Source organism: Ctenopharyngodon idella, chromosome 24 (genome assembly GCF_019924925.1).
Source record: "Ctenopharyngodon idella isolate HZGC_01 chromosome 24, HZGC01, whole genome shotgun sequence".
Lineage (NCBI taxonomy): Eukaryota > Metazoa > Chordata > Actinopteri > Cypriniformes > Xenocyprididae > Ctenopharyngodon > Ctenopharyngodon idella.
This window is the reverse complement of record NC_067243.1, coordinates 7,004,745-7,148,923: the sequence shown is the minus strand read 5'-3', so window position 1 is coordinate 7,148,923 and position 144,179 is coordinate 7,004,745. Positions and strand designations below refer to the sequence as shown.

Sequence of the window (144,179 nt, the reverse complement as noted above, 5' to 3'; positions counted from 1 at the left end):
TCACTTTTTTTGCTAAACATCAACAACAACCTTCTTGAATTGTTTGACACTGCTGTACATAGGCAAAGATTTATGTCACACTTTTAAAACATGATTAAAAACTTAGTTGTTTGTCTTAAATGTGGTAGACATGGCAAAAGACAATATGAGTTGCCTACAACTCGATTTCATGAGAAAATATAACCATTTGGGTTGTTAGATCGTACAAAAACTAACAAATGGGATCGTAAAAATTCATACCAATTCTCCAAAATGTAAAATAGTAATGAATTGCAGTGAAAGTGTTGTGTAAGATGAACATCAACAGACTGTGACTGAATATTTTCTGGAAATCCCTTTTAAAAGGTCAACCACTTCTCCCTTTATTTATGATGTAAATAATCCTGTTTAAATTCACTGAAGTTGAAAATCAGTATTATTTTGAATCATTTCCACGTGGGTAGATGAGTAAGCTGCTGTTTGTGTGTGTGAACCTGTAATCAAAATCTACACCATGACACAGAGGTAAACAAACACCCTCACTGTGAAAGATGTTCATGTAACAGATCACACCACATGACCATTTACCCATAATGCCCTCCTGCTGTCGTATAACTGCCCCGGGTGAGCCAAAACCAATCTCCGTAAGAGTATGGCAGGCGTGTGCAACAGCTGCACCGGTTCCGTCAGCCATCTGTGATCAAACACACTCAAAAACACACTACAGAATGTATTGGTTAGTTACAGCTGGAGGGTTTTATGTCATTTTTAGAGTGTTTTCATACATGGCATAACACTAACCTCAACAACATGCAAAATTGTCAGATATATCACAAATGTTATTGTGATCATTTTTTAAATGCATAAACGACAGCAGAAGTTACCAGCCTAAAACAAAAGCAGCAAAAATATGCCTTTGAAATTGCAATAAAATGATATGGGAAAATTGTTTGCTTTGATGATATGGTTAGTTGTATTTTATTATTAGCATTTAGCATTGTTTTTACTCTGCTTTTTTCGACCCACCGCTGATTTAGGTAACCGTGTCTGTTGCTTTGCATGTTGATGAAACTTTGTTTTATATTCAGTTTTCAGTTTTCCTCTGACGTCTAGATTTAATGTTACTGTCCCTTCACTTTAACCAAAGCTTACACATTAGAGTAAATTACTGTCTAACACTTCAATACATATAAGATTTAATAACGTCTAATGGTGACAGTAAGTGTTTTATTAGAATACTATTTAAGGTTTAATCTGACATTAATGAGAAGGGAATAGGATTGCGTAGATGAGACATGCACAAGTGATAAAAATGGTTTTATATGTGGCTTAATAAAAACACAGCAATTTATGCTGCAGTTTCTTAAACTAAAAGCACGAAAACGTCAAATTTGAGGTGTTTACTTTTACTCTTCAGTCTAAAGCCAAAGAAAGATAACTGAAAATATCAAAGGATTTATGTGCAACAGCAATTGAACTTTCTCAGATAAGGATACTTCCCTTTTTCCTCAAAAACTCACTAGATCGATACTTTAATCAGGACACAAACACACAGAACTGTTTTACTTCCATAAACTGCAAATTATAGATCTCTACTGCAGCTTAAATGTGTGCAAAATTATTTTCACTTGAGAAAAACTTAAACTTTGTAGTGCACTTACAATGGTAGTCTGTAATTGTGTCCCAAATGATGCACTATACACTATGGCTGCGTCCGAAATCGCATACTCTGTCGAGTAGGAACTTATTTTGAACTTATTAATTACTTCACAAAGCTAAAAAAAAAAAAGTGTAATCAATACATACTACATTTGCCATGATGTCAGTTGTGTCACTTCACTGCCATTCACAAAACCTCTCCCATGGCCTCATGGGATGGTAAAGTGTCCTTCACATGCACACTTCAGAATCTCGCCAGAAGTAGTAGGTCATCCGGGTACTTTTTACCTACTCTTTTATGAGTATTGTAATTTCTGACATACTTCTTTAGTCACATACTGTTTTTCACCTGCTATATAGGGAAGTATGCGATATTACTAGCCCTACAACTAAGGCTAAATTTTATTTTAGACAATTTTGCAGCTCAAGTAATGGTTTTTACACTGAAACTATACCAAAATACAAATACAAGTTGCATTTCTGAGCTTCTAAATTTAAACCTTCCAGACAGACATCCATTGTGAGCGCAATAAAATGAACAAAACAAAAAGGTTTTGTTTGTTTGTTTAAACAAACTGGGTAGTGAGATAACATAATTTTCTGTGGTAATAATCAACCATGTCACAGATGCTGTCCATAGAAACTACTTGTTTTTAACTCGGGACATTTGATTTACCAGTTTGATGTAGCCCCGCCCCTTTTCAGCGCTGCGCTCGTTGTGTTCTGTCTTCCGGCATGTATTTCCACAGATTTATGAATGAACCGCTTGTTTTAAAATTTTCCCGCTCTACTTATATTTGTTATGACATCCGCCTCAATCATTACAATGCTCATGATAACTTTCGTTAACTCTACAATAAGTAAATCCACTTCACCAGCTAACTACTCTTCGACAGCGATGCAAGGAGTATACAGAGCAACCGCAAAAACTAAGCAAAATCCCTTTAAGACAAGTCATTTAAACAACAACAACAACAAAAAAGTCATTTCACTCGGCGGCCATCTTTGAAATACCTCTCGGGCATCCAAGTGCAGCTCCTATCTCTTTGAATGGGGAAACATCAAATTCTCCAGAACTGTTCACTAACGATTACATTTCATATTTGAAAACACTGAAATCTGACGACAACAACAGTCTCATAAAGCTTGTTTCTTATGTTCAAATAGCATTAAAAAAGCTTGTTTTAAATGCTAGACCAACCAATCTGCATGCGCAGTTATGAACGCGAGTCTGAGAACGCTGCCTGTTTCTATAGCAACTGGACGGCTCTTTCACTTAGAAGGCGGGGCTTATTCGCCATATTGGGTGTTGCACTTTCTCCCATTCACAAGTAATAGGAGTGCACCGTCTTCCTATATATAAAGTCTTTGAACTAAGTTCAAATACAAAATTCTAAAGATGGCTGCGCACTTGTTTCTCTGGCGCATAAATACCTCAAAAATGAATAATAACAATAAATCATTCAGAAAAGGTCACAGGTGTAGATAATGCTCTTTAAAAAGTAACTGACGGTTAGCTACAAAATAAAATTGAAACAAAACCTATAAAAAGAGAAATTAATTCATCTTCAATATTTTAATCAATATATATAAATATACATATGTCGTATTATTACTAAATTTACTGAATTAATGAGTTTTACTCACAATTTGGCTGAACGAAACAGCAGGCCTTTTATAGCTACCTAAAAGGTCAACATTCCTGCATTTGTCTTTACAACCTGGAAAGGTCAAATCATTACTTATCATAATGCAGATGAAACCTACACAGATAATCCATAGCAAAACAGATTATGGCACACAGGCTGGTCACTCTCACTGGCTGCGTACTGGACGACTGACCATATGTGCTACAAAAATGTTTTTTGACATTTTTTTGAAAACAGCAAACTTGAATCAGAAAGCCAGATGACAACAAATTAACATCATTTAGTAGTTGTTTGAAGGTCAGATTTGAAAGGTTAGACAAGCGACTTTCCCCAGTCCAACAACCCACGTCTGCAGATCAAAGCAGCTTAGACCCAATCAAACATTTCTGCCCGCCACGGTGGAGTAAACACTAATCGTGATGACAATGTTGATGATGATTATGATAATGATGTCATCAGTGACTGCTAAGCTTCCTCAGTGGAATGGATTATAGAGGCATGCCAATCATAATAAAGATGACTAGAAAATTATTAATATTATTTTATTTCATTGGCATGTATTATTATTACAAACTATTATTTTTATTGTCTGTATATTTGCACTGGCCATTGTAAACAAAACACTGTTTATTTATTGTACCATGAGCCACTGTGTCTAATGAATGACACAGATGAATCTCAGACACAAAGAGACACCTGCGTGAACTTCTACACACAACAGCCCAAATGAAAGCAGCACTAATTTGTTTTGACAAAGGTTAAACTGGCCATTTTACAAACCACAAACACACAATCCATTGTTTAAGCCCTGTCCTGCTGGCATAACATATGTATCCTTTAGTGCGACACTAAAATTATTTTAAACATATTTCTGAATATTTTATTATTATTATTAGGCAATTATTATTATTTACACACGCTACAACTCGTATTAACTTTTCCTCATATACACTCTAAAAAATAACGTTACCGTACATTAACTTCTCGAAAACGACAAATATTACCCAGAATGCATTGTTTTTAGAGTATATTACTGTTTCAATGGAAAAGGGCAGAGCCGTTAAATATTTCAACGGCTCTGGAAAAGGGTATTTTACGGTGTAAATTTGTTTCGTTTTTTACAGCTATTTTTTAGAGTGTAGACTACAATTATATACACTTTAATTTAAAATCTTGATGGAAACTAAAATCTTGATAACCACAAAAGTTACTTTTCCACAGATTAGGCGTTAAATATCGCTCGCGAACGGAAAAGCGTTACTGAGGTAGTAACCATAGCAACAGTAGACTTCTAGCGCTTCAGGATCGTAACGGACGATAAACCAAAACAAACAAGCTGAAGCTGTCGTTATAACACAAAACTTGAAACAAAAAACTTAAAGTAGCGTTGACAGTTGGAGTTCGATTAACTGTGCTAAGGGAGGCAACGACAACTTAATTTACGCTCGACGAAAACGCCACAGAATGCTTCCCGAAAATGTCATATAGCCTAGCCTACTTTGTATTTATCCTATAGTGAATACAGACAGTCCCTGAAAATCATTATATTATGCGCACATTGGACTAAACTTAATATCAGCGATTAGCTTGTTCACAGAAAAACTAGCTATTTAATGTTCAAAGAACGCAAGATTTAGCCTAAACCGCCGTCTTTAAGCCACTCGCGGAAAATGTCACACCCACCGTCACGCAGGACGAGATTATCACTCCCGTGTATCGTTACGGTGAATCTAAAGAGGAGAGACACGGGACGGTCAACCTGTGAAACGCTGACAAGTCACTGGCTTTATTTACAGCCCTATTCACTAACTTTAATAAGTGATGTTATTATAAAGATAAGCGTTTTCAATAACCTCAGGCAATATGAAACGCCCCAGTAACGCGCGCTAAGCCGCTTTAAGACTCTCGCGCAGGTGGATGGATGGAAATAGAAGCGCTCGGGCTCCGAGCTGAAGATCCGCGATGTAAACCTGACAGAAAACTTTTGCCTCAAACAACGAAGAATGAACTTAGTGCTTAGTGGGACTGTCAAAGTCTTTCTTCCTTTAAAGACCGAGAATAACGGGACGCAAAGCGCAGAGTTAGCGGAACGTTCGGAGTTTTCAGAAAGGCTCAAATAATGGCTAAGAAGAAACGTGTTTTATCGGTGAGTTTTATCAAAGGATTCCCAGATGACAGGTTATTATAGAGGCAGACATGCCAGCCAATCTCACCATCTCCAGCCACACCACGAACTACAACTTCCCAGCGCTCATATTCGGGATATTATTGATCATTATCATCATATGTGGGAACGTGCTGGTGTGTCTGAGTGTTTACAAGGAGAAAGCGCTGAAAACCACAACTAACTATTTCATAGTCAGTTTGGCTGTTGCTGATTTGCTGCTGGCTGTTCTGGTCTTACCGCTCTTCGTCTATACAGAGGTGAGTTAAGAAACCTTATTACCTAGATACTGTAAACATAATATTGTGTATTTACAAGGTGACCAGAAAACAAACAGGTTTGTACCTACTTTAAAACCCTGCTAAGCTGGTTTACCTAGTGATCATCTTAAATGACCAGGTAAAACCCTCCTATGGGTCCACTGTAAGTTTTGGCCACTTTCATGCTGGTTTTATCATGTTTGTACTTGTAAACCAAATTTGTTTTAAGTCAATTTATATAAATAAAATGTATAATTGCTGAATTGAAATAAGGTGATTTCATGCTATATTTATCTAATTTTCTGTAATAATATTGAGTGTGTGTGTGTGTGTGTGTGTGTGTATATATATATATATATGAAATGCTGGGTTGGGTTAAAAATGGACAAACCCAGCGACTGGGTTAAAAGTTTGCCCAGCGTGCTGGGTAGTTTTACGTAACTCAAATATTGTTTAAAAATTACTGTATTGCTTGCTTAAAATGAACCCAAAGTATGTTGGAAATGAACATTTATTAATATATTTAATGAATAATAATTATAAATAAACATTTATTAAATTGCTTATTAATAAATGTTCGCCTTTTGATTATTATTGTTGCCTCTAGTAATTATGTGTCTGATTTTTAATTTCCAACCTATTTTGGGTTCATTTTAAGCCAGCCATATAGTCATTTTTAAACAATAGTTGAGTTCAATAAAACTGCCCAGCATGTTGGGCAAACATTTAACCCAACCGCTGGGTTAAAACAACCCAATCGCTGGGTTTGTCCATTTTCAACCCAACTTGGGTTGTTTTTAACCCATATATATATATAGGCCCTATATCAACGTAAAACTTAGTAGTTAAAACCGTATCTAAATATCTAAAAATTCTTAAATCAAGAAGCATTTTCTAGACAAGTAAAAATTGTCGTTTTCAGAAAAAAAAAATGTCAAAATTAAGTGAGTTTTTGCTTAAAACAAGCAAATAATCTGCCAATGGGGTAGGCAAAACAATCTTATTTCAAACCGAAAACAAGATTATTTTGCTTGTTTTAAGCAAAAACTCACTTAATTTTGACTTCTTTTTTTTTTTTTTTTTTTCTAAAAACAAGACAATAATTTTTACTTGTCTAGAAAATGCTTCTGGATTTAAGAATTTTTAGATATTTGGACTGGAAAAAGACAAACTAAGAAAAGCATTTATTGCAGTGAACAAGAACTGTAGTAGCTTGCCATTAACTATGGTTAACAATGGTAACAGTAACCTATAATCTTTCGTCTATTGACTTGACAGCTTAATCAATCTGATCACCTGACACTGTTTCATAAAAACGCAAGATGAACTTAGCATCAATGCTCAATTGTTGCCCTTGCGTGAAAAACTTTGCAGACACGCATTCATCCGGCCTGCAACGGCCCCCTCCTGCTGAGACTGTCTGTCTCTGCCAGAGCGGACATCATGAACACACATCACACAATACACATTGTCTGTCACCCCAGGATGCGGGCACGAGGTCCGAGACGTTTCCACTAAAGAGGCCTCCAAAATAATCAATGATCGTACATTCCATTCGGGGACTTGCTAGTTACCGTGTCCCCTAGACTGGATTCTGAGGGCCCCAGACAAGTGGGGACAAGGTCACCGGGAGCGAAGCAAAGGACTCTGTTTGGCAGACTCTCTTCTGTACGAGGACATGAAGAAATTAAGCTCCAGTGAGTCAGCCGTGGCTTAATTACAATTTTACATGAGTCCCCTCACCACGATCTCATGGCTTCCACTTGTAGGGTGAATGTTGCTCGTTGGCATGGGAGAGAGGCCATTACCAAAAAGCAATTAAGAGTCTGTCCTCATCTCCAGGCCAATAATTAAAATGCCATTAAATCCTCCCCTCTGCTGTTTTATCTCTTTTTTTAGAACGTGTGATGCGTATCAGGTACTAAATTACCATCAGCCCGAGAGCATGTGGTGTGTGTGTGTGTGTTTGGATTGGTTCTTGTGACAACGCCAAGCGGATAATAGGGAAATTAAGGTTTCACACAGTCGCTCTGCTGTGAACAGGAGGTTAGGGAAAGGTGAAAGAGGTCACGGAGGCATGGGAACGGACTGATTGTAAAACATGGTAAGGATAGACAGAGGCATGCATGACAGAAGCGACAAATGGGTGAAGAGTAAAAGACGGTGATGATTTTTTCTCCCTCTCAGTTCCAGGATGGCGTTTGGTCCCTTAATATGACTGTATGTGATGGACTGATGACCATGGACGTGATGCTTTGCACCGCCTCCATATTTAACCTCTGCGCCATCAGCATAGACAGGTGGGTCTGACACCGAGCTGTTGTTATTATCGTCAACTAAAACTAAAGGAGACGATGGAAAAACATACGGAGAGCATCAGCTTTCATTTCTGGTCTGACAGCTGCAAGACCGGCTGAACGCTGTCAGTGTGTGTTAGAAATCAGGAAGGGTGAGAGAACATTGTGCTTGGTACATTTTTCGTCTTTAAATCAAACTTGGGTCTTCAGCCAACAAAGTTTAAATCCCGTCTGGCTAGCGCGCTTCCCATAATGTTTACGTGTTAGGTCAGTAGGTGGAGAGTAGACAGTGTTTAGTTTATACCTGTATTTAGAGTCGTCCACTTGTGATTCGATCGACCAACAGTGTGCCAATATTGCGCTGACATCTTGAGTCTCGAGTCTGCGCACAGTGAACATAAACCCCACCCTCTCCATGTAATGTAATGGGACATGAGACAAACTAAACAATCAAATTACACATCAAATATTCATTTTTACAATACAGACTTTTTTCTGGATCTTCGGGAGGAGATTGGAGCTTTAACTTTAATTTCTACATTGTTTCACACCAACATAATGAGTTGTTCTGCAGTATTAACCGATTTTGTGTGAGTGTGGGCGGGACCTTGATATTGTGGCTCCACTTTGTGCTTACTACTGCGCAGACTCGGGCTTTAAGTTCACTGTGCGCAGACTCGAGACTCAAGATGTCAGCGCAATATTGGCACACTGTTGGCTTCACTTACTACAATGGAAGAGAGTGAAGGTGGTCGTCCATCTTTTTTTTACAGTCTATGGTAAACGCTCATGTGGTCAAATGCATCCGAACAGCCACAAAAGACCACCTACTAACCTAACGCGTAAACATTATGGGAAGTGCGCTAACCAAACGGGATTAAACTTTGTTGGCTAAAGTTTGGTTTTAAGATGAAAAACGTACCAAGCACAATGTTCTTTCACCATTCTTGATTTCTAACACACAGCGTTCAGGCGTGTTCTTGTTTTTCTGTCGTCTCTGGTTGCGTTCATATATAAATTGCGCAAATTTATTTTGTCTATTAGATCGAAAGATCTGAAAAAGCCCTTACATTTACCCACCCAAAGACCCTCACCTCGAAGAAATCAGGACAGAAGTGGTCGAAAGTGGACAAAAGAGACAGATTAAAACACTTTGGGCCATTTATAAAGCGTGCGTACACACAGATTTGATCTTAGAGTGTGCGTATGCTTAAATCCACGCCAACGCTCATATTTATAAAAACGGTCTTTGACGTGGAAATGTGCCAAAACGCATCTTAATACCAGGTAGAAACGGCCTTAGAGAATATTATTTACCATTTCTATGTAAGCATGTTTCCCATCCTTATGCAAATTAGATTTCATGCCGATATAGTTTGCACCCACTTCCAATTAACATTTTATTTATTTATAGTCACCATCAAAGGAAAAACTCATTGTGGTAACCCAGAAATCACTTTATTTGGGGATTAGAGTTGTAGAAATCCAGTGTGAAAGCTTAAAGTATGTCTGCGGCTCCAGTTACTGTACGTGCAGCAGGCACAAAATGTGTAAAACATGCCTTTAAAGTCTGATGCTTGAACTGGGGTGAGGATCGATGAATCAAAATCATGCATTACACTGACATTTCACAGCTAGTTTTATATTTTGGAAGCGGTAAGGGTCACAGCAGGTTACCTTCCTAATTGTGGGTCTGTTTGAAGACACGATGAAATAGCATTTATAATAAAAGTGGCTTCCTGCTATGATTAAAAGAAGAGAGACTGGTAGAAAAAAATGTGTTCAGAATAACTAAATGGCATTAAGTTGCAGACATTACCTCGGAATTACACCCGATTCATCATTTAGACCCTCCTTCGCTGTCCTGCCGTCGCTGGCCTGGCGATTCGAGTGAACCACAGGGTCATCATCGTCCCTCCTGCCATTCCGTGTGGCTCAGCAGAAGGTGTTTTGAGAGATTAATGAGATATATGCTCAGGGCGGCACTCTTTGGAGATACAACAGCATGAAACTTGTTATGCAAGGAAAGGCTGCAAACGCGCCACTTGGCAGAACTCGCCACTGAATCAGCATGAAAAAGCAATGTGTTGAGAACAGATACACGGACACCGCTGCGTTTGATTTGTGTGTAACGGCCACATGCGTCCAGAGTTGTGAGATGCTGGGATGCCTCAGGGTTCACACTCCTGTTTAGAAACATACCCGGTCAATAATAAAGGCTCATGGCTTCTTCTTTCACTGATATGGAGATGATATGCAGCCTTGAGAACAAATTCATAGAGAACAGTTATTAAATAAAACTATAAAATTATATGCATGAGTCTCACATATATAGGCGTATCTCACAAATCATAACACTTCACCCCCCAAGATAAAAAATGTTTATTTTGCATATGCATATATATACATATTATATTTATTTATTTATTTATTTTTAAATAATAGATTTTTTTTTCTGATATATATTATCTGATTATATATTATATATTCTTGTACTTTTTTAAGTAGTAGTTTTTTTTACAGATTTTTTTTATAATAGGCATAAAGTGATAATAATGAAAATATTTGCATAAAGGACTATATATATATATATATACAAAGGACTTACTATATATATATAAAACATTTAAGCACTTTATAATCATATTTTTTAAGTATATATATTATCTGATTATATATTATATATTCTTGTACTTTTTTAAGTTGTAGTTTTCAGATTTTTTTTATAATAGGCATAAAGTGATAATAATGAAAATATTTGCATGACAAATATTAGTGACATTTATTTTTATGACATTTAAGGACTTTTTGCCCTAAATTGTCGTATTTTTCAAGCAGTAGTTTTCTTTTTAACAATAGGCATATATATACATATATTTATATATATATATATATATATAGAGAGAGAGACATTTATTTGTATGACATTTAAGGACTTTTTGCCCTATATTGTTGTATGTATTATAAAATACACACGTGTTGGATATGACTGATATTATTTGATTAGCAGATGAGGGTTCAGAGAAATAACCCACAATTGGGTCAACTCAGTTGGCCAATAAGAGATTCGACCAGTGGCTTAGCTAGCATTTAATGATGAAAGGAAGGTGTTGAGTAAGTTTTTAAATGTGTTTTAATAGTTTTGCATGGACTGTCTTGTAATACCTCATATGGTTTACAACAGGTTTATCGCAGTCTCTGTCCCTCTTGCTTACAACCGCAAACATGTGGACCAGCGACAGATTGTCCTGCTTTCTGCCACATGGATCCTGGCCTTAGCCGTGGCCTCCCCCGTGATGTTCGGAATCAACAACGTCCCCAACCGGGACCACGGCGAATGCAAGCTGGAGGACAACAATTACGTGGTCTATTCCTCCGTCTGTTCGTTTTTTGTGCCGTGCCCCATCATGCTGTTGCTGTACTGCGGAATGTTCCGGGGCCTGAGGAACTGGGAGGAGGCGAGGAAGGCCAAGCTGAGGAGCAGCATGCAGGCCTGCAGAAAGCTTCAGGAGGCCGCCGCGTCGCTGCAGCCCCTGTCTGGCTTGCCGCCTCCTCTGCCGCCTGTGATCGATAAAGACCTCACGGACCTTACCTTAGAGGAGCTGGACCAGGATAACTACCCCGATCCTGACAGCCCAAAACCTGTGTCCATGCTCGCCTACCCTGTTGCGAGCTACAAACAAGATCAAAACCAGAACCGGCAAAGGAAGAGGACGAAAAATAAACAGGAGGGAGAGGAAAGCAATGAGGGTGCTTCCTGTTGTAGTAGGTAAGTTAGTTGAAGTGAAATACGAAAGTTGACATGTCTAGCTATACTCTACATTCTAAAAAATGATGGGTTAAAAACAACCCAATTCGGGTTGAAAATGGACAAACCCAGCGATTGGGATGTTTAAAAATGACTGTATTGCTTGCTTAAAATGAACCCAAAATATGTTGGAAATTAACATTTATTAATATGTTTAATGAATGAATATTTATTAATAAGTTTAATGAATAATAATTAAACAATAAACATTCATTCAATTGCTTATTAATAAATGTTCACCTGATTTGATTATTACTGTTGCCTCTAGTAATAATGTGTCTGATTTTTAATTTCCAACCTATTTTGGGTTCATTTTAAGCCAGCCATATAGTAATCTTTAAACAATAGTTGGGTTAAATGAAACTGCCCAACATTTAAACCAACCGCTGGGTTAAAACAACCCAATCGCTGAGTTTGTCCATTTTCAACCCAAATTGGGGTGTTTTTAACCCAGTATTTTTTAGAGTGTAGTTTTTATGACCCTCAGAGACTACATGAAGTAATTTATTAACCCTTAAACGCATACCTCGGGTCTTTATTGGGCCCTCCCCCTCATTCATTTTTTAAAGTTTCCTTCTTAGTATTCCTCAATCTATTCATTATAAACATTCTATTCTAGAAAAATTGTAAAAGAATGCCTGTTTTCTAATTATTTTTTTGTAAAGAGTGTATAGGGTCGTTAGCGACCCGAGGTATGTAATAGTGCAAAGATATTTTTTCTGCGCAACAATAATTGAATCTCTGATGACTCAACTGCAATTCGCCTTTATTCCTCAAGGTGGCAGTGTCTGATGCACAATGATGACGTGATGTTTTAATCCTAATGCACACAGGCAAAAAAAAAACCAAAAAGAAACCATCCTCAGCAAAACTTGAATTGGCTCAGCGATTTACTGCAGAGCAAGTATTGTACGCACTCAAATGTTAAGCCCTGTTTTTTACACGTACGCTAGCACACAGCGTACGCGCAGTTGAATGCACAGTCTTCCAAAGTATACTTCACTTGACGCGTAGGCGTACACAGGCGTTCAACACATGCGCAGTTTTGAGCAATCTCTCGTCACGAGTTACAACCCATGAAAACATCTTTGTATACTTTCATGTTAGAGTTATACAAATGAGGGTACTTTCTAACCTCTTCGCACAATCTCTCATCTATGTAGGCCCAATGTTGTCGTTGTAGCTTGCATGCGTTCCGGTCTGTTCTGTTTATGCAGGTTTTCTTCGACTACCTTGTGAATCGACGCCCCCAGGGCACAGCTGCCACCTTGTGGATACACTAATTACTGCAAAAAAAATTAAATGCGCATATGCAACCTGTGCGGTTACAAAAATCCGGCAGTGCGAGTACTCTTCTGATGACAACATTTCAGAAGTGTTTTATACGATTACGTCAGTTAGAGAGGCATTCGTGTTAGATGTAGACCCGAAAGACCCGCTAAAGACCTGAATATGTAATAATGATTGGCAAAACATTCATGCATTTAAGAGTTAAAGTACAAATATTCTGTCACATCGCAGGGCCATTTAAAATGAGCTACTGAAGGCAAAAGGTGTTGAACTGAACTAAATTGAGCTGCTTTACAGCTGAATTTGTTTCTCAACTGATGAATTTTAACACTGTTATGTTCCTGTTTATTACTGTGAAGCTGCTTTGAAACAATCTGAATTCAAAAAAGGCTGATGTCTCTAACCAACCTGCAGTGGAAAAAATATACAACATTTACATCCTTAGACTTTACATTTAAGTTAAGTCTAAAGATTTAAGTTTTATTTTCAAAAATGAAAATAATGTCATTTATTACTTACCCTTGTGTCGTTCTACACCCGTAAGACCTTCGTTCATCTTCTGAACACAAATTAAGATATTGTTGATGAAATCCGATGGCTCAGTGAGGCCTCCATTGAGAGCAAAGCCATTCAAACTCTCAAGATCCATAAAGGTACTAAAAACATATTTAAAACAGTTCATGTGAGTTCAGTGGTTCAATATTAATATTATAAAGCGACAAGAATACTTTTTGTGCGGCAAAAAAACAAAATAACGACTTTTCAACAAAATCTACATGAGCCGATTTCAAAACACTGCTTCGGAGCTTTACGAATCGAATCAGTGAATCGGAGTCACGTGATTTAAGCAGTTTAGCCGTTTGATAGGAGATCCGAATCACTAATTCGAAACAAAAGATTCGATATGGAGTCGATATTAAACTACAAATATCGCATGGAACGAGCGTATGCATGTCAACTAAACAGCACAACAAACACTCTACTCCTATGAAGACATTTTATTTTAAAAATGTGAAAAGCTCTTTGAATTTATTTTTACAGTTTGCTTTTATAGCCTGCCATTTGCAGATTGTTGGAAGGAGAAATCAACAGTAAATTGTTTTTATTTATTTAAAAAAAAAATCAAATTATTCAAAAAATGAATTGACGGATCATTTATTATTAATGTAGCCACTTGACAGGGTATTGTGAGTTGAAATGAAGAGGGAAAAAAATAGTGTCTCGCTTCTAAAATGGCCTTAGAGGAGTGATTACAAACACTGTCCACATTTGCTGAAATGAGGAACTCCTTTGGCCCTCATTGGCTAATCATTCCTCACCAATCCTCCAATCCGATTATGATGTAAGCCTCACTTTAGTCACAGCAGACGGAGTGGGGGCAGCCGTCATGTTAAGACATGCACTTATCCTCTTCACGGGTTCCTGGGACGTGTCACTGATGTACCTGTGCTGTGATCTGTACAGTACTGACAGTACCTGGCAAACCCTTTCGCTCCTTGTCACCCTGAGTACAGACAAGAAAGAGGGACAGTTTAAGGTCGGGGTAGGGCCACACCGGCTGTTCAGAAGTACACACTAGAGGCTTAGTAACTTCTAGCTAGTTTGCAACTAACTCTGTCCTTTATTTGGTTGCATCATTTGTTCTTAAAGGGTTAGTTCACCCAAAAATGAAAATTATCCATGATTTACTCACCCTCAAGCCATCCTAGGTGTATATGACTATCTTCTTTCAGACGAACACAATCGGAGATATATTTAAAAATATCCTTAGTCCTCCAAGGTTTATAATGTCATTTTTAAATGACATTTATTTATTATGATTGATTTTATTTGATATGTATAACACGGGCCGATGCACACAGTGACACACTGTTCAGGTCAGATTTGAAGAGGTGTGTTGATGTGGCACTAACAAAGTAATTTATTCACATATAAAGGAGTGTAAATGTCAACATTATCATATACTGTATTGCAATTTTATTCTGTTACTCTTGGTCAGAGGCTTCCGTAAATATTTCGATTATATGTAGAATTATGTTTAATGGTGCAACACAAAAATATGTTGTAGTGTACTTAGTGCCCCTTTATTTTAAACCTAGACTTACACACAGCTGATGCAAATGGACACACGATTCCCACAATACACATGGCCAGTTACGTTCAAAAGCTCAAAATTTGTAGTTTTTTTATAAAACATACAATTGTTTATAAAATAAAGCATAAAAGCCAAGGTATTTCAGGGATAAATGTGGCGTCCTTTGACTTTCAGCCATCCTACCTGATCTCTCTTTCCTCTCACTTCTGATGGATGATGGATCTGTGGACCCTAGACAGATAGATTGGCAGATCATTTTTTATATCCCTCTGACGCAAGCGACCCTGCGTTTCTGTCTGGAACCTCTCAGAGTAGAAGTGAATAAAATAACTTATATCTTTGATCTGAGATGATGCTTGCTCATTTGAGAAGTTTATTTTAGTTAAGTCTCCAAAGAGCGATTTAAAAGCTTGGAAAATAAAGAGGACTGGGTTAGATGTTCAGTGTGCTGTATCATAAATGTGATCCTGTGGATTTCTTTGGCTTTTAATATTTTTTTTTATCCAGTTTATGAATATTACAGACTTTTTTGTTTACGGTGTGCTGTTTGATTTTTATTTTCAAGCCTAATAAACGAATAAATCTTAGGGCGGCCTGTTCACACCAATGGATGATATTGTTCTGTTTATTATAAACTGTAATTTTGTCGTCTGGCACCTTTAAATGCTCGAGGTCCTGTTTTTATTGTACATCAGTTGGGAAAAATTGTTCTGAAGCGATTCCAATGATATCGTTCCTCTGTGTCGTTAATGTAATAGTTGTGGTGTACTTTCCTATTCTTGTAGAATTAGAACAATTATTAAAGTTATAGTTATCATTATAGTTATTGTCCTTGGTGTGAACGGGCCTTAACGCACTTAATCAGCAGCATTTCGAACACTGTCAACCTTAACGCTCAAAATAATTAATTGGTTTGAGTAGAGCAAACTTAAATTAAACAAATTAGTTAAATCAAATTAACTTTTATGAGTATTTAGAACTTTCTTTTTCTTTTGAGTTCACGAAACTTACACATTTTAAGTAATCTGAATTGTTTCATTGTTTTGAGTTTTATTAACTTGTTTCTTTTAATTTAGACAAACTTAAATTTAACTGAAATTGGGCTGGGATTTCTATTTCCCAGCATGCTTTACCATGGCACACAAAAATTGGAGAGTAAATGCTAAAATTAAGTGTTATATGTTTTAGTGCAAGATTAATGTTAGGTGGGAGATTTAGTAATGTTTAATGTTTTGCTATGCTAATTTTGAAGAGTTTCTGTTATGTTGGTTTTTTGGTGGGTTACTATCATTGTGACGAGTGGAGCATGAGCTTAGTTTGAGAACAGGTTTGTTAAATGTTTTATATTGTCATACTCATTCAGAAATTGCTATGATATGATGATGCTATCAAACTATTGTGTTACCAATTAGCGAGTTAGCATTTATTGAATTAACTACTTAAAGCTAGCCAAGTTTCCACTATTAAAAATATTTAAGTTGAGATTACATGATAATTTTAAGTTAAATGTACGAATTAGCTTACTAAAATATTTCAAGTTAGGAGCAATTCAAATGTGTGAGTACAAAATAAAAATCTGCAAGTTTTACGTACTTAAACTTTAAATGTTGATATAACTGATTACCTCAATTTTTTTGAGTTTTGCCAACTTGTTCAGGTTTATGGTGAACAATATGAGGAGAACTTGAGAATAAGTTTGCTAGAGTTGAAATAATATCGTTTCTCTGTGTCATTATCGTTATAGTTGTGGTGAGGACTAACTTTAACTATATATATATATATAACTATATATCTAGGTGTGCTGCAGTTTTGTCATCTGTCACTTTAAATGCTCGAGCTCTTAAAAGCAGGATGGATTCTGATTGGCTGTCAATTTTTTTTATTGTTCATCAGCTGGGAAAAAATAAACGCTCTGAAAGTAATTTAGTATTTTAGAACTATATCTTTATTGTTATTATAGTTATCATCCTTGGTATGAACAAAACGATTATTAAAACTTTATAGTTATATTTATCGTCCTTGGTGTGAGCGGCCCTTTAAAGATGATGGTTTCCTTCCAGAGTTGATTTTCCGACTAAAACAGGAAGTTGGGGTGGGACGCATTTTTTAAAAAGCCTTTTTATAGTTTATATCACAATACTGAAAAACATCACTTTGCTAAATGTAATGAGGACAGTTCCCTTGCAACCAATTTCTTTGTGAATTGATTGACTGCAAACGAATTAGTGATGAAAGGAAATAAATTACAAGCATTTTATTGGACAACAATAGATGTTTTTTTCACCTGACACTCTTCGATCTCCAGGTGCCTTCCTGTTCTGCTGGACGCCATTCTTCGTAGTGCACACGATGAGGGCTCTCTGCGAGGAGTGCGAAATCCCTGGGAGTGTCGCTAGTATCGTGACCTGGCTGGGCTACGTCAACAGCGCTCTCAACCCCGTCATCTACACCGTCTTCAACACAGAGTTCAGGAAGTTCTTCCGGAAGTTCCTGCCGACTCTACCCAACTGCTGCTAGCATGAACATGCTCTCTGCTAACGGTTTACGAACAAAACATACCCAAAAGTATAAATAAACCAGACAAATGATGCTTACATGTAAATACAGCATATTGTATGACACAAATATGAAAGTATGGTTATAATGCACTAAACTGTTTGCTGCCATTACATTTTTACTTTACTTTTTAATTTTGTATGTTTACATTTTGAAAGCTGACATCAATAGGCCTCTTGATGAAATGCAAGAAGAACGAATTTGTGTAAATAGTGCATAAAACTTGAGTTACATAAATTGTTGCAATCACAAAATACATGCATGAAATTAAAATCGAATAATGAAAAAACAGAGCCGGACAAATCAGGAAGAACTTGTTTCTGGGATGTTGTTATTGAAGCGAATACGACAAATTACGCAAAAATGGCTTTACGAACAAATTAAACATTTCGTTCTGCTTGTTTTTCATGGACGAGGCCCAGTTTATGCTTTGAAGCTTCTATGACAGGAATGTCTGTGAACGTCTGCCATCTACGATGATCTCTATTTGCCATTCTCATGTGATATGCGAAGGAGCTCATCCAGCCCACGAGTCAAAGTTAGGGCGCTCATTTTGTATCTGATTGCACTGACTTTCATCTGAGAAATAAATGTTTTTCACAGTCAAGAACTACTTTGTGCTGATGTCCAGAAGACATTGAGGTTGTACGATCGATGCCTTTTTTTTTTTTATCCAAATATGTGTTCATTTTACGTATTCAAAAACTTTTATAGGACAAAATGCTCTGAACTAAGAAGATTGTGGTTGAGAGTTTTACTAAGGCAATATTGATGTGATGTTATAAACATAACAGTTAACATCGCAAAGGTTATTTATGCTGTAGTTGACAGTTTTAGGAGCAATAAATGAATAATCCAATGTCAGGCATTAGTGGAGCGTATCAATTAATCTCCAGTGTGGAGATCAAAACCGAAGTGGTGAATCTACGAACAACCTATACTGAGGAAATTTTTTTGTACGTTTCTGAACAAAATTCACTGTCAACCTGTGTAAGTTAGATGTTCATGTTGTGTTTGTTTTCATGCCTTTCACGTTATTTGTACTCTACAGGTCACGCAGTGTTCATTAAAGCTGAGTGAACGCGGTTACACCGTGTTTATACACTGGAAAAGAGCGGTTTGATTCCAGTGCATACAGTGCTAGAATGGTGCTTTTTTTCTGTTCTTGTTATGGATTTGAGTTATCAGTGTCACTGCCGAGCCTACGTTATATGGTACGCTTGCTGCTTTTGATAAGTTAAAACATCTATTTTGAATTGCAATTGAGAGTTAATCATAGAATAATAATCAAAGGGCTTAAATTCTGTCATTAATTACTCACCCTCATGTCGTTCCAAACCCGTAAGACTTTCGTTCATCTTCAGAACACAAATGAAGATCTTTTTGATGAAATCTGAGAGCTTTCTGTCCCTCCATAGACAGCTACACAACTGAAACGTTGACGCTTCAAAAAGTTCATAAAGAGATCGTAAAACTAATCCATATGAATTGAGCAGTTTAGTCCAAATTATCTGAAGAGAGTCGATCGTTTTATATGATGAACAGATTTAATTTAGGCTTTTATTCACATATAACCATTCATCAACTCACATGAATGGTTATATGTGGTAGACAGAAGCTCAAGCATGTTTGCTTGTTGCACGAGAACCAATGAGGTTCATTCTTGCATGTTACGCTTCCGCAAGAACCAATGAGGTTCATTCTCGCACAACGCTTCCGCAAGAACCAATGAGGTTCATTATCGCGTGTTACGCTTCCGCAAGAACCAATGAGGTTCATTCTCGCGTGTTACGCTTCTGCAATAACCAGTGAGGTTCATTCTGACGTGTTATGCTTCCGCAATAACCAGTGAGGTTCATTCTTGCGTTATGCTTCCGCAAGAACCACTGAGGTTCATTCTCGTGTGTTACGCTTCCGCAAGAACCAATGAGGTTCATTCTGACGTGTTACGCTTCTGCAAGAACCACTGAGGTTCATTCTCACGTGTTACGCTTCCGCAAGAACCAATGAGGTTCATTCTCGTGTGTTACGATTCCACAATAACCAATGAGGTTCATTCTGACGTGTTACGCTTCCGCAAGAACCAATGAGGTTCATTCTGACGTGTTACGCTTCCGCAAGAACCAATGAGGTTCATTCTCGCGTGTTACGCTTCCGCAATAACCAATGAGGTTCATTCTCACGTGTTACGCTTCCACAAGAACCAATGAGGTTCATTCTCACGTGTTACGCTTCCACAAGAACTAATGAGGTTCATTCTCGCGTGTTACGCTTCCACAATAACCAATGAGGTTCATTCTGACGTGTTACGCTTCCACAAGAACCAATGAGGTTCATTCTCGCGTGTTACGCTTCCACAATAACCAATGAGGTTCATTCTGACGTGTTACGCTTCCACAAGAACCAATGAGGTTCATTCTCGCGTGTTACGCTTCCACAATAACCAATGAGGTTCATTCTGACGTGTTACGCTTCCACAAGAACCAATGAGGTTCATTCTCGCGTGTTACGCTTCTGCAAGAACCAATGAGGTTCATTCTTGGAATGACATGAGGGTGAGTAATTAATTACAGAATTTTCATTTTTGGGTAAACTAACCCTTTATGGAGCCATCAATATTTTCCCGGATATACTAGGGGAATGTAGGATTTTTAAGTTTCAGAACCCCTGACCTAGGGAGAAAAAACAAGACAGCAAGCAGAGATTAGCTGGATGTGTATTATTAAAGCAAAATATTCCATCACTATTAATTATTTACAGTCTGTCAGATTCACATAACAAGGGTTTTTCCCACATGCTGATGACTAAGTAGGTACTCGTTTCGATAAAATGTCAACAACCTCTTCTGTCATCCGTTTGTTTCCTCCTCCATTCTTTATGCGAGGAAGTTTTTTAATTCTAAAAACATTAAAATGTAATTTCCTTAAAAGTAAAGCCAAGAGTGATATCAAGGTCAAACAGAGATGGTGACGCATGTCCTTCTGTGGCGCAAAGGGGGGTGAATGTATTTCCTGATGCTTTTAAAATGAGACACGTCGAAACTTATTATGCTCAGAAAACTACAGCGGCAGCCTGTCCAGGTTCATTCCACCCACTCTCTCCTCATGCAAAAAGACTGAGACCTGTCAAACAACACCTGAGACAGCTGAAAGACATCAAGCAGTCTAAGAATGACCAAAACATAGGCTCAAATGGATGCTCTACGCCATATGGAGCCGTAGAGAGCCTCTTGATACCCTTTCAAAGTTCATGAGGTCTCAATTGAATATTTACTTTGTCTCAGTTGTTTCTCTGAAATAAAAATAATCACAAATGAGTAAATAGTTGACCTACAGTACAAAGTATAGAGCTATAATATAAAGCTCAGATGATTTGATGGGAATATTTGAGTTCATATTGACATCACTGCATCTGCGATTTTGGTAAAACGGAGCACATTTTGACAATAAGATTTTACTTAATCTCTGAGGAGAAATACTGTATCTGAGAAGCAGGAGACTTCAGGCTTCAATTTTACCTCATTTCATTGCTGTCTTAGAGACACAATTAATGAGATCAATCTATTTTTATTTCCTGTAAGTTGGACTGAATCTAAAAATCAATACCAGATTATCAGAAGCAATGGTAAAGCTTATCTAGATTTGGTTATAAGTTAAGACACAATATAAAGTAAACTTTTTACATGTTTTGAGGAAACTGTGAACGTTTTTTTTTCCCTTTGCAAAACTCTGCCGCCATGCCAGGGCGTTTGCTATGCAGTTACTGAGGTGTTCGTTTATGTTGCTATGCAGTTACTAGGGTGTTCTGAGTGGTTCCCAGGGCGTTGCTATGTGGTTACTGAGGTGCTCTGATTGGTTGTTTACGTTGCTATGCAGTTTCTGGGCGGTTGTTTCCATCGTTACGTAGGCGATTGCTTCCTGGCTCAGGTCAAAAGAGCCCCACCCCAAGCCTGAGCGCTTTCAAATTACTTTTATTCTATGAAAAGTTTTAAAAATATTACCTGTTTCAGTGAAGAAACTTCCTCATATTAAGTTAAGTTTCATTTAGGATCACCACAGCTTTCCACAAATAAACTCTACACACTGAAATCTCTTATCGAAAAAAACAATTCAGCAGGATCTTTTCTGCAAAACCCGTAATACAACCCGCTTCATTATTAACATACGTGAATAGGCTTTTATATAAAATGCCAGCAAATAAGAAAAGCTTTTAGTGTAAATGTCACATCTCAACAGGTTCCGGGCGGGAACCACTTTGACGGCGTACATCTTTCGAGAACAACCTCCGGTTGTCCGTGTTCTCCCGCTGGGGTGTATGAAAAGAAAATAGATAAGGTGGAAAATAAAGGTAACTACACAGGAGGGGACGTATATTAGTGTGGGTGTTTACTACTTTACTAACAAGGAATAAAATATAAAAGAGAATGAGTAATATATTTTACACAAAAATCACGAGATTAATCTTATTTATACACAACAAACGTAATATTTAAACTTGACGTGAATAAGTTAACTTGAACTAAGCTACGTGCTAAACCAATTGTGTTTTATTCAGAGTGAACTTGACTAAAATAAACGAACGAGACATGACGAAGTAAATATAAAAATTAACATGAGGGTGAGTAAATGTAAATGAGGACATATTTTCGCTTCTTGTCCGGAAAACGTGACTTGAAAGACCTCCAAAGATTAAGTAACTTCTGCAAGGTTCTTATTGTTCAGTTTGTCCTAGACAGTCATAAATTCTCACGAGGATATTTTTGCATACCAGGTTTTTAAGAGAGCAATCTGACCTTGATATGAGAACACATATAAAGAGATGATGAGAAATAGATGGGAAAAAAAAAAAAAAAGACTGACAGAGAGTGAGTGAAAGGAGGAAGATTCGACAAGACAACCCTGGAGAATCTCCCTTCATCCAAGACTTCTGCTGAAGACAGCTGTTCCGGCTTTAATACAGGTTAAGCTCTACTGACAGCATTTATCCATTACCACAGAAGCTGAATTATTATGATTACTGTGATTATATGGTTCTATTACAATAGTAAACATTTAAGCCAGAATGGCTTTTAAGCTTAGATTGCCATTTTTGTTTTTTCAAACAGGGCTTGAACTCACAGAAAATTGAGGTCAGCAAGTTAGAAGGCCAGAGACATATACACCCTATTCGGACATTTCCCTGAGGATGTTAGGTAAAAAGTCATCTAAATGTCCAAAAACCTGTTTTTCCTTTCAACCTTACAAAATAATGGAGCAAATTACCCGCTGACAGATAAAATTACCACCCAAATAGGAATGTTTATGATTACAAAGCTTTGTTGAAACTATAATGAACTTTCTCAATTTAAGCAATAAGGTACAAGAGGCCTTCAACCATGACTATAACCACAGTTTTTAATCATATATATATGTTTAGAAAATTGTAAACATTTTAAAAGAAAAATATTAAGCAAAGCATCTATTATGTATCTTATGCTAGTTCTTCTGCTAAAACACAACCTTTTTACCAACTTTCTAGGTCAAATTTCTCCAAGAAGTCCTTAGACAGTTTCAGCTTTAAAACAACAGTATAAACAATCCTGCATGTGTCATAAAACCCACTGATATATTTGTTCTGTGTAGCATCCATTGCTTCACTGACCTGCGTAATAGAAAACTACTGCCGTTCGGTTTGGATGTGGCTCTTTAGATGATTCTGGCATCCCTGACTGGCAATACTTTGGCTGAAACCGTTGAGCGCCCTTCCCATAATTCCCCCAACAATTTTCTATCCTTGTGTATCGATTCGCATTTGGACACTGAGGTACAAATGGGAGGTAATAAAAACACAGTCCTGCTGCAAACTATCAGCCAAGGTTGCTCATGGGAAATCTGAAGTGAAGGCTGTGTAGTGTATTCAGATGATCTCCAAAATTGAGCTAGAAACCACTAAAGAAACTCACTCAATACATTTGGCACAAGCAATAGAGTGTCTGAACACTTTCAGTGCCACAGACTGGAATCAGACACTTTAAACGGGTCATTATAAGATGCCATTTGAAGGAGGTAAAAGTTCACTGTAGTAGGAAAAAAGTACTTTAACTTTCAGAACTTAAAATATCACTTAAAACACAACCCCCTTTTTAGAAACTTTATTTTTAAAACGTGCTGTATGTATTTTTTTTTTGACTGTATAAAGCACAAAAATACAATAATATGTTTGCAGATATATAGGAAACATTCTTAGTTCATGCCAGTTATTCTACTTTGAAATATGCGTTCCGTGTGGGAATGTCTGTTTTTGTTTTGGTCTGTGTGATCCCGCCCACTGCCAATTTACCCAATAGTATTTCGACATCCTGGGTTGCCAGTTGGAGGAAAACACAGCGTATTGCAGCCATGGAAGCCAGCAAACGAACTGGGTCAGAGATTGCAGATTCTACCCGACTTAAAAAGCCCCGGCATCCATTTAAAAAGGTCTATGTCCAGAGGCATATTAAATGTGGATAAATCAACTCATCAACTTACAGAATAAGGCTCGTCGCCTTCCATTGTCAATTGCGCTCATTCCTGTTGCATGTTCTCAAACTGGCAACCAGGGTTGCCATGTCTGTGCAGCAAAAGTAGCCTGATGTGATTTGCTCCATTGGGCGGCTGAATTCTCCACTGAATTTGTACAAACCCGATTCCAAAAAAGTTGGGACACTGTACAAATTGTGAATAAAAAAAGGAATGCAATGATGTGGAAGTTTCAAATTTCAATATTTTATTCAGAATACAACATAGATGACATATCAAATGTTTAAACTGAGAAAATGTATCATTTTAAGGGAAAAATAAGTTGATTTTAAATTTCATGGCATCAACACATCTCAAAAAAGTTGGGACAAGGCCATGTTTACCACTGTTTGGCATCCCCCTCTTCTTTTTATAACAGTCTGCAAACGTCTGGGGACTGAGGAGACAAGTTGCTCAAGTTTAGGAATAGGAATGTTGTCCCATTCTTGTCTAATACAGGCTTCTAGTTGCTCAACTGTCTTAGGTCTTCTTTGTCGCATCTTCCTCTTTATGATGCGCCAAATGTTTTCTATGGGTGAAAGATCTGGACTGCAGGCTGGCCATTTCAGTACCCGGATCCTTCTTCTACACAGCCATGATGTTGTAATTGATGCAGTATGTGGTTTGGCATTGTCATGTTGGAAAATGCAAGGTCTTCCCTGAAAGAGACGACGTCTGGATGGGAGCATATGTTGTTCTAGAACTTGGATATACCTTTCAGCATTGATGGTGCCTTTCCAGATGTGTAAGCTGCCCATGCCACACGCACTCATGCAACTCCATACCATCAGAGATGCAGGCTTCTGAACTGAGCGCTGATAACAACTTGGGTTGTCCTTGTCCTCTTTAGTCCGGATGACATGGCGTCCCAGTTTTCCAAAAAGAACTTCAAATTTTGATTCGTCTGACCACAGAACAGTTTTCCACTTTGCCACAGTCCATTTTAAATGAGCCTTGGCCCAGAGAAAACACCTGCGCTTCTGGATCATGTTTAGATATGGCTTCTTTTTTGACCTATAGAGTTTTAGCCGGCAACGGCGAATGGCACGGTGGATTGTGTTCACCGACAATGTTTTCTGGAAGTATTCCTGAGAATTCCCATGTTGTGATTTCCATTACAGTAGCATTCCTGTATGTGATGCAGTGCCGTCTAAGGGCCCGAAGATCACGGGCATCCAGTATGGTTTTCCGGCCTTAACCCTTACGTACAGAGATTGTTCCAGATTCTCTGAATCTTTGGATGATATTATGCACTGTAGATGATGATAACTTCAAAACTCTTTGCAATTTTTCTCTGAGAAACTCCTTTCTGATATTGCTCCACTATTTTTCGCCGCAGCATTGGGGGAATTGGTGATCCTCTGCCCATCCTGACTTCTGAGAGACACTGCCAATTGACCTAATAAGTTGCAAATTGGTCCTCCAGCTGTTCCTTATATGTACATTTAACTTTTCTGGCCTCTTATTGCTACCTGTCCTAACTTTTTTGGAATGTGTAGCTCTCATGAAATCCAAAATGAGCCAATATTTGTCATGACATTTCAAAATGTCTCACTTTCAACATTTGATATGTTATCTATATTCTATTGTGAATAAAATATAAGTCTATGAGATTTGTAAATTATTGCATTCCTTTTTTATTCACAATTTGTACAGTGTCCCAACTTTTTTGGAATCTGGTTTGTACATCTGGGAGGTGTTTTGGAGTTGTTGGAGTGCTGAAATCATATGTACGGGGGTGGAAAATTGACCCGCGGCAACAACTTAAAATAGCCCAATTCCACAGGAAAACCATGGACTTGGCAACACTGCTGGCAACCAGCGTGGTGTGTCTGAGGAGGAGGGGCATGAGAAACAACTCTCTCCAATATTTTGACTGCAGTACCCATTTCAACCACTAGCTGTTAATATTACATACTGCACCTTTAAGAGTGTAGTAAAAAATTGCATTTATTGAAACTGAACTACAAAAATAGTTTCTTTCACTTTCTGGCATCGGCTAGATGACAATATTAACACATGACCATCTACATTTACATATCAACAATCTAATCACGGTTAGGTAGTAAAAAGGACATATATATATATACTGTATACTGCCACTGAATAGAGTGGCTGAAGTTTATTTTTACCAAGTTGTCTGATCATTTCATTCTGATTTTAACAGTTTGTCTACCAAATGTTTTATGAATCTGTCACAATGTGAAGCAGCTTTGCTTTAGAGTCTGTTGTTGGCCTATAAATATTTTTACAGGCGAAGAGTCTAGCCAATCACAACAAAGATCATTCAGAGGTTGTACAACTACATTGGCAGAACAGCCAGAAATAAGGTGGAAAATGGTCATGAAAAGCTAAATTATGATGATTTTGGGTGCAAAAAAAAAAACTCAACTAACCAGTTGACCTCAAAGAAAAAGATGCTATGAACTATGCGGCAAGTGTATGGTATGGCTTCTTTAGGTGAACAAATTCGAGAAAATGATGTGAAGGCTGGTGAGGTTGCTTTCCTTTCACTAATGTGTGTCCAGGTTAGCTTTGCGTAGCTTTAGGTCTGGATTATTTCAGACGGGTCAGTTGTGTGGCAGTTCACAGCAGGAGAAAAGCTCAGCTAATCTCTGCAATGTGCCATATCCATTAAAAAAGGTTATCATGGTAATGCACTTTACATGTGTGTACCCTCAAATCCAAAATCCAGTGAATAAAGAGGCACAAAAAAACTCAGATTTTCCCATTTATTTCTGTTTTGTGTTGAAAACACTGTAAAAATGTAATCCTTCATTATAATTAGATTCTGAAATTATATTATTATCTTAATTAAAGTAGTAGTTCACCTAAAATAACAGTTCTGTCATCATTTACTCACCCTCAGGTTGTTCCAAACCCATTTGACTGACTGTCTTCTGTAAGACACAAAATAATACGTTTTGAAGAATGTCCGAGCTGCTCCAATTTCATTGTATGAGGACAAGGGCTGTCTACCTAAAACAGCACAATAAAAATATCATAAAAGTTTTCCATATGACTCGTTCTGCTCTCCATATACAACATGAGTACTCAAATGAGATTTAATAGAACAGAGTTGAGCATTGAAAGCCTCTGGTCATTTTATGTCTTCATTGTATGAAAATAATTTTGTGTTCAAAGTCATGCAGGTTTGGAACGACATGAGGGTGAGTAAATCATGTTTGGTGAACTATCCCATTAAGGATTATTTTCACATACAAAATCCATAGTAAGAGGGTGAAACCATTCACATGGTACAGAAAGTAGCGACGCCATCTGCGTATGCTTAATATTTCACAGTGTGTAAGGAAGCTGCTACTACATGGCTTTTTAGCTAAACTAAAACACGAACGGAAGCGATCACCCATCTGAACGTCATACGGTGCACGTCGAGGTCCTGCGGTGTGGAGCGCTAGACCTTCCCTTTCTCCACCTCCATCTGAGCCTCTTCTTGAAGGCTGACGGCTGTGCTCGGCTGACAGCAGCTCAGCTGATGTTCTTTCCAGTCCTGCAGAAAGACGGATCCAAAAATAAAGTGGCTCTAGCTGGTGTGATACGAAAGTGAACGCTCGGGTTGGTCTTACCTTCCGCTGACAGAAGCCAGAGCAGTAATGAACTTTATGGCAGCCCGTACACTCGCTGGACGCTTCTCGACCGCAGTTCACACACGTGTGCTGAAACACACAAGAAAACATAATATTAGTAGAATTGTTTACCTGTCTGTCTATCTATCTGTGTTGCCAAAAGTACTGACTTCGATACCAAGTGCATACTGAAATTTTAAAGATGTGACGCTTTGAGCGCTGTTGAGTGGATTCGTAAACACCTCTGGCCATTGCGTTCACGTGCTCAACATATGTCTGTGATTGGCCATTGTGTTCACATGCTCAACATATATGTCTGTTATTGGCCATTGTGTCACATGCTCAACATATATGTCTCTGATTGGCCATTGTGTTCACACGCTCAACATATATGTCTCTGATTGGCCATTGCGTTCACGCGCTCAACATATTTGTCTCTGATTGGCCATTGTGTTCATGCGCTCAACATATATGTCTGTTATCGGCCATTGTGTTCACGCGCTCAACATATATGTCTGTTATTGGCCACTGTGTCACGCGCTCAACATATATGTCTCTGATTGGCCATTGTGTTCACGCACTCAACATATATGTCTGTTTATGTCATGTTTTTGAAGCACTGATCATTGTAGCAAATCACAGACATATATGTTGAGCGCGTGAACACAATGGCCAATCAGAGGTGTTTAAGAATCCGCTCAACAGCGTTCTATCTATCAATCCATTCATCTATCTATTCATCCATCCATCCACCCACCCATCCAAAAATAGTCCGAATTCACAGTACTCATAAAAAACTGTGCAAAAGTACCTGGATGACCTACTACTTCCGGTGAGATTCTGAATAGTGCATACAATGGACACTTTACCCATGACGCCACGGGAGAGGATTTGTGAATGGCAGTGAAGCGACATAACCGATGCTGGTAGGTCACATGATAAGGGCAACGTGGCAAATGTAGTACATCGGGATTACATTCATACTACACACACTGATACTATATAGAACATACTTTTTTAGCGGCCGTGAAACAATTACTTATTCAAAATAAGTACCTACTCAAGAGAGTATGTGATTTTGGATGCAGCCTATCTAACTGTCTCTCCATCCTATGGACTTTCAAAGTTTGTCAAGTCAACATTCAAAGTTTGCTTTTCTAGTTAAAAAACATGAATTTCAGTCAGTCAAAACACTATAAATATTAAAGCACATATCTCCATCCAAGCGAATGAAGAACAGCCAGGACATTCTTTTGTTTTCCATGAAGAAACTTGAACAAAATGAGGTTTGGAGCAATACAAGGACGAGTAAATAATGCCAGGATGTTAATTTTTGCCTCAACACAGACTGTCATTTTAAACAAGGAAAGACAGGTTTTCATTCTCTGAATGGGATCTGTTGGCATTTTCCAGCAGAGCATCTGTATGTTTACAGCCCTCCTGCTTTTCAGCTGCAGATTCTGATAGTCCTGCTTCACTCTCTCTCGATCACATCTGAACCAAACCACCTGCCAAACACAGCAGGTGATGGTGTGTGACAGTCATGAGTGTTTCTACACCACCGGCGTCCGGCTCATCGATGTACGCATATGAGAACTTCAACTACATCAGCAGAGCATGACATGAGCCACATTATAAAACTCAAAGCTTTGATCTGTCAAATCTGATGAGCCACCGTGGCAAATTATCTAATACTTGTGACTGCATATCTGTTGCCCTAACCCTACTGGCTGAATGAAAACAAACCTGGACCAGTATTTGGTGGCACGGTGAATACGGCCATGACTGCCAAACCGTAAACGCTTGTTTTGATGGAATGATTGGTCTGTCAGCATGTATTTGCACGCTCACAAACAAAAGGCAGACAGAAATTGAACTACAGGAGAAAACGCAAAAAAAAAAAAAAATCTCCAGCTCTTCAGCCACTATTGTTTTAGCCAGGGTTATTTTTGACTAGTTTAAGTTCTAAAATAAGTACTAAAACAACAAAATGAACTAAAACTTAATAAAAACTATATAGATATATTTTTAAAAAACGAATCAAAACATTTTACTAAAATTAAAACAAAAGAAAATATAAAAATAAAATCTAATTAAAAATGTTATTATGAACTATAATAGTATACCAATGATACTAAAATAACACTGGTTTTGAAACTTAATATGATAACAGAGAGAGAGAGAGAGAGAGAGAGAGACTTACCTTAATGATAATTTCAGTGATTTTCCCCTCAGGTTCTTCACTGAGTGACAACTGACTCTGAAAGGACTGAGAGAGAAGAACATGATATATGATACTTCTTCAGAGGGTTAATAAGATAAACATTTCCCCTCAGATCCACGTATAATGTCTGTAAAGGTTTCTTAGACCCAAAACAGCCATAATTTGGTTTTTCATGATCATTTTTCACACTTTTGTGGCCATTTTGCTACTGCACATGTATATACCCAGCTAACGGAATGTTATCAAAATGTTCTAGCAACGTTCTCTCAAAGTTATAAACAAACATTCTTCCAGTAACAGTAATAGAACGTTCATTCAGTGTCATCTGGTCATTAACAATGTTCTTTAAAACATAATTTATACATTGTTCACGGAATGTTTTTTTCTGAAACATTTTAGATGTTAAATGTTACTACTTGTAACTGTCTGAATACTTGATTCTGATTGGCTGGAAGGCCTTCCCGCTGAGCACACACAGAAACATTCAGGAGCAGCTTTGCTACTGAATCGCTACACTATATTTCTCAGCAATGAGGGGGAACATTGCTGTTTTTAAAGTAATTCACATAAAATTTACATAAACCCTGCCCCCAGGAACACGCTACAAAGGGGGTGTGGCCATGTTGGGCTGCTTTAGAGAAGAGGAAGAGTTGTTGTAGTAGAGTGTTGTTACCATGTCGTCATTTTACGCCGGACTGCTTCACAAATGAGGGTCATTTCAACGCTGGATTTGCACAAAAGATTACCATGACGGCACATGCTAGTAGATGAGTTGAATCAACTCCACAGCAACTACATAAATTTATCCACTAACCATTCAGAAACGTCCAGTTTCATTCTAAAAGTTGTAACTTCTTCCTGAGTCTCTCCATCAGTGTCGACTCCGGTTTGAACAATGTAAGGCTGAACACCGTTACTGACAATCCTCATTTTGGCTGCGTGAGATTCTCCAGCTTTGTTGTTGTTGAGCAACCGAAACGCGAGCTGTTAAAGCTCCGCCCTCTTCTGGAAAGGGGGCCGGGAGCAGCAGCTCATTTGCATTTAAAGGGACACACACAAAAACAGCTTATTTTTGCTCACACCCAAATAGGGGCAAATTTGACAAGCTATAATAAATGATCTGTGGGGTATTTTGAGCTGAAACTTCACAGACACATTCACATTCAAAATCGTTTAATGCACAGCTAACATGGAGGCAAAGAACCACATGATGCGAAGCATTATTCCTTACTTAGCTGGGTATAAACACCCTCTGTTATCTAATTTCTATGTGTATTCGTGGTAATGCCATCACAACCATCAATGGGTGATTTTTGCAGGTTAGTTTCAATAAATGCTCTTTTTAGTCTAGGGAGAATGTTTTAAGTTTGTTAAACTATTATTTCATGATATGACCTCATGAACACTGATCTGAGAGCAGTTTTGTGGTTCTAACCTCTTTTCTGATGCCGACATGCGCTCCGCTCTGACTGGCTTGTTTGGCTTGTGCAATGAGGACTTTGAGTTGCTGGACGTTGCTGAGCAGTGTGTTGGCCATCTCTTCCAGGTGAAGCCACGTGCGCTGCTCACCCGTCTCCAACCCGTTCATTAGCGTCCCGGTCGGAGGGGGTTTAGACTGCACCACGGCCTGCTGAGGGACCACCGCTAGCGCAGGAAGAGTGGTCAACACTGAGGAGAAACACACATTTGAGATGAAGTTGATGCTAGAAGCCTAACCCACGTCTCCTGAGTGATGAGTGATTAAAACGTTCCTTTGGGACGGCTGGTTTTGTAGCGTTCTGACAGGTACGACCTTGACGAATACATTTACAGTCCGTCCTCATCTGATCTCCCTTTAACCCTGACCCACATTTCATTTTATAAGCTTGTTGTTCTAAAAAAAAAAAAGGCAAAATGGGTTTGGAAATGTGGGCCGGACAGACAGAAGAGGACATGCTCGTTGTGTTTCTGCAACGTCCCGGACTCGACCCAGACAAACACGTCTCATGTTGACTACACTTGCTCTCCATTGAATCTCAATGCTGTCTAAGAGGAGCAATTGAGACAAAGAGAACTCATTTTTGACTTTTATGAAACATACTCAATTTTTAGCCACAATCAAACATCAGTCTGTGTGTTTTATCTCAAAATTGTCCCATAATTCAACAGATCTGACATCCTGCTGTTCACTTTATCACCTGTTCCTGAGGTAAAACACATCTGCTTACTTAAACATGGCTTATATCTGAGAAACACTCCGAGAGAGTCCGCACACTCTACCAAAGAAGTCGTCATCAAATGCAAGATAAAAACAAAACTTTACTGAAAAAAAGAGCAAACGTTTTGGTCACGTGACAAAGTCACAAAGTGTAAGTTTGGCATTGACAAAGGTCACATGTCACCGAAACCTGTTTAAAGTTTTGTTTTTATCTAGCATTTGATGACTTTTTCTTTGGTAGAGTGTCGGACTCTCTTTAAGTGTTGGATTTTTTTTGTCTACGCACCTCATTTGGACTTGTTTGAAGGCCCGGTGAGTTCCCGACTACCCTTCAATTACATCTGAGAAAAAAGTACTTTACTTATTCATACTCGAGGACTCAAACAGTGTGAAGAGGTTATGAGAGAGAATATGAATTATGCTTTTTATTTTTGGCCTTTCTGTCACTTTTATTAATAGGGACAGTGAGATAATGAGTGGAAGAGGGTGAAACTGAATCGTGAAATGCCACAAAGCCTGAAGTTTCCCACATTTTATCAATACATTTCCATGATTTTACCAGTCATTTGTGACAAGGATTATGGTTTTAAAAATCACTTTATAGAGTCTGCTTATCAAACTAAACCCATAAAAAAGTGTTACCTGAAATAATATAAATAACATAAACATAAATTAACTGAAATAAAATGTAATATATATATAAAATGTACAAAATATTATCAATGTGTCTGAGGTAGTTCACTAACCACTAGGCCACTGCCTCTACATCAATACTTTGTAGATGTGGGAATACACCATTTTCCTGTGGCAGAAATGAATTTTTTCTGTAATATTACGGTCCAGGGCTGTGGTCACACTTATTTTTCGGTTATTTTCTCAAATCTGTTTGAGCAAGTCGAGGTCAGGATGCTTTAAAAGAAAAGTGCTGAAGCATTTCAAGTCTATTCCGCCACACAGAACCTGACAGAGATAAAAAGAAGGAGAGAACGATCATTTCCTGAGACACAGAGCACAGCGGTCCATCAGTGACACAGAGCCGCTTTGAATTGGAGGTCACACTCCCTGGAGCGAAACAGCTACACTGGACGACTGCCCTCGACTTCAAAAATAAACCCTCAGACAGAAGTCAAACCATGATCCTTTCACTTGAAAAGAGAGAACGAGAATGCAAAGATGTTGACAGATGGATTTAAAGCGATATATGGAAACTATTGCTGTCAATACTGTAGTTGAAAAATTAATTGTAAATATTTTTGGTCAACCGGCTAAAAATTTTGATATTGATTTTTTTTTTCTGGTGAAAGAAATACATAAATGAGGAAGAAAGCTAAAATATTAAATGTCATGGATGAGTATTTATTGAGAAATCCACTATTTTGTTGAAGAGGGTCAAAATGACAATTTTCGCCTGAGATTTGAAGCCAAATTGGAGGGGTGTAAAAATGACTTTAGAAAGATGGCAGAATCGTTATTTTATTTTTAAACAGAGATTGGTAGATCTATTAGTAAAATCTGTTGACTTTAGCAAACTTTGTTGCATTATATGCCAACGGTGACCGTTCGAAAATGGGAAAAAGCACTTCTTGTGTTTTTTGCCCAAAGTTTGCATTTTGGGGGTGGAGCAATGAATGAAGGGGTGTGTTTGTTTGGGTGCCGATTTCAAATATCAACAGTGTTTCTCAGAAATCACTTACTGCACCTTTAAAAAAAAATTAAAAATAAAACTTCACAGAATGAAATGGTTATAATGTCAAAATATAGCTGCAAGCAGCAATTAAGGGGCCAAGCACAAAACAAGGAAGCTAGCAGCAGACCAACAATGTCATACTGGACTATGATAGCAACTGAGACAAAGACACTGCATGTCAATTTTGAAGGCAATCAGACCAACAGTTCTATAATTACAGCCAATTTCATGTTTTCACCGTTTTTGTGTGTGTGTTCTCAGAGTGCCTCCATACATAAGTGTATCAAATTGGGTGAAACTATCTCATTTCATTTAGGAGTTACAAACATTTATATGTATGAACACAAAAAATTACCCACACCTGATCTGATTGCATGTTTTTGCCACTTACTATCAAAATTTTGACATTTGGCCAATAATGAATAGTCAGTTACCTGTGTTTACGATTTTCCTACGGTGGTTTCGTCTCGATCGGGCTAACAGTTTTTAAGATATTTGCAAATGTTGTTTAAAATTAATCACAATGGTGCACTAACCATAAAGCGAAACCTAAAATGTTTGGTATCGTTGGACACGGCAAGGATTCAGGAATCCAAGGAGATGATCCCATGAAAATAAATCAACCACATTCAAAATTATAAGCATGTAAATAATTTTTTCGGCCCTGGTCCGAAACTTCTCAGACTCCTTCAGGGCATCGCGCCGATGACCCATACCGAGTTTAATAATGATACGTTCATGCATTCGTAAAATACAGCATTTTATTACAAAATTTGTAATGGCCGACGCCCAAAATGGCCGATATAGACTGTTCAGAAGTTTCTGTATCTCCGGACCAGTAGGCCACGTAAAATTCGTTCACATATTTTTCGAAAACGGTTAGACAAATCAACTTGAATTCCACAACTGAAGATGATCTGGTTCAATTTTCGTGAAAATCGAAGCAGCGGCCTAAGAGGAGTTAGAAAAAGTAAGTTTTTCGGACAATTCAAAATGGCGGGAAAATTTTCATGATGGAAAATGAATCAATGAATCATCTTGAGCCAAGGAATCAGAGGAAAGTTTTGTTTCTAGCCCTTACAGTTCAAAAGTTATTGGCATAAATAAAAGTCCAAGTTTGGACAGTTGGTGGCGCTAGAGCGATTGAGTTAGAGACTCCAAATTTGTTATGGTGACAGTTCAGACTGGCCTCTATCAGTGTGCCAAATTTCATAACTTTCCCGCAAGCAGTTCTATGGGCTGCCATAGACTTACAGAGCAAAAGAAGAAGAACACCAATGGATACAACAGGTGGCTACGCACCTTTGGTGCTTGGCCCCTAATTAGCTTCATGTGCTAACAGCATTAAGTGAATTTAAGAGCAATAACTATTTAATTAATCTCATATGTTAGTGCATTAACATCAGCAGTGCTTAATGCAGCAGATAACGTCATTTAGAAACACTTTGATGAATTAAAATACACAAATCTTGGTACAGATAGTACCGTCCAACCATGACCCATATCAAGACAGACTCAATGTACCCTCTGTCCTACAAATGTGCCATTTAACAAAAGTCACCCCAACTGGACAGGTTACAAAAACGCATAACAACTCATTATCTGAGACTCACACTGGGCTCAAAACGGCCCCCATCTCGCACAAAGAGGCCTAAAAATAACAGCCCTTTTGTTTCCAGCTAAAAAAGGATCAGAAAGAGGCCAATCCTGGGCTTCAGAGGGGGACAAAGTCTCAACCTCGGATGTCACGATCACAGACTGCCGACGGGACCAGTCAATGACCCTCTGATGCAAATTGATGCCAGTCTGAACAAATAATGCCACACTGGAAATGGAAGGTCAAACCAAGTGCATTGCATTGTGGGATATACTATTATCCTCACAGTGTGCTCTGTCCTTATAGTGCACATTTTGGCAAATGTAGTAATATGCATACTCAAAAAATCCCACAAGATTTTTTTTTTTTCAAAAGATCCCATACTGCATACTTCCATAACAGTAGTATGCAAGTATGTGTTTTGAGCACAATCTTTGGTGATAAGAACACACTTTGGCTGTAGTATCTGTGTATGCGCCACACACCCGTTGTATTGGTGAAGACGTCAGCGGGTGCAGGGCTGTCGGAGATGATGGCCGCCGTCTCTCCTGTCGCCGTTCGGTCAAAGGTCAGTGTGCCTGAAGTGGTGATCTGTCCGGACGGAGTCACTGTAACTGAGAGCAGGCAGACAGTCGTGAGTCGCTTCCAGTGTCTCCTGGGAGAATTACTCACTTTCCTGACGTCAGAAACTCAACGGAATAACACCTGAGAGTCACAACCGCCAATATTCTATCTGGATACTGGAATTGATAATAAGATACTGATTGATAATTAAAAAAATAGATTTTATTAATTCTTTTTCAATTCTGATAGGGTCACAAACCAACTTAGACACCATTTATGTACCTGTACCTAACAGAAGTTTCTATTTTTGACAAACTGCAATGGCAATTGATTTACGGCATCTTACTGAAATAAAATATGCAATTAATGATATTTGCAAAAAATATAGTAAGAGTTTTAGTTTATTAAAATAATAAATTTTGATTTTGAATATTATTTATTTATATTTTATATATTTTGTGATATATATTATTTTAAAGCTTGTGTTGCTGTTTGCTGGCCTACACAATTTTTTTTTTTTTTAAATTTTAAAATATAAGTACATATTATATAATTATTATATAGTATAATTATATTATAATTTTGAAAAATTATATTCTGAATAACCGATGGTAAGTCAATATTTAAAATACATTTATATATTTAAAATTTTTAAAGTATAATTATATATTATATTTATATATTATATATTTATATATTATATAATTGTAATAAATTATAACTAGGCCTATATATTATAATTTTTAAAAAAATGTATTCTGAGTCAATATTTAAAATACATTTATATATATATATATTTTTTAAATATAATTATATATTAAGTATATATTATATAATTATTATATATTATAATTATATTATAATTTTGAAAAATTATATTCTGAATAACCTATGCTAAGTCAATATTTAAAATGCATTTATATTTTTATTTTTTTTTAAATATAATTATATATTATTTTATTATTAATTATTATAATTATATATTATAACTTAAAAAATATATATTCTGAATAACCCATGCTAAATCAATATTTAAAACATTTATATTTTTATTTTAATAATTATATATTATTTCATTATTATTTATCATAATTATACATTGTGTGTATATATATATATATATATATATACACACACACAATGTTTAAAATACATTTATATTTTTAATTTTTTTATAATTTTTATATATTATAACTAGGCCTAAATATTATAATTTAAAAAACATTATTCTGAGTCAATATTTAAAATATATTTTTATTTTTATTTTTTAAAATATAATTATATATTATAATTAAAATACAATATTTAAAATATTTATATTTTTATTTTTTAATATAATTATATATTGTTTCATTATTATTTATTATCATTATATATTATAATTAAAATACAATATTTAAAATACATTTATATTTTTTATTTTTTTTAAATATATCATTTTATTATTATTTATTATAATTATATATTATAATTTAAAAAGTATATATATTCTGAATAACTCATGCTAAGTCAATATTTAAAATACATTTTATTTAGTCATTTTAGTTTCATTTAGCCGCAAAATGAATATCAGGTGTAGGAGGTAATCTGTCACGACTGACAGTCTGTGATCAGTTCATCTGAGACGGATATTAATATTTGGTGTGAACGTGAAGAGGAAGAGAGGAACGAGGCTCTTACATGTTGCTCCGGGAGCCAGGGTGATGTTCTTTGGAGACTGAACTTCCTTCTTCTCAGGAGAAGCTGACCGCTCATTGTCCTTCTTCCTTCTTTTATACGGGACGAACAGTCTGACGGGGCCCGTCTGTAGGGCACCAGAACACTGAATTAGTCTCTTGAGCGATATGACATCACGACTGAGACTTCAGACATTACAAATTACCATAGTGATGTTCTCCCCTCCGAAAGGCCCGTCTTTGGCACACTGGAGAAAAACAGGCAAAGGAAGGAGAGTTTTGAGTTATAGGATCAATGAAATAAGCAACACTTTTGAATTTAAATGTGCAGTGTGTCAATTTTGTGAGGTTGCGAATTGCAATATAGAGAAGCTACGATGGCCAACACAGGACGAAGATGTCGTCGTTTGAGACAGCAGAGAGAAGCCAGTCAAGCAAATGCGCTCTGTAGAGCAGTTTGTCCATTTAGGGCTACTGTAGAAACATGCCGGCACAAAATGGTGACTTCAGTGTAAGGGGACCCGCGGTGTATGATAGAAATGGCTCATTCTAAGTCAATAAAAACATAACGGTTCATTATGTGAGGTCTTTATACACCTCTGAAAACATAGTTATGTATATTATATTGCATTTCTGTCAATATATCCTCCTAAAATTTACACACTGCACCTTTAAGATGGTCAAAAACATAAATTGCTCAATAAAGAAAGAGGAACTTTTTTTGCATAGATTAACATGCAATATCCATATGCTGTTTATTTATTTTTACATATGATTAATATTTATTTATAAATATATATTTCATATTTAAATATTTTTTCCTCTCTTTTAAATATATTATATTATTAATATTATATTAGTGTGTGTGTGTGTGTATATATATATATATATATATATATATATATATATATAAATAAATAAATAAATAATCAAATAAATAATTGTATATAATTTCTATAAACGAATACAGATACATAAACTATTATTATATATTATTATTATATAAATATTATTAATATAAAATAATATTAATATTATATTATTAAACAATTAATAAAGATTATGAGTCACCCACTGTAGACAGACCATATATTTATTAGTATTACAATTTTAATATATATATATATATATATATATATATATATATACAAAATATTATTATTGTATAAATATTATTAATGTCAAATATTATTTGTCTTATTTTAAATATTAAAAATGTATATATATACTTTTCTATTATATATATAAATTCCTTACATACATTCTATAAACTGCTATTATTATTATATAAATATTAATACCAAATAATATTAAAAAATAAATTAAAAAATAAACAAGATATACATATATATAAATATATATATATATATATATATATATTTTAAATAATATTTTTTAATATTATTTGATGTTATAATAATAGTATATGTAATACATATATAATGTATTAAATAATGCATAATTATATGTACAATAGTATATATAAAACATAATATATATTATATATATATATATACACACACACACACACACACATTTCTATAAACCATAAAAAATTATTTTAGTTCATAATATATTTTATTTATATTTTTGCTTCCTTTGCAGTTTTTATTTCAGTTGTCATTTAAAAAAATAATAATAAATAAATAAATAAATATCATTTTTATTCTCAGTGTATGATAACCCAGGTCAGCAGTGTGAAAATGATTTATGAGATTGAGTCACCATGTCACTCACTGTAGACAGATCATCACAGCAGGCCGCACACGTACAGGACGCTGCATGAGGGTTCAGAATACGCTCCTGTTAAAACACACACACACACACACACACACACACACACACACACACACACACTTTAGTCAGGCTGTTCTGCTGAATGAATCACAGGGGGATTTTTTGGAAAGGGTACCTACTGTGAGCTGTGAGCTGTGTGTGTGTGTGTGTGTGTGTGTGTGTGTGTGTGTGTGTGTGTGTGTGTGTGTGTGTGTGTGTGTTGTGTAGTGATTATGTGTGTGTGTTTCAAAGGCCGGTCTGACCTGAATGAGACACTGTAGAGGTCGGCCAGCGTAGCGGATGCTTCTCTTCCAGTCTTTGCTGCTCGCTCGCCCCGACATACTCTCAAACTCCGTTGGGGTGTACCAGTGATTGTTGTGTTTGATACAGCGCCCTTTGCCCCCTGCAGTCAAAGGTCACGTTAAAACATTCTGGCGGCACTCCAATTCTTATATTATTCATCCTAAATAGTAATTAGTGTGTCATAGTTCATGGTACATAAAATTCATGGTAACATTTCCTGCACACTTCCTAAGAAGTTTTTACAAAGACTGATCACGAAGGTAATAGACCTTATTCTGGTTAGACGCCATAGTGAATTTAACAGATGAAAACGAGGCTGTGAGGGATACACGTACAGTCTTTACAACGCCACGCACTGTATAAAGGTCCTGGATCACATCATTTTCACAACTTTCAAAACTGTCTTATGGAGTTTTTGTCTACTGAAAAGTATTACATTTCGTCAGCTGAACAATTGTTGTTAAACAACAGTACAATCCATTGAACGCACTGTATTCTATCCCTCACAGCCTCGTTTCCATTCCTGTCACAAATTAAATATGGCTCTACCCTGACTAACACAGCTGTATGTGTGAGTTTCAGCAGTCGTCTGACACCCTCTTGTGGTCGCTGCGTACCTGATCCCAGTCTGTTTTTGTACAGAATCCCACTCGTGTTCCTGCAGCGCACAGGAAGCTCGTTGTCGTAAACCGACGGATCCCAGTTGTACTTGGAGCCGTCTTTATCGTGTCCAGATGTCAGAGGGGTGCTCGGGGTTTGAGGACCTGAGAGGGAAAAACAGAAACGCATATAGAAATATTGCATTTCATTTAGTTTAAGACTTACAGTTTAGTTCCTAAAACTCAAAAGTACCCGGTGTCATTGGTGTCGCGGTGCCTTTCAGGCCTGTGGCGTCTACGATACTCCCGTCTGTGTGCACCACGATCAGCGTGGCCTTCTGGGTACTCAGACTGTCTCCGATCTGAAGCGTGGTTCTGCCTGTCTGTGTGAATCAGTTGAGAAATATTAAATTTGACATTAATTTGACAGCAGGTTTACTTCATACATTAATGTACTATGGTATTACCATGAAATCAAACATCTAAAATGGTTTAATCATGGTATATAAATATAGAAATCATACAGTACTGATTTATTTGAAGAGGTTCAGTAGAGGTTAAAAAAGTCAAATGGTGAAAAAAAAAAAATATAGAAGAGAACTACAAAAAGATAGTAAAATGCATAATTCTGATATGTGGATATTTTCAGAAACATTACAACAAGGTTGTCAACCTTATTAAATACCTTATTATTTATTATATAATAAGTGTTTGGCGATTATTATTAAAACAAAACATTTTTGGACATCTAAGAAGGTTTTATCATAGTATATGAATAATATAGTAATCATAAAGTACTACGGTTTTGGTTTATATCAAGTATCGTGTCATCTGACGGCATCACTGTAACATGGTACTGACGTTAATTTGTAACTCTATGACTTTAGTCACAAATAAAATCTGGGTTTTGTAGTATTTTACATAATTTGATGTGTTCTGCATCATTTTTAGTCAATTTCCTGACTTTTTAAAATTGAAATCAGTCAATCAATTCAATGAAAGTTTAGGGCAACAATGTACTAAATTTACACGACAACAATGTACTAAAAATGCGTTTTTCGCATACAGACAACGTTATCAAAACAATCCCCATTCACACGGATCTGCGAAATAATTAAAAACGCTGTATTCTGCTGCCAGGCCAGTAGATGGCGATGTCACTTTGTAAAGAAACACTATGCGCCTATAGACTGAACACGTAAACACGCATGTGCATAACATCACAATTTTCACAAATTAGAGTTTTTGTAGTTTACACACAGACAATAACGGTATAGTTTTCAGGCCCCCAAAATGCCGGTGTCATGTAAATTAACGGCCTTAAAACGCAAACTTTTGAAAACAAGATTCAAAGTGCACGTTTTTGAAAACGATAGCATTATCGTCTCTGTGTAAACAACAAAAACGCGAATTTGTAAACACGGTGAACTCATGTGGATGTGTTTTACGTGTTCAGTCTATAGGCGCGTAGTGTTTCCTTACAAAGTGACATCGCCATCTACTGGCCTGGCAGCAGAATACAGCGTTTTTAGTCTTTTTCGCGGATCCGATCCGTGTGAATGGAGATCGTTTTGACAACGTTTCGTCATCTGTACGCGAAAAACGCAAAAGAAAAACTTTTCTGTTTTTAGTATATCGTTGTCATGTAAAAACGTACCCTGAAATGAAAAATATTTTTTTCTCTTACGAGCACGTGTTCAGGGATGGACGTTGCTGTGGCGACTGTGGATGTGAACACGGTTTCATTTGAACTCTGAACGTCCCCAACAGTGACGGCTGTGATCTCTGCAAAAAACAAACGAACAAACAGAAGCTGCTTCAAACTTTATATGACTTTGGGTAGATGACAATATTAAACCACATACACTACAAAAGTTCAGAATAATTATGATTTTGTAATGTTTTTAAAAGAAGTCTCTTCTGCTCACCAAGGCTGCGTTTATTTGATCAAAACTACAGTAAAAATTGTGAAATATTATTATAATTTAAAATAACTGTTTTCTAATTTTAATATACTGTAAAATGTAATTTATTCCTGTGATCAAATCTGAATTTTCAGCATCATTACTCCAGTCATCACATGATCCTTCAGAAATCATTCTAATATGATGATTTGCTGCTTAATTATTATTGATACTTATTACAAAAATTATTATTATTATTATCAATGTTGAAAACAGTTTTTGCAGTTTAATATTTTTGTGGAAACTGTGATACTGAATTTTTTTGTAACATTACAAATGTTTTTACTGTCACTTCTTTTTATCAATGTAATGCGTCCTTGCCGAATTAAAGTATTAAAGTATTATTTTATTGTGATAAAATTTCACAATATTACACAGTATTTTTGGTCAAAAAAATGCAGCCTTGGTGAGCAGAAGAGACTTCTTTCAAAAACCAACTTGTTCAAAAATTTTGTTTAGAATAAAGAAAATGAAGCCTGTATTAAGATCATTAAGATTCTCAGTAACATAATACATATTCATAATGGTGAAAAAAATTATAGTTTAATTAAAATTATAACAGTCACAATGCAATAATGGCCCTAAAAATATAATTTATCTTCTTGCAAAACGCATATTCATGCACCATGTTATTTTCATGGTACTCCAAGGTATTTTTTTTTAAATACCATGGTACTTTTTAGCAGTTGCATTCTGAATACTGCTTCTAAGAGTTTGATTTTTAATGTGAAGGCAATGTTATAAACGATTATTAATAATATTAACGTTGGTTAAACAAACCTTATGCTGATCGAAGAATAAAGATGATTAAATGTATGATGGATTGGTTAAAAAACCGTATGATGTGGACTAAAATTGTAATCAACAAACAAAATCAGCTGATGCACATGCGCACACCGACCTGCAAACGCCGTTTCGGCATCGTCTGGGTTCGGCAGGGATTCGGCGATGTCGATGTTTCCCGCTTCTCCCATCACAGTCATCGTGGCGACTTCGGCCTCCGATTCGGTATCCGAACCCACAGCCTCTCCCGCAGACGCGCTCTCGGACGCGTCGCCCAGCTCGAGTGCTTTCGCCGCCGGTTCAGTCGCGTCCATTTCAAAACAGCGGCGCACGAAAGCAGCCGAAATTATCCGAAGGATTGTCGAGAGGTGCAAGTCCCTCACGATTTGTAAATGCGCAGGTATCCAAGAAGCGATTAGTCAACCTGCATGAATAGATTATGGATTTATTAAAACGAACTGTCTTCGAGTATAAAAGAAAAGAAAATGGTTGCAGGATAATGGCCTCCGAGTGCCTTTACTGGGGACGGGTATCAACACAGGAAGGAGAGCAAGCGGAAATTACCGAATCAAAACGGAAATTACCGAAAGAAGACGACGTAGTACGAAACTACTATTGACAACAACGTGATTTGCAGTGACACAAATGTAGAGTTCTGAAAGTTGCTACAAGTTTTGTGGTTTTAAAAATTATTTGAACATTTTTTTTTAAATCCTTAAAACATCTGAAAGAAGAAGAAAAAAAGAAATCCTTAATTTCTACATTACTTGTGTCTATTATTTCAAGAGATACAATAAAAAACTTCAAATTGTGAACCCATAAACAAACAAAAAAAGAAAAATCAATCATTTTTATATGAATAAAAACATTACATTAATTAATATTACTGAATAGAGTGATATAAAGTCAGAATTACGAGTTATAAAGTCAGACTTGCGAGTTATAGAGTCAGAATTACGAGTTATAAAGTCAGAATTACGAGATATAAAGTCAGAATTGCGTGATATAGTCAGAATTGTGAGATAAAGTCAGAATTACGAGTCATAAAGTCAGAATTGTGTGATATAAAGTCAGAATTGCAAGTTATAAAGTTAGAATTGCGAGATGTAGTCAGAATTGTGAGTTATAAAGTCAGAATTGCGAGTTATAAAGTTAGAATTGCGAGATAAAAAGTCAGAATTGCGAGATATAGTCAGAATTGCGAGATATAGTCAGAATTGCGAGTTATAAAGTCAGAATTGTGTGATATAAAGTCAGAATTGCAAGTTATAAAGTTAGAATTGCGAGATGTAGTCAGAATTGTGAGTTATAAAGTCAGAATTGCGAGATATAAAGTCAGAATTGCGAGATAAAAAGTCAGAATTGCGAGTTATAAAGTCAGAATTGCGAGATATAAAGTCAGAATTGTGAGATATAAAGTCAGAATTGCGAGATGTAGTCAGAATTGTGAGTTATAAAGTCAGAATTGCGAGATATAGTCAGAATTGCGAGATAAGTCAGAATTGCGAATTATAAAGTCAGAATTGCGAGTTATAAAGTCAGAATTGCGAGTTATAAAGTCAGAATTGCGAGATATAAAGTCAGAATTGCAAGATAGTCAGAATTGCGAGATAAAAAGTCAGAATTGTGTGATAAAGTCAGAATTGCAAGATAGTCAGAATTGTGAGATATAAAGTCAGAATTGCGAGATAAAAAGTCAGAATTGCGAGATATAAAGTCAGAATTGTGAGATAAAGTCAGAATTACGAGTCATAAAGTCAGAATTGTGTAATATAAAGTCAGAATTGTGAGTTATAAAGTCAGAATTGCGAGTTATAAAGTCAGAATTGCGAGATAAAGTCAGAATTGCGAGATATAGTCAGAATTGCGAGTTATAAAGTCAGAATTGTGTGATATAGTCAGAATTGCGAGTTATAAAGTCAGAATTGCAAGATAAAAAGTCAGAATTGCGAGATATAAAGTCAGAATTGTGTGATAAAGTCAGAATTGCAAGATAGTCAGAATTGCGAGATATAAAGTCAGAATTGCGAGATAAAAAGTCAGAATTGTGAGATATAAAGTCAGAATTGCGAGATAAAAAGTCAGAATTGCGAGATATAAAGTCAGAATTGTGAGATAAAGTCAGAATTACGAGTCATAAAGTCAGAATTGTGTGATATAAAGTCAGAATTGTGAGTTATAAAGTCAGAATTGCGAGATAAAGTCAGAATTGCGAGATATAGTCAGAATTGCGAGTTATAAAGTCAGAATTGTGTGATATAGTCAGAATTGCGAGTTATAAAGTCAGAATTGCGAGATAAAGTCAGAATTGCGAGATAAAGTCAGAATTGCGAGTTATAAAGTCAGAATTGTGTGATATAGTCAGAATTGCGAGATAAAGTCAGAATTGCGAGATATAGTCAGAATTGCGAGATAAAAAGTCAGAATTGCGAGATATAAAGTCAGAATTGCGAGATAAAAAGTCAGAATTGTGTGATAAAGTCAGAATTGCGAGATAAAAAGTCAGAATTGTGAGATATAAAGTGAGAATTGCGAGATGTAGTCAGAATTGTGAGTTATAAAGTCAGAATTGCGAGATAAAAAGTCAGAATTGCGAGATATAAAGTCAGAATTGCGAGTTATAAAGTCAGAATTGCAAGATAGTCAGAATTGCGAGATAAAAAGTCAGAATTGCGAGATATAAAGTCAGAATTGCGAGATAAAAAGTCAGAATTGTGTGATAAAGTCAGAATTGCAAGATAGTCAGAATTGTGAGATATAAAGTGAGAATTGCGAGATGTAGTCAGAATTGTGAGTTATAAAGTCAGAATTGCGAGATAAAAAGTCAGAATTGCGAGTTATAAAGTCAGAATTGTGTGATAAAGTCAGAATTGCAAGAAAGTCAGAATTGCGAGGTGTAAAGTCAGAATTGCGAGATAAAAAGTCGTAATTACCTTTTTTATTTTTTTTTATTTAGTGGTGGAAACAAGCTTCCTTATATTTATTACAAAAGTGATTGGCAGAAATAACCCCCCAAAAATTACAATTAACATATCAACAATTTTATTGTAAACAGATTCGTCAGTATTCCCAGAGTATACTGTGATTCATGCAACAATAATAATATAATTCAAATATTTGGCATTATTACAGTAAATTATTACAGTAAAATGTGGTATTTTTTTTAAATATACCATACAGTACAAGTATAAATGCTTTATGCAAGTTATTCAGTGATAAAGTGTTCCATTCCAAAACTTTGGAAGAAAACCCAATACACAAACAAACACCAGACAGCTGGTTTGTGACGTGGATCATCAGACCGGCCAGCAGGAAAAACCGGAATTCAGTTTACGGATCTGACCAGGCTGCCGTAGAAACGTCACCGACTGTCCTGTGGACAACAATTCATAAAAACGATTAATTTCTGGAGAAAATACATCGCCATAGCAAACATCATTCATTACTATTCATCATCTGTTGAATTCATTGAATTCATTACTATACGCCTGTTTATTACCTGGAATAAGAGGGATTGTAGTTCCAGTATTCAGGACAAGTTCAAGAGCGAATGGCTCTTTACTCCCAAACTTCCTCACTTCCACACTCACTTCCACACTCGTTACCAACCAGTCCATCTTGTTGCCAAGATAAGTCACACCTTTCACACTGAGTGCATCAACGTCCTGCGGGAGCAACGGAGCAAAGGCAAGATGCTCCTTCTGCACTCTGTGTGACACAGGAAAGGTACAAGACACAGAATGAAGTCCAGATGTGATAAAGCCACTTTCTCTTCAAGCTGGCAGTGATTTTGTCACCTGAAGCCAGTGTAGCCAAACAACACCGCCTGCAGAAAGCCGCCCATCCCGGTGAGGAAGTTCACACATCCAGAGCCATCAGCCGACTCACTCCACACCTGCACAAAGAGAGATAAAATACTAGAGTACTGCTTCATAGATACTGTGTTTTCAGAGATATTTTCTTTTACAGAAATCACTGTTTAAGGACTACAACTAGTGTCTTACCAGGTTGGTGACATCACTAACCCTAAAATTTACATAAACCCCGCCCCCGAGAACACGCAACAAAGGGGGCGAGGCCATGTTGGGCTGCTATAGAGAAGAGGAAGAGTTGTTGTAGTAGAGTGTTGTTGACATGCCGTCATTTTACACCGGACTGCTTCACAAACGAGGGTCAATTCAACGCTGGATTTGCACAAAAGATTAACATGACGGCACATGCTAGTCGATGAGCTGAATCAACTCCACAGAAACTACATAAATTTATCCACTAACCATTCAGAAACGTCTAAAAGTTGTAACTTCTTCCTGAGTCTCTCCATCAGTGTCCGACTCCGGTTTGAACAATGTAAGGCTGAACACCGTTACTGACAATCCTCATTTTGGCTGCGTGAGATTCTCCAGCTTTGTTGTTGTTGAGCAACCAAAGCGTGAGCTGTTAAAGCTCCGCCCTCTTCTGGAAAGGGGGCCGGGAGCAGCAGCTCATTTGCATTTAAAGGGACACACACAAAAACAGCGTGTTTTTGCTCACACCCATATAGGGGCAAATTTGACAAGCTTTAATAAATGATCTATTTTGAGTTGAAACTTCACAGACACATTCTGGGGACACCAGAGACTTATATTACATCTTTTTGTCACATGACCTCATTATTTTGCATATTTAATTCTGCTCATCTGTTATCATCTCAAAAATAAATACAGTTATTATGCAGATTTGATTCCATTTGTTGTAAAATTGTTTGCGTTTTTGACATTTAAATTTAATCAAGTAGTATGTGGGATTTTATAGTTCATATTTTACTTTCATCTTATGCAACGCTGAAGGATTTGAGTGTGTGAGGCACTATATTTTTTTATTGAAATTAAAATTAAAATGTATTAATTAAATGTACTTAAATTATTATTTTTTTTAATTTAAATTTAATATTTTTTTCCCCAGAAATATTGTGAAATATTATTACAATTTAACATAACTGTTTTCTATTTGAATATATTTTAAAGTGTAATTTATTTCTGTGATCAAAGCTGAATTTTCAGCATCATTACTCCAGTCTTTAGTGTCACATGATCCTTCAGAAATCATTCTAATATGATGATTTGCTGCTCAAGAAACATTTCTGATTATTATCAATGTTGAAAACAGTTGTGCTGCTCAATATTTTGTGGAATTATGATACATTACCAATCAAATAATGAGTTTAAATTAAAATGAAAAAATCATGTTTGATAAGGTTTCGGGTTTAAATATCACACTGAAAAAGGAAGGACAAGTTCTGCATTGCATTGTGGGATATGGTTTCCATAAAATGTGCTATGCTTGCATACTTAATACAGAAAATATGCATACTATGCATAGCATACCTATTTTATACAACAAAAATAAGGTAAATAGTATGCAAATATGGAATGAGACACGTAGCATCCACAGAGAGAGGGGTGGAACGAACCTGAAAGGGTTTCTGGATATTTCTGAAGCATTTCTGCAGAAGCTTTTGGGCTTTTTCAGGCTCTCCAAGTTCAAGCCAACCCAAAGCAAACATGCCCTACAAACAGACACACACATAGACACATATTTACACTTCCTGCACATTTTTACAAGAAAATATACTGTGCAAAATATATATTCGCATGATGGCCATAGCGTGTGACTTACCCATGTCATGGCTGGTCCGAGTGGATCTGTGACGACCTCATATGCTTGCAGATCATTGCGTCTGACCTCTGGGGTCATGGGGAGGGCCAGTGGGTATCCGAGCAACACTGCGTCTGCCTGCTTGACTAGACTTCCTGTGGAATATGAAGTACCATCAGAGCACCAATACCTTCAGAAATTGCAACAAAGACTCGGCAGAAATAAAAAGCTAAATTTGAGCTATAAAGGAAGGAACTACACCACGGCCGCAAGACATCAACGTCACCACCATTAAACTCTTTCAGTCATTATTTAAAAAAAACATTTTCCCTGAAAGTTTGAATTATAATAGTTTGCAAGAGCGCGATTATAAACACAACAAGGCTGTGAGTAGATGAGTTTACCTGTTCGTCTGATGATGTTTAATGTCCCACACAACCTCTATAGTCCCATTTAGCCACTTGGTAGCAATCGCCTTTTACAAGCAAGTATAAGCTAGCTTTAACTATGTATTTTAGGTTGTACAATAAAACGTGAAAATATCTTGTGTTCACCACAGACCTTATTTCAGACATTTAACCAAAAACCCATTGACTTTGGGACGAGGGAACAGGAAGTTCAAAACTGAACTCATTTCTGGGTTTTAGGACTTATTCCTGTGGCACTCAATTTCTGAGATTTGGAAAGGTGAATCTAGCATATGATTATAATGATTACTACAACATGAACATGAAGCTGATGAGGGCATCTTACCCTGCGAGTAGCCGTCAAACTCTGGGTGATACTTCAGGTCTGGGTTAAAGGGAATTTTGATCTTATCAGCAATGTCCTGCCATTCGGGAGGAGCCGTCTGCGCTAACAGGCCGCACAACTCCACGGCAAACTGAAGACTTAATATTAGAGAGAACCAAAGAAAGATATCTAAAAGTAATAGCACACAATCTATCACACAATTTGAGGCATCATTCATGTCTGTAGCATTAACAGTTCAGGATAAGTGCACTGAAGATAAGCACTGAGGATGAGGGATTTGTTCAAATCACTAACCCTCAGTATGAGTGATTATGTACTCAAACACACACCTGCTTTGGGCGACAGCATTGGTGAACACTGAGTTGTCAACAGTGAAGTAGTCCTCATCAGGAGGAATCACACCTAATGTACAAACAACACAAAATCTCACAAAGAAGCTTGCATACTATCAAAACAAGACATTTGGCAAGTTTACACTGTTTCTAATGTGTCATTTCACTTTGTTCATATATATATATATATATAATAAATATAATACTAATAAATTATATATATTTATTTTATATATATATATATATACCTTTGATATGGTACTGCTGGTCTAACGGGTCCCATGTAACCCGTGAAACCCAGTAGTCAGCCACGCCCCACACTACCTCACTGCCCCGCCCTTCTTTGAACATCTCCAGGTCCTGTGTGACAGATGAGACGCAGAAGATGCATTTCTGGTACAGCTGTCGGTGTGTTTGTGTGTGTATCATCTGTACCTGTGTGAGATAGAAGTACTGCTGGAAAGCCAGAACCACGTCTCCATTGATGTGGATCTCCTGCTGTGCATAAATGTCCTCTGGACAAACGTCATGGCCCGTTACCGCACTCTCCCATGCAAACTTCAATCCCTGATTAAATGGGAAGGAAAACTGTATATAGAGTATATAAAGCTGCAGATAATTCAAGAACATCATCCGATTACCCACTGTACCTTGTAGCCCATCTGCTGGGCGTTTGCTCGGGCACCTTCTACTGTTCCCACACGGTATTTCAGAACAGCCCTGGCCAAACTGGGATAAAAGAGGGCAACACTGGGGTACATCCATGTGTCCTGCAGGGGGAGCCAGAGAGCCAAAATAAAAACTTTCATAAGTCTCAAGAATTGAGAAATCAACTTTTCCTTGAGCTTTTGATATATAAGAGGTCATCGTACTATAAAAACATCCTGTAAGTTTCAGAACTGAAATCTTCCTTGTTATTCCAATAAAAGCTTTTATTGACACCAGACCCAGCGAACGACTGATCCTGGAATGTGCCTATAGATAGGTGAAACCCCGCCTCTGCAGAAGAAATCAACGCCTACTTCATCATTGCAACATTAGCCCCGCCCACTGGCATGTTAGTGAGATGAGGAGGAGAGAACAGTGATACAGGACTAAAATAACATTACCTTTCAAAGGATCCTAATGCTAGGAATATGGTTATTTATTTTCAACAATGTGAATGTCTCAGTTGAGCTTTATTTATTTGTATTCAGTACATTTCACTGTGGATTCTTTGGTAAATCGGCACAGGATTTGCAAACAGACTTTTACGATATGGACTCGACAGTAATGCAACAACACTGTGTTCATTCTAATGCCTGATCTGATATTAATGATTCATGTGCAGTCAGATGTTCTTTGTTTATGTGTCAGTAAATCAAACCAGTGAAAATAATCTGTTATTTAAATGGTGATTAAATTATATATAGAAAGCGATCAAAGAACGCTCCCTTTGCAATCGCTGGAGCTGTCAATCAAACAGCGCGATTTTATCAGTGACTGAGTTCTGGACTCTCGCCAAAGAACTCAGCGAATCTCTTAGTTATATCACGTTTGCACTGTTAGTGATGATGAAAGCATTCGTTAGTTACAGAAGTTGCAATGACGAGATCACTGCTGATCATGTCTGTGATTGGCTACAATGTTCATCACTGCAACCTTTCATGCCACGATCTAAATATAACGCCATAGATCTAAATGTAATGCAACACTTTTCACGATTAGTTAACCTTGAGATCTGTAATAGTAAAAACGTGCTAAACATTTTTGAGAGAGTAGCTACATACTTAGCTATTTCATATGCGAAGATGTTAGCCAATCACAGCATTGGGCGTTTACACTGAAGTCTTACAGCAGACACGCCCCTTAAAACAGAGCATTCAAATCAGAGAGCTAAAATCAGGGTAGGAAAAATTCCTTTTATTTCTAAATCATGACAATTTTTGATGTAAAAAGCATACTAACATTATAAGTGCACCCCAGGAAACATTATAAAACAATAAAACAACGCAGTTCATGTGTTGTGTTTAAGTCATCCTGAAATCAAAATTGACAATTCATTTATTTATCCATGCACATCATTTTTTTTAATTCAGGTTCCTCTGTAATCTTTAATCAAAATAACTTCCCCTTTGTCTTCATCTCTTCTCTTCTCTGATGACGTGTTTGCTGACAACCTGTCACTCACCTGAGAACCACCAATAGCAAACCACAACCATCCAATCAATTCCTCATGAACAAAATCAAGCCCCGCCCTACATTTGTTCTTGTTTGAGAAGCTGTTTCACTTACGTCATAATATGGAAGAAAACTTCCATTTCATGCCGACTTTGAACTCACCTGGTCCCAGAACACATGCCCGTGGTAATCCTCATCTATGCTCCCGTTTGACAAACCCCCAGGACTGACCCCTCCAAATGCAAACTCCTCACTTGGAGATGGGAACAAACTGAGAAGATAAAACATGCAGCCAATTAGAGCACGGTTCAGTGTCTCTGCTCCCACCACCTCAATGCTGCTCTCCTTCCAAAGCTCCGCCCAACTCCTCATGTGGGAGGGGCGTAAGTCACCAGTCTCAATAAGCCCCAAACCAGTATCAAAACACGATTTGGCGCTCTCGTCGCTCCCGGCAAGGGCAACCAGGAAAACCCAGCTGGACTGGCTCTGGTCGGGTGGGAGGGTAAGAGTAGATGCGACGGGCATCCAGATCAGGTGCACAAATGGACGGATTCCTCCAGGAATCTCTGAAGAGATGGTCTGCCCAAAAATATGCCTGAAGAGAAGAAAGGGTCTGCTGACACATGTAGTGTTTATGTGTGTTCGACTTCACTGATCGGCGTCTGACATGAAGCAGTGCGAGTTAGAAATTTAAAATGGAGTCGTCAATGGAGTGGGTGGAGCTAAATAGCTCTTTTTGGTGGATTGGTGGAATTTTCTGTACAGCATCATGGGTAATGTAGTTTTTCTCCTTTTTTAAACTCTTCCACGACTGCAAATCTCACTGATCGGTTAAATCCAGCCACAGCTGAAGTCGAACACACCAATTGTAATTCAGTATGCAAATAAATACAAGAAAGATGTCTAATTGTAATTCAGGATGCAAATATTATAAAGCAGATATACCTCCCACCCTTGTAGTCTGGTGCATTCTGGAAATCAATGTCATCGCTTTGGGATTTGAAAGAGCTCTCTAGCTGAATCGTGATTGGTTCAGCACTGGTTTCAAAGCGTTTAAGGAGAACTTCCATGACCAGAAGGTTTGATTGCTCCCGGTGAGCGTACAAAACCTGAGTGGATTCGAAATGAGGCGCGACCATGGTATGAGAGAAAATACCTGATACAGAAAGAGAGAGTCTTGTAGTATATGTTTAAATGCAGTATTACATGTGTGTGTGTGTGTTTGTGTGTTCTAACCTGTGTGCATGTCTAACTCGTACGTGTGTTGTCCCACTTCTGCCGTCTTCACTTGAACTGCGAGTGGACATGGAATGTTGCCGCGGTGACAAGTCCCGCCTTCACCATTATAAACCCCATCCATATGCATAAATGAATCAAAAACTCTCCATCCCAGAAGCCCGTTGGCCAGCGGCGGCATGAAGCGAGGGTCAGAGGGCAGAGTGTCAGAGATGAAGATGTAGTCAGGGTCAGAGGTCATTTTTGGGCAATTCTCCTGTCTGTCAAAAGAAAAACATATGGAAAAGATGAGGAAAGAGAGGATGTGTAACTTAGATGCAGGAAGCCATTTGACATCATGTGACAAGAACCATAAAACGACCATAAAACTGAAAATTATATCACAGATATTTATAATGGAGATATAATTAATTTTGTTTTATTAAGTGTTAACAATGAGATTATGTGGTTTTTATAATCAATTAACACTGCTTTTGTCATTTATTACAAGATGGACAAAATTTGTCACCAAAAAAAAGTCATTTGGTTTAACCAAAATTTCGGTTTTACCGAATGACACTTTTGGTTTTACCGAATGACGATATTTCCAAACATTGCTAACAGACTGATATCTAGCTAGCTAACAAAAGGACAATCAAACATTTTATATTCAGTACAAGTTTTTAAAATATTTCAACATTTTCCATGTTTTATAGCGGTTGTACCGAATGACCTGATGTTTCGGGACATGCGTATGAGCAAGTGAAAACATGAATTTTTCAAATAGTTAAAAGAGAGTTAGTTACTTTGCTTCACAATCATGTGGTCCTTTGCAGGTGTCTGAATGATGTCACATCCTGTCACATGATATTGACTGCATGACTTGATCCGAAATGGTCCCTTTATATTGGTTACTCTGAATGACATCAGTGAAATTCATTTTTCCAGACATTCTTTCTCATAACAAAGCAACGACTTCTACACATAATTTTAATACCATTTTGCACTATGTTGATATATGATGTTATAAAATCATGCCAGAATAACAAATATATACATTTATTACATGTTAAGTAATTTTAAATCACGAAAGGCTGTATTGGCCTTTGGACGGTTAAACCACATGATCTTTTGACACTTCAAAATCTTTAAAATACCCTTATATGTAGCAAAATATAATTATGGATTCAATAAAAGAGATCTAGTTGTACTACCTTACATACTTTGGATGTCATATCTTTGTTTTTCATTATTATTAAGGCCTTTGGACAAAAAAATGACCCATCACATCACTGACCCATAAATATATATGTGTGTGTGTGTGTTTCGTATGTATTAATATGAAATTGTCATGAAAATTAAAATAAAAATAGGCAAAATACTTTCATATTCTTTCAAAATTCTTTGGGGTCTTTTTCTTATTTTTACATGTTTTTGTGAGTTTTACCGCTATACTTTTACCGTAAAACCCGTGACAACTGCACTTTGTTCACCGTGAACAAAATAAAAGCTTTACCCATGCAAAAACAGATCGCTGAGATCTCACTCTGTCCTTTCAAATAACTCACTTTGACTAACCATCAAATCTAGGATGTTACATATTTAACAGAAACAGGGCTTTATGATAAAAACTTCAGTACTTACTGATGGATATCAAATATTTGCTATGAGTCCCTGTGGCTCATCTCATTCAGCGAAGCGGACGCGGAGCAACAGTCATGTGACTGGAAAGGGCGGGGCATTGCGCTCGAACAGCGTCTCTGATTGGTCAGGTACGTGGCTCCCTTCTTAAAACACAAGAAGGGTGAAATTGTGAATATTAGAAACGGCTTTAGTGAACGAAATGTCTCCAAAGAATCCTGCGTTATAATATAAAGGCCGCATTTCTATGATGATTTGCTTTTAAATGGGTCATATTATGAGTTTTTTTTTGGTTCAAAAGCAGTTTTCAAGTAAAATAAGGCATGGTTAATGTCAGAAAACATCACACCCTTATATATCCTTATACAACATCCTGATTTTCAGTCTTTTAGATTCCACAGACCCCCAAATATGATCATCCTCATGTGATCCTTAAATTTATTTTATAAACACTCAATTTATACACTGAAAAATTAATATTATAAATCTAATATTAGTTTCTATTAAGCTACATTATATATTATACATTTTTATATTTTTTACTCACTATATCTATGTATTTGTTTATTTATTTCATTTTAATATAATTTATATTATTCAAAAATTAAATCTAAATTAAATCTATTTAATATTTTTATTTTAATCACATTTTATTTATTTATTTTATTTACAGTTTCTCTCTAGAATTTTCCATGGACCACCGTCACCAGTTTGAAAACCCCCTCACAACGGTTTTAAAATTCATATGGTATGATCAATATTTATGTCGTAGAACAAAACATGAACGTTGCTTCAAGTAAACGTTGACATGAGGGAACTCTTGCAGCTCTTGGTCATGACACTCTTCAGGCTCTAGATGGCGCCAAACCCTGTTCCGTTTCCCTTTGGCAGCGTGCCGGAGTTTGGGGTTCCAGACCCTGGGAAAAGAGCAGCTTTACCCTTATAAGGCCGCAATCCATCCGCTCCAGACTTTTCCTCTCCGCCCTCCCTTCCTCTCTCTCTCTCTCTAGGCCGCAGGGATATTTACAGCAAGACTGTCTCTGCGTACCTTATTAGGAGCTGTCCTTGTTGTCAGTGTATATGTAGATGAGACAAACAGATGAGAAGATGGCATTCATTCTCAAGGGTCAGTCAGTGTTTTGCCAAAGGTAACGAGAGGCAAATGTCTGATCCGTGCAGCACGTGTGGAGTTTATTCAGAAGAGACGTTTAACGTTTTCTCAGCCTCATGTTTCTCCGTTATCCTCTTACTGTTCTCTGACTTTCTAAAGAAGGTGAAGAAGGCGGCCGAATGAATCATTTTGCCTTTCGCTCTCACACTGTCCAGTTTTACTGTAACTTCCTGTCCTTCTCTCTGTGGGAATGTTAGATCCATTATTCCAGCTGTTCTTTTCTCTCTCTCTCTCCCTCTCTCTCTGATGAGGGACATCTGGTAGACATGCACACAGGCATTAGGGAGAACTGGTGAATCAGACAGACAGACAGACTGGCTGTAGCCCACTGACAACTTAATAACTACTGCTAAAATTGAATCAAACACGATTACGGTGCCCAAAACCACTGAATCAAATCTTCAAATTGAACTTTTGAACGTTAAACCTCCGAATTTGTACTTAAGATGTTTGAATCAAAAGTATACTGAAAGGAATGAATATTAACATACATGTTCAAATGTGTGTATTATGTCTAAAAATGCTGAAGGAACATTTGAATCAAACGCTCGCGAGCGCCTGTGATGCCCGCGAAAAACGATGCCCTGAATTAGATCTTCAAATCTAACTTTACGATACCGAACTGGAAGTTCGAATTAATCGTCTGCACGCTGGTCAAATAATGCAGAATTTCACGAATTCTTATTAGAATGTTCAAATAATACTCAACAATTTTGAATTGAAAGTTTGAATCAAAAGTTGTTATCGACAGTTATTGTCAAAAATGCTAAATCGAACGTTCAAATGTGTGAATGATGTCAAGAAATGCTCAATAGAATTTTCAGTTTAAACTTTCGAACACGTTTTATGACGTAAAATGGTGAATTGAAAAGTTCCAAGTGAAACGCTCTTATTACGAATCATTTGAATCAAAGTTCCTAAAAATGAGGAAATGGAACTTCAAATCAAAAGTATGCAAGTATGACGGTGAATACCAGTAGAATTAAATGTTCAGATATGCATATTATGATAAATATGCTAAGCATTACGTTCTAATCAAACGTTCATCACCTGAAAATACTCAAATGTTCTGATCAAAATTGATTGCATTTATGATGACCAAAAATCCTGAATCGAATCTTCAAACTTTCAAATCTGCACACACCCATAAATACTGAACTGAAACTCTGAATTAAACAAATGCAGGATGTGGTCAAAAATACATAATTACATGTATTCATATAAACACATTTAAACGCTAAACAGAACGTTCAATTCAAATGTTTAAATGACCAAAAATGCTGAATTGAAAGTTCGAATCAAAATTGCAATATGGTCAAAAATGATATAATGAATGTACAAATGTGTGCATGATGTCCAGAAATACTACCTAAAATGTTCAATTTAAACTTTCAAACATTTTATGGGCAACAAAAGTTCAAATCAGTCAAACACACTTATGATGAACAAACAAAACCAAAAAAAAAAAAAAAAAAAATGCAGTGATGCATAAGAACTGTTCAAATCAAGCATTTAAACTTTGCTAAAATGCTGAACCAACACGTTTCAAACACATTTTATGGCCTAAATTGCTGAACTGAAAGTTCCAAATCAAACGCGCTTATTACGAATCATTTGAATCAAAGTTTGAACGCACATAACATGCCCAAAAATGAGGAATTGGAACTTCAAATCAAAAGTATGCAAGTATTAGGATCAATAACGCAGAATTAAATGCTAAAATGCTAAATTTAAAGTTTGAATCAAAAGTGCATATACACATAAATGAAAAATGTTATATTGAATGTACAAATGTGTGCATGATGTCCAGAAAGGCTACTTAAAATGTTCAATTAAAATGTTCGAACATTTTATGGGCAAAAATCAAAAGTTCAAAATCAAATCAAACGCACTTGTGATGAACAAACAAAACCAAACTGAAAATCTGAATCAAATGTTCAAACACGTGACGCATAAAAACGGTCTGAATCAAGCATTTAAAGCTGCAGTGTGTAAATTTTAGGGCCATCTAGCAGTGAGGTTGTGAATTGCAACCAATTGCTCAGTCCACCGCTCACCCATCCCTTTCAAAGCACATAGAGAAGCTACGGTGGCCGTCACAAAGACAAAGATGTCGTCATCTGAGACAGAAGAGAGTAACCAGTCAAGCAATGAGGTTTCTTCTTACTTCTAACAAAGAACGGTCTCTGCTTCTAATAAACCAGATGACGACTACTACTGCTACTTCTTCTTCATGCGTATTCAATGTAGTGGCGATGCATGCTGCCTCTAAAAACACCAATGAAGAAGAACCACAACATAGTGACGAAACGCACTCTGTAGTGCAGTTTGTCCATTTAGGGCTACTGTAGGAAACGTGCTGTCGCTAAATGGCAACTTCCATGTAAGGGGACCCGCGGTGTATGATAGAAATGGCTCATTCTAAGGTAATAAAAACATTATGTAAGGTCTGTATACACCACTGAAAATATAGTTATGTATATTATATTGCATTTCTGTCAATATTTCCTCCTAAATATTACACACTGGACCTTTAAACTTGGCTAAAATGCTGAACCAAGTCTATGAATCAAACATTGGGACTCAACTATGACATCTGAAACTGATGAAATCAAACATGGTTATGATGGCCAATAATTCTGAACATAACATTAGTATCGAATGCTTGAAAACACCTACATTATGATCTGTTTTTTAAAGCACAAATTGCAATCTTCCAGAATAAACCACAGAAGAGAAACTGTTAAACTTCAATAAACAGTCACTAGGCTACAAACACACATTTTATTAAGTGCCAACATTCATTTAATATATTAGAAAAACAACACGTGGAGAAAATAGAGCTGATATCATGTTACAGTTTATAGCGTTATGATTTCAAAATGCGTAATATTTGTACATTTACACAATAAACAAAAGCCACCGCCCTCGCTTCAGAAGACAACAGGCGCAAGGATGGATCAAACAAAGATAAAAACACGAAAATAGACATTTCCGCATTGCTCACTTTTAAAAAAGATGCATAGCATAACTGGCTGCGAAACAGCAGCCCGGCGTGTTTTCGGCAAGCATGAAAATCTGCACCAATGTCAACGAATGATTGTCGAGCTGGTTTGTGGACACTCGAGTGCCATATTCAGACCACCTCTAGTGGAGTTTAGGGTAGAACCTCTCAATCGTGTGTGTGTTTGTGCAAAGATGCAAAAATACTGCAGACTTCAGCTGCCTGAGACTCGTGGAATGTGTGTGGAGTGTGTGCGCTCACGCTTATGGGAATGTGCATGGTGCACGAGTGCGAGTGTGTGTGTGTGTGAGAGAGAGAGAGAGAGAGAGAGAGAGAGAGAGAGAGAGAAATCTGAAGCTCTGTTGCATCTCCTTGCTTGTTGGCCTCCTGAGAACATGGATGAAGTTCAAACACGCCACACGCACACAGTCCTGCAGGAAGGTAAAAGATCACGGCTGAGCGACAGTGAAATTCTTTTCTCTGTAGTTCCTCTCCTCCTCGTTTCCCTTCTTTGGCTCTCTGGGGGGGTGAGTGGTGGACAGTTTCTCTTTCTCTCTCTCGGTCTTCTGCTCGTCCTTCTCTCGCTCTATTTGGAGAGTTTGCTGATGACTCTGATGAGCGCGCCGTTCTCGTCCTTCAGCCTCTGGTTGTCCGCTCTCAGATCCCCTAAAACCTGCATAGCAGACACACGGAAGATGAGTTTCTTTTTAAAGGAGCAGCGCACACTAAAATGTCAATTCTGGCATCATTTACTCACACTCATGTCTTTCCAATGCCATATGATTTTTTTTTCCTCCAAGAAACACAAAAGGAGATGTTTTGAATAATGTTCAAGCTGCTGTTTTTCAAATAATGCAAGAATACAGTGACCAGGGCCGTCAAACTCCAAATGGTAGTAAACACTTGTAAATATTATATTATATTATTATAGATTCATTTATTTTTAATATTAATATATTATTTTTGTTTAACATTTTAGTTTGATTGGCCACTGACCAGGGACTCTCAATTATATATTATTAATAGTTAATAAAATCTTATTAATTAAAATAACCAATAATAATTAACAATTATAATAATAACAACAATTGATTAAATGAATATTAATATTTTTAAATAAACACATAATAATTATTATATAATATAAGTAGTATATACATAATGAAATTGAAATGCATTAATATATTTAATGTATTTATTATTATTTATTATAGTATATTATTCACAGTAATATACATACATTTAAAATAAATACATTTATATTTATAATATAATATGACAATTATAGGTCAGTTAAAAGGAGCATGCATTAATTTTTAATTTTATATATGTGTTTGTGTGTGTGTGTGTGTGTGTGTGTGTGATATATATATATATATATATAATATATATTTATTAGAAACACACATTAATAAACATTTACATGTAGTAATACTACTACATTATATATTGACATATTACGTTTGTTTGGCCACTGACCAGGGACTGTTAATTATATATTATTAATAGTTAAGAAAATGAATATTAATAATGATAACAATTAATAAAATAAATATTAAATACATTACTTTTGTTTGGCCATTATTAATGTTAATATATTTGATTCATTGGCCACTAAGCAAGGACAATTATGTTATTAATAAAAACAAAATTAACAATAATAATACATAAAATTGATATTAAAATATTTTTGTTTTGCATTATATTTTGTTTGCACACTGTTAATTTCAACTATATTATATTGTATTATATTCATTTTTTATTATTATTTTTGTTTTACTTTTTTTGTTTGGCCACTCTGTCAAGTTTCAAACTCAGCTTTTGTGATATTATATTATATTATGACTTTTGTTTGATTTTGTTTGGCCACTGTCAGTTTCAAATTCAGCTTTTGCGGTTTTGATATTATATTATGCTACAAACTCTCAGTTTGAACATACAGTATTTGATGTTTAATATGCAGTTTTATGAAGCAGGACCAATCAGATTTAACTGTGGGAAAAACTAGAAATAGACACCAGGCAGCCATCACAGCTAGTTAGGACAGAAACTCACATTAACATTGCAGAAGTATGATTTATTACTTGTGACTTTGTGTCATGCCTAGTGAGCATGTAAGGCAAATGCTTCGTTAAACTGGTTTTACTTGTGTTGGCTGTATTGCTCTCAGGCATACAGTATTAAGAGATATATTCATAACATTTCAGTGGATAGAAACGCTTCAGATCTCCTCTAAACCAATGAGCATCAGGGCTGACTGAACGAGCCAATCAGAACAAGCCCTCCGTGATCATGTTCTCTCACCTTCAACTCCTCTTCCAACTCAGCAGCTCGCCTCTCTAACATCTTTTTCTCCTGAGACAGAGAGAAAACAAGCATGTGGAGTGACATCATAAGATTGAAAACTTCCTTACAGGGAAAATTCCATATGTTTTCCATTACTTCAGTAGAATTTGATGTTCTGTAAACTCACCTTCTTTTCCATTTCCAACAGAGCCGTGCAGTCCGTGAATCTCTCCTGCCTCTGTAACGCACATAAACACAAGTTAAGAGTCAAATACAGTGGTATTTGGGGTCACACTGATACTAGAAGAAAAATATACAAATATCAGTCTTTCTACAGTTCTTGAGTACAACCATTCAAATATGAAAATCTCTGTGTGGTCTATGAAAATTACAGTAGTCTTCAGGAATTCAGCTGTATATTCTATCTTTACCACATGTTGTTTATTAGTAACACACAACCAACAGAGTTTGAACAACAGTATTATTCAGAAATAATTTAAAAAAAATCAAAATGTAAATTATAAAAATATATACTATATGTATAATATATATATATATATATATTATATATCTCTTCAGGACATGCTGTCGATGATCCCTACCAAATTTTGTGAATATATGTCAAATTGTTTAAAAGATATTGCAATTTATGACAAAATTCAAAATGGCAGTTTGGATGACACAAGGAATCCATTGACACCAAGATCATGATTCTGACAAACTGTTCAAAAGTTATTAGCAAAAATAGCCATTTTTCAGATCTCATGACCTGTAGGTGACGCTGTTCCCAGATTTGGCATCGCCTCTCAGATCATGGTTCAGATGAAGCGTACCAATTTACGCTTCGATTGTTCAAAGTTTGGCTGAGATACAGCCTCTGAACCACTTTTGGATCGACCTTGTTAAGTTCGCGACATCATAACTTTTTACTTTTTGTGTGTCTCGGTCCAAAGATAATCTCTGCCAATTTTCGTAAAAATTGGGCAAAACTTGAGCGAAAAAGCCGAGTTTGAAACTGACAGAGTGGCCAAATAAAATCAACTAGCAGCCAAAAAATTGAATACTGTACTTTTCAAAATGGCCGCTACTGTAATGGGCGGAGTCTTAATGTAAGATGTCAAATGTGATCAGCATGAAGAGAGGAATCGGGTGAAATAAATTTCATTTTTCTAGAACAAAGGGTTCAAAAGTTATAACCTTTAGAAAAGTGGATTTTTGAACTGGTGGTGGCGCTATAGAGTTGGTCCTAGAGACTCCAAAATTGGTCCAATAACTATTCATGACCATCTCTACAATTGTGCCAAATTTCATCATTTTCTCATTTTCTGTTGATAGGGCTGCCATAGACTCCCATTCAGGAAAAAACTAAACTTATGGATACAGGGGCTGCAGCCCCTTTTATCAGTTATATTTTACATTTGATTACCTTTGTGTTTTTCCGAATTTCTTAATATTTAATTTAATATCTGATACTGTTAGGAACCTTTAAAAAATTCAATTTCATGAATTCTTCTGTTTATTGAGTAAGTGATTAAAAAAAATAGACAAATGGATGTCAGGTTATTTTTTCATAAGCTTGCACCAAAAATATAGTTCTCTTATTATTAGAAGACAAGGAATTTATTTTATAAAAGTTAATTTCTGACACTGCTATCATGATAATCCAGCTGATTCATGTTCATGTGTGTTTTTGTGCACCTGTGTGGCCTTTTCCAGCTCCACGCGGGTCAGTGAAATGGTTCTCTGTGTGTCTGATAACTGCGACTGCAGACGGCGGTTCTCCCTGGACATCTCCTCAAACATCTGAAACACACGGACACAGACATATAACTCACACAAACCTCCTGCTAACCTAATCAGTTTAACTGAAAACCCCTCCAGACCTTCTTAAAGTCCCGGGACTCCGATCCTCTCGTGAGGATACAGTCATTCAAGACCGAATCAGACCTGAGAGGAAGGAAAGACAGACAGAATGAGAAGGACACACACTGAGATCATCAAACAAAGTCAAAGGTCAGACTCATACCTGCTGCTCAAGTGTCTGTCTGTCTGCATAAGGGAGACAAAACATGTCAGCAAAAAACATAAAATTCATAAAATATGACACTAATCAGACACTATCACTGTCAATCAATTAAAAGTGCATGCTGATTGGTCAGACCTGTGGGTCCCGCCCACCACTACTCTCCTCCTCTCCACTGGGGTCATAGTCATCGCTCTGAAAATACAGAAGTAAACATTTAAATCCAGGATCTACTTCTAATCTCCAGTTTTAATCACATGTCCTCATCTTCATCACCTCTCCAGTTTTTCCTCTTCTCCTGGCTCTGGCTCTCCTGCGCTCCCTCGCTCGCTCCTCACTGTCCGCGGCTGCGCTGTCCGCATCTAACACACACACACACACAATGGAGAAAAAGTGTTACAGAGAGAGATACCTAAACATATCAATGTAGTGTGACATCCAGTGATACGGGTTAAAGGTGAAAGGTTACCCTGTCTGTCAGGACGTGGAGCACCAGGGGGGTGTGTGAGTCCCAGCAAATCCGACTTCTGCAGGTTAGCGATACGAGACCGCCAGCTCACCTCCTACACACACAAACACACATTTACAAAATCTGCTTTGATTAAAACATACATTTAGGTCAGATCACTGAATAAGAGAAGTTTAATGAAATCACTAGTAATATTGATTATTCACTTATCAAGCTAATCATCGTTTCCAAACAGGTTTCTCAAACATTCACCCCTCTGCTATTGTTCACACATCAATTCCGCTAGTGTCCAGTTTGAGAAAGTAATATAACATGGAAAAATATGACACATTTGACCTTTAACCTTTAATATTTCTGCCTGGTTTATCAGCGAGATCTCAGAGTGCAGAACAAACACAGATATTTGGATTAAACTCAACCTTTCTCACCCCTTCCTCTGCCTTCTTTTGCTTCGCTTCTTTCTCCTCCTCTTCTTTCTTCTCCTTTCCCTTGTTTTCCGTCTTCATTGTCTTCTCCGCTTCCTGCAGGTCTGTGAGAGTAACACCCTGAAATTAAAGAAACACAACGGTCACACTGAGATGTCTGGACTCCAGCTGCGTGTAAATGCAACCGCTCTACACAAATGTTTTCCCTGTGTCAAGGTCAGAGTTCAGGGTTAAAGGTCCTATAGCCTTAGACGGACCGCCTACTGACCGTTTAATACCACTTGAAATTAACCCTATTTTCCCAAGCTGCTACTATGAGCACCAATAGTTAGATCTAGCATTATGATATCGCTGATTTCACATTTATCTGTTGCTAAATATTGCGTAAAAACAAGTGGTTGGTTGCTTTACACGTCAAATAGATTTTATTTCAGGTTATTTTAATTGACAAAAATGATTTTTAGTAGTTTTAACAATAACAACATGGGACTAGAAGTCACAAGGCCAGACTGACCTGCGTTGAGCGTCTGGACTGACGGGCATGTCTGGATCGGGCTTTTCTTTGAGCTTCCGCTTCCTCGTCACGAACTGGAGTCAGATAGGACCTACACACACATAGAAACTCAAGATTCAGCCAATGAAAACAATGAAAATGTAGATAAAACTAACTTGTAGCTGGTCCAAACTGGTCTAATGCTGCCTTAATGTGCTATCGGAAATGTCCTACTTCCCACTTCTGAAGTTGTGATTACGAGCTCGGTGCATTTGAGTGCTTTGTTGTTGGAAAGAACAGGAATCATGGAGGACACCAGGTTTATTTTTGCCTATTTATTGGGCAAAATGATATTTAAAGTCCCATTCATTGACAACCATATAAACATTCACCGCTTGCTGACGATTCTGGAATTTCAGTTCAAATACAGGCTATTTTCGCTGTGTTTAAAACATATAATAGGCTTCAAATGATTGTTCATATATGTAAATGTGCACTACTTTAATGACAAGACAAGGTGATGTAGCTGATGTGGAAAAAACTAGTAAAGAACATCAGTCTGAGCAGCAATCATTCTCCCATCTGCCATGTTTAAAGTTTACAGCCCACCCAACTTGGAAACTTGTGTATCAAAACTATCCTAGAGCTTCCCAGTGGTAAAAACAACTTGAGAGGGCATTCATGTCCAATTTTTAACTAGGAAGCTTGTATTTCCGATAATTCCTATAGCACGTGAAGGCAACATAAATGGCTGATCAGTTGGACTACCAGCCATCTTCAATCTGGTTTACCACATTTAGAGGCTTTCGCACCAGGTAGTTATAGGAACTCAGTTATAGGAAGTAGCTACCAGGGCGGTTCCCCGAGAACTAAATTTTCCCCTAGGGGCATTTTCCTGGTTGCATTCGCACCACCAGCAGGAACTCTGATGTGATGTAAGCCGGCCGAAAGCGACGTTATTTAAAGGGTTAGTTCACCCAAAAATACAAATTATCCCATGATTTACTCACCCTCAAGCCATCCTAGGTGTATATGACTATCTTCTTTCAGACGAACACAATCGGAGATATATTTAAAATTATCCTTGCTCCTCCAAGCTTTATAATGGTAGTGAACAGGGGTTGCGATTTTGAAGCCCGAAAGAAAATGCGTCCATCCATCATAAAAGTAATGTTAGATTTGATTAATCACGATTAATCAATTTGACAGCACTAATATACACCGATCAGGCATAACATTATGACCACCTTCCTAATATTGTGTTGGTCCCTCTTAAAACAGCCCTGACCCGTCGAGGCATGGACTCCACTAGACCCCTGAAGGTGTGCTGTGGTATCTGGCAGCAAGATGTTAGCAGCAGATCCTTTAAGTCCTGTAAGTTTCGAGGTGGAGCCTCCATGGATCGGACTTGTTTGTTCAGCACATCCCACAGATGCTTGATTGGATTGAGATCTGGGGAATTTGGAGGCCAAGTCAACACCTCAAACTCGTTGTGCTCCTCAAACCATTTTTGCTTCGTGGCAGGGCACATTATCCTGCTGAAAGAGGCCACAGCCACCAGGAAATACCGTTTCCATGAAAGGATGTACATGGTCTGCAACAATGCTTAGGTAGGTGGTACGTGTCAAAGTAACATCCACATGGATGGCAGGACCCAAGGTTTCCCAGCAGAACATTGCCCAAAGCATCACACTGCCTCCGCCGGCTTGTCTTCTTCCCATAGTGCATCCTGGTGCCATGTGTTCCCCAGGTAAGCGACGCACACGCACCCAGCCATCCACGTGATTCATCAGACCAGGCCACCTTCTTCCATTGCTCCGTGGTCCAGTTCTGATGCTTCACTGTTGGCGCTTTCGGCGGTGGTCAGGGGTCAGCATGGGCACCCTGACTGGTCTGCGGCTATGCAGCTCCATACGCAACAAACTGTGATGCACTGTGTATTCTGACACCTTTCTATCAGAACCAGCATTAACTTCTTGAGCAATTTGAGCTACAGTAGCTCATCTGTTGGATCGGACCACACGGGCCAGCCTTCGCTCCCCACATGCATCAATGAGCCTTGGCCGCCCATGACCCTGTCGCCGGTTCACCACTGTTCCTTCCTTGGACCACTTTTGATAGATACTGACCACTGCAGACTGGGAACACCCCACAGGAGCTGCAGTTTTGGAGATGCTCCGACCCAGTCGTCTAGCCATCACAATTTGGCCCTTGTCAAACTCGCTCAAATCCTTACGCTTGCCCATTTTTCCTGCTTCTAACACATCAACTTTGAGGACAAAATGTTCACTTGCTGAGTAATATATATACACTTATCGCTTATATATGTATATCGTTCACAGTGTTTTAAGAAAGTAAATGGGTCAAGGCTAGCAAGACGTGTTTTTTCCAGCAGGATAAAAGGTTTATTAGCACTCCGTCGTGTATAAATCATCACACACTCACTTTCGTCTCTGTTTGGTCTCTGGCTCGCCTGACGTGGTTGTTGCGGTTACAGAATTGGAGACGGGCTCCTTCTTTTCAGCCTCTTCCTGAGCCGATCTGTGAGAAAGACACCAGATCATACAAGTGCAAAACACACGGTCACAGCACGCACAATCAGACACACACGAACCTCTGAGCCAATAGATTATTGAGGCGACTGAGTCCAGAGGTTCCCGTGGTTACAGAGGTCACTGAAGGGTCGTCAAGTTTCCTTCCATAAGATGAGCTGCGAGGTAATGAGGGGTTTTGACCCGACACTTCTCCAGCTGATTGGCTGTTCAGTCGGCGTGTGTACGAAGAGCTCCGGCTCAACAAGCTACACACAAACACACACACAGGAAATTGGATGAGCTTGGGAAACTCTGAAAACACGACATCTTTGTGTTTGTTGTGTCGCTCACCTGCTGGAGTTGTCGGGGTTGGTGCTGGTGCTGGTGTCGGAGATGCTGAATAGGCGTCTGGACGGAGTGGGCTGCACACGGGCCAACCTGGGCTCCTGAACATAGGAAATTACATCACTTTGAGGTGACAAAATAGAGTCACAAAATACATTCTAATATTGTGCGTATTCATTTATATAACATGTAAAAGATCTGGGTGGTTTTGATGGTTCTGTTTTTGAAAATTTGCTATGTTTTGTAACATTTACTGTTTTATTGGCTAAAGATTTCTTGTAAATAAGTCTCTTCTGCTCACCAAGGCTGCATTTATTTGATTAATAATACAGTAAAAATTGTGAAATATTATTACAATTTAAATTAACTATTTTCTATGCGAATATATTGTAAAATGTAATTTATTCCTGTGATCAAAGCTGAATTTTCAGCATTACTCCAGTCTTCAGTGTCACATGATCCTTCAGAAATCATTCTAATATGATGATTTGCTGCTCAAGAAGCATTTCTGATTATTATCAATGTTGAAAACAGTTGTGCTGCTTAATATTTAATATATAAATCATTTTTCGTATTGAATTTTCAGCAAAAACAGATTTTGATATAATTACAGTGATATTACTGCAATTTAATGTCAAGATTGCGTGCGTACAGTATCCATACAGTATTTGTGTGAACGTTACCTTATTTTCAGTTTCAGAGCTCAGTCTGGGACTCGATGCAGAGCGTGTCATTCCCAGTTTAGTCTCGGGGTCCTTGAGTGCCTCACTGGCTGGATCAGAGGCCCCGGCAGAGCCCAGCGTCACAGAACTTCCTGCTTTACGCAGTGACGTTCTCCAGGAACCTGGAGCCTCAGTCACCGCGGTCACTGCGGTCCGAACGGGTTCAGCCTAAAAGCAGAGAGACTCTTATATTATATTATATTATATTAACAATATTTTTTTTCACTTTGAAATTAAAACAAACAAACAAACAAAAAAAAACATTAAAATTGTCAAATACAGCCACAACAATCATTGGGTTTTATTACTGATAATTTTATCATCATCAGTCATTCAAATAAAAAATTTTGGCTGCTGAATTGCCTGTTGGTACCATATCTGTTCATCTGTCAGTATATATTAGCACTGATATTTTAGTACATATTAGCATTTGTGCTACATAAAATATGGCCTGCATTCAGAAAATCAACATCAATGAGTTGATATGGAGACCCAAAAATTGGTCAAATTGTTTGAATCAAACTCTAAATGATGTATCAGATTTAGTGCAAATGGGCTGAACGAAAAAGAAGACTTTTCCCAGAAACTCAACACTTTGAGCCATTTCTGATCTCTCGTCACCTTTTTAACCTGGTTAAGGGCAGTGCTGGTCACAGAGCTCGCCACGGCCGCTGCATTGCGTTTGTTGTTCAAGTTGTTGATCATTTCTCGAGTTTTTGCTTTTTCTGAAAAGATACACACAAACATCATCAGTTAGCTAAAGTCATTTTTGATTTAGAGAATAAAAATGGGCGGGGTCTGGTCACCTGACTCTGCGTCACTCTCTGATTCGCTCTCTTCCTCTGAACTGGAGCTGCTGGAGGGTTTGGATTGGCCTGCTGTGCGTGTCGACTCCTCTTCATCCTCTTCTGTGGGCGGAGTCTGGAGAGTGGGCGGAGCATGTTTTTCTCTCTCATGCAGGGTGATCTTCTCTCTACTGCTCATACGAGAGATGGACGTCCTGTAGGTGACATGAAAGTCAGTGAGAGCTAAAACTGAAATAAAAAATTAATAAAAAGTATATGGACATATATATAAAAAAACTAATAAAAATAACAAAAACAAAAAGCACAAAAAAAAATTTACTAAAACTTTAGTTTCATGAAAATGAAAACGGAAAAAAATAAATATAAAAACATTCAAAATATTAACAAACAATAATAGTATTTCAACATTATTAAATTAACACTGATTACTATATTATTTTATATTCTATTATTTTCACAATATATTTTTGCACTTTAAAATAAAAAATAAAAAAAAACATTAAAAATTTCAAATATAGCCACAGAAATCAGCCAATGAGAGCTAAAATTAAAAAAAAAAAAAAAAAACTATATGGACATATTTAAAAATAATAATAATAAAAAAGACGTACAACAAAATTACTAAAACTTTAGTTAAAATTAAAATGGAAAAAAATATAAAAACTAATTATAATAGTATTTCGACATTATTAAAATAACACTGATTACTATTATATTATTATTTTCACAATATATTTTTGCATAAAAAAAAAAAAAATCATTAAAAACTTCAAATATAGCCACAGAAATCAGCCAACGAATGAGCTAAAATTAAAAAAAAAAAAAAATAAATAAAAAAAAACATAACTATATGGACATAAAAGTTAGAATGAGTTAAAATGGAAAATATAAAAATAAAAACTAATTCAAAATATTAAAAGAAACTATAATAGTATCTCAGTGTTACTAAAATAATACTGATGATTATATTGTGTTATGTTATATTATATTTTTTTCACTTCAATTAAATTAAAATAAAATCATTACAAATTTCCAATATAGCCACAGCCAATCAGCCAATCAGTGAGAGCTGAGAATATGTCATGTGATGTAATACGTACTGAGGCTGGGTGAAGTACTGAACATTCACAATATATTCACGATGATGGATAAATGTAAATAGATAAATCAGCTTTTGACTCAACTCTGATTCAGTGATTCGCTTGCTTCACTCAAAAAATTACTGGGTTTCTTCACACAGAAAGTGACGTGTTCCCATGCAGACATGTGATTGGACTCCATATATGTGAAGTTTACCTGCGAGGGCGAGCTGGTGCCACGGAAACAGGTGGGCTGGTCTCAATGACGGGTGTCTGCATCTTCTGTTTCTCTGAACGCATCTTTAGGAGTTAAAAACATCAACAACAGCTCAATACAATTCATATTGTATAATTCACACCATCATTTTATTTTAGCATGAATAAGGGTAAATCTCACAGGAACCTGTTGAACTACCAACTAGAATAATAAAGTAGGACACGTTTTAGCTTTAAAAGGGTCATTAATGCTGATAATCTGATCTCACAAACCATGTCCAACAGTTAAGCTGTGTAATATCTCCTAAAAATATGACTGATACATTCCTCCTTAACTACACACAGACAACAGTTGTGTGAAGTGAGAATGGAGGTGTGTTTGACGACGTTGGCTCTGCACACACACACACGCTGTTGTTTTTGGATGTTCTTGCGACAAAGATATCTGCTCGATTGCTTGGAGTGAAAGCGATCTTTGAACATTAACCAGAGAGGTGATAAGATAGCGTACATATAAACACATGCATACTTACAGCGTTTTGCTTCTTCTGCAGTTCCTCCAAGTTATCAACGATGTTCTCATCGGCTACGTCGAGTGCAGTTTGACCCTTTGATACACAAATACACAATGCTTTGAAATTCTATATACATTTCATGGCTCTCAGGAATCATGATATTTTATATTTTATATAAATTATATTTTTATTAACTTAGCCCTGTGTTAAGCAGCATAACGTAAACTCAGCCTGTCATTATGGCGAAATAAACTCATTTAGGATGATAAGAGAGCCTGTACCACATTATTGACGGCGCTCATGTCACACATGTGTTCAGCTAGCAGACTGCAGGCCTCTTCCTGTCCCCAGTGAGCCGCCGCGTGGAAAGCCGTCCAACCATCACTGTCCCGACTGTCCACGTCTATCGCACACTTCAACAGCACCCTGATGCACAGAGAAACGCTACAATTAGAAGACTTTAAAAGGAAGGCTAAGAAAACATTAGATACTTGATTCTTTTTCAAACAATTCTGAATTAGTACGCAAATTGCACCCCCCCCATACTAGATATTATTGTCCCCCCCCAAATACTAGATATTTTTGTCCCCCCCCCCAAATACTTGATATTGTTGTCCCCCAATACTTAGCTATTATCGTCCCCCCAATTACTTGATATTTTTGTCCCCACCAAATACTTGATATTTTGTCCCCCCAATACTTAGATATTATTGTCCCCCCAAATACTCGGATACTATTGTCCCCCCCATACTTGGATACTACTGTCCCCCCAAATACTTGATATTTTGTCCCCCCAACGCGAGATATTATTGTCCCCCCAACGCGAGATATTATTGCCCGCCCAACGCGAGATATTATTGCCCGCCCAACGCGAGATATTATTGTCCCCCAACGCGAGATATTATTGTCCGCCCAACGCGAGATATTATTGTCCCCCCCAACGCGAGATATTATTGTCCCCCCAACGCGAGATATTATTGTCCGCCCAACGCGAGATATTATTGTCCGCCCAACGCGAGATATTATTGTCCCCCCATACAAGATATTATTGTCCCCCCAATACAAGATATTATTGTTCCCCCCATACTAGATATTATAGATGCTGCTCTGCTGTACTCCATTATGCACCGCTCTGTTTGTTGTTAGAATGACAAAAAAAGTTTTAAAAGTTATGTTATGTTTTCAGGCTGGTCTGCCTCAGCGGTCTAACAGCGCTCTTCACTGTCAGAATGAGTGAGCTGGCCAATCAAATCAAAGAGGGCGGGGCTTACTGTTCACAGAAGAGGAGTGCGAATTCCAATGCAATGTTTTTGTTTTAGCAGTAAAAAAGTATGTGGCGAATAAGTAGCTAAACATTTAATATTTGATGATAATATTTTTATGATTGAAATATTGAAATATCCAGTAATGCAAACTACTCAACATTTTTATAAAATTTTGCTGACAAATAAATGTGAATTTCTCAGTCCAGGTAACACGGAAGGAGTAAACATTGTTCATTTACATATACTACTGACATTTTAACAATACAAAGTGGGTTGAAAATTGGTGCAGTTACACTTATGAAGTGTCTTAGTGAAATTAGCACTTACTTTAACACCTCAATGTATCCTTTAGCAGCAGCAACATGCAGCGCCGTGGCCTGAGTGTTCAGATGAGGGACCAGAGAGCCACTTCCTGCCAACACGGCCATGGCATCCTGGAGCATCACTCTCTCTTCCTCTCTCCTGGCCTGATCCACATCAATACCTGAAAATTCATTCAAACTATGATTAAAATCTTTCTCAGACAGCACAGGTGATTTTTTAAAGATTTAGTATATAATAATAATAATAATAATAATAATAAATAAATAAATAAACCACAACCATCCAATCAATTCCCAGTGGATAAAGTCAAGTCCCGCCCTACATTTAGTCTTGTTTGAGAAGCCGTTTCACTCAGATATACATCATAATAGGGAACAAACGACTATCACAAATACAAATTTCTGTCATGAAACTCTAGATAGCGCAGGCTGATAGGTCCTTAACTCAATCTGCTTGCAATCACATTGTTCTCTATAGGGAACAGCTGATTGGTTCCTGCTGTATCAGTAGCCAATGAGCTCGCTGCTCAACCTTCAAAATACTTGGTCAGCATTTGCTGTAGAAGTGCAGTGCACTTTTAGAAACCCTCCACCTTCCCCAGCTCCACCTGTCTAGATCTGCTACGGGTAATTCATGTATGTTATATTGTACAGTATCAGCATGTCTTGTTCACAGCAGTGTGTCGTGTATGTATTGGCAGTAGCAAGTCCTGTACTTGTTCTGCAGCAGCAGCAATAACCAATAGCAGAAGCAATAAAAGCAGCAGCAGCAATAAAAGCAGCAGCAGCAATAACTAACAGCAGCAATAACAGCAGCAGCAATAACCAAAAGCAGCAGCAATAACCAACAACAGCAATAACAGCAGCAGCAATAACAGCAACAGCAACAGCAACAACAACAACAACAGCAGCAGCAGCAGCAGCAATAACCAACAACAGCAATAACAGCAGCAGCAGCAATAACCAACAGCAGCAGCAGCAATAACTAACAACAGCAATAACAATAACCAACAGCAGCAGCAGCAGCAATAACTAACAACAGCAATAACAATAACCAACAGCAGCAGCAGTGTAGCAGTGTAGACCAAACATATCAACACTGTCATATCCATTACTTTGCCAAACACTCAGAGAGTTTTCATGACAGAACTTCTGTTTTATGTCGACTTTAAGGACCCAAGGACACAAAGACACAACATTTACACACCCGGTCAGATCTAAGCAGGAAGTTTATAAAATCTCTGCACAACTCCAGCATTTATAATGGAGTTTTTGATGTGGGAAATTCACATGCTGTTACTGTTAAAATCGTTCTCTGTTAAAACCAAACATCCTATAAACACACACACACACACACACATCTACAATGAGCTTCTGTGAACGTTTGTGCGTAGACTACGGTTTTAATGGGATCATGCACAGCAGGTCAAGATCAGACAGATGGAGTGTTTTAGACGGATAATGTGAACCTTTATTTGTTCAAATGGGAATATCACACAGAAATATTGCATTTCTTTATCAGAAAACAAAATAAAAAAAAGAAATTATATTTATCCAAATCTATTTTTAAGATTAATGCTTACACAGCAAATGTAATGTGATTTAACTGTCAGTTTTAATTTTAATTTTAGTAATTCTGTTATGTGCTTTTGTCAGTTGTTTTAAAAAATATTTCTATTTAGCTTTAATTTTAGCTTTATATCCATTACTGAAAATGATTTTTGAGAGATTTCGTTAACAATAACAACAAACGTAAACGTCTTTGTTGTTCTGCAATCTCACATTCCCTCTTTTCCTCCATCTTTCTCTGTTCTAGGCTCTGTATCTCTCACCCTGTTTTTTAATCTCTGCTTTCAGCAGCCTGGCCATGGCATCCTCCGTAGCGACGTCGAGTGGAAGTTCTCCCTCGCTGTTCACCGCTCCCACATGGGCGCCGTGCTCGATCAAGTACCTGCAACAGGTACAGAAAAAAAAGGTAAACTTTAAACTTACACTTGATTCCACTAAAATTGACACATTCGGTGCATTTTCAATTAGATTTAGCTATTTTTATCAATATTTTGTATAAAATATGAATGTGGGGTACAAGGCAGCATCATGTCGTCTTGGTAGGCAGCTCACTAGGTTGTTACTAACTTTGCGATCTGGATGAAGCCGCAGGAGGCCGCAGCGTGGAGGGGCGTCCAGCCTTCATTGTCTCCTCGGTTCACGTCACTGCCGCTCTCCACCAGAAACTGAACCATGTCTGCGTTTTCATCAATACAGGCCTGAGGAGAGAAAGAGAAAATGCATTTAACTGAAAACTTGTCTGAATAACTCTATTGACAGTCATCGTGACTTTCCTAGTGACATCAACTTTACAACACTGCTGGAGCCAATGTCAAATTGCATTATGGGAAATCTGTTTTCATGTCCCCAGAGTTTCAGTGAGACATAGCTGCTATTAGCTGCAGGCAAAACAATAATTAGTCAGTGAACCATTTACATGATGGAAGTGTTGGTGTACACACACATGTACAGGCTGTAATCAATGTTGGGAGTAACGTACTAAAAACAGAAGCATTACTAACTCAACTACACTTTTTAACAGTAGCTCATGTGTATTCAAAATACTGTAGCTGTACTATTTTAATGTTTAAAAAGAAGTTTCTTCTGCTCACCAGGGCTGCATTTATTTGATCAAAAATGCAGGAAAAACAGTAATATTGTGAAATATTATTACAATTTAACATAATGGTTTTCTATGTGAATATATTTTAAAATGTAATTTATTCCTGTGATCAAAGCTGAATTTTCAGCATCATTACTCCAGTCTTCAGTGTCACATGATCCTTCAGAAACTTACTAACAAAAAGTATTTTTAGTTGCATAGTTATCATATATATATATATATATATAAAAATAAAAGTAAGTCGAGTTTGCTTCGAACATGTCTTTAAGATTCTGCAAGCAATATGCTACTGCAAAAAGCAGCCAGGCCACACATTACAGTGATTTTACCACTGATAAATAGCGTTTTCAGGCACGACGCAAAGAAGTTGGGGGAAAAGAGGCCTAGCAGCCAAAGTGAGCAGCTCCCAGAGGACCCGGCGCTGCCTATAGAAACCTCCACGTACGCTTGTGCAGGAGAACAGAAGCCCACTCTGTTCCCGACCCCTTTCCCATTGTGTGTGTTTGTGTGGGTTTCTGAGGAACAGTGGGAACCTTCTGTATGGAGAAGGTGTGAAGTTCTTGACGGGGTCACTGAATATGAGAGTGTGTGTGTGTGTGTGTGTATGACTCAGAGAGCGACTGGCCTTTGCCATTGACAACAGCCGCTTGTACTGCATGAAGAATGTTTTCCATGCGCTCACTGGAGAACGACAGAGAGAGAAAGGCTTTGGATGGACGCGATGGAAAAACTTGAAGAGCACCGACTATATTTAATTCCCGTTACCGAGCAACAACGGGACAACAGGACCGAGATCGGGATGAGCAGCGAAAGAGCATCGCATATACACCGATTATTAAATTCAGATATAGAAGTAAAACAATTAGACATACTATAAATATGAATATGGATGTTCAATACAAAATGGGTATACAAACAAAAAAATTATGCAAATATGACTGCAAATATAAAAAAGCAAAAAAATATGAATACATTGAAACAACAACAAAAAAATGTTGGGGATGCACAATATATGGAAAACATATTGCTTTTTTTTTTTAATTCATTTTATTTATTGTATCGATACTGTATAGCCTATATTTTCATTGTGGAATCTTGTTTTCATCTTCTCTTTTTTTTTTTTTTTTTGATTTTTGCCATAAACTAGCATTAACTTTAAAAGTTGTAGTGCAAGTTTACTAGAACGCCCTTCTCATTATAAACAAAGCATTTATTTAAAGGAGACCTATAATGCACCTTTCACAAGATGTAATATAAGTCTCTGGTGTTCCCAGAACGTGTGTTAAGTTTCAGCTCAAAATACCCCACAGATCATTTATTATAGCTTGTCAAATTTGCCCCTATTTGGGTGTGAGCAAAAACACTGTTTTTGTGTGTGTCCCTTTAAATGCAAATGAGCTGCTGCTCCCGCCCCCTTTCCAGAAGAGGGCGGAGCTTTAACAGCTCGCGCTTCGTTGCTCAACAACAACAAAGCTGGAGAATCTCACGCAGCCAAAATGAGGATTGTCAGTAACGGTGTTCAGCTTTACATTGTTCAAACCGGAGTCGCCACTGATGGAGAGACTCAGGAAGAAGTTACAACTTTTAGAATGAAACTGGATGTTTCTGAATGGTTAGTGGATAAATTTATGTAGTTGCTGTGGAGTTGATTCAACTCATCGACTAGCATGTGCCGTCATGTTAATCTTTTGTGCAAAACATGGAAAAAGTCAGATTTTCATGATATGTCCCCTTCAATCAAGCTCCAAAATGGCGCATTTTGATATTGGGTGACCTGTGACGTCACATGGGCAAATACATTTGCATATGCCCGCCTCCAGAGCAAGACATTGACGAATAGTTATACATCGTCGGACCATAGGCCCCGCCCACTGGCGTTCACTCACTTAATGGCTGACATTTGCCTACGCTGGATGTGTGTCGCGTCAAAAGCAAATAGAAGTCATTATAATCATTGACACTGTCTACACTGTCAACAACAGCACAAATGGACGAGTGAAAGAACGTTCGCTTTGACGCGTCCAGTTTAAACTGGTCGTTTGCGCCTCTGTACCGATTCAGAAGGATCCCAGCATCGGAAACAAGTAGATGGTTTATTTTAATGGTGTCCTGAATTGCGTCGCAGGATTATATGTTTGTTCGGTGCATTTTGTTTTTGCAAAACGAGGCACAGTTTAATGGAGAGCTCCCAAAGAAACCTCTGTTGAAAGATGAAGCAGCCAGCTGTACTGGATCTGACAGCAGCACCATCACAAACCATAAGTTAATGATTTCATAATACTTTGTCTGTAAATGACGCTTTTATATAGATGTTTTCAAAAGTTAATCACATGCAATAGCGAGTGGGCGTTTATAATGTTTCTATGCAATGACGTTAGCCACTCATAACAGCCACTCATTTTCTGACAAGCCTTTTAAAAACAGATCATTTCAGACAGATGGTCAGAATAAGGATTGAAAATGATTGTTTTTCCACTTTTTTAAAACAAAAAGAATCCATGTCATGACCCCTTTTCAACATTTGAGGCTTGACTTATGATGGTCTTTCTTCTGGGGAGCCTTTAAAAGAGAAGATTTGCTCACAGTCCTTCGTCCTCCATCTGTGTACGGGACTTCTGTTTACTTTAGCACCATTAGAAGGTAAACCATCGCTGTAACTCTATCTGTGACGGAGGGGACATGTTTGTGTGTGTGTGTGTGTGTGTGTGTGTGTGTGTGTGTGTGTGTGTGTGTGTGTGTGTGTGTGTGTATAGAGGCCAAAACAGTGTCTTTGACAGGATGTGACACTGATTCTGTCCAGAGCCAAACACACACACACAAACAACAGTAGGCTGTGTGTTCCCAGGCTAATATCAGTCTGAGTAACAGTCAGTAATCAAGAAACTGTGGATTCGTTTGGTTTTATGCTCTCATAAATTTCTGCATATTTATGTCATGGCAACACAGAGTAAACACTAAGATACGCTGACAGAAAGACATTTTGGATCTCACAAATCTAACCTGAACATTCAATATTTCCTGCAGTTCTCTTCTTACTGTGTGTGTACGTGTGTATATATAAAACACTCACAATTTACAATAATAATATTAACATTTTAATACGATTTTATTATATATTTATAAATTACTGTATATATAAATTAATATAAATAAACATTTTAATAAAATTTAATTTTATATTATTTACAAATTAATATTATATATATATATATATATATATAATATTAATTATATAACACACACAATATTAACACACACACACATTAGATTGTATATATATATATATATATATATCTAATCTTATTACTGTGTATGTATATATATATAACATTTTAATATTGTTTTATTAATATATATTTATAAATTAATGTATATATAAATTAATATATATATATAAAGCATTAATATTATTTTATGTTTTATTATATATTATTTATAAATTAATATATATATTTATAAATTAATATATATATATATATATATATATATATATATATATATATATATATATATATATATTATAGATAACATTATATATAAATATATCCATAGATTACACATTAAGTTAAATATTAAATGACATATTACAATTTAATATAAAAAATATTTACAATTCATTGTAATAACTGTATTGCATTTATTTGCAATGATTTTTGTATATAAAATAATTAAATATTAAATTCAATGCAGTAGAATATATACTATCATTTTGAGTGAATACTTCACAATTGAAATAATACATCATTACTTTTTTATTGCATTATAGAAATGTAAATTTGAGGTGAAAATGGGCTTCTTAAATCTTAAAAGTCCTTAAAAAAAGCTAAATTTTCTTTAAGCAAAATATAATTTATTATTTCTTTTAGTATAGTCTGTTATTTCCTTCTACTTCGGGGTGAAATATGGCCTGGACATGTTCCTGGCAGGTTTTGGCACAAAAACAGCCAAACAAAACAAAATAGTTTCTGTGGAACATTAAAGAATGCATGCAAACACAAGATAAGGTGACACTTGAAAGAGCTCACGTGAGACTCAAAGCCGGTGTTCCACAGAACTTCAGAATACCACTGGAGCTATGACATCAAACGACTGACTGACATCAGCAGGGTGTTCAGCCAATAGCTGTGCTCGCTAGAGCAGTCAAGACCACATGACCACCTGTCTGAATCAAAAAGCGCACGTGCGTTTCATATTTTCCAAGCATGTTTTAGACTGGAGTGTATTTGAGCAAAACCTGCAGCTCTATTCAACAGAACTACCTTTCTTAGAAGAACCATTTCCTTCTTATAATCAGTAAAAAAGAACATTTTATATAAATCTAAAGAAAACATTTAAAGAACCTTTTGAGCAATTGAAAGGTTCCGTGGATGTAAAAGGTTCTTCATGGAACCATCGACACCAATAAAGAACCTTTATTTTTACGAGTGAAGAAAACAATGACCTCAAACACACTATCATTTTTCAACCAAAGAATGGTTTTTTTCTCAATTAAAGCTCAGGATTTTCTGGTTTCGAAGTAATACTTTACTGTTGAAACAAAAGGCTGAAGCAACAAAAGCCGAAAATAACCCTTCCTAAACATATAATTAAAAAAAAAAAAAAAAAAAAACATACACAGCTGAGAGGAAGAAAGAAAGAAAGAAAGAAAAAAAGAACAAAACAAAAACAAACACCAAATGAAAAGAGCCGAATTCCACCCAGCCGTGAAGCAGCTCAGAAGATATGAGGAAAGTCTTGCTTTGCCAGTTCAGCCTGGATGATGGTATGTTGGAGTCAGAAGTGGGCAGTAGCCATGTTAAATGTGACAGCCACGGGACGAGCCCAAGACACTCCCTGGACATCATTAAAACAACAACAGCTACCCTGGAACTGTAAAAACCTCTTGCAAATGACATCAAAAATCAAGGCAAAAGATTCATCATCGTCAACAATTCTGGTCCAAACTCAAAAACAGGCCAGCAAGGCAAACCAACATCTGGCCCACAACTAAATCTGTGCTGGAAATACAGTTATGTACTATTATAATACAATTTTGACATTCAGACCGAAAAAACAAAATGCATTTCTAGACTTTGACCATTTAAAGTCACCATGAAATCAAAATGGACAATTCTTGTTTTTTATGGAACATTGCAGTATTTATTATAAATGATTTATCCACGCACAACGTTATTTTTTTTAATTCATGTGCCTCGCAATCTTTAATGAAAACAACTTCCCCTCTCTCTTAAAGCGACGTCTCTTCTCTGATGACGAGGGCGTGACAACCTGTCAATCACATGAGATCCACCAATAGCAAACCACAACCGTACAATCAATTCCGCCCTACATTTGTTCTTGTTTGAGAAGCGTTTACTCAGATATACGTCACAATAGGGAAGAAAAGACTATCAAAACTTCCATTTCATGTCGACTTTAAGCATTTGTACATTTGCGATAAAGTCACTTCACAATCTATTATGATCAAAAACACACTGAGAAAATACACTTTTTCTATAATGAACTGTTTAATTTGTGAATTTACATTAAAAATGGTGTAACACAGCCGAGAAAAATTGATTATTAAAACACTGATTTTCTTGAAGATAAAAAAAGGCTTTAGTAGTTTGGAATATTTTTTAGTATTACATCTTAAAAATTGCTTTAAAATATTGTTAATATTTGAAAAAATATTGTCCTCCAAATTAAAGTCAGTGTGGTCTAACCAACATGCAGGAAGCCATTTTTTGTCATGTGACAAGAAGCCCCCAAAACAAAGAGGACCCCTAAATTTTAAAAAAAAATAATAATATTCTTTATGAAAAGGCATGTTTTGTTTGGGTCAATTTGAGTAACCCTAAAAACTATGTGAATCATGACACAAACATGTCTAAAAACAATAATTAATTTGCCTACACACTCATGTATTTTAATATTTGAGCATTTTTTTACTTGACATTTTTTTCTTTTTTGTAGAAAACGGTGTAGGCCTAAATTTTTTTTTTTTTTTTCTTAAAAAAAAAAAAAAAAAAAAAGATATATGAATACAAAGAAAATATTTTGGCAGATATATTTTAAACCAGACTTCTCAAGTTTATCATCTCAGACATCATTGCTTGTCATCGACCTATTAGTTCAGAAAGACGTAGAGAAAAGTTTGTGAACTTTCTCAGAAGTTTCAAAACCGAGTCAAACTTCAGTGTAAACAATCAAACATTATCCGGATACCTGATGCAGAGCCGTCAGCCCGTCTACATTGGCGTGGTTGATATCTGCTCCCTGTCGCAGGAGCTCCGCCACCTCCTCCCGGTCTCCGGCGGAGCAGGCGGCCATAAACACAGCGCCCTGGGCGAAGCGCACTCTGGCCCGTCGGTTTCCGGGAGCGGAGGACTGGCTCCTCGCCTCCGCCCCGGTCCGATCCGTCTCCGAGCCCTGCCACCGCTGCAGCTGATCCTGCCGCCGCTGCTTCGCCGCTTCGGACCGGGAACGGTCAGTGGCCGCCATCTTCCTCCCTCGGTATCTCCCGGGGAGTTTCAGTTCATCAGACAAGTGATGTCCGATTCCCGTACGAATCGTTCTTCTGAGCCGATTCTTTTAAATGATTCATTCGAACCGATACGGGGCTGTGAATCAATCGAGGAGGAATCTCTGAGGAGATTCGCAACAGCTCAATCACTTTTAAACGACAAAACATTTAAATAGTCCATATTATCCGTATCAAAAAAAAAAAAAAAAAAAAAAAAAAAGTTGTTGTTTTGGTTTTGGTTTGTTTTCTCTCAGTTAAGACAAACCTCATTCGATTGTACTTTAAAAGTACTACAGTAAATCCATATTAAAGCCGTCCCCTTGAAATCATTTAATAATTCGCACACTAGAGATGTAATAGTGTTGTTAACAACATAATAATATATCAATAATCTAAATAATAGCGATTTTACAGCAACAACACAAAAACAATAAAATGCCCAGATAACTGGAGTGTTCATTGAAACGAATTATCCGAATGAACCGATTCACTCAAATGAATCGGACCCTTCAATAGTATATCAGACCGGAGAGAAGGGAAGAGAGGCGCAACAGGAGGAACAGAACGCGCCCTCTGCCGGTCTCGAAGAGAAGAACAATCACTGAGCCGTGGAGTCGGGCGCAAGTTCATCAGCCAATAGAAACGCAGGGCCATGATGACGCAGTAAACTCCCACGTACTTGAACCTGGCCGTCTGTCGGAGCTGTGGCGTAGTGGATAGCGGATAGCTATTACTTTACTATAAAAGCAGCACTATAAAAGTCAGGAGATGTTTGCAAACGTTCCCCAGACACGTACAGTTTGGAACAGCAATGGAAAATATAAGACTAAATGAAACGAACTCCTACAAATAAGTGTTAAAAAAAAGGTTTTACAACCTGATGGCAAATGAGAACCTTTTAACATTCATATTGTGTCATTTTTAAGTAAAAAGAGATAAGATTATTCTTTGCTGAACCTAATATCCTGAATTTTTTCCTGAAATAAACCAGAAATACAGTTGAATTTTATGTCAAAAACTTTATTAGGTCTGTTAAACATTTACATGAGAATACCGATGACTTGATATGTGAGCAGAAGTGCAGATTAGGAGGTGTACTTTACTGTCTGGCTCACACTAAAAGCCAAATCCCAGATTTTGAAGCATTTACAATAGATTAACAGATTAGCTCAGTCCAGCACTAATCTTAATCTGTGTCTGGCAAACCGTTTACAAAAACCGACAATCAATAAGGCACAAGCCATATGAAAAAATGTAGCAAGAAACATGCTTTTTAACACACAGTCACATGACAGTACAGTACGGTAGCAGCATTGATGGTTGCATTGCCAGGGCATATGGTCACATGGTTTGCTTTTAATCAGTCGACATGCATAAACCTTTAGACATACAGAGTAGATCACCTTCGATCCAGATCACTTTACTTTTTCAGGTTCGTAACTATGCTGAGGTTCACACAGCCGTGCCGAACCATCCTTCAAAACATAAATACTGATGAACCAGGACACGCAACACACATCCAAGAACATTCTGAGAGGAATTTGAAATGAATGCAGGATTGCTTCCAGAAACATCCAGATACTATGGAAGCTTGATTCCGCCATTAAATATGAAATGAAAAGGGTAATTGCGACTTTTTATCTCACAATTCTAAATTTTTTTCTCAGAATTGCGAGTTATAAAGTCAGAATTGCGAGATATAAAATCTTTTTAAAATATTTATAAGATATAAAGACTTTTTTTCTTGCAATTGCAAAAAAAAAAAAAAGTTTTTATCACGCAATTCTGACTTTATAACTTTTTTTCTCAGAATTGCACGTTATAAATTCAGAATTGCAAGTTAGAAAGATATAAAGTCAGAATTGCGTGTTATAAAGTCGGAATTGAGAGTTATAAAAATATAAAGTCAGAATTGTGAGTTATAAAGTCGAAATTGCAAGATATAAAGTCAGAATTGCGAGTTATAGTCGGAAATTGTGAGATATAAAGTCGGAATTGGTAATTAAGAAGTCGGAATTGCGAGTTATAAAGTCGGAATTGTGCGTTATAGTTGGAATTGTGAGATATAAAGTCGGAATTGCAAGTTATAAAGTCGGAATTGCGAGTTATAGTTGGAATTGTGAGATATAAAGTCGGAATTGCGAGTTATAAAGTCGGAATTGCGAGATATAAAGTTGGAATTGTGAGTTATAAAGTCGGAATTGTGAGTTATAAAGTTGGAATTGCGAGTTATGAAGGCGGAATTGTGAGTTATAAAGTCGGAATTGCGAGATATAAAGTCGGAATTGCGAGTTATAAAGTCAGAATTGCGAGTTATGAAGTCGGAATTGCGAGTTATAAAGTCGGAATTGCAAGTTATAAAGTCGGAATTGCGAGTTATAAAGTCAGAATTGTAATATAAAAAGTCACAATTACCTTTTTATTTTTTTATTTAGTGGCGGAAACAAGCTTCCATGAGACACATTTCTCCGGCTGTGAATAAATATAAAGTACTCAATTAGCTTTTTTCTTTTTCTTTTGAATTTCTCATAGAACACTCAATTGTCTGGAGTCAGAACGTGCTCTTCTCATCAGCAGAATCAAGCTTCTCAAACATTTTCAAAGCATTTGCTTTCTTTTTGCTGATGCAGACTGAAACGTTTGACTCAAAAGTTTCTAGGCATCATCGTCACAGTGCATTGTGGGGTATAATGGTCTTTCAGGCCCGGAGGTTAAGGGAGGAGACTGGAGTCAGGGTCTCCGAGAGCACGCATGGTAAGACCCTCCATCGCATCTTGATGGCTCGGGACGCTTGAGGCACTGGGGTGGGTCGAACTGGTGGTGAAAGACCCTCGGAGGTCCAGATTGATGCAGAAAAGGCCCGGCAGGAGTTGGCGCTGGTACTGGTCCAATCGCAGCATGGCGTCCAGGACTGTGGAGCTGCCCCCGTAGACCCAGGATGGCAGCAGACGTGCCGCACTAAAGCTGGCCGGGACCGACTGGGAATGTTTCAATTCCAACTGATAAGAAAAGCTGAGAGAGAGAAATAACTGCTTGTCAGTATTTTTGAGAATGTTCTGTATTAAAAGTGTAAATTTAAATTGATTCGCTAAACCTACCTTAGTATTGGTCTGTGCGTTTTGCTAATATTTTACCAATGAAATGAATTAAAAAGAGCTTATGACCTAACCTCGTATCTCCATCGGATCCTCAAACTGTCATCCAAACCTATTAACTCCACCCACCTCTATCTATCCTGAATGAACTGCCACAAGCAGTTTAGACATCTTTGCTTGTTTGCAATGCAATTATTCAAAATATGTGTGTGTATATATATATCAGCACATGGTTACGCAATATACAAAGCTTTTTGTGGTTTCCAGAAAAAATAACTATTGTGATATATACCAATAGCATGATATAAAATGACTTTGACATTGATCTTCTGCTCTTACTGCCCTCTGTGAGTGTGTGCATGTGTTTTCACGTGTGTGTTCTCTCACCGAGCCGACACCTGTTGTGACACGCTCCTCCCTGCATGTGATAAAACACTCTGCAGCAGCTTCACTGTCTGATCCTTCATCCAGCCCACATCATCCTGAATATCTGGCAACCACTCCAGCAGTCTGACAGAAGTGTAGATACATATATTAGAATATAATAGTATTTAATATCATGGTATAAACAGAAATTAAATGAACACCTGCTCGAGTGTTAAAGTCTTTACCTGATGCTCACTGACAGAGCTGACTCCAGAGGAAGTGTGTACGGTAACAGGATGGCAGATGCCATTCTGACAGGCAGCATGTTGCTTAGCGACTGGAACAGACTCCGCCTCTCCCTACAGGCCTCCACTAGTGCTGAAGAGAGAACACAAAGACAGTGAACGCAGAGCACCACACCTAACACATTACAAAGACATAAAGGGTTACCATAGCAGTTCCATGGTGCTGTTTTAAACCGTAATCAAGTGGTTAAAATCGTCCTGTAATCTGTCAGTACCTTTATGTACTCTAGGAGGCAAGTGTTCATAGATGTGTTCCTCGATGCTGGCGAGATTGTGGGACTCTGTTTCTCTGTCATCTCTGTTCTCCGACTCGTCCTCATCCTCAATGTCAGAGTCTTCCTCGGCCCCTTCACCAGCTATGGCTAGCATACGGTGTGGACCTCGATACTGTAACAGACCTGAGACACACACACACACACACATGATGAGGGACAGATTTGAGATGGATCTTAAATGGACGGATTGTAATTGAACTTGGAATAAAGCACACGTGTTGTATGGACTTTTTATGGAGTTTCTATTGCACTTTACGTCCATTATAGAGCAGTTGTGAAAGATGGTGAAAAAAATATCAGGAACATTCTGCTAAATGACTGTTGGACACAAATATTTGCATAATGTTATTTGGAAAAATAATCCCATTGCATATAAAATAATTATAAAAACATAACTAATATAAATAAAAAAATATAAACTAAACTAATACAAATTAAAAAATATAAATTAAATTAATCAATTATATATATATATATATATATATATATATATATATAAAGTTATATAATTACATTAAAATAAATATAAAAATATATAAATTAAATTGAAGTGTATATATATATACACTTCAATTTAATTTATATATTTTATATAATATAAAATATAAATATTTGTATTAGTTATAATATAACTAATACAAATAAAATAATAAATAAAAGTAAAAAATAAATATAAAAATATATAAATTAAACTGAAGTGTATACATATATGTATTAATTTATACAGATATTTTTCAAATATAATTATATATAACTACTATATATATATAATTTATATATATATATAATTATATTTAAAAATATATATGTATACATTAAATTAATAAATATATTTTTTTCTAAATATAATTATATAACTTTATTTATAATATAAAATAATTATAAATATAAGTAACATGAATTAAAAACTATAAGTTGAAATAATATATATATAAAGTTATATAATTACATTAATATATATATATATATATATAGCGTATGTATATATTAATTTAATTCATACAGATATTTTTCAATAAATTAAATGAATAAATATATTTTTTCTAAATATATTTATATAACTGTATGCATAATATAAAATAATTGTAACTATAAATAATATAAACTAAAAATTATACATTAAAATAATATATATATATATATATATATATATAGTTATATAATTACATTAAAATATAAATATGAATATATATAAATATAAAAAATATATAAATTAAATTGAAATATATATATACACACACACACACACACACATATATATATATATATATATATATTTGAAGTGTATGTATATATTAATTTAATTTATATAGATATTTTTCAATAAATTGAATGAATAAATATATTTTTTCTAAATATAATTAAATAACTTTATAATATAAAAAAATTATAACTATAACTAATATAAATTAAAAATTATGAATTAAAATAATATATATATATATATGTTATATAATTACATTAAAATATAAATATGAAAATATACAAATATAATATATAAATATATAAATTAAATTGAAGTATTGAAGATATTGATTGATTGATATATATATATATATATATATATATATATGCGATGTAAGTTACTTTGGATAAGTATCTGCCAAACATACAAAAATATCAATTTAATGCAAAAATGTTTATTTAAAAAAATGCTAAATACAGTCTCATGGCTGGATCTGTTATGTCAGTATTGGTCACTAGAGGTCTCTCTAACTCCAGTGAAGCTCTCGGCATCTATCCGACTATCCGCTTCATTACAGCGGTGATAAAAAATAATCTTCACCAACACAGCTGTGAGCAGCAGACAGATAATAAATGCCATTCCATAAACATCTCATGATAGCTGTAATACCTGCCCATATCAGGACTAAACCAACCGTTCTGCTTCATTTAGTCCTGGAGATGCTGACATGAAAAAAACTAATCTGATTAACTGAAGCGTTTAGAAATGACTCACCGTTCTTCTTAAGGAAGTGTAAAGCATCCTTGTATCCCTGCTTGCACATATTCTTCATCACCTGAGGAAAAGAAAAGCACTTACGTAAGTCAGCCAGTGAGTATTTTTAGGCCATTTCAACAGGGAACATCCAGCAGACAGTGTTAAATGAACACCAGAGGTGTGTGTGTGTGTGTGTGTTACCATTGGATCAGGTGGGAACAGAGCTCTGGAGACCCGGTACAGGTTGGCCAGCGTGAACTGAATGGATGTGTTGGTGAAGCGGAGCTCATGGATGTTGGTTGAGCTGACGTCCCGCGGGCAGATGTCACTTTCTCCTGAGAACGGAGACACCGTGATGGTGTTTTTCAGCTCGTACTGAGGCAAATTATCACTGATGCCACCGTCCACATACCGCTGGAAGACAAAGACACAGAGAGATACCTTTTATTTTCCTCTTTATTCTTTTAAATGACTCATTTAATTTATTCTGTTTTCCTAATATTAGTTCTTTTTGTTCAATTTACCTAGAAACATCCTAACAGTGCTCTAGCAAACACCCAGAACACCATAACAACCACTTAACAATGCTCTAAACATTGTTTAATTTAATTTAATTTAGTAATATAATTTAATTTAAAAACATTTTTTAATTTGGTCATTTTTAAGTGCTTACTTGTCTTTAAATTAAAATAAATTAAATTAAATTCTTTTATTTTTAAGTGCTTACTTGTCTTTAGATTAAATTGAATTAAATTAAATTAAAAAATTCATTCATTTTTAAGTGCTTACTTGTCTTTAATTTAATTTTTTTTTAAATTCAGTCATTTTTAAGGGCTTACTTGTCTTTTAATTAAATTAAATTTAAAAATTCGTTAATTTTCAAGGGCTTACTTGTCTTTAATTTAATTTTTTTTTTTTAATTTGTTCATTTTTAAGGGCTTACTTGTCTTTTAATTAAATTAAATTTAAAAATTCGTTAATTTTCAAGGGCTTACTTGTCTTTAATTTATTTATTTTTTTTAAATTCGTTCATTTTTAAGGGCTTACTTGTCTTTTAATTAAATTAAATTTAAAAATTCGTTAATTTTCAAGGGCTTACTTGTCTTTAATTTAATTTTTTTAAATTTGGTCATTTTTAAGTGCTTACTTGTCTTTAAATGAAATTAAAAAATGTGTTCATTTTTAAGGGCTTACTTGTCTTTTAATTAAATTAAATTTAATTTAATTTAATTCTGTCATTTTTAAGTGCTTACTTGTCTTTAAATTAAATTCAATTCAATTAAAAAATGTGTTCATTTTTAATGGCTTACTTGTCTTTTAATTAAATTAAATTAAATTAAATTAAATTAAATTAAATTAAATTAAATTAAATTAAAAATTCTGTCATTTTTAAGGGCTTACTTGTCTTTTAATTAAATTAAATTTAAAAATCTGTTAATTTTTAAGGGCTTTCTTGTCTTTAATTTAATTTAATTTAATTTTTTTTTTAATTCAGTCATTTTTAAGGGCTTACTTGTCTTTAAATTAAATTAAATTAAATTAAATTAAATTTAAAAATACGTTTATCTTTAAGGGCTTACTTGTCTTTAAATTAAATTAAATTAAATTAAAAAATCTGTTCATTTTTAAGGGCTTACTTGTCTTTAATTTAATTTATTTTTCTTTAAATTTGATCATTTTTAAGTGCTTACTTGTCTTTAAAATAAATTAAATTAAATTAAAAAAATTCTGTCATTTTTAAGGGTTTACTTGTCTTTAATAACTAAACTAAACTAATCTAAACTAATCTATTTAACAAAAATAAATAAATCAAGAAGGATAACTAGATGCTATTAATTTAATTATATTTTTCTCATTACAATAATATTAATTTGTGAGGAAATAGGGCTTTCTTTTAATTTAATTTAATCTAATTTAATTTAATTGGAAAAAGTGCTTACTTGTCTTCAATTTAATTTAATTATTAAATTTAGTGCATTAAAGTAACTCAACTAAACAATATATTTAACAAAAATAAAAATAAATTGGTATTTATAAGATGCTATTAATTTCATTTGTGTATTTTTGTTAATAACTTACTTCTTTTATTTTGCTCTATTTCTCACTGTATGCAAAACTTTGGTAATTCAATTGCGCATTTTTTGATGATTATGCCAATAATGATCAATAAACTGAAACGGGGAAAAAAACTGAGAGAAAGAACGGTGAACATTAAACCATTAAGATGTGGTGTTTTACTGCAGTGAGAGTGAAAAGAACAGCAGCTTTCAGACCGCTGGCAGTCTTGTGGTATTTGGAGCAACACACACACACACACACACACACACACACACACAGACGCATTATTTAGGACTCTTGTTGGAACGCACACACAGCCAACGCACATATGCAAACATACACTAATCCCGGCCTACACACACACACTGACTCATTCACTTTCAGGGAACGCAGGGAAGGCGAGCCACGTGCCAAACACTGACTTATGGACACCAGCTCACTGATCTCACTGATCTGACTTCAGCTTCACCTTTTACCTTTCAGTGACTAATTCCAGAGCTCACATTTAAACACACGCACTTCCATTGAGGGACACGTTTCATCTATTTCAGATGCAGAACATTGGCAGAATTTTAGGAGTTTCAAATGGGACTCTGAATGAGTCTAAAGGAGTTTTTCATAAAATAGTTTTTTAGCACAATAACATCCATTAACAAACATACAAATGAGTGGAAATAGGAGCAAATCTCAAAAATAAAATGCTCAAAAACTCACAAACAACACAAAACTCAAGGAAAAACGAAAACTAGAGCAAAGATCAGAAAGGTGGCAAAGGTCACTGATCCGACTAGAGGGGAAATGAGAGAAAGTAAACCATCAAAAACACTATTTATCCTGGCACAATCCAAATGAAAACATCATTCTTTACAAAACCACCACTGAATATAGAAGTTCCCCATTTCCCAATGACACAAACTGAAGTAATAGTTATGCAAGCTTTTACAACATTTGAGCAACATTTAGAGAGATTTCCGCCTTAATTTAGTGGTGTTTACTATGTCAAACATCACTATTGCTCATATTGAGTGAGTGCTTTAAACAAACTCCTAACCATCAGTAATACACTTCAGCATTTAACTTGTCCTGCATCAATACATAAACATACATGAATAAGTATTTAATCCAATTAAAATTTGTTGAATAAAAGTATTTATTTCTTTCATACTGACCCCAACCTTTTGAACAGTACTATAATCTATGGAAGCTTGTTTCTGCCACTGAATTTAAAAAAATGCAATTGTGACTTTTTGTCTCGCAATTCCAACTTTATAACACGATTCTGAATTTATATCTCGCAATTCTGAATTTATATCTCGCAATTCTGAATTTATTTCTTGCAATTCTGAATTTATATCTCGCGATTCTGACTTTATAACTCGCGATTCTGAATTTATTTCTTGCAATTCTGAATTTATATCTCGCAATTTTGACTTTATTTCTCACAATTATGAGTTCATATCTCGCAATTCTGACTTTATTTCTCACAATTGTGTTTATAACTCGCAATTTTTACTGTATTTCTCACAATTGCGAGTTTATATTTCGCAATTCTGAAATTTTGAGTTTATATATGGCAATTCTGACTTTATATCACGCAATTCTGAATTTATATCTCACAATTCTGACTTTATATCTCGCAATTCTGACTGTATATCACGCAATTCTGACTTTATATCACGCAATTCTGAATTTATATCTCACAATTCTGACTTTAAATCACATAATTCTGACTTTATATCTGCAATTCTGACTTTAAATCACGTAATTCTGAATTTATAACTCACAATTCTGACTTTATATCTCGCAATTCTGAATTTATGTCTCGCAATTCTGACTTTATATCTCGCAATTCTGAATTTATGTCTCGCAATTCTGACTTTATAAATCGCAATTCTGAATTTATATCTCACAATTCTGAATTTATATCTCACAATTCTGAATTTAAATCACGTAATTCTGAATTTATAACTCGCAATTCTGACTTTATCTCTCACAATTGTATATATCGCGCAATTATGAGTTCATATCTCGCAATTCTGACTTTATTTCTCACAATTGTGTTTATAACTCGCAATTTTTACTGTATTTCTCACGATTGCGAGTTTATATTTCGCAATTCTGAAATTATGAGTTTATATATGGCAATTCTGACTTTATTTCTCGTATTGTGAGAAAAGAAGTGAGAATTGCAAGATGTAAACTCGCAATTGTGAGAAAAAAAGTCAGAATTGTGAGATAAAAAGTTTTTATTTTGATTCAGTGGTGGAAACAAGCTTCCACAGTAATCACTTCTACCTTATTCTAAATAAATAAACTAAGACTCATAGTGTGCTGTTGCTTTGAAAAGATTAACATTGTAACTGAATTGTGACTGCATAATATTTCATTCAAATTCAAATTTTATTTTGATGTGTTATATATTTTTTAAATAATGCAATAAAACAAATCCACTGCATTTTTGTTTAGTCGACCAGCAGTAGTACTGCAAATTTAGTGACATTTGTAACAAGCACGTGATGACTTGCATGCAAAAATCTAAGTGAGCACAGACAGGCTAATCATATTGCAGTTGTAAATAAATATTATGGGTAATTATATAATGACTGGACACTCACCACTCCCTGCAGGGTCGGCGGGATCAGGCCACAGTACACGGGAATGTAAGTACTGCATATACACGCCTGTACATAAAAAACACAAGGGATTTGGACAGGAATCCATAATACTGTGATCTAATTCCAAATCATGTGCATTTACTGTAAATATCCTGAATACATGATTGTTTACAGCTGGGTATTAGGAGGTCATGTGAGCTGATTATCACTAAACCTACTGGATATTAATGTGTGTTTATGGTTTTAAAAAGTCCTAATGAAGATGTGTTTGTGTTTGAGTGTGTGTAAGTACACACTTGCACGAGTTCCTCGTTGCTGTTGAAGTGTGTCATCAGCACATTTTCTCCGTCCGTCACACGGGTGAGAGAGATGCCCAGGCGGCCGGTGGCCTTGCTGTAGCTGTCGGGGGGTAGTGTGCGATGCATCATGGTCCGGATGATCTTCACCAGGTTGAAGGAGGGGTGCATCGGCCCTAGGATGCGCTTTCGGGCTTCTTTAGCCACGTCAATGATGTTGGCACCGGCCTCTCCTGTCACAGGACCAGAAAGGGAGCAGTCAATGATCACACACTGACACTAAGCAACAGGTGGATGTTGTGTCATGACACACATGAAGTGTAATCTTTGGCAGAGATACCATAGACAAGACGAAACTGATGATAATACCATAGTACTTTGATATATACCATGGTATTTATTTGGTACACTAACAAAAAAAGTGCCATAGTATAACATTTTGCATAAAGTGTTAGTTATTTAATTATCATGAAAATGTTATTATAATAATATATTCATGATAATGATAATTAACCACATTTTCCAATCAAATTCTCATTACGGTAATAAGAGAAAAAATAATGATATATTACTTAATTGGAAAAATATTTAATTTTAATAAAAAATTAATGTTCTGACATATTTTTCATAATAATAAACCACATTTCCACCTCAAATTCGCATTACTGTAATAAGAGAAAAAAATAATGATGTATTATTTAATTGGAAAAAATACCTAATTTCAATGAAAAATAATGTTCTGACATATATTTCATGACAATTAACCTCATTTTCCCCTTAAATTCTCATTACTGTAATGCGAGAAAAATTAATAATATATTATTTAACTGGAAAAATATTTAATTTTAATGAAAATAATGTTCTGGCATATTTTTCATGATAATTAACCACATTTTCCCCTCAGATTCTCATTATTGTAATGTGTGTTAATTGTAAAATATTTCATATTTATGTTTTTTGGACATGGTATCATGGTGATACCATGGTATTTTAAACATGTACCATGGTAATACCATGGTATTTTTGGAAGCACTTTGCAGAACCATAAAATGTAATGGTGCATGAACTTCAGTACAATGGTAAATCCAGAAATACCATGGTGTTACCATCTGGTACCGTCAAAGTACGCTCTATGGTATTTAAATGGCGCCCCAATCAAATAATACCATGTTTTTACCATGAAAAATATCTATAAACATGTCCATATACAAAAAAGCACTGTAGAGCTACAGTTATAGTATAACATGGTGATATTATGGTATTTTGAAATACACCATGGTACTAAAATTCCAGCAAAAACACTGTATTACCATGGCACTAAGAACATTTTATTGTGAATATTTTATTCGCTAAATAACATATAAATCTGGGTTTACCTAAACAGGCCCCGCTGACCAGCGCAGAGGCCGTGAGCGCGCCCGCGCTCGCGCCGTAAATGTGACGCGCATTCTCCACCAGAAACGGCGCGTGCTCCTGCAGACAGCTGGCCACTCCGATGTGATAAATACCCAAAAAGCCACAGCCAGCGAAAGAGATATTCCACGGAGAGTCGAGAGGGAACATGTTGATTTCTTCTGGAAAACCTTCAAATAAAGTTAATAAATCCCTCTGGATTTGCAGTTACTTTCGTTTACGATCCATAAATGACAGTGAAGGGAGCTTCTAACGTTTATAACTACCGAAACACTAACGTCTTGCGATTAAGAAGTTTCTAAGGTGATCAACAATCACTGACACACGCCTCCTGAATGAACTTCTGTTTTCTCCGCTAGCTTGTTAAATAACTTTGCTTACAGTGACCGGTGTTTTGATGTACTCCTCACGGTAGCTCCGTCACAATTACAAAACAGGTCACAAACATCATTGGGGAGGGGCGTATTGACATTGGGCGTGGCTGAGGTGCTATCAGCCAATCAGAGGCTGCGCTCGTGGACCCCATCCCCTTTTTCTTAGCTGTCATTTGAAATGTTTCCTCGAATGTGTCCAGCGGTCACGCGCCCTTATCAGTTTTGTTGTTATATTGAATTTATTTATTTGTTCTTGCCTTTTGACGTAATTCAGCTCGTAATGACAAGGTCATTTTGCTTTTTAAATGTCAAAATAGTTTAAATATATAAAATATTTTTGTATGATACTGTTTGAATTTTGCTGAAAAATCCATTAAATAGCCTATAATACATTAAGTACAGATATGTATTATTCTTTCAATAGTATTTAACGTCAAAATGTATATTCTTATTAAATCAGTGTCAATAAACAGCTATACTATATGTTATTTTTAGTGGTGTTTTCCACCTTTGTACAGTGTTTTACAACATATCTTACCAGGGATCCTCCCAAATGACATGAGTTTAAAAATATGTTCTCTCTGGGGATTGTAAAGGACAGAATACTCTGCAGTGTACTGTTGTGTTTGCAGTGTTTTTATTATTTACATGGGAACGTTCTCACATAAAAATGTGTTTTGAGTTTTGCGATGTCAGAGAGTTCAAGGTTCACAGGGACGACACACTACAAATGAACTAAAATTATATGTTTATATATCTAAGTTCCACAAATCAAAATTCTGGGCATCTTTCCTGAAATTCTTATCATGCCTGGCAGTGGGAAACATTACAGTTTGTCCAAAAACACATTTGTCACAGTTTTCATAACATTTAGATGTTCATATTTACAAAAGCTGTTATAAAGTTATACGTTATGTAACAAATATGTATTTAAAAACGGTCTGAAGGTTGTAGCTAAATGTCAGTGATATTTTTGAGCTTCTACACTAAAACCTAAATAAATGGTTTATCATGCAAGAGATAGATCGATAACTGATATGAACTTGTTATGTTATGATATGTTTTTTATTTAATAATTTGTACTTTTAGGGGTACTTTATGGTACTAAATGATATTTATGCAGTAGTTATAATCCATTTATAGACCTGAAAATAAAATTTCCAACTTAAATTGTCATAAATCTTGAACGCTTTGGAGCACAGACTGAAGTTTGGTCTCTTTTAAAGAAGACACTTGGCAGATTATTCCTGAAAAAGTTAAAAAAGTAAAAAAGAAAAAAAAAAAAGAAAAAAAAAGTGAAACTAAAAAACATTATAGAAGTTTACGTTTATTATTACGAAAAAATGCATAAAAATACTATTTTAAATATATAATTTCCAAAACATGTTTTACTCTAAAACTGTGAGAAACTCAAAACCACAAATCTAAACGAGTTGTGTTTCAAATTTAAGGTTGATATCTCAAAAAATGTGCTTTCAGTAAGATTTTGTTTGGGTGCAGTACCAAACGCTTCCACTAGATGAAATTTGGTTCCAATGTACGGAGCCCAGCACATGACATGCAGGGGAAAAAAAATAGTACTATTTTGTTCCCTTGAATTGCTAAATCTTGCGCACAATTTATTAATTAGTTCCCTCGATTTGCTAAATCACGCACACGATTTATAAATTGAGGGAACAAAATAGTAAATTGTGCACATGATTTAGCAAATCGAGAGAACAAAATAGTAAACCATGGGAACAAAATAGTAAATCGTGCGCACGATTTAGCAAAAGGAGAGAACAAAATAGTAAACCGTGGGAACAAAATAGTAAATCGTGCGCTCAATTTAGCAAATCGAGAGAACAAAATAGTAAATGGTGTGCACAATTTAGCAAATCGAGGAAACAAAATAGTAAATCGTGGGAACAAAATAGTAAAACGTGCGCACAATTAAGCAAATCGAGAGAACAAAATAGTAAATCGTGGGAACAAAATAGTAAATCGTGTGCACAATTTAGCAAATCGAGAGAACAAAATAGTAAATCGCGTGCACGATTTAGCAAAACAAGGGAACAAAATACTAAATCGTGCGCACAATTTAGCAAATCGAGAGAACAAAACAGTAAATCGTGGGAACAAAATAGTAAATCGTGCGCTCAATTTAGCAAATCGAGAGAACAAAATAGTAAATCGCGTGCACGATTTAGCAAAACAAGGGAACAAAATAGTAAATCGTGTGCACAATTTAGCAAATCGAGAGAACAAAATAGTAAACCGTGGGAACAAAATAGTAAATCGTGCGCTCAATTTAGCAAATCGTGGGAACAAAATAGTAAAACGTGCGCACAATTAAGCAAATCGAGAGAACAAAATAGTAAATCGTGGGAACAAAATAGTAAATCGTGTGCACAATTTAGCAAATCGAGAGAACAAAATAGTAAATCGCGTGCACGATTTAGCAAAACGAGAGAACAAAATAGTAAATTGTGCGCGTGATTTAGCAAAACAAGGGAACAAAATACTAAATCGTGCGCACAATTTAGCAAATCGAGAGAACAAAACAGTAAATCGTGGGAACAAAATAGTAAATCGTGTGCACAATTTAGCAAATCGAGAGAACAAAATAGTAAATCGTGTGCACAATTTAGTAAATCGAGAGAACAAAATAGTAAATCGTGCGCACGATTTAGCAAAACGATGGAACGAAATAGTAAATTGTGTGCATGATTAAGCAAAACAAGGGAACAAAATAGTAAATCGTGGGAACAAAATAGTAATTTGTGCGCACAATTTAGCAAATCAAGGGAACAAAATAGTAAATCGTGTGCACGATTTAGCAAAACGAGGGAAGAAAATAGTAAATCGCGTGCACAGTTTAGCAAAACGAGGGAAGAAAATAGTAAATCGTGCACACGATTTAGCAAAACGGGGTAACAAAATAGTAAATCATGGGAACAAAATAGGACACTAAACTGTATCCAAACAAACACAGATTCAATCTGGAGATGCGAAGTGCAAAGTGGTTTGTTGCTGTGGACATTTTTAGATCTCAATGAATGTTCCTAAAAAGTGTTTTGTGAAATAACAACAGCAAAACTGTATCCTTTGGCCCACATTTGGACAGCACTGAACAGAAGTTCAAGGAAAATATTTTCCTGGGTACTTTTGTGAGGTCAGTCATAGGGCATTTCTTCTGAAGACCAACAAAACTGGCACATGATTCGGCATACAGGGATTTTTACAAATCAATACAAATCAAAACCTTCCTACTTCACCTTTCACCCCTGTGCTGTGCATGATTGTCCTTTTAAAAACCAAATGCATTTATATCTTTGTCAGACACATTGAGTTCATTATTGTCTCATCAAAATAAAATTCTTCGGATGCTTAGATGTTCATCTCATCTCCCGTTTTCATTTCCTCGTGAGAAGGAAATTTATCCCGGATTCATCCTGTAGTCTCAGTGGGTTAAACCAATCCCACACTTCAGCAGGTGGTAAAGCAGAACATGTTGAGACATGCATACAAACACAGCAACAGCAGAGGAAGGCACTCATAAAATGATGCTTCGTTTCTTTCTCTCATCCACAACCAGAATGTTAGATAAGTGAGATATATTATATTACATTATATTATAATATAATATATTATATTATATTATAAAAAATAAAATTCTGTCATTATTTAGTCACACAAATTGTTCTAATCTAAACTTGCACGAAGTTCTTTCTTAACGTAAAGAAAGATATTTTGAAGAATGTTGGTAACCAAACAGTTGCTGGTCCCCATTGACTTCCATATAGAATATATGCTATGGAAGTCAGTGGGGTCCATCAACTGTTTGGTTACCAACATTCTTCAAAATATCTTCTTTTGTGTTCAGCACAAGAAATTAATACAGGTTTGGAACAACTTGAGGGTGAGTAAATTATGATTTAATTTTCATTTTAGGGTGAACTATCCCTTTAACCCACATTTAGTGTATTTTTTTTGCTGTCACTGTCTCTTTAAGAAATCTCCTCCCGCCTTTTGCTCAAAGTTCCGCGGTGTGTGTCAACACGAAACATGTGCATGAAACACGGAAGTGAACTTATTATAACTCACATATGTAAATTTATCAAATGAGTATTACATTTAGCTTTTATTAGTGTTAGTTTCATATAATGCGCGAGACCGTATAATGTTTGAACGTTACAGACACGTCACGTGCATCAAGAAATCCGCGCCTAAAATCCTGCATTGTAAGTGTTTATCCCTCAGTTTAACGAGTAAAGTGATCATTCAGTCAAGACAGCTGTGATCTATGACTTATTATGCGGTATAAAGGTTCAGTTAAGTGTTTTCACAACATTTAAAAATGTTGTTACTTACTTTAATGCAGCTGTGATTTAGTTTTAGCCACATGTGAATGAATGAGAACTGTGCCTTTACCGTGATTTACCATGGTAACCTTAGTTACCTCTAAAATAGCGTAGATAATGCAGTTATTGTTAAAAACAATAAGTTAGTATTAGCAACCACTGTCATTAACAATAAATCAAAATTTGACAACTGCAGTTACTAAAGTTTCTATCTATCTAATACATTTATTTATCAGTAGTGGTGGTACTCAGGTGCAGATCGTGAATTTTACTCACTGCAGTTCATTGTTATTTTTATTGATTCTGAACATTTCCAATTAACACCTTTCTTTCTCTCTGAATGATGTTTTGGCACTCCAGCGCAGGGGCTTGTCTGGACACGGTCACCAGTCTAGAGATGTGATCCCACCACGGTGATGGAAAGATGAAGACGGAGGCATCAGATTCATCTCTCCGTCATTTTTCTCACTATATGTTGTTTGTAGGAGGGGCTGAAGGAAAGAAAAAAGAGAATAGATGGAGAGAGGGGAGAATAAAGAGGTGGAGGAGAAAGTGTGGCTGGCCACAAGTGATGGAGGAAGAGAAGATGGTTTTTCAGATGAAAGAAGAGTGATGATGATGGGGACAGAAGTGGGTCTGGCTTTACCAGATTTCTTTGGGAAGCCGCATTTGAAGGAAAGTCCACCATTAGGACTCTCTTTTTCCTCTGATCATACGGACACCTGGGCTCCGTCCATCTTGTCGTCCTCTTCCTCCTCTTTCCCCTGCCTCTCTCCTCCTCTTCCTCCGTCGGTGGGGCTGGATGGCGTGCTGGCAGAGGGGCGGCTGGTTCTGGATGTGTATCGGGGTGGAGGAGAGGTTCTTCCTGTGTTCTGGGAGTGTGTTCAGGAGCAGATGAGAGACCTGCAGTACCTCAGACTGGGATCAGAGGATGAGGGGGCGCTAGAGAGTGCACTGCGTGTCCTGCCCCGACTCACACAGCTGCGCTCTCTGGCTATCAGAGGTGAATACACACAAGATTAAATATTTACTTACATTCACACACACACACTCACACTGTCTGTCTATCTATCCGTCTGTCTGTCTATCCATCTGTTTGTCTGTCAATCTGTTTATCTATCTGTCTCTCTGTCTATCCGTCTCTCTGTCTGTCTATCTGTCTATCTGTCTATCTGTCTGTCTGTCTATCCGTCTGTCTGTCTGTCTGTCTGTCTATCCATCTGTCTGTCTGTCTATCTGTCTGTCTATCCACCTGTCTATCTATTTATCTATCCGTCTGTCTGTCTATATCTGTTTATCCATCTGTCTGTCTGTCTATCTATCTATCCGTCTGTCTGTCCGTCCGTCTAAAATTTTTCACGTGTTAATATTCTCTCTCTTTATTTCAAGGACACCGTTTCCATGACCCCCAGGGTGACCCTCTCCCTGGCCTCCTCTCCTCTCTCCCTGACTCCGTCTCCTCTCTGTCTCTCCTCGTTCACCTGGATCTCTCCTTCAACCATCTCTCCTCTCTTCCTCCCTGTATTCTATCTCTCTCTCACCTCTCCGAGCTCCTGCTGTGTCATAATCGCCTGACGGGTCTGCCGGAGGGTCTGGGAGCGCTGGCGTCCCTGCAGCGAGTAAGTCTGATGGGGAACAGGCTGGTGGATCTACCCCAGGGAGTGGGCCTCCTCTGCAGGCTGGAGGAGCTGGATGTGTCCTTCAACCTTCTGGAGAGACTTCCAGAAGAACTGGGCCAACTGGAGAACTTACAAACTCTGGAGCTTTCAAATAACAGACTCAGAGCGCTGCCGGAGACGATGGGTGATGAAAACACACACTCTTTCGAAACAAAAACAAAATATTTATTTTATAGATTATTTTTCCAAATGAGGATGTCCCCAAACTATAGCTAAATAAACACACAAACCACTCAAACACTTTTACATTTGAAGTGTAAACCCTAATGTGTCTCTGAAGAACCATCTACTGCCATTAATTTTTTAAAACTATGCCAGCTACTGTAGAAACAACTATTTTTGAGTGAGATTTGGAGATTTGAAGGAATAATCTAGTGTTTGTGACACTGTATTTCAGAAGTTAAACTAACCGAATGGCTATTTCTCTCTCTCTCAGGATCTCTCCGCTCTCTGAGGCAGCTAGTGATCCAGAGTAATGATCTGAGGAGTGTTCCAGAATGTTTGCACTCCCTCCCGCTGCTCGACAAACTGGACATGAGGAACAACCCACTGGGCCGCCCCCCGACGCCCCCACCGCTCGCTCGCGTGACCCCAGGTCACTGTCGACTCTCACTGCTGCTGCTTTAATCTAGTTTACCATGAATTATAGTAATGAAATGTTTGATCTGTTAGGATTACATCACGTATTTTGGAAGTTTTTCTCATTGATGAATGAAACCCAAACAAACTAAGCCTGTTTGACCCCAGTGACACTGTTTGTGTTTTATAGTTCTGGAATGTTCTGAGATCCCAGAGCTGCACCTCGGACTCGAGCAGCACAGGTGAATTGAGTCCACCTTCATTTAACAAACACTCTCAAATTTAAACATGCAGTATAACTAGGCCATGTGATGACAATAATGTAGTGCACCACTCTTTGTTTAAGGTTACATTCTGCATACTAGTATAATATATAATAGTGTGCACTGCAGTATACATTCTATACGTTCCAAACGTAACTCTTCTCTCCTCATCAGTTTTCAAGTATCACCTGCTGGTTGTCACGTGTTCCTTCCTGGAGGGGCGGAGCTCTTGTTTCCACGGAGATGCGTAAGCTTGGTCACACAACTCCAGTGGGCGGAGAGGAGACCAGACAGGAAGTGGGTGTGGCTAGAGGAGCATGACATCCTGTTGAGTCGACAACTGGAGCTCTGCCCACATGGAGCCACATTTGAGAAGGTTGTAATTTTTGTTTATATTTATATAAATCCTTAGTGAAAAAGCTCATGTTTTATGATATATAAATAATACAGTTAAATATTATAAATAATAAAAAATATAATTATTATAATTAATCAGTTTATATATATATATACACATATTTACAAACTTTTGTTAATCGCAATTAATCAATTTGACAGCAATATTATCAAAATATAATAATTATAATAATTTTTATACTGAAAGAAGGCTCCTGTTTTATAAGTAATAACTAATACAGTTAAAACTATAAATGAATGAAAATACACTATTATTATAATTAATAATATATGAAATATTATAATTAATAAATATGATTATTAAAATATAATTAGAATATTTTTATAGTGAAAGAAGGCTCCTGTTTTATAAGTAATTAGTAATACAGTTAAAACTATAAATTAATAAAATTCAGTATTATTATAATTAATAATATATGAACTTTAATGAATAATTATAATGAATAGATATATGAATATGAATAAAATATAATAATTATAATAATTTATAGTGAAAGAAAGCTGTTTTATAAGTAATAACTAATACAGTTAAAACTATAATTAATAAAATACAGTATTTTTATAATTAAAAAATATATGAATATAAATACAATTATAATTTATAGTGAAAGAAGGCTCCTGTTTTCAAAGTAATAACTAATAAAGTTAAAACTATAAATTAATAAAATACAGTGTTATAATAATAATAATATATGAACTATTATAAGTAAAATATAATAAATACATTATTATAATGAATAGATATATGAATATGAATAAAATAGAATACATTATTATAATTAATAAATATATGAATATTATTAAAATATAATTGTAATAATTTTATAGTGAAAGAAGGCTCCTGTTTTATAAGTAATTAGTAATACAGTTAAAACTATAAATTAATAAAATTCAGTAATATTATAATTAATATATGAACTTTAATACATGAATTATTATAATGAATAGATATATGAATATGAATAAAATATAATAATTATAATAATAAAATTCAGTATTATTATAATTAATAATATATGAACTAAAAATACATATAATAAATTAATTATTAAAATTAATAAATATATGAATATTATTAAAATATAATAATTATAATAATTTCTGTCACTCTTGTAGCCGGTAGAGGTGTGTATCCCGTATCGTAAAGCACGTAAAGGTGATGTGGCGGTTCGCAGGTTTGATGGTCAGTCTTGGACGACACTGCCCACCCTGACCAGGAGAGGAAGTGAGAAACACAGCTGCAGGCCAGGGGGCCGTCCAGCACGGGTGAGCCAATCAGATCTCTCTCGGTCAAACGTTACGTTTCATATTGTTGAACCACCATACACCATCATGAGAGCATTACTGCACACATATATATATTCTGGTGGTGTGTGTGTGTATGTAGTTGGCCTGCTGCAGTGTGTCGCAGTTCTCGTGGTTTGTGGCCGTCTCTCGTCCTTTCCTGGACAGTTGCTCCGTGTCCCCAGAGGGGGCACTGCTGGTATCTCAATTCGACCCGGGGATCAAACTTACATTTCCTCCAGAGTGCACAACAGGGACACGTACGGTCACACTGCAGGTCTGTACATGAATATAACTCTGGTTTGAATTGGAAAATAATATCCACTGCTTCTAATAATGAGCTAATCGCACTGATGCTAATCATTGATCACATATTGTTCAATTCTGTTTATATATTTGTTTTTCCCCCTTAGGTCCTGCAGGTGGCGCTGTCTGAGGTGCAGGACCTGACCGGAGACCCTCATGCGAGCGCCAGCCCACTGCTATGCCTCTCTCAAACTCCCAGCATGCACTTCCTTCAGCCAATCAGAGTGCAGGTTCCTCTTCCACCTGGAGTAACTGGTATTGCATCACGTTCACTTCTTTCTAGGAAACTGTTTAATCATTAAACTGAGCAGTTCTTAATCTTATTAGAGACTCGTTCCTGCCTGAGATTTACATTTACAGACATTAGCGGTTTAACTTATTCTGGATATTAATGCTGTTAAACAAATGAGGAATGTGTACAATGTGCTTATTACATACAATACTGAGTCTTTACTTTCAACACTAGATCTATTGTTTTAGCATTTCAAATTCAACAAGTTTTATAATTATAATTTTTTTTTATAATTTAGCAAGTGGTATCCAATTCAAGAAAATCACAGCTGATATTGTTTGTCATCATTCATTGTCTGAAATTGGAAGGTCAAGTTAAGTATGAGTTTTATGGTAGTGTGCTACTGATTGACATTCATATGTGTGTGTTCAGGACACATGGTGGACATGTCCCGTTTGCACCTGATGCACGGCGACCCCACGGCCCACACCTGGACTGACATCACCGCTCAGGTGTCGCTCTACGTCACGCACATCTACGCTGTCTTCTCAGTCACACACTTCTCATGGTGAGCAGCGAAGAAGTCTCTTCTGCTCGCCAAGGCTGCATTTATTTAATCAAAAATACAGTAAAAACAGTAATAATGTGAAATATTATTACAAATTAAAATAACTGTTTTCTATGTGAATATATTGTATATTATTATTTTAGTCTTCAGTGTCACATGTGTGTGTTCAGGTACTGGTTGTGGTACACCACTCACAGGTGTGTTAGTGGGGTTGTCAGGAAGATGTATCACCGCTTGAAACAGTTCCGGGTTCGATTCCTGGCGCTTCAGAGAAAAAGCGACCCAGAGCAGGTTCTGCTGCAGTGCCTGCCGTCTGACAAGGTGTGTGTGGTTGCTATGTTGTTTCTAGGGTGTTCTGGGTAGGCCGTTGCTTACTTATGCCGTGGTCACACTAGACTTTGAGCATGCAAAATTTCTACAGACACTGAAACGCAGAGAAATTTGCATTGCGTTTCCTGCGTTCACATGCGTATGAATGGAAGTCAGTGTAATAAAAAGTGCAGTGTGTCTCACGAGTCAAAAGAGTCCGCCCTCAATGTCTGTGACATTCGTTTTCCAGGAAGTCAATCTATGAACTTCTTTATAATTATAGGCTAAGTAGGATAAGCATTTTTTCATCAAAATTATATGCTACAATTTTAGCAGTATGGAAGATTGTTTCCACCACTAAATAAAAAATAAAAAAGGTAATTGCAACTTTTTTATCTCACAATTTCTTTTCTCAAAATTGTGAGATATAAACTCGCAATCCTGACTTTATATCTCACAATTCTGACTTTCTAACTCGCAATCCTGACTTTATAACTCGCAGTTCGGACTTTATAACTCGCAATTCTGACTTTATAACTCGCAATTTGGTCTTGGTAACTTGCAATTCGGACTTTATAACTCACAATTCAGACTTTTTATCTTGCAATTCGGACTTTATAACTCGCAATTACAAGTTTATTACTCACAGTTCTGACTTTGTATCCCACAATTCTGACTTTATAACTCAAAATTCAGACTTTATATCACGCAATCACAAGTTTAAAACTCACAATTCTGACTTTATAACTCAAAATTCGGACTTTATAACACAATTCTGACTTTATATCTCACAATTCTGACTTTCTAACTCGCAATCCTTACTCGCAATTCTGACTTTATAACTCAAAATTCGGACTTTATAACACAATTCGGACTTTATATTATGCAATTACGAGTTTATATCACGCAATTCTGAGAAAAAAATCTGAATTGTGAAATAGTCGCAATTACCTTTTTTATTTTTTATTCAGTGGCGGAAAAAAGCTTCCATAAGCAGTCCTTGTTCATTTCTCTCTTTAGGCTGAAAGCAGGTTGGTGTCTCTGTCGGAGCAGTATGATGGTCCTCAGCCATCTGAGTTGTGTATCCTGCTGGAGGGAGAGCAGTTTTTCGCTGGCTTTGAGAGAGGCATTGACATCAGCGCAGGTGGACACATACATGTTTACAACAAGAAACACACCACAACCTATACAGCATGAATAGATGCAAACTATTAAACATATTAAAGTTAACCTCGAATGGTGTCCTCAGACCGTCCTGACTGTAAAGATGGCAGACTGTCATTCACCTTTTACTCTCACCTGAAGAACATTAAAGAGGTCCATGTGTGCCCGACCCACCCACAGCAGGGCACCGTGAGAGGACAGGTGAGACAGGGTTTGTTAGCTCCTCCTATGGTGGAATCTCATTGGTTAAACATATAGCTTTGCATATTGACTTCAAATGTGATCTGATCAGATGATGATGTTGTGATGATTATCACTTTCAGTTTTACCTCTCCTCTAATAAGATGTGTGTCCTTCCAGGTTTCATTTTACAGGGGTGAAGTGCCTAATGATCTTCCAGAAGAAGTAGCAAGTAAAAGAAAAGGTCACGACAACCAGTGGATGGCGACGCTTCCTTTGCGGATTCCTGTGAGCAATCTCAATGATCTAACTCCAGTGCATAATGCTGTGTTGTGTTGTACAATGCTATATGTTGTATTATAAGATGCCTCGCTCCTGAAGGCCTGTTCACACCAAGGACGATAAATATAACGATGCTGTTTAGGATGCTGCCTATGCAGACGGTAGACAGGCAGCTCACTAGTGTTTGGAACAGAGCTCATGAGAAAAATTTGAACTATGACAGTTAAAAAAGAATTGTTTCATCATATTTCCACACACAGAACGCTGACTGTGATGGGAACATCTCCGGCGAGCTGAACCTGGGCGACCCGGAGAGCGGCTACCTGACACAGACCAACCTGCTGTCCATCTCCTTACGCATCAACCAAGAGTGGCAGAATATCGGCATCAGCCTGGGCATCAGCTACGACCAGCTGGAACGGATCCGAAACCAACACAGGTGGGCATAGGATCAGCCGATGGAGAGTGTGGAAAGAGGCCGCCAGCAGATGGCGCTGTATGTCTGCTGAGGCCAACAGCACATTCAGTCTTATTATAGGACAGATTTACTACAGATTTTACAGCACGTGATCTTCAGGTCCACTTATAAATTCTGGCGATTAGTAAGTCTGAGGCAGAATGAATGCATAATATTTGGGAAACAATTTGCGTGGCATTCACTGTTGTCAAATGATGCAATCATTTCAGATTTTAAAAGGACAGTAATAGAAGATTAGACATAAATTGTATTATATTTTTGTATCCCTCCCCCCAAAAAATAGGTTATCTGTGAACACTGACTCATTGGATATTAATTAGGGGTTCAAGTGCGTAGCGCTGAACTGAAACCCCATTGTAATTGTTAAAATTTCCAAGGATCAGCATTCTCCCCTAAAAGTGATCAGGCAGACTAAACCGTAAGTTGTAGAGAATTGAAACTTTGAGGGCTGGTAGTAATTTTTGGGTATTTCGGATATTTTTAAAAACCTACTTTTGCAAACTAGTCCGAACTAGTCCAAACCAGTGCAGCGAGATTGTCTGGAGTCTGATTGTCAATAATCATCAAAAAAAGTTGAAATTCTGATTCACGGTCCCTAAGGGCCGCCGAAACGTTCGAAGTGGGTGGAGCCACTTTTACTAAAATGGCTATAACTTGTGATATTTTCACCAAACTTAGTACACCTATGTAAGAGCTCATTCTGTGGTCGTGTGAAGAAGGACATGGCGACTGGCCACTTGGTGGCGCTATAATAGGACATTTTTTTGAAAACGGCTATAACTACTTCACTGTTAGTCCGATTGACTTGAAAATGGGCATGCGGTGTCTTCGTCCGAGGTGCCATGACTGCCTATGAGGACATTGACGCATTTCGAAAAACATGGCCGGCATCGTCAAAAAGAAGTTTGAGCAGCTATTAAACAAGGTTAACGGAGGCCGATCGGAACGAAACTCACTGGGCCTGTTTGACTCATGACCTTAGAGGCCTTTGAGATATTCGAAAGAAATTGGCCACCGTCTTCGCGTTTTTCACGTGCGTAAAGGATTGTGTATTGCGCGATTTTTCGCACACGCCCACAACATTCATACCACATGGTAGAACTCCTCATTCTGAGCAACTTTGCCTCTAGGACTGCTGCTGTCCATTGAATCATTCATTAAATATTGAAGATTAATTTTTTAAAAAACTTTAGCGAACTAGTCCTAGGTTTTTGGCTCAACCTTGATAACTGTTAAAAAGCTTTAAAAACTATATATTTCCTATGGGAAATTGCCTGTATTGGCTGTAAATGGTCTTTTCCATCTATGATCGAGATGGTTACAGGCTTGCTAATTAAAACATACCTTTTACCTTTTTACGCATTTTCTTAAAGGCCTTAAAGCGCTTGAACCCTGAGAATTGCTGCTGGCAGCTATATTTACATCCTATGACTGGACAGTCCAGGAATTATTACCAAGCCAGATCAGTTTGACCTCATTATTATTCATGAGCTTTTTTGCCTTTATTGAGATAGGATAGTAGAGAACTGACAGGAAGTGAAGAGGGATAGAGAGTGGGGGACAGGATCGGGAAACGTTGGGTCACCTGAAGCGCTACATGTCGGAGCGCTGACCACAAGGCTATTAGCTCCGACCTCATGAGCTATTTAGGACCGTTTACAGAACCAAATATCATAAATTCAGTGTTTGTTTTTTCCGAGACTGGTTTGCTCAATCGCAGATGTCAGAGAATTCTCATTACAGAGAAGGAGAGAGGCAGTGTGAAAATGAGTGATGGAGGAAAGAAATTAAGGCAGCAATGGTGAATTTTGAGTGTTTTGTTTTGATCACTCAGCCATCTGGGCCACTGCAGGAGATGGTACACATTCACACGCTTGCATGCTCATTTTGTCAAGCTTTCTATGTCCTTTTCTGTAGTCTGTTTATTTTATCATCTTTATACCCCAGTATCTCTCAAGTCAAGTTAAATTTCAAGGTTACACTTCATTTTAAGGTGTCCTTGTTACACTGTAATTATACATTTGAGTAACATTAATTAACAACATGTACTTACTATAGGGTTAGGGTTTGGTTTAGGGTTAGCTGTGCCTAATTTACTGTTATTACTATAGTAAGTATATGTAACCTGTAACAAGACAATGCAAAATAAAAACTAGTGTTACCAATTTCAATAAATGATCTATAAAGCAACAATATAGCAGACAAAATTATATAAATTATGAATAATTAAAGGAATTCTGAAGTGTTGAAATCAATAAAAATGCAAAAAATGGGCACAAAATACATGTATTTATATCAAGGCATATGACATGACATTTATACCACAATTAATGTCAGTTTTCATTTTAAATTAATAATTGTATGCCTTATTTATTTTGGCTCACATTTTAATGTATTTTATAATGTATTTTGTATTTTAATTTATTTAATCACATTTTATCCACCAATTCTCATTACTGTAATTTTTCCAGAGGTTCCTCTTTTACTATTACCATTATTTTCAATGGTGATGGTATATATATAATATATATATATATAGTTATAATTGTTTGACAACGATAATGAAATTTGGGGGCTAAAAGTGCTTATTTGTTATCAGTGCAAAAATGCCTTATTTAGGCTCACTTTTAATTTTATTTTTATTTATCACAACATTTCATTATATATTTAATTGTTTATTATTTACTTAATTAAAAATATATAATTATTATTGATTTAAATATATAATTTTTTTTTTCTTTGTTATATCCATCCAGGCTTTAATTGATATGACAAAAATTGTGTGCATGTATGTGTGTGTATGTGTATATATATATATATACAATATTTTGTTTTAATATTTGTATTTTTTTCCCCATTTCATTGCATCAATGATCATTTGGGGGTAAAAAAAAGTGCTTATTTGTCATGAAATGTGCAAAAATGTACAGTGCAAAAAATCTTAATGGTCAATTAAAAATTTAAATCATAAATTAAAGGCAGCATATCAAATACCGCCATGATGACAAACATTGGAAACAGATCATTTTAACAAATAAATTAAGAATTGCGAATAAATATAAATATAAATTGCGTATAAATAGTAATACAAATAAAATGTGTTTGTTTTGTCAGGGACAACTTTGGGGCCCAGGTATTGGCGATGCTCTTTCATTGGGCGAGAGGGCAGCAGGGGGCGGGGCCTGGGGCGGTGCAACGGCTGATGAAAGCACTGGTGGACAGTGGTAGGCGGGACTTGGCAGAAGAAGTAGAGGACATAGTGACTCTGGGAAAGAGGAAGTATGAAGAATCACTAAAGCGAGTCGGGCTGGAAACACCAACTACCTCTGCAGACCCTCAGTCCAGCTGACACACACACACACACACACACACACATGATCATGATGAGTGTGGATGCCAAGAACATGACATTAACTCCCACCAGCAGCAGTGGAGATGAACACAATGACACACACAGACATACAGTGTGTCTTCTCTCAGAGCAGCGTCTGTCTGAATGATGTCTCTTTCTCTCTCGTGCCTCTCAAGAACTCAGTGTCCAGCAGATGGATTTTATTTGTAGTGAGACACAATGTAGCACCTTTACAGTGTGTCAGATGAGCCACGAGTGTTTGTTACATGTTATTTTTTAATGTTTTTATCAAGAAACAATCAAAACATTTCATGTATGTTGTTGAATCTCATGTAACCTCTTGAAAGAGGGTCATATTTGACCTCATAATCAAATGAAAAAATTTATGAAATTAACTTATATTAAAGAAACAGGCAGAAATTATATTTTGCATAAGCAAGATAAAGCCATTAATATTTTTTATTGTGGCATTTTCAAGACAAGCACATTTTACCCCCCAACTCTCATTACTGTAATGCTTCCAGATCTTTCTACTATCTTACTATTCCCAATATTTTCTGTGGCGATCCTCATTGTTTTTTTTGTTTTTTAATGTAATACAAAAACTATGTGTGTATATAAAATTTATATATATATATATATAAAAATTTTGCACAGTGTAAAAAAAATCTTAATGGTCAAAAATGTATTTATTCAAAAGATTTAAACAATAACACGGTTTTACAATTTTTTAAAAATTAAAATAATAATTACCGCATTAAAATTTAAAAATCAAATATCACCATGATGTACAAATATTGTGGCATTTAATAATAATAATAATAATAATAATAATAATAATAATGATGGAGATGATAAAATTATCATGGATGCAATGCAATGCAATGCAAAAAAAAAACAGTATTCTTGTAAAAAAAAAAAAAAATAAATATATATATATATATATATACTCATAATCTTAAGAAATTATATATTATATTTTATATTATATTAATTTATATATATATGTATATATATATGTATATATATATAATTTGTTACAAGAATGCTGTTAATTTCTTAAGATTATGAGTATACATATATATACATATGTATATATATATATATATATATATATACTCATAATCTTAAGAAATTATATATTATATTTTATATTATATTAATTTATATATATATAATTTGTTACAAGAATGCTGTTTTTTTTTGTTGCATTGCATCCATGATCATTTTATCATCTCCATTATTATTATTACTATTATTATTAAATGCCACAATATTTGTACATCATGGTGACATTTGATTTTTCAATTTTAATGCGGTAATTATTATTTAAATGTTTTAAAAATTGTGTATGTTTGTGTGTGTGTATATATATATATATATATATATATATATATATATATATATATATATATATATATAGCATTGAATCCATGATAATTTTATCATCTCCATTATTATTATTAAATGCCACAATATTTGTGCATCATGGTGATATTTGATTTTTAAATTTTAATGCGGTAATTATTATTTTAATTTATATATATATATAAATATGAATTTGTAAAAACGTGCTCATTTGTCTAGAAATTAATGCAAAAATGCACAATGCAAAAATCCTAGGGACATAAAAATAGTCTTAGTCTTTTCTTTATGCAAAATCAAAATATAATTTATTTTGTAGTACAATATGACCAGGACAGGTCTCGTGACATTCATCCCACACAGCATTATGAACATCTGACAATCCAAACTACACGGTCAAATTATTAAATCGGTGTTGTTCATTATTCTGTTTTTTGGTAACAAGTGGGGTGTATTCCTCTCCAACATTTTGATGTAGTATCCTTTTATATTTAACTCAAGGTCACCGTTGCGTCACGTCGATGACGTCAGCACGCGTTTTTTTGCCTTTGATTTAACAGCAGAAAAATCTGAGCGCGCAGTAACCAGTAGGCGGCGTGCAAAACGGTCACTTTCTCCCGTCCTCTCCTCCTCCTCCTCCCGTCGTGTCGTGCTTTTACTCCCTCCCTTTCCTCCAAACACACACGAACGCGAGTAACACCGGCAGCTTTAACTATTATCACACTGTCACCGGAGGAGGAACATCACATGAAGCCATAATAATCCGGAATAACGGGACAAAACAGCAGGATCCGGTATGTAGCGCTGTTATACTCTTCCATAACGCTTTATTCCTTTGACCAGCATCTGTATCATATTAATATTAGTATTCGTGTTGCATAAGGAAGCGTTCAAACAGAACAGTTATTCATGATTTGATCGGTCACCGTTTTAAAGATGCATCAAGTCAGCAGAAGAAACAGAAATAACGGTACTGCCGTTCATAAGATGCGATGCGGCGGTTCGTTTCCCGTTATGTGGCAAAACACGATTCCCCATCGCGGCGTGACGCGTTTAAAAACCAACGTGATAGAAACGAGAACGCGCCTTTTTGACAGCTTCGTTAATTGTAACGGCACGCGCGCGAACATCTGTTTTTCATCATACAGCGGTGCGCGTTTCATCTGGGTGTGTTTGTTCTGGTCGTACGTTAGTTGGGTTTGATCCCCGCGGGATTAACCAGCTCCGTGATGATATCTGATCAGAGGACTGTATTTCTATACAAGATCTGCAGCGGATCATCACCAACATCAGGGGGCTGCGGCGCGCGCGTTCTCGATGCGCCGTGCGCGCTCTTGAATCTCAGATTTAAACGGGATTCTCTGCAGCAGAATTATGTCATCAGACACTATCAGCGACCTCGTTCAGATACTGCAAATATTTCTTCACTGATTTTGGCAGTATGATTTACAGTGATGAAATAATTGCGTCCTTGGACTAAAAGCAAACAACCATGGGATTTAAATGATACAATATTGTGCTTCAAATAATACTACGGTACTGTCAGATAAAAGCATGATGTTTAATCTGGCTTGAAATAATTGGGATATTTGCTGAATACAGCTGTTTCTCATATTGAATAATCTTTACCTTTACAATGTGTGTCTTTCAAACACAGTCTTGTCTCAGGCGACCTTTAGTTAAACGACGGCTCACAGGGCGAAGGTGAAAGATAACTAAGACAACAAGAACACCTTGCAGATTACAGATTTCTTGTAAGTTGTCCTACAGTCACTGCTATATGAAGATATTCCCATGCTATCTCACTTCAAAATAATAACTATTTAAATTTTTAGCTTATTTTGATTTTATATTTTAAATGTGACCTATTATGCCCCTTTCACAAGATGTAATATAAGTCTCTGGTGTCCCCAGAATGTGTCTGTGAAGTTTCAGCTCAAAATCTCCCACAGATCATTTATTATAGCTTGTCAAATTTGCCCCTATTTGGGTGTGAGCAAAAACACGCTGTTTTTGTGTGTGTCCCTTTAAATGCAAATGAGCTGCTGCTCCCGGCCCCCTTTCCAGAAGAGGGTGGAGCTTTAACAGCTCGCGTTTCGGTTGCTCAACAACAACAAAGCTGGAGAATCTCACGCAGACAAAATGAGGATTGTCAGTAACGGTGTTCAGCCTTACATTGTTCAAACCGGAGTCGACACTGATGGAGAGACTCAGGAAGAAGTTACAACTTTTAGAATGAAACTGGACGTTTCTGAATGGTTACTGGATAAATTTATGTAGTTGCTGTGGAGTTGATTCAACTCATCCACTAGCATGTGCCGTCATGTTAATCTTTTGTGCAAATCCAGCGTTGAATTGATACTCGTTTGTGAAGCAGTCCGGCGTAAAATGACGGCATGATAACAACACTCTACTACAACAACTCTTCCTCTTCTCTAAAGCAGCCCAACATGGCCTCACCCCCTTTGTTGTTTGTTCTCGGGGGCGGGGTTTATGTAAATTTTAGGGTTAGTGATGTCACTAACCCGGGAAGAAGCTCGCTGTAGTCCTTAAACAGCGAATTCTGTAAAAGAAAATATCTCCCTTTGCATTGAACTTTCAGCGTTGTAACTTTTGTTTATGCTCAAACAGCAACATTACACACTAACTAAAGTTAAAAAAGTGAAATCGTAATCAACGACCCTTTTAATATTGTTTAATTTTTGTGCCGACATAATTAGATACAACACTGCATTGTGTTCAAATACATTTTTAAACCCTTCTTTAAATTCTTACTGACTTGTTAGTGAGCATCATGAGAGAAAGCGAGAGTGAAACAGCATACGGTCTGAACGCACACACACACACACACACACACACACACACACACACACGTGAGAGAGAGTACTGTACATCAGCTAACCAATTAACCATCAGACAGCGAGAGCTCATGTGCTGATGGCTCTGAGTGGCTGATATTCATCTCTCTCATCTTATCGCTCTTTACACTCAGTAAATCTGTCTTTGCTCTTCAGTCAGTCAGTCAGTCAGTCACTCATCACTGTCGGCTCGTTTCTGCACACATTGATTCACTGGTCAAACTCTGAGGCTGCTGGGAATCTACTGAGCGCTGAGTTAGTCTCTTTCTTTCGTTCTTTCTTTTTTCTTTCGTTCTTATAGAATTGGGGGATACAAGTATTTTTTCAACACATTCGATAGTTGAAAAAATAAAATACATTATAAAATTTATTTTATATACAATTTTATAATTTTATTTTTATTATATTATTTCATATTTTTCAAAATTGACAAGTAAAAAAAAAAAATATATAATGTTAAAAAATAATGTCGTTGGAGCCGATAGCCTCGTGGGCAGCGCCGTTGCGCTTCGGGCGAATCTTTTAAAAAAATAATGTCATAAAATATAAAAATAAAATTGTACTATATATATATATATACATACAGTGCCCTCCACGAATATTGGCACCCTTGGTAAAGATGATCATTGCATTGTTTATTCTTTTGATCTTTCATTCAAAAAATTCACAAAAGTCTAACCTTTCATTGAAGTAAAACAATTGAAAGTGGGGGGAAACTCACATTATGAAATAAATGTTTTTCTCCAATACACGTTGGCCACAATTATTGGCACCCCTAGAAATTCTTATGAATAAAATAACTCTGAAGTATATTCCCATTCATATTTACATTTTTTAGCACAAAAGAATATAGTTCTGATGTGCAGCAGATTGTTGAGCTTCACAAAATAGAAAGTGGCTGTAAGAAAATAGCATTGAAAATCCCCATTTCCACTATCAGGGCAATAATTAAGAAGTTCCAATCAACTAAAGATGTTACAAATCTGCCTGGAAGAGGACGTGTGTCTAAATCGTCCTAATGTGTGGTGAGGAGGAAAGTTTGAGTGGACAAAGACTCTCCAAGGATAACAGCTGGAGAATTGCAGAGATTAGTTGAGTCTTGGGGTCAGAAAGCCTAAAAAAAAAATGATGAAACAGCACCTACATCCCCACAAGTTGTTCGGGAGCTTTTTGGCAGCAAACCCACCAGATGCACACATGGATAAAAAGTACCTCATGCCCACGGTTAAATATACAGCTGGATCTTTAATGTTTTGGGCCTGTTTTTCTGCTGGAGGTCCTGGACATCTTGTTCAGATACATGATATCATGGATTCTATCAAATACTAACAGATAAAAAATCAAAACCTGACCGCTTCTGCTAGAAATCCAATAATGGGCTGTGGATCTTCCATCAGGACAATGATCCAAAACAAACATCAAAACCAACACAAAAATGTGTCACTGAGCACAAAATGAAGCTTCTGCCATGGCCGTCCCAGTCCCCTGACCTGAACCCTACAGAAAATGAGTGGAGTGAACTGAAGAGAAGAAGCACCAACATGGAGCTGGGAATCTGAAGGATCTGTAGAGATTCTGTATGGAGGAATGGTCTCTGATTTCTTGTCAGGTGTTCTCCAAACTCATCAGGCATTATAGGTGAAGACTCAGAGCTGTTATCTTGGCAAACGGATGTTGCAATAATTGGGTGCAAATAATTGTGGCCAACATGAACTAGAGAAAAACATTTATTTAATAATGAGCTTTTCCCCCCATTTTCAATTGTTTTACTTCGATGAAAAGTTAAAATTTTGTGATTTTTTTTATTTTTATTTTTTTTAATGAAAGATCAAAAGGATAAACAATGCAGATTTATTTTCACAGCCGCCTTTGCTCATATTTACCTATTGTCATCTTCGGACATTATAATCTCTCTAATGACTGACTGTCTTTATAGTATTACTATTTGTCCTCTTCTGATGCACCTCACTGGGATGCATGATGATATGTGTTTGTTCCCTACAGTACCAGCTAAATTGGTTGTTAAATTTCACTTCATGTCATGTGTGGTGATTATAATCCCATGCGGACGTGTTTAATCAGGAAGCACAGCTGGATTATTCTGAGTTTAAAGCACAATACAACTGAACCTCCTGAGATCAGACACAGACAGCAGTCAGACTGAAACCATGACAACAGTCTGCTGAGACACAGATGAGATGGTAGAGAGGATAGAAATACTGTACACTCTTGAAAATAAAGCTTCTACAGTGATTCCAAAGAAGAACCATTTTTAGTTTCCCCAAAGAACCTTTCAGCGAACATTCTAAAAAGAACCATTTAAAGATATAAAGAACCTTTTGTGGAATGGAAAGATTCCATGGATGTTGAAAGTTCTTCATGGAATCATCAATGCCAATAAAGAGTGTAAATAAATGGGCCATTTCAAGAGATCCAGGGTTCATTGAACTTCAGACGATGAACACACACACACACACACACACACGTGGAGTCAGATCAACATCTGTTATCAGAGTCAGATGAATGACGGGTGCGGTTTGGTCAAAGGTACACAGATTTTTACTGGACTCAGGAACGGCCAACAGCTGTTCCCTGCTGGAACCAGGTCATAACAGCGTAAAGAACAATCTTAATACTTTTGTTTAGCAAGGATTCAACTGTTTTCAACATTGATAATAATCAGAAATGTTTCTTGAGCAGCAAATCAGCATATTAGAATGATTTCTGAAGGATCATGTGACACTGAAGACTGGAGTAATGATGCTGAAAATTCAGCTTTGATCACAGGAATAAATTACATTTTACAATATAATCAAATAGAAAACAGTTATTTTAAATTATATTTCATAATATTACTGTTTTTACTGTATTTCTGATCAAATAAATGCAGCCTTGATGAGCAGAAGAAACTTCTTTTTAAACATTAAAAATAAAATATCTTACCAACCCCAAACCTTTGAACGATAATGTATATATTTTCAAAATCAAATAGTTGATTATCTTTCATATGACTTCAGGAGGTTCAGAATATGGCCTAAATGCTGCACATTTACAGTGTTTTTTGTCCATTTTTGGAACTTTACAGTATGAATCAACATCATTTACACTACTGATAAGAGATATTAAACTCATTTTGGCGGGAACTATACTTTTTAGGCTGTTTTTTTAGAATATGCTAGTTGGTTTGTCGCTCATCCAAAGTGGTCTACCAGCTCTAACCATCTTCTGCCAGGTTCAGTCATTGGTAGACCAGCTGATGGTCATAAATGACGGGCTAGACACATCTTCCAGCAGGGAGTTTACAGTAAGAAAGTGTGGCATGTCCGGAATGAATGATTGTAATGTTAAACACACACACATTCTTGGCTTCACCAGCTGCTTGTGTTCTCAGGTCGGCTTCACCTACTTTCCTCTCCTCCTCCTCCTCTCCCTCCATCTTCTCTCTCCTCCCACCAGCTGTCTCTCATTACAGCTCCCTCTTTACACTCCTCCATCCTCGCTCATTCTCTTTCCATCCCTCCGTTTGGCAGAAACGCAACATGTTCATGGGTGGATTTTTAATAAGTGACCTTTTTGTTTCGTTTTTCCTAAGAAAAAAAGGTTTTTTTTAATATGATGGAAATAAAATACAAAAATAACAAGGGAGGTACAGAGATAGTATCAGATGGTAATACCAGGGTACTAACATTCATGTACCATGGTATTTATTTCCTACTCTACTGTACGTTAAAGAATACCATGGTGGGTGTGGTATCAAAGGGTATTTTTATATACATTACTGTTCAAAAGTTTGGGGTCGGTAAGATGTATTTAATGTTTTTGAAGAAAGTTCACCAAGGCTGCATTTATTTGATCAAAATTATAGTAAAAATAGTGAAATATTATTCCAATTTAAAATAACTATTTTCTATGCTAATATATGTTAAAATGTAATTTATTCCAGTGATCAAAGCTGTATTTTCAGCATCATTACTCCAGTCTTCAGTGTCACATGATCCTTCAGAAATCATTCTAATATGATGATTTGCTGCTTAAAAAACATTTCTGATTATTATCAATGTTGAAAACAGTTGTGCTGCTTCATATTTTTGTAAAAAACATTTTTTCAGGGTTAGAAAGTTCAAATGAGCAGCATTTATTTGAAATAGAAATCATTTGTAACATTATAAATGTCCTTTACTGTCACTTTTGATCAATTTAATGCCTCCTTTCTGAATTTAAAAGAATTAATTTCTTAAAAAATACTGACTCCAAACTTTTGAACGGTAGTGCATGTAAGGACAAAATATGAGTGATTGATTATTGTCTTAATATTGACTGTTAGTCAGCACAGACGTGTGTATGTACATATTAACGTTGTGTGTTCATTAGTCACAGTGAATTACATTCACACACACATAAACGACAGACATGAAATCTGCTGTAAGACATGTGGAAATCTCTGGCGCTCATTCACAGAATTTTTAAAGCCATCTTCAGTCCGTTTCCATGGCAACTATCTCAATTCTGTTGTGTAGAAATATAGTGTTTAGAGTGACTCGCCCTTGCTGGATGAGCGTGAAGATCAGAGCAGCAGTTGTTGTGGATAGTTGACATCATGTGGCGAGTGTTTTCTGTTCTTTTCCGATGGTCTCAGGAGTTTAAATGGGGGTCAGAGTGCTTTTTGGTGCTTTTAAAGTGCACACACACACATACTCCTGTGCATGCTGGGTAACAGCTCAGCGTTTGCTGAAAGTGCCCATTCATTTCCATTATTATCTCCTCAGTGGCATTAAAAGTAACAAATGACATGGACAAAATCAAGCCTTGCCCTACATTTGTTCTTGTTTGAGAAGTGTTTAGATATACGCCACAATAGGGAAGAAAAGACTACACAACTTCCGTGTCTATTACTGTGCAAAAATCCTTTTGAGTTAAAACATGTTAAAACTGAAATTGCTGGTCAGTAATGTTGTTTAGCTAGAGTACGTGAGACTAGTTTGAGCCTGTTTGTGGTCTGAAGAACATTTGATTCGTTTCTGCTGATTTTAAGACACACACACACACACACACACACACACACACACACACACACACACACACGCACACACACAGATATCTTGTCACAAGACCAACCACTACTAACACAAAAACATCATTCTCAGCTTCTTCTGTTCCTCTATTGATTGAAACCGAAAGCTAAACATTTATGAATGTCTCACAGCAAACTATCATTGTTTAGATATTAATCTTTAATACTGGAGACTTAATGGACAGTTTATTTGAAGTATCAAATTTTTTTCTTTTTTCTTAAAAATAGACTTAAAATGAAAGTTGATGACATGCGCAAAAAATATGTTATTTTAGTATTATTTAAATACTTTTGTAGCATTGATTAATATTTTGAAATCACTTTTATTTTTATATTTTTTAGTTTTAATTTTAATTTTAGTTGCTTCTGTCATTCTGTCATGTGCTTTTGTCATTTCTATTTAGCTTTTAGTTTGTTATTTTAGTTCTTCAACTTGAACTTATTTTGTTTCAGTTAGCAGCCAGTTCAACATTTCTAATGTTTCTAATGTAAAGTTTTCTGAGTTTAACTTTTTCCATCTGCTATATTTATTTTATTTCAGCTGTCAGCAATTTTTAATAGTTGTAGTCTCAGTTTTATTTAGATAACAATAACAACACTGGTAATAGAGCTATAAAATTGTATGTGGATTCCATAAAGAACCTTTAACATCCATGGAATCTTTCCACTGTACAAAAGGTTCTTTATAGTGGATAACAGAACATAACAGAAACTCTTCTAAATTGGGATAGCAAAGCATTAAACACTACAAAATACAACAATACTACCCCCCCCCCCTAACATTAATCTTGTACAAAAACCATTATATAACACTTCATTTTAGCATTTATTCTCCCTTTTGAGTTTTTGAGTGTCATGGCAAAGCATGCTGGGAATAGAAAATAGAAATCCCAGCCCAGTTTCAGGTAAATTTAAGTTTGTCTAAATTAAAAGAAGTTCATAAAACTCAAAACAATTAAACAATTCAGATTACTTAAAAGGTGTCAGTTTTGTGAACTCAAAAGAAAAAGAAAGTTCTAAATACTCATAAAAGTTAATTTGATTGAACTAATTTTTTTGAGTTTGAGTTTGTCCTACTCAAAACAATAAATTATTTTGAGCGTTAGGGTTTACAGTGTGCCATACGAAACACCAGTATCCGGCATTTTTAAAAATCCATGTAAACACACAGTCCACAAACTAACTCCACGAACGTGGAAAACAGCGATAGATAGCATTTACCTGTCGCCTTTGTCTGCTGCGTTGTGTTCTTTTCCCAGCCTCGATTATATGTAGCACTGCAAGTTGTCGTAGGAGATTTCATCTCTTAGCTGACCTTTTTGCTCTTTCAATTGCATAACTTATATGTCTACATTCCATCTCCGTTATCACGAAACCTACAACACTCAACAAAAACACAACTCTAATCACGGTGTCCTCCATCCTCCAGTTGTTGACGTTAAATGCCGCACTTAAATGATGTCGAAGTTGACAGCTGTCATGAGAAATCGAGGAATTGGGTCTCCTTTAGGACCCAGGTGGTAATAAGTAATTTAATATTAATTTTACACAATAATAGCATTGTGGTATAGTATATAATATTACTATTATACATTGTTAATGAATATATTGGTAGCAAAGTACACACAAACATCATTCATTTGAAACATGTAATTGGGAAATATACTGGAAGCAAAAAACATACCTAATATAATATAAGCTAAGCTAGCAGGCTAATCAGGCAGATGTATGCTATGCCAGTACATAAGCTAACTAAAAACAGTAAGAATGAGAAATGCTTGATTTCACAAACTATAGCTTCAGTTATATACAAGTATATGAACCATGTAATTTAAAAGACATTAATGGTCATTATAACGCATTTTAAACTATATAAATCATAATGTGATTGAGCAGGAATCATAATCAGGCACTAAAATACTACCCATTAAAAGCCCATTGAATCAATGTGATCACTCGGGGTCCTAAAGTAGACCTGATTCCTGGGGGGGACTCGATTTATCACTTCAGAGTTCCTACTGACGGTGCGAATGCAACCAGGAAAATGGCCCTAGGGGAAAATTTAGTTCTTGGGGGACCGCCCTGCTGGCTACTTCCTATAAAAACCCTGTTAAGAGACACTCTTCTGAAACTCTAGAGGAGACATATGGGTCTTTTTCTCAGGAGGAACATCTGAGAATCAGGAGAACTCAGCAAAAGTCTCCATTTTGTTTTAGCATTAGTGACTTTGAAATCCCCCCAAAAATAATAATTTTTGTAAGATTTATCCTTTTATCATTGTTGCTTGGCCTTAATGTGTCTGAGACCTTGTGAAAGACATTAAATATCTGCAATTTAGTGTTCACTGATAGTAGGAACATTGTGCCAGTCAAAACAGACCTGATATCATGAGGAAGATTCTGGGAGAAGTTAAAATCAGCAGGATGGAAGTATAATAATCCTGCTGAAAGGACCAGAAGGTTTCCAAACTGGTTTGTGTTGGTTAGTGCTGATCTGACATATAATAATGTTAATGGTAAATCTAAAAGAAAGTGCAAGAGAGTGAAGAAAAAGAGGAAACCAGACAGAGAAAATGCAGAATTGAAGGTAGAAGAGTCCAGTCCAGTCAGCAGAAATCAGGAAATGCATCAGTGGAGAGCAGAAGGAAGAGAGGGCGGAGACAGGGGAGGGGACGGAGCGAGAGAGACGTGCTGATTGGCTGAACAGAGGGGAGGAATGAGGGGGAAAGACAGACTGTCTTCAAGTTGTTCGAATTCCACATATGATTAGCAGGAAACACACACACACACGTGTTTCTCTCAAACACCTTCTCGCTCTCTTTATTGTGCAGGTTACGTGACCATTAAAGCTGCTGACAAACACTTTCAGCTGTGAATATAGTGAACTGGTTTGGGTTGTTGGTCTTAATGTAGTTCGCCATGATAATGCTACACATCAAGGAACATTTCAACAGCATTTAAACAATGTTTCAGTAACCACAATATACAACATAAAGCCAGTATTTACATTGTAGATCATAAAAGTAGACCACTAAAGTGCTTTCCATCAGGATCATTGACAAAAAAATTCATAATTTATCACTTTAATATAATTTTACATAACATACTGTGGATATATATTACAAAAAAATATCTGGTTTGATCAAAAAGTCTTAATTTGTCAGATTTGTGCCAATGTTATTTTAGTATTATTTATACACTTGCATAGTATTTATTAATGTTTTGAATTAGCTTTTATTTTCATATTTTCAGTTTTCATTTTAATTTTAGTTTGCTTTAGCACTCTTTTTATGTGATTTTGTCGTTTTTATTAGTTTTTTGTATTTCAGTTTAGCATTAATTCATTTTTCATTTCAGTTTTAGTAAGTTTAGTACATCAACTTAAACTTATTTATTTCATTCTAATGCCAAGGCAACCTTTTTAAGTTTGAAAGTTTAAAGTTTTCCATCTAATATTTATATTTTATTTTATTTCGATGGCATTGAGCATTGTGAATTTCTTCTTTAATTCAGTACTTCAGGTGAATTGAGTCAACATGAAAACAGAATTGACTCTTTTTACCCTTAATCCATTTTTCTGTTCCTATTGTGGACGGAAATTGAATGTTATTCCAAATAAATCAAAAGTTTGTCTTCATAATCTTTCAAATTTGTTCTGAAATGACTTTCTGTTCTCGCCTGGTGTCATTCTGCCCTCTTATTTTTCTTCCACTTCTAATTTAGAAACCATTTATCACCATCCAATTAATTCCCAAAGCAAATTCTGCCCTACATTTGTTTGTTTTTTATTGAACATCCAGTTTCAATCAGAAATGACACATTACAGAAGTAAATATGCTTATAAATGCTGTTTCATGACTTTAAAATAGAGTTGAACCCAATTTTGCAGAAAACAACCTCTCTGTGGTCCTGTTTCCACCTGGTATTAAGATGCATTTTTGGTCGATCGGATCACAAGTTGACGACTCTAAATACAGGTCTAAACTGAGTCTCAAAAGTTTTAAGCTTGTCTACCACTTCCAGAGGTAGCCGAAAACACATTCGACCGGATTGCTTTCGTAGTGGAAACGCTCATGTGGTCGAATGTGTTCGCACAGCCACTAAAGACCGCCTACTCTCTGCCTACTGACCTAACATGTAAACATTGGCTGAAGACCCAAGTTTGGTTTGAAGACAAAAAATGTACCAAGCACAATGTTCTCTCACCACTCCTGATTTCTAACACGTACTCACCTCGTTCGGCCGGTCTTGCGGCTGTCAGAGCAGAAACAAAAGCTAATGCTCTCCGTATGTTGCGTTCATATGTAAATTGCACGAGTTTATTTTGTCCATTAGATCGAAAGATCTAAAAAAGCCCATACATTTACCAGCCCATAGACCCTCCCCTCGAAGAAATCAGGACAGAATGGTCAAAAGTGGACAAAAGAGACCAAAACGCTTCTTAATACCAGGTGTAAACGGCCTATGAGACAGACAGGCGGGTGTGTGTCGTGAATCAGACAGTGTGAGTCCAGGGAACTATTTTAAACTTCCTGAGCAACCGGCAAAATGTGATAAGAATAAAAATAAGACATAGCTGAGACGAGAGGAACAGATGGGGAAGGAAAGGAAAGAGTCCAGTGTGAAGAATTCCTAGAGTCAAACAGTGAGAGATGACACCTGTATCATAAAAACACTGACTCAATCATTCCCTCTCTTCCCAAGTCTTTCAGATATCTGGCACAAGAAGGCGAATGGACTGAGATCCCAAATCACAAAACCAAAAAGTCTCTGAGAAATCTGCGCACACTGACGCCTTAAACACACACACACACGCTGAAGAAGTACAGGGACCCAGATAAATGGCTGACAAACAGATCAGGTGAGTTTCAAAGTCAAGCATCCCTGGAGTTAGACTTTTTGAACCCCACAACACCCTAGCAACCACATAACATCATAGCAATGTGCATAGAACCGCCTAGATCACCTTAGCAACTGCATAGTAATGCCCTAGCAACCACCCACATCACCCTAAGAACCACACAACCTTATGGCAATGTGATAACAGACACTCAGAACACCTTAGCAACTGCATAGCAACTGCCCTAGCATAGCAACTGCCCTAGCAACCACATAACCTTATAGAAACATGATAACAAGCAGTCAGAACACCTTAGCAACTGCATAGTAATGCCCTAGCAATCACCCACTACACCCTAGGAACCACATAACCTTATAGCATCATAACAACCACCCAGAACACCTTAGCAACTGCATAGTAATGCCCTAGCATAGCAACTGCCCTAGCAACCACATAACCTTATAGAAACATGATAACAAGCAGTCAGAACACCTTAGCAACTGCATAGTAATGCCCTAGCAATCACCCACTACACCCTAGGAACCACATAACCTTATAGCATCATAACAACCACCCAGAACACCTTAGCAACTGCATAGTAATGCCCTAGCAACCACCCACTACACCCTAGCAACCACATAACCTTATAGCATCATAACAACCAGTCAGAACACCTTAGCAACTGCGTAGTAATGCCCTAGCAACCACCCACACCACCCTAGGAAGCACATAACCTTATAGAAACATGATAACAACCAGTCAGAACACCTTAGCAACTGCATAGTAATGCCCTAGCAACCACCCACAACACCCTAGGAACCACATAACCTTATAGCATCATAACAACTACTCAGAACACCTTAGCAACTGCATAGTAATACCCTAGCAACCACCCACAACACCCTAGGAATCACATAACCTTATAAAAACATGATAACAACCTCTCGGAACACCTTAGCAACTGCATAGTAATGCCCTAGCAACCACCCACAACACCCTAGGAATCACATAACCTTATAGCATCATAACAACCACTCAGAACACCTTAGCAACTGCATAGTAATACCCTAGCAACCACTCACAACACCCTAGGAACCACATAACCTTATAGAAACATGATAACAACCTCTTGGAACACCTTAGCAACTGCATAGTAATGCCCTAGCAACCACCCACAACACCCTAGGAACCACATAACCTTATAGCATCATAACAACCACTCAGAACACCTTAGCAACTAGATAGTAATACCCTAGCAACCACCCACACCACCCTAGGAAGCACATAACCTTATAGCAACAAGATGATAACCAGTCAGAACACCCTAGCAACTCCATAGTAATGCCATGGCAACCACCTAAAATGAATTATTATTATTTTTTTGTCATTGTCTCTTTTATGTCTCATCTCCTCTCATCCTTTGCTCCAGTTTGCCTGCCAAGCTAATAAACGGTGGTGTGGCCGGACTGATCGGCGTTACCTGCGTGTTTCCCATCGATCTGGCCAAGACTCGCCTTCAGAACCAGCAGAATGGATCCCGTCTCTATACCAGCATGTGAGTGTTCAAACAGACGATTCAAATCACATAGAAGATTCAGTTCGTCAGGTTTCACATGTGCATCATATATCGTACTCTGCAGGTCAGACTGCCTTATTAAGACCATCCGGTCGGAGGGATACTTCGGCATGTACAGAGGTAAGTGCAAGTTTACATGTTAGTAGACTAGTTAACTTTCAGCTAGTGCTGTCAAATCAATTAATCACGATTAATCACATTTAACATAAAAGTTTTGTAAATATGTGTGTAAATACACACACACACACACACATATACACACATATTTACAAACTTTTATGCAAAGCTTTGCAAAGCTCAGTACTAGGACCGTTGCAGCCTTGTGGTACTCCATACTGAACTTGTGATCGATTTGACACCTCTTCATTTACTGCTACAAATTGGTAACAGTCAGATAAGTATGATTTGAACCATGCCAATGCAATTCCACTAATGCCAACGTGGTCGATAGTATCAAATGCAGCACTAAGATCCTGTAACACTAACAAAGAGATACAACCACGATCAAATGATAAGAGCAAATCATTTGTAACTCTAATGAGAGCAGATATGGTCTAAATCCTGATCCAGAAATCCTCACAGATGCCATTTCTTTCTAAAAAGGAACATAGTTGTCAGGATACGGTCTTTTCTAGTATTTTTGACAGAAAAGGTAGATTCGAGAGTGGTCTGAAATTAACTAATTCTCTAGGTCAAGCTGTGGTTTCGGTATCCTAGTGATAAAGATGAATTAATGATATTAAGAAGAGGATCTATGGCCTCTGCAAGCATCTCTTTCAGTAGCTTAGTCGGTATAGGGTCTAACATACATGTTGCTGATTTTGATGATTTAAAGGGGATATATCATGAAAATCTGACTTTTTCCGTGTTTAAGTGCTATAATCGGGTCCACGGTGCATCTACCAACTCAGAAAACGTGAAAAAGGACAACCCACTAAGCCTTTCTCTGCAATCATGTGAAAAAACAAGCTGCTCAGATTTCGTTCCCCTAGTGACGTAGGAAGGGGATCTTATTATAATATTACCGCCCCTTAATCTGCACGTTTCCACCCATGGTGGCACCATTTTGTTTTCACAAGTGACAACGGTGTACCAGTTCTAACACCATGGCAAAAGTTCGAGCAAAGCATGCTAAATGTTTTGTCGTTGGCTGCACAGACGAGCACAGAACACTATTCAGAGTCCCGTTAGCTTGGATAGCCTGCAAGTTGACCCTGGCAAACTCGATTGCTAAAAAAAAAAGAGCATTTCTGTCCGAATGGAAAAAATATGGAAAAAATATTAGACCATTCACAGCATTTGATAGCGATCATAAACGTTAGCCTGGTGTGTATGGCTCTGTTTGTCAAACAGGTGTGCTATGTACAGTGGGCATCCATACGGGTTTTGCACAAAAGATTAACATGACGGCACATGCTAGTCGATGAGATGAATCAACTCCACAGCAACTACATAAATGTATCCACTAACCATTCAGAAACGTCCAGTTTCATTCTAAAAGTTGTAAAAACTCCGGTTTGAACAATGTAAGGCTGAACACCGTTACTGACAATCCTCATTTTGGCTGCGTGATATTCTCCAGCTTTGTTGTTGTTGAGCAACCGAAGCGCGAGCTGTTAAAGCTCCGCCCTCTTCTGGAAAGGGGGCCGGGAGCAGCAGCTCATTTGCATTTAAAGGGACACACACAAAAACAACGTGTTTTTGCTCACACCCTAAATAGGGGCAAATTTGACAAGCTATAATAAATGATCTGTGGGGTATTTTGAGCTGAAACTTCACAGACACATTCTGGGGACAGCAGAGACTTATATTACATCTTGTGAAAGGGGCATTATAGGTCCCCTTTAACAAGTATAGACAATTCTTCCTCTCCTATAGCAAAGAATGAATGGAATTGTTCCTCAGGATGTCTATAGCATGATGTCTGATGTGATAATACATATACATATATATATAAACTTTTATGTTAAATTAATCAATTTGACAGCACTACTTTCAACTAAGAAATTATTTTGAGAGTGAAGGTGTAACTGAAGATGTATGTTTTCTCTCTCCCAGGTGCTGCGGTGAACTTAACTCTTGTCACTCCAGAAAAAGCCATCAAGCTGGCAGCAAACGATTTCTTCAGATTTCACCTCTCTAAGGATGGGTGAGACATAAACACACACACACACACACACACACAGTATATGTACAAATCAATATAAACATGATGACTAGTATTTTGAGCTGACTGTGCCCATTCACACACTCTGACACATTATCATCTGGTCTGACACACTGGCTGTTTTCATTCCCAGCCTTGAACACATCCACAAACACAGCATTTCTCTCTTCTCTATGGTATCAGTATGGTATTTAACCAGCAGCCATGGTACAGTACACACCAAAATACTGTGGTATTACCATCTAACACGGCCACAGTAGTGACATACCGACACATCTCAATCAATTCAGCACACAGTATTACATTACCTGACCGTCATTAATATTACATAGGGGTTGAAGCACACAGACAATACCCACAATGCCCTGCTCGGCTGCGTCTCCATGGTGACTGAAAACGGCACCGGTGAATTATTGACCACCGCCGTCGAGTCAAAGTGTGAATTATTAACGACCCTCAGTGTGTGTGTGTGCTGATAATGAGCGAGGTCGCTGATCGCGCGCTTCATCTCTCGTTCCCCACAGGCAGAAGCTCACTCTGCTGCGAGAGATGCTGGCCGGCTGCGGGGCGGGAACATGTCAGGTCAGTATGCAAACAAACGCATCTGTGTAATCTATCTGACGCTTGAGCCTCCATTAATAGATGTTCCACTGTTATTTTATTCACATCTGCACACAGATGATTCAGCAGATCACTGTGTCTGTAATGGCCTAAGAGACGAAACACAGATGCATTAAGGGTACAAACACACTCCCATTAAACACACGTGAGCTCATCTGCCACAAACAGCCTTTGTTGAGCACATTCACCTGAAGCAGGTGCTTCAGAACCAGATCTGCTTATTATACTGAAGCCAAATGATTTTGTATTCTGTATATGATGTGTGTATTCTTCCAAGATACGATACTAAAATACCTCTTTTATACCAAAAGCAGCTGCAGAATTGGCCACAGGTTCTTCTGACTTGTTAGGCGGGTTTCCATTCACATATTTTTAGGAAAATTTTGAGATATTGCATTAAAAAAGGCTGTATGGACGTGAATAAAATGTCCAAAATGCGCATAAAAACATGTATTTTCGCTTGAGGCAGTGTTATTTTACTATTATTTATATACTATTATAGCATCTAACATAAAAGTTTGTATGTGTGTGTGTGTATATATATATATACTACACATATAATATATTTACAAAATTTGATGTTAGATGCGATTAATCGCGTTAAGTCGATTTGACAGCACTAATATTTTTATTAATTTATTTTTGAATAAGCATTTCATTTTTATATTTTTTTAGTTTTCATTTTAATTTTAGTAATTTTGTTGTAATGTTTTTCAAGTTTATTGCTTTTTTAAAAATATTTCTATTTAGCTTCATTTTATTTTTATTTCAGTGTTATTTATTTTTTATTTGTATTTATTTATTTTTATTTTTAAGTTTTTATATTTTTAATTTTAAGATTTTCATCTAATATTTTTATTTAATTTTTTTATTTCTCTCTATATATAATTTATTATTTAATTTAATTATATATATATATAATTTATATAGTTAATATATTTATTAATATTATTTTATTATTTTATTTATTTATTATTTTATTTTATTTATATTTAAATTTAAAAAATAAAAAGTAAATTGTTATATAACAAATTCATACTAACATAAATATATATATATATATATATATATATATATACTACACATATATTTACAAAATTTTATGTTAGATGCGATTAATCGTGTTAAATTGATTTGACAGCACTAGTATTTTTATTCATTTTTGAATTAGCGTTTCATTTTTTTATTTTTTCATTTTAATTTTAGCAATTTTTAGTATTTTTTTATTTTATTTTTTTTAAATATTTCTATTTAGCTTTATTTTATTGTTATTATTTATTTTTTATTTGTACTTATTTATTTTTATTTTTAAGTTTTTATATTTTTAATTTTAAGATTTTCATCTAATATTTTTATTTAATTTTTTTATTTCTCTCTCTCTATATATAATTTATTATTTAATTTAATTATATATATATAATTTATATAGTTAATATATTTATTAATATTATTTTATTATTTTATTTATTTTTTTATTTTATTTATATTTAAATTTAAAAAATAAAAAGTAAATTGTTATATAACAAATTCATACTAACATATATATATATATATATATATATATATATATATATACTACACATATATATATATATATATATATATACTACACATATATTTACAAAATTTTATGTTAGATGCGATTAATCATGTTAAATTGATTTGACAGCACTAGTATTTTTATTCATTTTTGAATTAGCGTTTCATTTTTTTATTTTAATTTTAGTAATTTTTTGTATTTTTTTCAGTTTTATTGTTTTGTTTTTTTAAATATTTCTATTTAGCTTTATTTCATTGTTATTATTATTTATTTTTTATTTGTATTTATTTTTATTTTTAAGTTTTTATATTTTTAATTTTAAGTTTTTCATCTAATATTTGTATTTTATTTTTTAGATTTCTCTCTCTCTCTCTCTCTATATATATATATTTATTAATATTATTTTATTTATTCACTATTTTATTTTATTTACATTTAAATGTAAAAAAATAAAAAGTAAATTGTTATACAACAAATTCAAACTAAACATAAAAATATATACATATATTAAATACATTGTATTAAAATATATAATATAAAAAATACATAAATTAAAACCTCAGGTCGGATGCAAATGTAATGAATGCAGAAAGTGCTTTAAATCGAGGCATCATCATGTAATGCTCAGAACTTGTGTAGATAAAAATTGATTATTGATAAAATCAATAGCAATCAGTTCTCACATGATATTTATTTATAAATAAAATCATTTTAATTCTGACGGACAGACAAAATAAAGAGGATGGAGTAGATACTAGCATTGTGTTGCGTTCCACTATTGACTAACATAGTGATCCAGTCATGTGACAGAGGTGAGCAGCTTCCTGTGGTCAATGAACAGGTTTATAACCATATCAGATTAAATGATGGGATTACAGCAGACTCTAGATTAAGATTGACATGTGATATACACACAAATAATCCCATCAACTAGTGCAGAGTCAGGTTTGTGGTGACCAGCAAACGGACAGTATAACCCTCTTACTGTCCACCGACAAACCCCTTCAGATTTGATTAAAGTGTAATTGGGTCTCCGGTGACAGCCGCGAGCACACGTAAACGTCCCCCGAGTCGTCTGTGTTGCTGATGTCGCTTCATGTTTATGATAATCAACACTTTGCTGAACTATATGAACCACTTTTGATTTGGTCCAGTAAGCAAACACCTAGAAATGTGCTAAAAACACTCAGAAACACCTTAGCAACCACCTTTAATCAGGCGAGTTTTGCACATATTTCTTCAGAAAATATGAAATATGTCACATTATGGATTGCAGAGGCCGTTTTATAAACCCATTTGAACCTCAGCATGTAGGAGGAAGTGCTAATTGTATGTTTCTGTATGTGGTTGTTCCTTTCTGAGATAGTAGTAGCATAAAGTACAGGCTTTCAGACGGCAGAGGCTCTGATAGGCTTAATTATGGTAAGATAAAGAGAGGCATGAGTGTAAAATTAACATCATTATAACATTGAGTGTCTTTTAAAAGCAGTTTAACCATTTGCAACTGTCTTTAAGTGTAATATCTGTGACTTCTAACTCGTCAGTTGAGTTGAATGCGTGTGTGGCCCTTTAAATGAGCTCGTTGTGTTGCAGGTCATCGTTACAACACCGATGGAGATGCTGAAGATTCAGCTGCAAGATGCCGGAAGAATCGGTAAGAATCGAGACTATAAAAGAGGAAGGAATGAAGAGAGGTGAACTGAGAAATTAAGACACATGACAGAGAAGAGAGATGAAGCACTGCCACCTTGTGGCCACACTGTACCTCTGCCTGTCCATCAGATTTGACATCATTGGCTATTTATTTGTATTTCACTTTCATAAAAGCGTCTGCTAAATGAATAATTGTATTTATTACAGAGCAGAGGTTTTTAGTGTAGTGCTGGGAAGGCTAAATGGGTCTGTTGTTATAAAAAGTAATTGTCAGCAATAATATATAAATATATTATTCAGTACGGCTGAATATTAGTTATTAAGTGTATTAAATATTATATATATTTTTTTAAATATATTTTTTTTATCTAAAAAAATACTGAATATTAAATATTTTATCAATATTAGTTATTTATTTTCTTTTTTTTTAAATAGTGAATATTAAGTCATTGTCATCAGTACTGAATATTTTTTAAAATACAGATTTTTTTCCCCAGTATATTAATATTAAATATTAAAATTTTTCCTATGTTTAAAATATTGAATACACATAAATATTAAAATAAATATGAAATATTTTCTATATTAGTTTTTCTATTTTTTTTAAATACTGGATATTAAATATTTTTTCAATATTATTTTTCCTTTTTTAAATACTGAATATTAAGTCATTGTCATCAGTACCGAATCTTATTATTTATTTAGTATATTAAAAATTATATTGATTTTCTTCAATGTTTATTTTTCTCTTTTTTAAAATACTGAATATTAAATATTTTATAATTATTAGTTATTTCAATTTTTTTAAATACAGGATATTAAATCATTGTCATCAGTTAGTTTTTCCTGTTAAAATATTGAATAAAAATAAATATTAAATATTTTCTATATTTGTTTTTTTTTATTTTTCTAAATACTTGATATTAAATATTAAATATCTTTTCAATATTATTATTTTTTTTCTATTTTAAAATACTGAATATTGAATATTTTATCATTATTAGTTATTTCTATTTTTTAAAATACTGAATATTAAATCATTGTCATCGGTACTGAATCTTGTTTAAAATAGTCAATATTATTTATTTAGTATATTAAAAATTATATTGATTTTTTTCAATGTTAATTTTTCCTATTTTTAAAATATTGAATAAAAATAAATATGAAATATTTTCTATATTTGTTTTTCTATTTTTAAATACTTGATATTAAATATTAAATATCTTTTCAATATTATTTTTTTTCTATTTTAAAATACTGAATATTTTTTAAATACTGATCCCCCCCCCCCACCCCCCAGTATATGAATATTAAATTGATCATTTTCATTATTTCTTTCTCTGTTTAAAATATTAAATAAAAATAAATATTAAAATAAATATGAAATATTTTCTACATTAGTTTTTCTATTTTTTAAATATTGGATATTTAATATTAAATATGTTTTTCAATATTATTTTTTCCTTTTTTAACACTGAATAGTAAGTCATTGTCATCAGTACTAAATCTTATTATTTATTTAGTATATTAAAAATTATATTGATTTTTTCAATGCTCATTGTTAAAATATTGAATATGAAGTCATTGTCAGTGGTACTGAATGTATAAACAAAAAAGATTCAAACAGATGTTTTGAGAGCTTAAAAAGCTGTTATTCTACACAAGGAACATTTCGACATTGCTTTCAAACAACTCTTTGGTAACTAACAAAGTTAAGATCTGCCAAACAGACGCTCAGAAGAAGAAGTCAGCAAGAGTAGAGCTCAAGTGCTCCATCCATTAGGCTTCCTGTCAGTAAAGTTTGACATCACATTAAGTGTCAGTGTTTTGTGTAAACAGTGTAGTTTATGTTTGGCTAGTGTAACTCTGTAATTCCCCGACTGTGTGTGATGTTGTCCTGCTCTGTGTGTGTGCAGCGGCTCAGAGGAAGCTCATGCCTCAGGCTGTGACCCCGGGGGGTCCCGTGGAGATGAAGTCCCCCACAGCTATGCAACTCACCAGAGAACTACTGAAGGAAAAGGGCATCGCGGGTCTTTACAAGGGCCTGGGAGCCACGCTGCTCAGGTTGGGAAAAACACATGCAAATATCACACAGTCAGTGAGACAGAACGCAGCGCGCCTATTTCAGGTTTGTGTTTCCCTCTCTTCAGGGATGTCCCGTTTTCTATCATTTATTTCCCTCTGTTTGCTAATCTGAATAATCTGGGGAAGAAAGACGCCGCCGGTCCCGCTCCCTTCTACGTCTCTTTCGTATCCGGCTGCGCCGCGGGCAGCACGGCCGCGGTCGCCGTCAACCCTGTAGATGGTACGTTTCTCTAGCTGAAATGTCTCTGTTGTGAATGTTTTGTACGGTGATGTTCTGACAGTGTTTACATCATTCCTGGTGTCCTGTTGCTCTGTTCCAAAACCCAGAGAGCGCCTATATAGGAAGATTTCTGAAACATCCTATTGAAACACACCCGATGCAAACGCTGTACCGCAAGCTTTATTCCTTTTTAATTCGCTTCAGCCTAATTTTTCAGTAAAGGGAATCCAAGAATGCACTGTGCTGAGATCAGTGGAAAAACATAGACAAATTCATTTCATTTAGAACTGAAAATATAAATAAAAAATAGTTTAAAATATTTCAGTTTTTACTGAATATTAAATATTTATATATTTGCTTTGTCTTTTTTATTACTGAACATTAAATATTCAATATTTTTCTATATTTTCCCCCTATATTTTAAACACTGAATATTACATATTTTTATTAATATTAGTTTAGTTTTATTTTTTAAATACTGTAATATTTAATATTTTTGTATTAGTTTTGTCTCTTTTTTATTATTGAATATTAAATGTTGAAAAAAATTAATTATAAAAATTAAATCTAAGTTTTTTTTTTCTGGGGTTTTTAAAATACTGAATATTATTAATTCAGTATATTAAATATTGTATTGTTTTTTTTCTATATTAGTTTTGTCTATTTAAAAAAAAAAAAATTCAATATTATTTAAATATTTATATATATATATATATATATTCAGTATTAAAATATAATATATTACTAATATAAATATTTCTATATTAGTTTTGTCTGTTTTTATTACTGAATATTAAATGATGAATATTTTTCAATATTTATTTTATTTCTATTTTTTAAATACTGAATATTTCTTCAATATTTGTTTTTAAATGTTTTAAATACTGAATATTAAACATTGAATATTTTTCATTTTTTGTCTATTTTTTAATAGTGAATATTAAATATTATTCACTAGTATGTTTTTTTAATATTGAATATTTTTCAATATTTGTTTTGCCATTTTTTTTTAAATACTGAGTATTAAATATTTAGATATTAATATTAGATAATAATTAGATATTTTCTGATGTTCCTACAGAACTACTATATATACTACAGAATATATATATATATAAAAATCCAATATTTTTTAAAAAAATACTATAATATATATATATATATATATTAAATACTTGTTTTTCAAAATGTGTCTGTCCATATTAAATAATGAATATTTTTCAATATATATATATTTTTCTATTTCCTAAATACTGAATATTAAATATTATTCTCTAGTTTTTAATATTTAAAATGTTTAATATATTAGTTTTGTCTATTTTTATTATTGAATATTAAATACTGAATATTTTTCAGTATTTGTTTTGTCTGTTTTTTAGATACTGAGTATTAAATATTAAATGTTTTCTGAATATATATATATATATATATATATATATTTTTTTTTTTTTTTTAAATACTATAATATTAATATTAAATACTTGTTTTTCAAAATTAGTTTCTCCCATCATACACTAAAGTCAAACTCTATTAAAAACTATTTCAAGTCAATTCTCCCTTGAACGGAGTCGCTGCTCACCTGGATCTCACGCTTCATCTGTCAGGACACTCAGTATGCAGTGAAGCAGCTCACTATCTTCTGGAACAGAGCCTGTAATATGTTAGCAGAAACTATTGTGCAAACATCTGTCGCAACTGACCGTTGAACCGTGTGTGTTTCAGTGATAAAGACGCGGCTGCAGTCGCTCACACGAGGAAGTCAAGAGGACACTTACAGCGGGGTGATGGACTGCATCAGGTCATTTCATTTTTATTGGCCAGTGAGGTCATCAGGTGACCTCATTTCATTAATATAACTGATTACAGTACAACTTTGGGTTAAATAATTCCCTTTATTCCATCTGATCACAGGAAGATATTACGCAACGAAGGTCCCACTGCTTTCCTGAAGGGGGCGTACTGCCGCGCTCTCGTCATCGCGCCGCTCTTCGGCATCGCTCAGGTGGTCTACTTCCTCGGCGTAGGCGAATACATCTTGAGCCATCTTCCCAAACGGAACAACTAACCAATCATCCCGCTGCCTTTTCCCGGTCCATTATGCACCGCTCCAGTCTGTTTCCCGCCCTTTCTCACAAGCCGTTATTATCCAAGGATCAAAGCGTAACGCAAAGCAGTCTGACTGGTTTTAATCGTTTGTTGTCGTGCCGTTTGTGTATTTTTATCTGAATGTGGTGGTTTTAATACTGAGCATAAAGTGAGGTTGTGTTTGCCAAGCTGCCTGTTTTTGTCTCGTCCGGTCTCACGCTGAGACGAAACCATATCTTTTTATCCTTACGTCGTTTATCTCGAGACATTTAAAGCGTAAAATCAACGATCAATCGTGACACTTTGAATCGTGGAGCTCTTTTAATTATGTAGTAAAATATCAAGCTCTTTTTAATTGTTAATTTCCTGGAACAAGAGGGCGTGTAATGTTAATTCGTTTGCCGTCTTTCTTACGACCAACTCCGAATGCCTTTCCTCCGGGCTCAGGATGACCTTGAGGAAAAGTGTGGAAGTGCTTGTGTGCGTCACATATCCCTGGCTTACTGTGAGCGTATCTTTGTGCCCTATCAAGACTTTATTCAGCGTATGTTTCCAAATTACATGTCAGCTCCGGAGGTTAATTTGATTAATTTTTCTCTGAAAAGATGTGAGAGATGTTTCAGTGAATGGAAAATGTGAATTAGGCTTGAAAGCATCTCTCAAATTGGCCGAATCAAAATGGAAATGCCTCCAAACCAGAGGAGGAGCGACCATTAAGACTTCTGGAAGGTTCCCACACTTTGGGAGATGATCATTATAGATTAAGAGATTGGTTTTGCATGGCCACAGCACAAGAGAAATTTATGTAAATGATTTTTTGGCGTATCCTACGCAAATCTGTTTCATTATTTGTAGTCAGAACAGCATTAAATACCATCTAAAAACTCATTTAAACCACCTTTGTAGGTAGTTTGAAGGTTAATTCAAACATTTTGCATATGCAAAGCAGTTTTTTTTTTTTTTAGGATGGGACACATATATAACATCATACAAACATTGACTGTGCAAGCAGTTCTTTCCAGTGTGGTTATTTTTAACTAAAACCAGTGTTATTTCAGTATCATTGAGATACTATTATAGTTTTAATTAATATTTTGAATTAGCTAGTTGCTGAAATAAAATACATATATTTTATTTTATTTCAGTTTAATGTTTATGTTATTTCAAGTAACGAAAATGTCACCGGTGAGCCGCTTGGCGTGCTTTTAATTTATTGACTTTTTTTGCATCACATATTTTAGTAATTATCATAAATTAGGAGTCATTCGAAAGCTTACAAACTCAAGATTAAGCCTGTGAAAATCGGATGTTGCTTTACCATGGAAACTGTACTTTAATTTCTTTTAGCGAGCTCCTCCCCCTAGTGGGCGGTGTCAGGTTTCATATTACAATATTTATTTTAGCTATAGTCAAAACCTTTTCTAAACTTGACAAAACACATATCGTCTGAAAGGTCCGAGTCTCACAGTTCCATATTTGCCGACTGTTTTGTGATAGAAGTGATATTTGGACAGAAATTTATCAATTTGTAACAAGAGAATGCGTAAAAAATTTCAATAGAATGTCGGTGACACCTGGTGGCTATTTTTGGTACAGCGCCTAAACAAAATCTCATGGGAACTTTAATTTTTGTGATATCAACTTCAAATTTGGAACACAACATGATTATGGCTTCCATTTGATAGCAATTTTAGAGTCAGATATATTTGATAAAATATACATTTTATATAAATTAAAAAATGTTTAGTACAGTACATTTGATTTACAATAAATTTAAACTTCCATATTTTTTTCATACTTTAACTTTTTCACTTCAGCAATAATAGTGGATAGTGAATGTTCATGTCTATTCTCAAAAATGACACTTAAGGGGTTAATTGTTATTTTAATTACAATAATTATTTTATAATAATAGCCCTGACTAAAACTAAAACTATTAAAAACATTTTTGTTCATTGGAATTAAGCTGAAATAAAATATAAATATTAGATGAAGAACTTAAACAAAATGAAAATTAGAAATATTGTCTAAAATTACTAACTGAAATACAACTTAAACCAAAATAAAATAAAAAATAAAATAAAACTGTAAAATAATAAAAATGACAAAAACACATAACAAAATGACTAAAAATTAAAATGAAAACTAAATTTAATTCAAAGTATTAATAAAAGTTGTAATAGTATATAAATAGTACTTACACTGGTTCTTACATGCTTACGTACTAAATGAAACGTCATATCACTTAATTAATATTCATGAGCGTTTCATATTGTGTCCCACCCACAGCAAACCAACTTCAGCTAGTTATAGATATTCCACTACAAAAAGTTCAATATTATACTATCAGATCAGATTTGAGAAAGAATAGTAACATGCCAGGTTAAAATTCCCAAAACACCAAAGTAACATGCATATTGATTGTAAGCCCTGCCCGGCGAATCGATGATGGGCGGGGCTAATAATTATGAATATTAACGCATCTGGCTGTTCTGCCTGGATCTGCAAGTGTAATTTTAATAGTCATTCCAGTTTTGTCGAGAAGCCGAAAAGCACACATGTTCCAAACCGGATCGAAGTCATATTTATTGATAATCCTGATTATCTAGATGTAAACACACTTATAGTATATCTCACTATATATTTGTATGGATAGTTTTATCAGTGTCTGATTGTTTGTGTGATCATTGTTGATTACTGTGTACTGTACTTATGCAGATGATATTATGATTTTTGTTTTGTATACGATGGCTTATTTGCACACCTCCCCGATCCTTCTGTTTATGTTTTTGGCATCTGGAAGAGTTAATATGCCAGTTTACACCGTTTGAGCCGGACCTGCAATGTATCAGTGTTGGAATCGTGAGCTTTAAGTTCATGTGTGCACTACCAAATCAACCAAACAAAAACCCAGGTTGTAGTTCTCGTTTACTTGACGCTGTTTGCTTTTATTACGATTTGCAGCCCATTGTGGGAGTCGAAAACATGATGTTCTCGCTCACAATACGTGCTGTCACGACGTCGGCTAGAGCGAGATAAGCTTGCCTATGTGTGGAGTGAAGAGCGGTTTTTGGCTCAGGCTGACAAACAATCGAGTCTGTTTCATACTGCCAAATGATTCCTGAACAAACCCCTGCCTATATACCTCTGTCTCCTTTCCCAGTTTTAGCATTAGTTCACTGATTTCCTAAACTCGTTTGGTTAATATCGTCCTGCAACTGAATGCGTTCAAAAGTTTGGGGTCAGTAAGATTTTTTTATTTTGTAAGAAATCAATACTTTTATTCAGTGAAGGATGCATTAAATGGATCAAAAGTGACACTAAATACACTTACAATGTTGCAAAAGATTTCTATTTTTAATTGAATGCTGTTCTTTTGAACTTTCTATTTATCAAATCAACACTAGCTACGTTAACATGGACACTGTGAATCCGAAAACTGGGCCCTATTTTAACGATCTTAGCGCATGGTCTAAAGCGCATGGCGCAAGTGCACTTAGGGCGTATCTGAATCCACTTTTGTTAGTTTAACGATGGGAAAAATGGTCGGTGCACCTGGCGCATGGTCTAAAAGGGTTGTCCCTAGTCTCTTAATGAGTAATGGGTGTGTTTTGGGCGTAACGCTGAGATGAGAGTCTCATCTCTCATTCCCTTTAAAAGCCAGTTGCACTCGCGTCATGGTGGATTCGCTATTTACATGGTGGAATTTGCAAGCGGAAAAACTGAACGCTTCTCTAGCGAGGAAACGGATCTGTTCGCGTGCGAGGTTAAAGCGCGTGAGCAGACTATCTACAGGAAAAGCCGGATTCCACCAAAGCATTTTATCTTTATGCACACAATAATTATCTTTTACATTGTAATCCTTTGATTTTTAATATTTGTGTGCTGCTGTGCGTCCCTGTGTGCGTAATAAGCAGAGTGTATGCGCGTTGTGCACCCGCATATAGGCGCACGTTACTAACGCGCCCTTTAAATAACAAAACAAATACTATGCCATTGACTTTAGACCAGGTTTCAGTTGGTCAATGGCGCAGTCTATTTCAGTTCCCTCAAAATAGCAACACGCCAACAATGCACCCGAACACAGCTCTTTTTCAGACCAGCACGCCCATGGGCACACAAATGGGCGCAAATGCATTTGCTATTTAAACAACGCAGTGCAGGACGTGAAAATGATAACTGCGTTGGGCTGAAACTAGCTTGCATCGTGCCTGACACCACATTGCAGCGGGTGTATTTGAATGTAAAATATAGTGATTGGGTTGATGTGCGTGTTTATATGTCACAAGCTTCTATTGAATGTTTTAGAAAAGGATTAAACCACCCCTTATAATCATGGTCAATGTGAATTGACATGGTTAGAGCTTGACATTAACAACGACAACAAAACAACAAAAATATTAATTTTATATATAATATGTACATTGTTGTCTTTTAAAAAGGCATCTGAAATAATAAACTAAGTGCAATGTAGTGTTGTCAAAAATATAAATTTTTCAATATATATCGACACTGAAGTATCTGATGCTTCTGCAGAATAGATACACAATATCAGCTGTCGCTCTCTCATCTCTCCGACAGCGAGTCGACACACAAACCCGCCTCCCGTCACTCACTTGTTTCATTTGCTCCGGATGAATATTGCTGGTGTTACAGAGCTTGAATTTCAACATGGGATTGCGTATATTGCGCATAATTTTACTCATTCCCACAGATTTTATCATCACACCCAAAGTGCGGCACACATAAAGCTGCCTCTCAGTACTAAACTGAGTTCTTTTTCACTGCTTATTGCGCTTAAACAGTCAAATACACACAAAATAATGTCAAAATGCCGGTCTTGGCAAGTATTCATGTAAACACAGTCAGTTATGTTTTAAGTGAACGTAAACAGTTGAGAAAGAAAACGCTTGTGTAACAGTATAATGGATCCGTGCATCAGGTCTTAAAGTGACAGCAGCCTAATAAACCTGCTGCCAAATTATGAGGTAATATTAAAAATATCTATAAGGCAGTTTTTTCCCATGGTATCGATGTCAAAACTGTGTCCAGTGAAAATACTGAGTGGTTGGAAAACCACTAGCCTCAGTTCATGTCAAGCCCTGGATACATAGGCGTAATTTGCGGGTGGGACGGGTGGGAAATGTCCCCACCACTTTTTGCCAGGGTCAATATTGTCCCCACCACTTTCTGAAACATCTCGCATACGCATCAGGTCATTCGGTACAACCTCTATAAAACTATTTAAAATGTTGTAATATTTTAAAAACTTGCACTAAATATAAAATGTTGAATGATGCTGAAAATTCAGCTTTGCAGCACAGGAATAAATTACATTTTACAATATATTCAAACAGAAAACAATTATTTTAAATTATAATAATATATCACTGTTTTACAGTATTTTTGATCAAATAAATGCTTCTTTTAAAAAATCTTACCGACCCCAAACTCTCAAACACTCAGTGTACTCTAGAATATCACTAATTAATAAGAAAATGATGCTAAGTATTCATTAGCTTGAGGTCAAGAGGGTTTTATGGTGCTGTCTAACAAGTAAACATCTCTAGTCTCTGTGACAATGAGCTTTATGCCATTTAAAACTGTTCAGATGCTCTTATTTATTGTTTAAAGGTCATAGGTCGGACTTTACAAGGTCAACACATGCATAACCCTTCTGACCGGTTACCTCACATATCGTTAATTGTTGCAAATGGTATTAAAATGGAAGTAAGTTTTATGCCTAATTTGAATCTGACCTTGTTTTGCCTTGTATTGGTTTTTTCCTAAACATTCCAAAAGCTATCTTACGATCTGTGATTATTTTTAGTATTGTGATGATTGTTTTCTATTGTTTTGCTTTGATTATGATGATTTAGTCTTGTTTAGACTGTTTTTGTTTTCTAAATTGTATTTTTTTTAATCGTACCTCTGATTTCCGTCATGTTTTATGAGCTGTGAGCTTGTTGTGTTTGTGAACGGTCGTGTGTTGTGTGAGGGGTCAATGGTGCGCACTGGTGTAATTGAGCGTGTCGTGCGTTTCTTCTTCCTCATTTATGTAACACTAAAGTGTGTTATTCACTCTCTCCCTCGTTTTCACCATCTGTCCTTCTTCCTTTCCTTGTACTTGAAGGAATTAGACAGCAGGTGGCAAAAAACACCAAAAATAGCACTGATGATTTTACAATCCAAGCACAAAAACAGATCTGGCACAAGCGCAATACTCACACGCCCCTTTGATATCGTACAATATTCAATATACTAGACGACACATATTATAAGCAACGTATCGCCTGTTTGTTTCGACAAACCAGAGAATGTATCTTTGAATCATATAATCGATGTAAATTGATAGTATTCGATCTTATTTAGTAGTAAATTAGATGTTAGATATTTGTGATTTCACTCTTCATGTAATGAAGAGTATATATAGAAGGACCAGCACATATTTATGCAATAATTAAGAAATTATCAAAATACATAAACACGGCTGAGTCTCACGAAAACATGTCCTGGTCATATTTTACCTCTTAAAAAAATAAAAAATGAGAATATATGTTATATTAAGAAAATTAAGGAACCTTTAATTTTTCTTTATGTAAAAAAAAAAAAATCTAATAATAATAATAAGTAAACATATTTTAGGTATTTTTACATTATTTTCATGACAATAAAGCAAAAAAAAAGAGCTGTATTAAAGAAATTTCATTAAAATCTTTATGCAAATATGCATAATAATAATAATAATCAATAAACCTATTTTAGGTAATATTTTTACAATATTTTCATGAGAATAAAGCAACAAAATACCTTCATGAAAATAATGTCACAATGCAAAAAATGTTGAAGGTTCCTAAAAAAAGTCTTAATTTTCTTTATGTAAAAAATAATTACAATTTTAATAAAAAATAAACATATTTGTAGGTTACTTTTAACATGTTTTTACATTATTTTAATGACAATAAAGCAAATAAAAAGAAAGAAAATACTGTATTACAGTCACTTTCATGATAATAATGCAAAAAAAATCCTTTTTGTAGGATCCTTTAATCTTTCTTGCACTGTGACATTCATGACAGTTACTGTAATACAGTACAGTTTAATGAAAATAATGTACAAAAATGTTTTAAAAATAGCCTAAAAATAGGTTTATTTATTATTATACTTTTTAATTGTATTTATTTATTATTTGAGATGAAATACGACCCAAACACGTTCTTTCTTGACAAGTTTTCATGAGTTTCACCTGTATTCTCCATGTGGTTCAATCATGCTGCTGTTGACCTGTAGAGTTATAGATAGATCCTCCTTCCTCCACAACGCCTTTGCTTTCCTCCGCTGCGAGGAAAAGTGCAATAACGCACTTTAAATACATACACACAAACTGCACAATGTGGCCCTTCTGGAAGAAGTGTATGTCGAGGCTGAGTGAGTGTCGTGAGTCACATGTGTGAGACTGAAATATGCCAGATGTTTTAGTCGTTGTTGCAGAAACCGAAGACACGCTGATCATGTTGAATTCCTTGTCACAGATTGTTGTTCAATAAAATGAATTTGTTCATAACAGTATTTTGTGCCTGTAATGGTTCTGCCTGAATGATGCAATCATTTTTATAGTTATAAAAGCTGAAAAGTTATCATCACTTTGCAGTCTTATTAATATGATCTTATATTTTAGTCTATTAACTAGTCAAACAATAAAACAGTCCATTTGAACTAGATAAATTCCTAAAATGAACTGATGATAGATGTTTACAGTGAGATTCCAGTCATATCAGTGGCTGAGAAAAGTACCAAAAGAGTAAAACTGTAAATATTAAAGGTGTATGTCTTGTTTTAGTACATTTTTTCATTTCACAGAATCTTTAAGCACTTAAAATCAAGGTCGTTTAGTATGTGCAGTACTCACCCTGGCCGCTGGATGTCGCTGTGGTGCTGAGCTAAATAATTTTCTTACTGAAGAAAATATGAATTACGTGATTCTGTAAGACACGAGCACTGCAACTCTTCATATGACCCATTCACCCATTATAAAACAACAGGACTGAGGGTAAAACACGCATTAATTTGTCAGAAAAACTCCCCAG

General features: G+C 36.0%; 7 protein-coding genes and 1 long non-coding RNA gene across 18 annotated transcripts in view; 3 read left to right on the top strand and 5 right to left on the bottom strand.

Annotated features, from left to right (window-relative positions):
- LOC127507777 (uncharacterized) overlaps positions 1-1,780 on the bottom strand; it is a 7,206-nt gene extending 5,426 nt beyond the window's left edge. The window contains exon 1 of the long non-coding RNA XR_007928428.1: positions 1-1,780. This exon is cut by the window's left edge and continues 3,863 nt beyond it. This is a non-coding gene — a long non-coding RNA (uncharacterized LOC127507777).
- A 3,046-nt stretch (positions 1,781-4,826) lies between these two features.
- drd4a (dopamine receptor D4a) lies at positions 4,827-18,857 on the top strand. The gene is given in 5 exon segments (XM_051884963.1): positions 4,827-5,711; positions 7,899-8,011; positions 11,193-11,724; positions 11,726-11,777; positions 17,507-18,857. Coding segments are annotated over 5 exon segments (1,137 nt in total). The 5' UTR covers positions 4,827-5,483; the 3' UTR covers positions 17,719-18,857.
- An 8,154-nt stretch (positions 18,858-27,011) lies between these two features.
- deaf1 (DEAF1 transcription factor) lies at positions 27,012-44,201 on the bottom strand. Of its 2 annotated transcripts, none has more exons than XM_051883373.1 (13): positions 43,369-44,201; positions 42,191-42,288; positions 40,757-40,886; positions 40,522-40,668; positions 39,865-40,004; positions 39,551-39,628; positions 38,032-38,073; positions 37,830-37,953; positions 36,071-36,199; positions 31,540-31,772; positions 30,084-30,149; positions 27,881-27,970; positions 27,012-27,804 (listed from the first exon to the last, which is right to left on the bottom strand). In XM_051883373.1, exons 1-13 carry the CDS (start codon positions 43,562-43,564, stop codon positions 27,709-27,711), a joined length of 1,569 nt encoding a protein of 522 aa, XP_051739333.1. In that variant the 5' UTR covers positions 43,565-44,201; the 3' UTR covers positions 27,012-27,708. The 2 variants fall into 2 exon arrangements, with proteins under 2 accessions (XP_051739333.1, XP_051739335.1); XM_051883375.1 differs by having other exon boundaries at positions 39,563-39,628; positions 43,369-44,199.
- A 1,854-nt stretch (positions 44,202-46,055) lies between these two features.
- Positions 46,056-55,133, bottom strand: pgghg (protein-glucosylgalactosylhydroxylysine glucosidase). 3 transcript variants are annotated; one of them, XM_051883371.1, is made up of 15 exons: positions 54,989-55,123; positions 54,151-54,260; positions 53,366-53,625; positions 53,075-53,285; positions 52,292-52,724; positions 50,620-50,739; positions 50,405-50,536; positions 50,218-50,329; positions 49,967-50,039; positions 49,638-49,774; positions 48,906-49,039; positions 48,700-48,795; positions 47,048-47,145; positions 46,750-46,958; positions 46,056-46,623 (listed from the first exon to the last, which is right to left on the bottom strand). In XM_051883371.1, exons 3-15 carry the CDS (start codon positions 53,604-53,606, stop codon positions 46,547-46,549), a joined length of 2,073 nt encoding a protein of 690 aa, XP_051739331.1. In that variant the 5' UTR covers positions 53,607-53,625; positions 54,151-54,260; positions 54,989-55,123; the 3' UTR covers positions 46,056-46,546. The 3 variants fall into 3 exon arrangements, with proteins under 3 accessions (XP_051739331.1, XP_051739330.1, XP_051739332.1); XM_051883370.1 differs by lacking the exon at positions 54,151-54,260 and having other exon boundaries at positions 54,989-55,133; XM_051883372.1 differs by lacking the exon at positions 54,151-54,260 and having other exon boundaries at positions 52,292-52,400; positions 54,989-55,133.
- A 3,793-nt stretch (positions 55,134-58,926) lies between these two features.
- Positions 58,927-81,883, bottom strand: zmp:0000001167 (protein phosphatase 1 regulatory subunit 12A). The gene is made up of 24 exons (XM_051883369.1): positions 81,540-81,883; positions 74,798-74,928; positions 74,494-74,612; positions 72,666-72,822; positions 71,355-71,499; positions 71,092-71,166; positions 70,560-70,642; positions 69,264-69,457; positions 69,079-69,182; positions 68,419-68,625; positions 67,742-67,836; positions 67,471-67,656; positions 67,302-67,397; positions 64,878-64,968; positions 64,367-64,483; positions 63,939-64,032; positions 63,746-63,831; positions 63,608-63,664; positions 63,473-63,495; positions 63,330-63,393; positions 63,145-63,249; positions 61,634-61,684; positions 61,465-61,515; positions 58,927-59,833 (listed from the first exon to the last, which is right to left on the bottom strand). Exons 1-24 carry the CDS (start codon positions 81,813-81,815, stop codon positions 59,747-59,749), a joined length of 2,694 nt encoding a protein of 897 aa, XP_051739329.1. The 5' UTR covers positions 81,816-81,883; the 3' UTR covers positions 58,927-59,746.
- Positions 81,884-82,836: 953 nt separating this feature from the next.
- On the bottom strand, positions 82,837-94,641 carry pnpla2 (patatin-like phospholipase domain containing 2). Its single transcript, XM_051883376.1, has 9 exons — positions 94,166-94,641; positions 92,790-93,022; positions 92,494-92,559; positions 88,022-88,234; positions 87,839-87,899; positions 85,819-86,001; positions 85,544-85,676; positions 85,320-85,442; positions 82,837-84,849 (listed from the first exon to the last, which is right to left on the bottom strand). Exons 1-9 carry the CDS (start codon positions 94,350-94,352, stop codon positions 84,549-84,551), a joined length of 1,500 nt encoding a protein of 499 aa, XP_051739336.1. The 5' UTR covers positions 94,353-94,641; the 3' UTR covers positions 82,837-84,548.
- A 3,416-nt stretch (positions 94,642-98,057) lies between these two features.
- On the top strand, positions 98,058-110,470 carry pidd1 (p53-induced death domain protein 1). 7 transcript variants are annotated; one of them, XM_051884797.1, is made up of 17 exons: positions 98,058-98,165; positions 98,442-98,477; positions 99,280-99,922; positions 100,309-100,722; positions 101,035-101,193; positions 101,368-101,419; positions 101,615-101,816; positions 102,974-103,123; positions 103,245-103,418; positions 103,555-103,702; positions 104,112-104,247; positions 104,418-104,568; positions 105,577-105,700; positions 105,806-105,921; positions 106,081-106,188; positions 106,443-106,621; positions 109,775-110,470. In XM_051884797.1, exons 3-17 carry the CDS (start codon positions 99,436-99,438, stop codon positions 110,007-110,009), a joined length of 2,835 nt encoding a protein of 944 aa, XP_051740757.1. In that variant the 5' UTR covers positions 98,058-98,165; positions 98,442-98,477; positions 99,280-99,435; the 3' UTR covers positions 110,010-110,470. The 7 variants fall into 7 exon arrangements, 6 of the variants coding, with proteins under 6 accessions (XP_051740757.1, XP_051740760.1, XP_051740758.1 ...); XM_051884800.1 differs by lacking the exon at positions 98,442-98,477 and having other exon boundaries at positions 98,069-98,165; XM_051884798.1 differs by lacking the exon at positions 98,058-98,165 and having other exon boundaries at positions 98,319-98,477.
- A 1,476-nt stretch (positions 110,471-111,946) lies between these two features.
- Positions 111,947-143,661, top strand: slc25a22a (solute carrier family 25 member 22a). Of its 2 annotated transcripts, XM_051883888.1 has the most exons (12): positions 111,947-112,171; positions 113,035-113,131; positions 124,010-124,166; positions 125,575-125,700; positions 125,786-125,841; positions 127,780-127,870; positions 128,413-128,470; positions 131,643-131,703; positions 133,619-133,766; positions 133,853-134,007; positions 135,730-135,805; positions 135,919-143,661. In XM_051883888.1, the coding sequence occupies exons 3-12, from the start codon at positions 124,147-124,149 to the stop codon at positions 136,070-136,072; spliced, it is 945 nt and encodes a 314-aa protein (XP_051739848.1). In that variant the 5' UTR covers positions 111,947-112,171; positions 113,035-113,131; positions 124,010-124,146; the 3' UTR covers positions 136,073-143,661. The 2 variants fall into 2 exon arrangements, with proteins under 2 accessions (XP_051739848.1, XP_051739847.1); XM_051883887.1 differs by lacking the exon at positions 113,035-113,131.
- The last annotated feature ends 518 nt before the right edge of the window (positions 143,662-144,179 follow it).

Bases quoted from the DNA above. Each gene is read 5' to 3' on its own strand.
- deaf1 (XM_051883373.1), bottom strand. From the start codon at position 43,564: ATGGACGCGACTGAACCGGCGGCGAAAGCACTCGAGCTGGGCGACGCG. The intron at 42,289-43,368 runs GTCGGTGTGCGC...TGTTTTTTGCAG, and splicing joins TGCCGAAACGGCGTTTGCAG to AGATCACAGCCGTCACTGTT. The intron at 40,669-40,756 runs GTACTTTTGAGT...TTTCCCTCTCAG, and splicing joins CGCGACACCAATGACACCGG to GTCCTCAAACCCCGAGCACC.
- slc25a22a (XM_051883887.1), top strand. From the start codon at position 124,147: ATGGCTGACAAACAGATCAG. The intron at 125,842-127,779 runs GTAAGTGCAAGT...TCTCTCTCCCAG, and splicing joins ATACTTCGGCATGTACAGAG to GTGCTGCGGTGAACTTAACT. The intron at 134,008-135,729 runs GTACGTTTCTCT...TGTGTGTTTCAG, and splicing joins CGCCGTCAACCCTGTAGATG to TGATAAAGACGCGGCTGCAG.
- zmp:0000001167 (XM_051883369.1), bottom strand. From the start codon at position 81,815: ATGGCGGCCACTGACCGTTCCCGGTCCGAAGCGGCGAAGCAGCGGCGG. The intron at 67,837-68,418 runs GTAACGTTCACA...TCCTATGTTCAG, and splicing joins GCTCTGAAACTGAAAATAAG to GAGCCCAGGTTGGCCCGTGT. The intron at 64,484-64,877 runs GTCAGTCTGGCC...CTTTAATTTCAG, and splicing joins AGTCCAGACGCTCAACGCAG to GGTGTTACTCTCACAGACCT.
- pidd1 (XM_051884797.1), top strand. From the start codon at position 99,436: ATGGAGAGAGGGGAGAATAAAGAGGTGGAGGAGAAAGTGTGGCTGGCC. The intron at 101,194-101,367 runs GTCACTGTCGAC...TGTGTTTTATAG, and splicing joins GCTCGCTCGCGTGACCCCAG to TTCTGGAATGTTCTGAGATC. The intron at 101,420-101,614 runs GTGAATTGAGTC...TCTCCTCATCAG, and splicing joins CTCGGACTCGAGCAGCACAG to TTTTCAAGTATCACCTGCTG.
- pnpla2 (XM_051883376.1), bottom strand. From the start codon at position 94,352: ATGTTCCCTCTCGACTCTCCGTGGAATATCTCTTTCGCTGGCTGTGGC. The intron at 93,023-94,165 runs GTAAACCCAGAT...GTCCTGTGACAG, and splicing joins GGTCAGCGGGGCCTGTTTAG to GAGAGGCCGGTGCCAACATC. The intron at 87,900-88,021 runs GTAACACACACA...TCTTTTCCTCAG, and splicing joins TGTTCCCACCTGATCCAATG to GTGATGAAGAATATGTGCAA.
- pgghg (XM_051883370.1), bottom strand. From the start codon at position 53,606: ATGACCTCTGACCCTGACTACATCTTCATCTCTGACACTCTGCCCTCT. The intron at 50,740-52,291 runs GTGAGTTCAAAG...CTCCCCCTGCAG, and splicing joins GGCATGTGTTCTGGGACCAG to GACACATGGATGTACCCCAG. The intron at 46,959-47,047 runs GTGACAAAATCA...TGTGTCACACAG, and splicing joins TTTGGCTACACTGGCTTCAG to AGTGCAGAAGGAGCATCTTG.